This window comes from Anomalospiza imberbis, chromosome 19 (assembly GCF_031753505.1).
Source record: "Anomalospiza imberbis isolate Cuckoo-Finch-1a 21T00152 chromosome 19, ASM3175350v1, whole genome shotgun sequence".
NCBI lineage: Eukaryota > Metazoa > Chordata > Aves > Passeriformes > Viduidae > Anomalospiza > Anomalospiza imberbis.
Genome location: NC_089699.1, coordinates 3,826,460 through 3,960,834, shown reverse-complemented (window position 1 = coordinate 3,960,834; position 134,375 = coordinate 3,826,460). Strand labels below are relative to the sequence as shown.

The 134,375-nt window shown below is 59.5% G+C and overlaps 10 protein-coding genes and 1 long non-coding RNA gene across 11 annotated transcripts; 8 read left to right on the top strand and 3 right to left on the bottom strand.

The window, feature by feature from the left end:
- The first annotated feature begins 4,441 nt into the window (after positions 1-4,441).
- PIK3R6 (phosphoinositide-3-kinase regulatory subunit 6) lies at positions 4,442-19,156 on the top strand. Its single transcript, XM_068209288.1, has 19 exons — positions 4,442-4,577; positions 6,236-6,319; positions 7,796-7,887; positions 8,124-8,192; positions 8,588-8,720; positions 9,624-9,693; positions 10,052-10,235; positions 10,939-11,086; positions 11,390-11,476; positions 12,015-12,468; positions 12,936-13,035; positions 13,778-13,894; positions 14,330-14,440; positions 16,018-16,108; positions 16,749-16,819; positions 17,043-17,133; positions 17,512-17,582; positions 17,983-18,095; positions 18,740-19,156. The coding sequence occupies exons 1-19, from the start codon at positions 4,565-4,567 to the stop codon at positions 18,894-18,896; spliced, it is 2,256 nt and encodes a 751-aa protein (XP_068065389.1). The 5' UTR covers positions 4,442-4,564; the 3' UTR covers positions 18,897-19,156.
- A 1,719-nt stretch (positions 19,157-20,875) lies between these two features.
- On the top strand, positions 20,876-23,282 carry MFSD6L (major facilitator superfamily domain containing 6 like; the record flags this gene model as incomplete). The annotated part of the gene is made up of 2 exons (XM_068209971.1): positions 20,876-21,240; positions 21,295-23,282. Coding segments are annotated over 2 exons (1,950 nt in total), but the record flags the coding sequence as incomplete, so codon positions are not given.
- A 3,441-nt stretch (positions 23,283-26,723) lies between these two features.
- LOC137485310 (bMERB domain-containing protein 1-like) lies at positions 26,724-35,913 on the top strand. Its single transcript, XM_068209785.1, has 6 exons — positions 26,724-26,882; positions 31,399-31,519; positions 33,451-33,524; positions 34,727-34,841; positions 34,972-35,045; positions 35,666-35,913. The coding sequence occupies exons 1-6, from the start codon at positions 26,807-26,809 to the stop codon at positions 35,782-35,784; spliced, it is 579 nt and encodes a 192-aa protein (XP_068065886.1). The 5' UTR covers positions 26,724-26,806; the 3' UTR covers positions 35,785-35,913.
- A 2,093-nt stretch (positions 35,914-38,006) lies between these two features.
- Positions 38,007-41,975, bottom strand: CCDC42 (coiled-coil domain containing 42). Its single transcript, XM_068209784.1, has 7 exons — positions 41,882-41,975; positions 41,506-41,611; positions 41,285-41,389; positions 40,561-40,758; positions 39,463-39,684; positions 38,845-39,003; positions 38,007-38,107 (listed from the first exon to the last, which is right to left on the bottom strand). Exons 1-7 carry the CDS (start codon positions 41,944-41,946, stop codon positions 38,039-38,041), a joined length of 924 nt encoding a protein of 307 aa, XP_068065885.1. The 5' UTR covers positions 41,947-41,975; the 3' UTR covers positions 38,007-38,038.
- A 5,590-nt stretch (positions 41,976-47,565) lies between these two features.
- Positions 47,566-52,679, top strand: LOC137485308 (TBC1 domain family member 24-like). Its single transcript, XM_068209783.1, has 7 exons — positions 47,566-47,668; positions 48,617-49,652; positions 50,067-50,225; positions 50,591-50,654; positions 50,917-51,012; positions 51,198-51,474; positions 52,429-52,679. Exons 1-7 carry the CDS (start codon positions 47,566-47,568, stop codon positions 52,572-52,574), a joined length of 1,881 nt encoding a protein of 626 aa, XP_068065884.1. The 3' UTR covers positions 52,575-52,679.
- A 10,486-nt stretch (positions 52,680-63,165) lies between these two features.
- Positions 63,166-73,410, top strand: USP43 (ubiquitin specific peptidase 43). The gene is made up of 15 exons (XM_068209970.1): positions 63,166-63,708; positions 64,797-64,937; positions 66,603-66,703; positions 68,512-68,604; positions 68,773-68,908; positions 68,977-69,100; positions 69,903-70,065; positions 70,161-70,272; positions 70,425-70,528; positions 70,832-70,909; positions 70,984-71,113; positions 71,234-71,582; positions 71,834-71,974; positions 72,097-72,270; positions 72,341-73,410. Exons 1-15 carry the CDS (start codon positions 63,181-63,183, stop codon positions 72,787-72,789), a joined length of 2,823 nt encoding a protein of 940 aa, XP_068066071.1. The 5' UTR covers positions 63,166-63,180; the 3' UTR covers positions 72,790-73,410.
- Positions 73,411-73,678: 268 nt separating this feature from the next.
- Positions 73,679-94,466, bottom strand: ARHGAP44 (Rho GTPase activating protein 44). The gene is made up of 22 exons (XM_068209969.1): positions 94,238-94,466; positions 85,919-85,958; positions 85,223-85,327; positions 85,053-85,129; positions 84,106-84,217; positions 83,746-83,822; positions 82,955-83,072; positions 82,675-82,741; positions 82,522-82,605; positions 81,514-81,624; positions 81,428-81,444; positions 81,225-81,336; positions 80,685-80,766; positions 80,291-80,371; positions 80,097-80,210; positions 79,886-79,977; positions 79,452-79,632; positions 78,818-78,835; positions 78,317-78,538; positions 76,354-76,439; positions 75,947-76,270; positions 73,679-74,592 (listed from the first exon to the last, which is right to left on the bottom strand). The coding sequence occupies exons 1-22, from the start codon at positions 94,288-94,290 to the stop codon at positions 74,441-74,443; spliced, it is 2,325 nt and encodes a 774-aa protein (XP_068066070.1). The 5' UTR covers positions 94,291-94,466; the 3' UTR covers positions 73,679-74,440.
- Positions 94,467-99,993: 5,527 nt separating this feature from the next.
- Positions 99,994-104,446, top strand: LOC137485049 (cytochrome P450 2C5-like). Its single transcript, XM_068209268.1, has 9 exons — positions 99,994-100,189; positions 100,692-100,854; positions 101,183-101,332; positions 101,954-102,114; positions 102,265-102,441; positions 102,531-102,672; positions 103,070-103,257; positions 103,955-104,096; positions 104,243-104,446. Exons 1-9 carry the CDS (start codon positions 100,013-100,015, stop codon positions 104,434-104,436), a joined length of 1,494 nt encoding a protein of 497 aa, XP_068065369.1. The 5' UTR covers positions 99,994-100,012; the 3' UTR covers positions 104,437-104,446.
- A 1,914-nt stretch (positions 104,447-106,360) lies between these two features.
- On the top strand, positions 106,361-115,636 carry LOC137485047 (F-box/WD repeat-containing protein 10-like). The gene is made up of 12 exons (XM_068209265.1): positions 106,361-106,376; positions 106,917-107,118; positions 107,210-107,337; positions 108,255-108,383; positions 108,845-108,957; positions 109,335-109,535; positions 109,753-109,874; positions 110,337-110,485; positions 111,348-111,490; positions 112,307-112,465; positions 113,332-113,540; positions 114,448-115,636. Exons 2-12 carry the CDS (start codon positions 107,025-107,027, stop codon positions 115,278-115,280), a joined length of 2,280 nt encoding a protein of 759 aa, XP_068065366.1. The 5' UTR covers positions 106,361-106,376; positions 106,917-107,024; the 3' UTR covers positions 115,281-115,636.
- LOC137485048 (uncharacterized) lies at positions 111,475-113,333 on the bottom strand. The gene is made up of 2 exons (XR_011005165.1): positions 113,146-113,333; positions 111,475-111,691 (listed from the first exon to the last, which is right to left on the bottom strand). It is a non-coding gene; the product is annotated as an uncharacterized lncRNA (long non-coding RNA).
- Positions 115,637-117,348: 1,712 nt separating the features above from the next.
- On the top strand, positions 117,349-120,968 carry TVP23C (trans-golgi network vesicle protein 23 homolog C). The gene is made up of 7 exons (XM_068209264.1): positions 117,349-117,475; positions 118,264-118,346; positions 118,535-118,679; positions 119,101-119,190; positions 119,765-119,896; positions 119,980-120,108; positions 120,813-120,968. The coding sequence occupies exons 1-7, from the start codon at positions 117,473-117,475 to the stop codon at positions 120,843-120,845; spliced, it is 615 nt and encodes a 204-aa protein (XP_068065365.1). The 5' UTR covers positions 117,349-117,472; the 3' UTR covers positions 120,846-120,968.
- Positions 120,969-134,375: the final 13,407 nt, after the last annotated feature.

The following is a 134,375-nucleotide window of genomic DNA, read 5'->3' as shown; positions in this document are numbered from 1 at the left end:
TCCAGGAAGCTGCTGGACTTCCACAGCTCCAGCAAAGGCCTGGAGGCTCGTGCAGAGCTGTGGCTGATGAACACTCACTGCAGGGCCAGTGAAGGAGTCTCATTCCTGAACTGGCCCCAAGAGCCATCTGTGCTCTCCCCCTCTGTGGGCAGGACCCCCCCGGCAGGGCTGTGCCTTCCCCGAGCAGCCAGCAGGCAAATGGAGCCTCAAGGAGATGCTGGGAAGCCGAGTCTGGGCTCGAGATTCTCTTCCTTGGCAGTAAGAGCACGAGGGAGAGCATCTGCTTTCATCTCAGAGCTGCTGGAACCAGAGCTCTGCCAGGGCTGGAGTTAAAACTGGAAATGAGAGCAGGAGGGGGCTCAGGCTGGGCCCCGCACGTGGGGCACTCCCAGCTCTCCTGCAGGTGTGTCCACTCCAGCAGCGTGCCCAAAGGGGCCAGGCAGGAGGCAGAGCATCTTTCTATGAGGTTTGAGTCTCGTACCCAAAGTTTTGCCCAGTTTTTGTTTGACCTGAGAGCTCTTGGAGCAGCTGATGGGAGGAAGAGGAGCTGCCCCTGCCCTGGCTGTTTATCCTTGGCCAGGGTCCTCAGGGGAGCCGGGAGCTGCTGTTGCCAGGACAGCCAGGAGGGCCGGAGGAGGGAGAGCTGCCTTTTCCTGCTTTCCTACCTGGCTGTGCAGCTGGAGCTCAGGATCCAGGCCAGGAGCAGTGCATGCTGCACTGGCAGACGGACAGGCTTTGAGAGCTTGGGACAAACAGGACACAGCATCTGCCTCTGCTGGGGTCCCCTGCAGCTCCAGGGTTGAGGGTATGAGGGGTGTAAGGGGTTAAGGGGCTAGGAGTGTGAGGGATTAAGGGGTGTAGGGGATTAAGGGGTGTCAGGGATGCTGCTGGAGCAGTTTCTCAGCGTTTGGGAGCTGCCAGCTGCAGTTTGCGGCAGCCCAGAGGATGCAATGTCACATCCCCAGTGCGGCTTGGGGGACACGGCCCCTCAGCTGCCACATCCCCCTCCGGCTCCCACCCCAGCCCATCCCAGCCCGTGCTCCAGCCGTGCCGGCTCCCGGCGGCAGCCCGGGCGGGGCGGGAGCCGGGAGCCGTGCCAGGCTCTGGTGCGCCGCTTTCAGAACCAGCCTCGCCCGCAGGAACCGCGGGCAGACGGGGGAGGGCGGCCCGGGGGAGGAGGACTGGGGCTGTCCCCAGGCCATTTGCCATGCCGTGACGACACTGAGCCCATGCGGGCCACCTCGGGCTGAGCGCTGCCCGCCGCTCCCGCAGGACGCTCCGGCGCTGGACCCGCGCTGACGCTGCCGATGGTATCCCTGCGATCCTCCCTGCTCCGGGAGCCGGCCGGGGCTGCGGCGGGGTGGGAAGGGCTGGCACCGGGGCGGCGGTGAGGTGGGACGGGGAGCGGGCAGAGCCGCTTTCTGTGCCCGTGCGAGGCGCGGCTTTCTCTCTCCTGCGCTGGAGCTGCCAATCAGCCCCGGGAACGCTCAGCCGTGCCCGGGCGGTGAGTCTGTAACTGAACAGGGGCTGCAGGAGGCGTGGGGAGATGGCTTTGGAGCGGATAAATATAACTGGGAGAGAGAGACAGTATGTGCTCCATGTCCCGCTGGGGCTCCGCTGTCCCTGGGCAGGCGGGGAGGGCGACAGGGACATCGCCGAGGCTGGCTGTGGCCAGCCCAGCTACAGGTATTTGGGGTGCAGGCCGGCAGCAGAGAGAGGATCCTGGACATGCTGGAGCTTCCCAGGGCAGCCTCGTTTGCTGCCAGCCCAGCTCCCACCACCCAAGGATTTGGGGTTGGGTTTTCTTTCGTGGCTTCAGCTATTTCTGCCTCGCTTCAGCTATTTCTGTGCCTCTTGTGTTTCACCTGGTCGCGGGGGGGAGGCTGGGGTTTGGTGATTTCCAACACTGTTGTAGCCTGTGAGACAGAGCAGGAGGTCTTTGGGGAGCCGATGCAGCCCCACGTTTCCAGGGGACAGCCTGAGTCACCACGGTGGGGGTGAAGCGACACCTGCACAGACACGTCCCCATCCCTCAATGGGACTTCCAGCGTCACCCCAAGGGCCTCACCAAGGGCTGAGCTTCAACCCCTGCCACGGGGCTGGGAGGGAAATGCCCCTCTGTGGGGCTTTCCTGCAGGGATGAGCTGCTCTTCTACCGAGGCCTGAGTGAACGTGGATCCTCCTCCGTGGAGGACAAGGAGCAGCCCAGCCTGGGCTCTGTGAGGAGACCCATGACCCCATGGGGACAGTGACCTGCTGGCTGTACCTCTCCTCTCAGGAGAGCTGTGGCAGACAGCCCTGGACCCTCCAGACATGCCCAAAGGCCACCAGGGTGATGTTTGATCTGCTGGAACTCACCTGGTGACAATGTCTTTGGTGCTCATGATCAGCCCTCAGAGAAGGGAGAGGGCACTTGGGGTGGTGTCCCCAGCATTGAGGGTGGTGTCCCCAGCACTCGGGGGGCTGTCCTCAGTGTTCCTCCCTGCCTGAAAGGATTAGGGAAGGGACGGCCCTGGACGGAGGTGACAATGACAATTTTCTTGTGCACAGCTGGGCCCGAGCAAGTGGGGATCGCTGCTTAGGAGGAAGGAGCTTCAGTGGGATGAGCAGGGGGAGGATGGAGAGGTGAGAGAAGGCAGAGGCTGGAGGATCCCAAAATGGGACAGAGCTTCACCTGGGATTAGCTGGGCTGAGATAGAGCACTGGTACAAACTGCTCCAACCCTGGCCCCCTGGGCTGCTGCCCTGCAGAGGAGGGGCTGAGGAGGGTTTGTGGGCTGCTCAGCACCCCGTGCGCAGCCAGGTCCTGCTCTCGCTGTCTACAGCACCTGAAGTTTGGAACAGGAGGATTCCCTTTAACCCTGCAATTCCCTTTAACCCATGAATTTATCTGCCAGGGTCCAGGGTGAGCTGTACTTTCACTACGAAGTCCTGCAGTTGTTCCCCAAAACTGCCCCAAACTCTTGGGGAAAGCAGCTTTGGGGTAATTTAGGGTTTTTGTCCTATGACTCTCAGAAATATTGAAAGCTGAAGGGAGAATTGCGACTTCTCTTCTTGCCCTTCCTTTTTCATTTTTCTCCCTGCAGAAAGAATAAAATCCAGCTGATGCCATGGGTATTTTAAGAATTGCAGAGAGGAAGCGGAGATTTGCAGCTCTGCAAAGAAGTGGGATGAATGCAGAGAAGGCTCTGGTCTTGCTGAGCTGGCAGACAGCAAAACACCCGGTTATGGGATGAGCTGCGCCTCGTGTCTGCTGCAGGGGAGGCAGGAGATCCAGGGGGACGAGGGGGACAGAGAGCAGAGAACCCTCCTGGTGTGGGTCAGGGAACCTCCCCAGCCCTCTGGGAGCAGGGAGGGGTTCCCAGGGAAAGGGGCTGAGTCCAGCACGGGCTGGAACCAGTGCAGGGTCCATCCCCAGAAATGGGCACAGCTCCCGTTCCTCGTGCCAGGGATCCTCTCAGGAGAGCTGTGGCAGACAGAGAGGCTGGCTGGAGGAGGGGGGGCTCTGGTGCCCCCTTCCTCTGGACTGGCATCATCCCTGCCTGCCCTGCTGGTTCTGGGATGGGCACAGCCAGGCTGAGCGGCTGTGCCCTCAACCTCAGGGAGCACAGCAGGCAGAAAACATCCCAGGGAACCGGGGCAATTTCTGCTCGTTGGGGTTCCTGTGCTGGTCAGAAACATCTCCATTAAAAGGGGCAATTTCTGCTCGTTGGAGTTCCTGTGCTGGTCGGAAACATTCCCAGGGAAAAGGGGGATTTTCTGCTCATTTGGGTTCCTGTGCTGGTCCTGGCCAAGGGAGAAGCAGTGGCTGGAGCCTGGCAGGGCCCTGCCTGACCCCACTGTTCCTCAGAGCCTGTTCCTGTGCCTGTCCTTTCATCCTCTTCTCCCACGACACCTGCCTGTCCTCCCCTGGGCAGCACGACTGGACTCTGAGCGTGCTGGGGACCACTTTTGTCTCTTTATGTTGGATTTTCCCAGGAGACCCAAGTGCTGGGAGCAAGCAGTGCACTGTGGGCTCAGCCTCAGCTGTTCTTTGCTGCCGGGGAGGGAAAAGAGCCTTTTGGAGCAGCCAGGAGAAGCAGAGTTTCTCGGGCAGGCCGAGCTCACGTTGGTCTTTGCTAAATTTGGAAGCTGTGGCAGGCGGGCAGCGCCCGCCCCCGCAGTGCCAGGAGGATGCGGATGTGGGAAGCCACCGACACCTTCAGCCGCATTTAGCTGCTGCTTCCTCCGGCAGCAGCCGAGAGGAGCCCGAGGGCGGACCGGGGTCTCCCGTGCTCCGCGGAGCGCGGTGCTTGCCCAGCAGCAGCGCCAGCTCCGGGACTGGCGGTGCCAGCAGCTCCGAGCTGGGGGTTCTGCCCCAAACCCCGCCTGCGCTCAGCCCTGGGGCTCCCGCGGGCTCCCGGTGCCTCTGTGCTCCCCCAGGCTCATCCCGAGCCTGATCTCCAGCCCAGCTGAGCCAAGCGTGTTCCCATTCTGTGCAGGCACCGTCCCGGCTGCGAGGCCATGCCCGAGCGCCGTGAGGAGCTCTGCGCTCTTCCCCCACGAGCTGCAGCCCCAGCCCGGCCATGGAGAGCTCAGGTGGGTGATGCTGAGCCCCGGGGCTGGGGAGGGGGGCCAAGGAATTACCCCTGACCCACCCCTCACACCCCCATCTTCCTCTGTGCAAACTGGATGCTTTCCAAGGGGCTGGCAGGTGCTGCCGGAAAATGGGAAATGAGGCACAGAGCAGTGCAGGGGCAGCCAAAAGCTTTGCTGAGTGTGGGGCACTCACATCTGACAAAACATTTGAGTTTTAAAGAAGTTTATTTTATACTAGTATATTTTATTTTTAATTTTTTATTTTATAGTAGTATATTTTATTATTATTATTAATTTTTTATTTTGTAGTATGTTTATTATTTCTATTTTTATTTTATAATAGTATTTTTATTCTTATTTATATTTTATAGTAATATATTCTATTATTATTTTTTAATTTTTTATTTTATAGTAGTATTTTTTTGTTGTGTATTTCAGTCCATTTCCCCCCATGTTTCATTTTCACACCATTTCAGAGGTGCTGTTGATCTCCCAGGGTCAGGATGTCATTGCTGAAAGGTTTTATTCTATTTCCAAGCCACCACTCTTTGTTGCTGGGTTTATTTTTTGCTGTTTTTAGATCAAAGTGCCTCTTGTTTGTGCTGGGTCAAACTCTTTGGTCTGCCCCCTGTGAGGGACCCTCAGTGCTGGGGCTGCTTTGATTCAGGAGGAGAGGACAGGATTGATCCCAGTGCTCAGGAAAAGCCTCCCCTGGAGGCTACAAACACACACAAAGGAAAAGAGCGGGACATTTCAAACAGTCCAAACCAATAAACAGGAGAGTGACATCAGGGAGCTTCCCAAAATCCCGGAGAGGAAACCAAGAGGTGAGGAAAGAGAAGTTTCTGAGGCCTTTCTCCAAATGACACTTCCAAAAGGAGATAAACACAGAGTTCTAAGGATATTTTTGTGTTGTGGCAGAGATGGGGCTGCCTGCGCACACACAGATCCCTCAGCAGGGCAGTGCTGGTGACCCTGCGTCTGGGGCTCTTCCCTGACACGGCTGCCTTGTGTCAAGAAAGCCAAAATAATTCCCTGTGTTGGAAAGGCAGCAGTGCCTGGATCCAAAAGGCCATTTCTGAACAGTTCACACTTATCTTGGAGGCAAAAGTGAGATTTTGGCCAAGTGTTTCGATCTCTTTGCCGAGAGAGACGGCTGAGGGATCTAAGCACAGCGTAGAGCCTGCAGGCATTTGGTGTACCAAGTGTGGCACCAGCCTAGCTGGGAAGCTGGACCCATGCTTGCTCGCAAAAAGTGATGAAGAATTCAGTTACTTAATTAAACCACAGGTACGAGGCAATTATATCATCTTTAAGATTATATAATCTTATTATATAATCTTCAAGATGATATAATGAAGAGAAATTCAGCTCTTTGTCCTCTGCAAATCTGTAAAAATGAGCGTGCTGCCAGGAGAACCTCTGGAAGGCGGGGAGTGAGACAGGCTGGAGTCACCAGCTGCAGTCAGGCAGAGCTCCCAGTCAGGCTGGGCCAGCAGTTCTGGGGTTCTGTGTCACTCTGCGGCACCTCCAGCGCCCTGGGCACGGCTCTGGGTCTGCTCCGCGGCTCTGGGGGCTCCGGGGGCCGTGGGGAGGGCTCTGTCCCGGGCTGTGCCCCGGGGGTGCCGGCCCGGCTCAGGTGCCGCTGTCCCTTGCAGAGCTGGAGTCGGACATCCTGCGGCGGGTGCGGGCGCTGCTGCGGGAGCTGGACGGGCACCACCCCTCCTGCCAGAGCGACCGAGGTGAGGGACTGCCACCGCCCGGCGCCGCGGGCACTCCTGCCCCAGCCCCCTCCCCTCCCCTGCCGCTGCCAGCGGGGACGCGGGGGCTGCACTCGTCCGCCCTTCCCAACCCTCTCCCGAGGGGCCAAATCCTTCATCAGCTGCGTCCGTGCCCCAGCAGCCTCTGTCACCTGTGCCACCCTGTGTGACTGCCACCCCGTGTGACACCCCTGCACAGCCCCAGCACCCTGTGTCACCCCGTGTGACACCCCTGCACAGCCCCAGCACCCCGTGTCACCCTGGGTGACTGTCACCCCTGCACAGCCCGTGTCACCCTGTGTCACCCTGGGTGACTGCCACCCCGTGTGACACCCCTGCACAGCCCGTGTCACCCTGTGTCACCCTGGGTGACTGCCACCCCGTGTGACACCCCTGCACAGCCCGTGTCACCCTGTGTCACCCTGGGTGACTGTCACCCCGTGTGACACCCCTGCACAGCCCGTGTCACCCCATGTCACCCTGGGTGACTGTCATCCCGTGTGACACCCCTGCACAGCCCGTGTCACCCCATGTCACCCTGGGTGACTGTCATCCCGTGTGACACCCCTGCACAGCCCGTGTCACCCCGTGTCACCCTGGGTGACTGTCACCCCGTGTGACACCCCTGCACAGCCCGTGTCACCCTGTGTCACCCTGGGTGACTGTCACCCCGTGTGACACCCCTGCACAGCCCGTGTCACCCTGTGTCACCCTGGGTGACTGTCACTCTTGGCCAGCCCCAGCAGCCCGTGCCACCCTGCACGCTCCTCACTCCCCCTGGCTCCTGCGTCGGGCTGGGACACGCCCGCAGAGCCCCCAGGGGTGGCACCGACCCTGCCCAGCCCAGCCCTGCCCTGCCCTGCCCGGGGGAATCAGATGCTTTCTCTGGGCTCTGGTTTGCAGGATGAAACTCTCACAGCCTGGGGAACCCTAAGGAACTTTACAAAGTTGATTTTACTGGAGAGCACAGGATCTTCTACAGTTAATTCAATTTGGTGTTGCCTGACATGAGCCGTGGCATCCTCGGGGCTCAGGGGCTCTGTGCTCCCCGCTCCGAGGGTGAGCTGTTGGCAGCCAGGGACCAGTGCTGGCACCAGCAGGACCCCAAACTCCTTGGGGCAGGTGGGGAAAGCAGCTGGGCACAAACACAGCAAGGAGGAGCAGGAAAAAAACTTCACATCCTCCTTTTCTCCCAGGATCTCTAGGAGCCATTGCCAAGGGATTCCCAGAATGATGATGATGATGATGATGATGACAATTATTCTATTACAGCACAGAGCCGTGCTGTACCCAGAGCCAGGGCAGGGGCACAGGGTCACAGCTGGGAGCAGAGGGCACAGGAACTGCCTTGGCCTCAGGGATGTCCCAGGGGGGTTTCTGCCCAGGTCCCTGGTGTGTGGGAAAGCTCACCAGGGTCCCCCCATGGTGGCCTGAGCTCCCCTGGCTGTCCCTCCTCAGGAATGCTGCGATGGACCCTGCACAAGAGAATCGACCAGAATCCGAGAAGCAGCGGTGTCCTGGTCAGGATCCTGGTGAAGGAGCTGGAGAGGGTGAGTACCACCCTAGAGAGGGGACAGTGCCATCCCAGACAGGGGACAGGGCCACCCTAGAGAGGGGACAGGGCCACCCTAGAGAGGGGAGAGTGCCACCTCAGGGAGGGGACAGTGCCACCTCAGGGAGGGCAGTGCCACCCCAGAGAAGCTGGCCCACGCTGGGGGCTCTGGGGCTGCCCCTGCCCAGCCCAGCGCCCTGCCAGGACCTGACTGTGCCTCCCCTGCCCCCACAGGCCGAGCGAGGGGACCTGCGGCACTACATCATCCCCCTGCTGCACACGCTGATGTACACCTTGATCCAGGTGAGCCGGGCCAGGAACCTGCACCTGGCTACACCAGCCTGGGGACATCAGGGGCCAAGGAAAGACCACCTGAAGCCACTCAGAACCTGGAGCAGCCACTCAGAACCAGCAGAGCCCCGGGACGGCCCCGGGTGGGCTCAGCTGTGCATGTCCCATGTCCCTGTGGCACACAGAGCTCCAGGTCCTTCCACCTGAGCCCTTTCAGTGCCTGCAGGAAGCCACAACCTGGCAAAACAAAGCGTCCCAAGCTCCAGTGGGTATTGCTGGAGGTTCCCAAACCACTGCAGGGCCTGATTCTGCCCCTTGTTTTGCATTTAAATCCGTAGTGAATTCGGTGCAGTGAATTTGGGGCAGATTTAGGGGTCACTGCCTGTCATCTCGCTGTCCCCCTGCAGGCTCCCTGCATCCCTGACGAGCTCTGTGCCAGGGTTTATGACTTCTGCAAGAGGCTGCTGACCCTGCCCAAGCCCTTCTGCACCATCGGGCTGGACTATGCCAGCAGGCTGCAGGTGGAGAGGACAGCCCCAGGTAAGGGGGGCTGCCAAGGGCTGGGCCCTCGAGTTGGGGAGGAAATCGGCTCTAAACAGCCCTGTGGACACTGAGATGTCAGTGGGGCTGCAGGCAACAGCCCTGTGTAGGAAGCAAGCCCAAGGACACCTGGTTCCTTTTTTCTCTGTGTTCTTTTTCTCTGTTCTCATTGAAGTTCTTCCAGTTCAAGTTTTCCTTAATAGGAGCCTTTCAAATAATTCTCTAGAGCAGAGCAAGGTGCAGACACCCTGTGAGGGGGAGGGGAAGCAGGAGAAACCTGGTGGGGAATTTTGGTGCCATTTCGGGGAGCCTCAGCCCACCCCAGCAGCCCAAGCACTCCTCCTCAGCACTGCTTTGGCTGCAGCTCCAAGGGGCACCTTTCTCTCCCCTGAGCTTTGGCACAGGCACGGCTCAGAGTGGAGACAGGGATCTCCACAGGGCTCCCCTCGGAGCAGCACAGCAGTCACAGGGGGACTGTCCCTGAGCCAGGCCAGGGGGACGGAGCCTCGGCCCTGGGCAGGGACAGGGCAGTGCCTCTCTCCTGATCCAGAGGTCCTGCTGCTCCTCAGGTGTCCCCAAACACCGTCCCCACGTGGCCCTGGGCACAGAGCTCTTCCTCCTGCCTCCACCTCCGCTCCCAAGCTCCTAATGCCCTAAACAAAGGAAGGGAAACACAGGAAATCATCCCGGAACAGAAGGGGGTTTCTTTTCCTGGAGCCTGGCCTATCTTTGTCCTTGGCTGTTTTTAGCTCTGGCCCAATTCCTGGCTGTTTAAGCTGAACTCAGCGGGTGTTCCCCGACTCGGCAGAGCCTCCTCAGCCTGCAGAGTTGGGAGCAGCCCCGTGCTGCCCCGAGAGCTGCGCTGCTGCCGCTGCTGCCACTGGGTGTTTGTGCCCCTCGCAGGGACCCTGTACCAAAGGATGGTCATTTCCGAGCAGAGCCTGCGCAGCGCTCCCTTCCCCTACCAGGAGAGGTGAGTGCTGCCCCTCGGCAGGGGCTGGGCTTTGATTTCGTGGCCTCGTAGGAAACCTGTCCTTTTCCAACACTTGCAATTAGTCTTGGTTGGAACAGACAACCTGGGCCTGAGACTCGTGGCCCTGGGGGACGCCGCTGGGTGACATCCAGTACCTCACTAGGATTGCATCGGGAGGGCACATTCCTCCCCCATTATTTTGGGATGCAGGGAGCTGCCCTTGGCGGGGAGACAGGGTCGAGAAGGGGAATACCAACAGCAACAATGGAAAAAGCGAGACATGAGCTGCTCCTGCCAGCCCTGGTGCCACTGATGTGAATCTGCATCTCCCCCTTTTGCCCACCCTGCTGCCCCCCAGGATTTTCATCTTTGCTGACCCTGAGCTGCTGCCTGAAGCCATCTGCAAGGCGCTGGCCACCGACACCGAGGCGGCCCAGGTGTCCCAGAGCCCCCGGGGCTGCATGAGCTGCGTGGTCACCCACGCCCTGCAGGCGGCCCTGGGTGACACCTGCGACATCCACAGCCTCAGGGTGCGACTCCAGGTAATGCAGCAGCTCCTCCGGTGCTTTCCCCGTGGTCCTGCTCTGGCTGGATACCCTGGAGAAGCAAAAGGTGTTTTGGCGAGTGGAGAAACCCCCCAGCCCCCCAGTGCTGGTCTGCAGCCCCAGAGCTGGGCTGGGGCTGAACTCAAACACCCTTCGAATGGAAAGCAGTGGCTGCAGCAGAGCCAGAGGCTGGAACCTTCGGTCTGAGTTTGGTTTTGTCCAGCAAAGCTGAAACAGAGCCTCTGTTACCTCCTCTGGGAGCCCCTGGGCACTGCAGGAACCCCTCAGGGGAAAGGTTTCAATCAGTTTTCTCCCAGCCCTCCTGGAAGGAGCTGTGGGGCCACAGTGACACAAATGCCTGCCTCAGAAACTTTGCAGGGGCTCTCGGCAATTTGCACTCCAAGGTCACCTCCGTGTGCCTGCTGTCCCCATGTCCCGAGAGTCACCCCAAGTGCCAGCACTGCCCCAAGGGACACTGGAGGAGTCCCTTCTCCTCCTCCAGGTGCCCTTCAGCTGCAAAGCTGCCACAAAAGGAGCTTGAAGCAGCCAGCACAGCCAGCATCTCTGCTGGCAACAAGAGGATGTTCGTGTCCCCCTGGAAAGCAATTTTTGCAGGACTCATTTGCTCTCCCTGCCCTTCCCGCTGCCCTGGCCCTGATCATTCCCTGTGTCCAGGTGTTCACAGCCCCTCTCCCAACAGGCCTTGTCCCCGGGGGACATGGAGCACTGGTTCCAGCAGGTGGTGGCGGCTGTGGAGGGCGCGGGCAGCGAGGGGGGCTTGGACCGAGGCCAGCACACAGCGCGTCTGGAGAGGATCTACCACGGCCTCCTGGGCTCCTTGCCCGCAGGTGAGCCCCAGGCAGACATTCCCATGGGGACAGGGAGCCCTCGTGTCCCCACTGTGTCCCTGCCATGGCTCCTGCCCATGCCCCAGTTTCCCCCTTTCCATTTCTTCTCCCACCAATGGTGTAGACACTTGGTGATGGCTCTGCTTGTGAGAGCAGGGGCCTCACAGCCTCACACCTGGCCTCACCCCAGGAGCACTGGGCTGGGAGAGCCCAGGGCTGCCTCAGCCAGTGCTCAGCACTGGGGGCTCGTGCTCCTCTCTGGGGAAACACTCCCACATGCTCCAAGCATCCTTGTTTTCCCAGGGAATGCTCCCCAGGAAGGGCTGCAGGGGACCCCTCTGCCCAACCCCAACATCAGCTTCCACCTGTGGACAGAAGATGAGCAGCTCTGTGAGTGCCCCGGGGCTGGGGCTGCTGGGTGGGGTCTGAGCCTGGGGGTCCTGTCCCAAAGGGGTCACTTAGTCCTGACCCTTGGGCAGGGAGTTTGGGCACCATTGTCCCAAGCTCGTGCAGATCTGTGCTGGCTGCCCCAGCCCTCCCTCCTGGGCATGAAGGGGTGAAGGAGCTGGGGCTGCAGCAGGACGTGCCCAGAGTACCTGACTGTTGTGGGTGCCCCTGGACCCCTGGCAGTGTCCAAGGCCAGGCTGGGTGGAGCTCGGAGCAGCCTGCTCTGGTGTCCCTGCCATGGCAGGGCTTGGGAACGAGATGATCCTCAAGGTGCCCTCCAACCCAAAACCACCCTGGGGTTCTGGGACTGGAGTGGCACCGATCTCCCTCAGTGGGAGCGGGGCTGAAGGACCGGCTGCCCTCGGAGCCGCTGGCAGAGCTCTCAGCTCTGCGGGTTCCCCGGGAGGAGGGAAGCTGGGGCAGGACCGGGCTGAGCCCGGCTGTGCCGCCTCTCCCTGCTGACGGCGCTCCGTGCCCGCAGGGAAGGAGCTGGTGCTGTTCCTGCGCCCGCTGTCGCAGAGCTGCGAGCCCGAGGGCCTGGGGCAGGAGCTGGAGCCCGTGGAGATGCCGGACATGCTGGCGGGCTGCGGCTGCTGCGGGCAGAGCCGCTTCTCCGTGCTGTCCACCGACAGCGGCATCGAGCGGGACCTGCCCCCGCAGGAGGAGCCCTGCGCGCCCTGCGCCGCGGCCGCCGAGCGCTCCCGGCTCCACAGGAAGGGCGGCATCAAGAAAAAGCCGTCCCCGCTGGACAGCGTGGCCTTCCTGCAGGCTGGCAGCGCTGTGCCCGGGGGGAAGCCCCCCGGGAAGATGCCCAGGGGAGCAGGGATGCCCCCCGAGCCCGCGGCCCCGCTCCGGAGGCTGCACACCGCCCGCGTGGTGCTGCTGGGGGACGATCGCATCCTGGGCCGCCTGGCACAAGCCTTCCACTCCCTCAGGTACCTGGGGCCGCCCGGGCTCGGGGGGACAGCAGCGCAGCGGCTGCTTTGCCCTCCGGGCTGTGGGAGCAGCCAGGCTGACTGGGGGTGGGCTGGGGCTCAGCGGCACCCAGGGCGGGCTCGGGTCCCCGTGTTTGGCTCCCAAACGCAGCCGACTGTCACCGGCGGCTCTCGTGGCCCAGGTGATGCGCACGGCCACTCCTCCCCTCTGTCCGTGGGTGTGGTTAAATGAACAACAAACGAGGCAAAGTGTTTTCCCGTGCCAAAGGGAAAAATCCTACAGAGAACCTCTCTGAGGCTCCCCATCACCTCCCCTGGCTTGATTTGGGAACCCAGGGCACATCCTGGGAAAGGAGGCAGTGAGGGGGGCACATGGCAGAGCAGCCACAGTGTCCTGGCACTGCCCAGCCTGGCCCAGGAGCCACCTTCTGCCCCTTCCCCTCGGGACATCTCTGTTTTCATTTCAGGAAACGGGAAGCCCGCCGAGTGTTCCTGACGCCCAGGCTGGACCTGCAGTTCTACCACATCCCCGTGGTGCCGGGGCAGCCTCAGCCCTCGGCTGCTGCTGTGAGTGCCTGGGGACGGCAGTTTGGGGGGAGAGCAGGCGGATCAGGAATTCCTGCCCGTCCCTGCCCTGGCCCCAGAACAGGGAGGGTGGGAGCCAACACGGACCTGCTGGGCTCAGTTTGGGGTCCCAGCCCTTCAGTTCTGCCTCCAGGCCTCAGCTGCAGAGGGATCCCTGAGGTTTAGCTGAGGACTGCTGCTTTTCCCACCTCCCAAATGCTGAGGGGAAGCAGCTGCTGCTCATTGAAGGCTTTCCCCCCTTGGCCATGGCCCCGGTTTTAGGTCTGTGAGTCTCTACTTGTGGTTTATGTCAGGCACATCCCTTCCCCTTGGACAGAGGTAAATAAACAATTGCATTTAGGATATTTTAAGCTGGCCCAGAGCTGGCTGTGACCCCTAACAAACAGGCTGTTAAAAAATCAGAATTCCTTCTTTTCATTCCTCAGGGAAGTTTTGTGCTTGAGCACCTGCTAAATGAATTTGAGCAGGGAAAGGGAAGGGATGGGGGAATGTCACAGGTGTCTCTACCTCCTTAGGGCTCCTGATATGGTGAGCCCCCCTGTTCCTCCTCGGCTGCAGGAGGCTTCCCAGAAGTGTGAGCCAAGTCCCACAGGAGCTGGATTTAGGGCTGGAAGTGGCTGGGAGGGGTTCTCCAGGACCTTTTCCTAACGTTCTGCTCAATACAAGCCCAGGAAAAGCAAACAGTGCCCAGACTGGAGTGACTGTGAGCTGTGTTTCCCTGCAGGACCACGCTGGCCACGAGGAGCTGTGCGAGGTGGCGGGGTACCTGGGCAGGGCTGACCCCTGGTACGAGAGCAACATCAACACCCTGTGTCACATCATCCCCAAGCTGGCCACCATGGTACGAGGAAAACCTTCCAATTTCCCAAAATCACCCGCAGCACCTGAGGAGGGGTCTGTGCCCTACAGGGCTCTCCATCCCCAGGCAGAGATTTCCCCTGCAAACCCTCCCCAGGAGGTGCCTGTGTCTGGCACTGCCCCAGCCCACAAGAGCCATTTGCTGTGATGGGTTTTTTGACCAGGGGACAGGAAATGGCAGCTTTCAAGAAAGAAAACTTTTGCTGAAATCCCCCCAGCTGTCATTTCCCGGCAGTTTGAGCTGCCACTGACAGCCCACACAAAAAGGGCTGGGAGGTGGGCGCAGCTCCCGCTCCCTGTGAGTGGCGAGGCCAGAGGACAGCTCATCCCTCACTCCGTGTCCAGGAAGACGTGAGATTTTGTGGCAGGGTTTTTGAGAAGTGACAGGGGCTGAGCCAGCCTGTGATTTGCCCCCCAGCCGTCGTCACCGAGCAGGGCCCTGGTGACCGACCTGTTCCTCACCGATGTCATCGCCTACTACGCCCGCATGGGCACCCAGCCCGTCTGCTTCCAGGTGCACTCTGTCAAGGTGGGTGGCACAGCTGGCACGGCCCCGGGCCTCCAGTGGCCCTGCAGAGGCTGGCAGAGCTGTGCAGAGCCAGCGGGCTCTGGGGGCATCCAGCAGATCTGAGCCTGGATCCCCGTTCCCCCAGCCCGTCCCTCCCTGCCAGCTCCTACAGCTGGAGCCAATGACCCTGGCAGGGCCATTTGGGGATCTCAACTCAGCAAAGAGAGCCTTGAAATGCCCCACAGGGTCACGGATGTGCTGCTCTGCTGGGCTCGGGGTGCTCAGGAGCCCTGGACCTCCTCTTGCTTCAGGTGCTGGGAGCAAGCAGGGCTTTGCTGAGCAGCTTTGCCAAAACCTCCTGTACCTGTAGGGGCTTTGCAGGGTTTCCTGCAGCACCATTTGATTGATTTCCTGCCAGCTTTGCTCTGAAATGGTATCAGAGCAAGGCCTGGCATTTGATAGGAGAACAAAGAAGGGCTAAATTTGGGCATACAACATTAACCTGGGCATTTTGATTTTCGGGTGAAATGTTCTCTCACTCATCTCTGCTCTGAGGTGAAGCCCAGCAGTGAGAGCGTGGGTGGTTCCGGCAGGGCACGAGGAGCTGCTCCAGATGTGGTGTGAGACAGAGGCCCCTGAGCTGCTCTCCTGCCATGTAGGGTGTGGGGCTGCTGGGCTGCGAACTCTGCCCTGGGTGAGGACCCCCTGCTCCTGGCTGGCTGCAGGGAGCTGCCCCAGGTGCCAGCCAAGTCCCCCAGGAGCTGGGGGTGAGTGGCTGGGACAGGTTCTCCAGGAGCTGCTCTGCGCCTCTTGCCCAATACGGGCCCATGAGAAGGAAATAATCGCTGGGGCTGGAGTGACCTGGCCCTTGAGGTTGGGTCACAGAGAAACGGCGTCCCCTGAAGCTCAGCAACAGCTCAGCCTGGCCTGGGGGAAGCGCTCCCGGTGCGGCGGGAGCTGACTCATCTCCGAGGGCACAGTGACATCCAGTGGCAGGGGACGCCGCCCGTGGCCCGGCTGGCCAGGTCCCCGCGCCTCTGGCAGGGCCCACGACCCTCCTGGAGCTCAGGGAACGGAGCCAGGGCAGCTCCCCCACCCCACAGGAACCCTGAGCGCCATGGTCAGGGCCCAGCTCCCCCGTGGCTGCTCTGGAGAAGCTGTCCAGGCTACAAGCCTCGTGTGACACCTCAAGGTGACCGAGGAGGCGTCCTCAGAGGTGTTCCTCCCAGGGATGTTCCTCCCAGGGCTGTTCCTCCCAGGGCTGTTCCTCCCAGGGATGTTCCTCTCAGGGATGTTCCTCTCAGGGATGTTCCTCCCAGGGATGTTCCTCCCAGGGATGTTCCTCTCAGGGATATTTCCTCCCAGGGATATTTCCTCCCAGGGATGTTCCTCCCAGGGATGTTCCTCCCAGGGATGTTCCTCTCAGGGATATTTCCTCCCAGGGCTGTTCCTCCCAGGGCTGTTCCTCCCAGGGATGTTCCTCTCAGGGATATTTCCTCTCAGGGATGTTCCTCTCAGGGATGTTCCTCCCAGGGCTGTTCCTCCCAGGGATGTTCCTCTCAGGGATATTTCCTCCCAGGGCTGTTCCTCTCTTTCAGGTCCTGTTCCAGGACCCGGCGCAGGACCCAGCTGAGGACGTGTTCCTCACGGAGCTGCTGACCCAGGTGCAGGACAGCCCCTCCCACAGAGGTGTGTGTGTCCCACCAGCCCCAGCCCGGACAGGGCTCCTGCCATGCCCAGCTCCCAGCCACGCCACCCCCAGCCCGCAGAGCTCCAGGCCATGGGCAATACTCCTTGTTCCTGGCAAGACTTCCCTGATCGCCTCCACCTCCCTCCTGGGCCCAGGAGGACAGGCTGGTGCAAGGCCTGGTGCCGCTGGCTCGGGCTCAGCCAGGGTTTGTGCTCTGTGCCTTTGCTTGGCTCCAGGATGCTCGGGAGCTGCACCCGAGCCCTGATTGAGCTGAGGAAACAAGCTGGGCTTCACAGCCAGACATTTTTCCTGTTAGAAATCCAGTTCCTCGAGCTGCCAGGGATGGAACAATGGTGCTTGGAGGCTGGGCTGTTCCAGCAGTCCCACTCAGCTCCTCCATCAGTGCACTCTGGTGTCCCGTCCAGTGGGTATTTGCCACTGAGGCTGGCACAGAGCCTGCAGTGAGTCTGTCCCACTGGCACAGAGCCTCAGCTCCCGAGGCAGGGACGGAAGGGAAAAAGTGTGGCAGAAGGCCATGGTGGGAGCCTGGGGGGCTCAGTCCGGGGGAGGCTCTCTCTCTGCTGAGCACAGGCAGGTGGGATGAAGGAGATTCAACCCTACCTGGTTCCCTCCCAGCAGAGCTGAGCACAACCAAGAGGAAAAGCACCCTGGATGGGCCTGGCATGGATCTCACCGTGACATACAGGAGGGTGAGTGGGGCTCCTGCACCCCAAATGTCTCTGCTCCCAGGTCTGCCCAGCAGGGCACAGATCTCCTAAAAGGGCACTGACCCTCCCTCTTTCCCCTGGAATTGCTGTCCAGGCAATGACAGAGGGGCTGTGGTGAACCTGTTAGACCCCCCTGTGTTTGTGACAAGCTGTGCCCAGCCTGCCAGGGCACTGCCAGGACACTGACCCTGCCCCTTGCCCGCAGGTTGTGCTGAGTGACCGGCAGAAGGAGCTGGCCCTGTCCCTGCGCTCCACGGGCCTGCTGATGAAAGCCATCCCTGCTGAGGAGGCTGAAGGTGGGTTCCACCCGCTTTGCTGAGGTTTCTGGAGCTCAGTGCAGTAAATCTGGCCACGGTCCTTGGTGTCTGGGCTCTGGGGGTGGAATCAGTGACAGGAATATTGGTGTCCCCATGGACGGTTGGGGTTTTCTCAGGAATGATGTGTCTGAGGCTCAGACAGCATTTCAGCATCTTCCCTCTGCTCCAGCCTTCCCCTTCCAGCTGGCCCTTGGCACAGCCTCTGAGCTCTCCACCCCAGGCATGATCTCACACAACTCCTGTGCCCATGGAGTCCCGTGTGTCCATAGCCAGTGCACCCAAATGTGGGGCAGGGCCCCGGAGAGCTGAGCTGAGGTTGTGCCATGGCTCCAGACCAACCCTCTGCTTCTGTCCCAGACCTGGGCTGCCTGAGCGTGACCATCACCGAAATCATCAGGACCAGCAACTTGGCAGGCCGCTCGTTCTCAGTGAGTACCCATGGGATCCTCAGGGCCAAAATCCCTTTGGCAGCAGGGAAAGGGGCGACCCTGTCAGGAGGAGAAGGCTTTGGGGCCACCCTACTCCAAAGGTGTTTGGTAATTATTTTCCCTGGAAAAGTCTGGATGTTTTATCCAAAGCCCCAGACACCCTGGGTGCCCTCCCTGCTGGTCAGTGCCATCCCTGCTGGTCACTCTCATCTCTGCTGGGCACTGCCATCCCTACTGGTCACTGCCAGGTTCTGAATACAGAGAAAGGATTCGCTTTGTGTCACATCTGAGGTTAAAAAAGAAAACCAGAGATGTCATTTTCTGTCCTGGTCACACCCAGCACGCAGCCCAGGGAGGGGAGGGACAACCTCAGCAGGCTCTCCCTCCTCTCCCCATCCAGGCTGTGGCAAACAAGTTCAGAACACGGAATATCAAGATCAGGAGCCCAGAGCAGAGACCCTTCACAGTGCGGCTGGACAAGGACAGCAGGAGAACCTACAGGGACGTGATCGGGTGAGAACCCCAGGGTGCCAGGCTCTGTACACCTGCCCTGCCTCCCCTCCTGTCTTCCCCGGAGCCCTGATCCTCATCCATGACAAAACCCCACGTTCATTCTCCAGGAGAAACGGGGCACGCTGGGGCTCTCCTACACTTGTGTTTTTAGGAGATGGTGTGAGGAATCAAACAGTGCTTTACACAAAAGGTGCTGTCATTGAGGCAGTAGAAAAGCAGGCACCTCCAGGGACAAGCAGAGCTTAGATCTCCTGTATGATGAATTATATCAGGATGCTGATGCTCTCTGCACTGACTGCATCCCTCCCCCCGGGGTCTCCAGCAGGTGCAGGTGGGGGAGAGGACCCAGCCCTGTGGAAATGGCCGGGATTAATGTGCCTGGAGCAGCTGCAGTGACATGAGATGTGCTGATGGTTCAAGGTCCAGCCAACATAAGCTGTGAATTCCTGAGTCCCACTGAGCCAGGCTCAGGACCTTGGGTTTGTGTCAAGCGCTGACACACAGCAGCTCAGCTCTGCAGTCAAACCCAGCTGCAAAAGGCAGGAATGCAGCTGCACCTGGCAGGAGGAGAGCCCTCCCCCAGAGGCAGTGGGAGAGCTGGGGTTTGCTCAGGGATGCAGGAAATGTGTTCTGTGCTCTTCCAGCCTGGAGGTGTCTCCCTGCCTCGAGCCCAGCTACTGCCTGCAGAAGACAAGGACCACGAAATTCAGCCCTCAGGAAACAGAAGACGTGGGGCTTGTGAAATACCTGCCCAAGTCTCTGCTGCTGCCCATCAACACTTTTGCAGGAATCATCCCATGAAGGAGACGGGAAAAGGTGCTGTGGGTTTTGACGTGGGGTCAGCACAGAGGACATGGGGAAAGAAAATGCACTAAAAGCCACCAGTGGTGACTTTAAATGGTAATGGTGTGAAGAGCTGCCCCAGCAGAGGTGGACAGGCTTGGAGGGCACAGTCCTGCCCTGCTGGTGACAGTGTGACAGTGGCTGACAGCCCCTGCCAAGGGCACAGCCATGCTACAGGACTGAGCTTTCACCTTTTGCACAAGTCAGGGAAAAGCTTTGAGCTCCTCCATTGAGGAGAAGTGAGGAAGACCCGCGGGAGGTGGTGCTGGCTGTCCTGCGGAGCCCAGGGCCGCTGGCAGCAGCAATGATTCTTTTGGAGGTGTCTCACAGCACAGCAGGGGTCAGCTTTTCACCTCACAACCCAAACGCTGTTGGTGCTCCCCTGTGCCAGACTTGGGCAGCAAACATCGCGTCCCTGAAGGAAGCTGAGGGGCGCCAGGAGCTCTCAGGTGCCTCAGGAAACCCCTCACAAGCAGCTGCTGTTGTTGGGATTGTGCGGGCTTTAAGGGGTGACCAGTGGCTCTGCGCGCCTCTGACTCTTCGGGGCTTCCCTGTGGGGTTTGCACACACAAAGAAAAGGTTCAAAAAGCCAAAAGGCTTGGAGCTGGGCTGGAGGGTGGGCTGGTGTCCAGAGGTTGTTCTGTACAGCTGTAAATTATGTAGATGGAGGATAAATTATTTGTATAGGTGTCATGGATGACTTGTACCCGAGGGTGCAAGTAAAATCCTTTTAATGCCAATTGAAAGAATTGAAGCTGCCACTTGGTGGTTGTTGTGCGCTTGCACGTGGCTGGGGAACGGATGCTCAGGAGCTCCAGCTGAACGCGGGGTTCAGCTCTTCCCTGCGCACTGACCGAGCCGTGAGCAGATTGTCCCAGAGAGGCTGTGGAGCGTCCCTCACTGGAGATATTCCACGCCCACCTGGACACAATCCCGTTCCAAGGGGCTCCGGTCCGCGTCTCCCGCGCCCCGGCTGGCCGGGATGAGGGCGAGCCTCGGGCCAGTCCCCTCCGAGCCCAGCGGAAGCGCAGCCGCCGCTCCCCGGCTTGTGCGGGGTGGTCGGGCCGGATGAGCGCCGCGGCCCCTTCCAGCCCGAGCCATCCCGGGATCCTGCGGGACGGGGCCGCCCCGGGCCATTCCGGTGTTGATCCCGGGCCACTCCCGCGCCGGTGCCGGGCTGTGTCAGTACCGGGCCATTCCTGTGCCAGTTCCGGGCCATTCCGGTGTCGGTCCCGGGCCATTCTGGTGTCGGTCCCGGGCCGTTTCTGTGCCAGTCCCGGGCCATTCCGGTGTCGGTCCCGGGCCGTTCCCGTGCCAGTGCCGGGCCATTCCGGTGTCGGTCCCGGGCCGTTCCCGTGCCGGTCCCGGGCCATTCCGGTGTCGGTCCCGGGCCGTTCCCGTGTCGGTCCCGGGCCGTTCCCGTGCCGGTGCCGGGCCGTTCCCGTGCCGGTCCCGGGCCGTTCCCGTGTCGGTCCCGGGCCACTCCCGCGCCGGTGCCGGGCCGTTCCCGTGCCGGTGCCGGGCCGTTCTGGTGTCGGTCCCGGGCCGTTCCTGTGCCAGTCCCGGGCCATTCCGGTGTCGGTCCCGGGCCGTTCCCGTGCCAGTGCCGGGCCATTCCGGTGTCGGTCCCGGGCCGTTCCCGTGCCGGTCCCGGGCCATTCCGGTGTCGGTCCCGGGCCGTTCCCGTGCCGGTCCCGGGCCATTCCGGTGTCGGTCCCGGGCCGTTCCCGTGCCGGTCCCGGGCCGTTCCCGTGCCGGTGCCGGGCCGTTCCGGTCTCGGGCCATTCCCGGCCCGGCCCGCAGACGGCGCTGCGCCCCCGCCGGCCCCGGGGCGGGGCAGGTGCGGCCGGGCCGGAGCCGCCCGGTGCCGCAGGTGCGGCCGCTCCGCCCCGGCCGGAGCGGGGCCGGCGGGGAGCGGCGGCGGCAGCGGGTGAGGACATGCGGCGGGGGCCATGAGCGAGCGCTGGGACGTGGGCCGGGCGCTGGCGCTGGCCGCGCTGTTCCGGCTGCTGCAGGGCGCGGCCCGGGGCTGCGCCGAGCCCTTCCTGCCGCTCTACCTGCGGCTGCTCGGGCTGCCCGCGCCGCTCGTGGGGGCCGCGGCCGGGGCCCGGCTGCTGGCGGCGCTCGCCGTGCCGCTGTGCTGCCCGCGGGGCCGGGGGCGGCTGCTGCTGGCGGGGTCGGTGCTGGGCTCGGCCGGGGCCAGCCTGGCGCTCACCCTCATCCCGCCCGCGGGGAGCACGGGGGACGCGGGCTGCGACCGCAGCCAGCAGCTCGGCCTGCCCGGCTCCCCGCCCTCCCCGCTGCCCTCCGTGCTCCCTGCCACTCTGCTCACGCCGGTGCCCACCGCAGTTCCCAGCTCGGTGCCCAGCCCCGGCACGGGCAGTGACAGAGCGTTAAACCCGAGTGCTCTGCCCCACACCAGAGCTGTGCCAGGGGGAGCAGGGACAGCAGCTGCTGACGTGTTGGCAGCGGGCAGGAAGCCCGCTGTGGGCAGTTCAACCTCCCAGGGCTTGTTGAGCACAACAGGTGCGCTTCAGGAACGCGACAGAGGTGTTGGGGAAGGTGATGCAAAGGGAAAAGGCTCCTTGGATGGTCCCTCTGGCTGGACAGTGAAAGGCATCGATCAGCAGACACTGGAACCAGGAGGGCCAGCATCCTACAGACCTCCCTTCCCTGAGCTCCAGGAGGAAACTCTGGGCTCTGCTGCCACCGATCTTGCTGATAATGCTGAAGAAAGCCTAAATGCCACTGAGAGTAATGAGCCAGCTTTGTTTAAAACAGCTCTTCCTGCTGTTGAAGATGCCCACTTGTCTGGAAACCTTTCAGACTCTCGAGATGTCAGCTTGGAGGCAGTGCAGAGCATCTCCCAGGACAGAGAGTACCAGGTTTTTCTCATGGTCCTGGGTGCTGTGGTGCTTTGGGAGCTGTTGGCCACTTTCCTGGAATGGACCATGGATGAGAGAGTCTACGAGTACCTGGACTTTGTGGACGCCACGGGCAGGTACGGGCGGCTGTGGCTGTGGGGCTCCGTGGGCATGACCGCCGGAGCATGCGGCGTGTCCGTGCTGGTGGATCGGCTGGATTGCTCCTTCGGCGGCTCCATCCCCCGCCTCGCCGTGCACTTCTACGGCTACGCTGTCCTGGTGATGCTCTCCCTGGTGGTCAGCGTCTTCTTTTCCAGCCACGTTGCCAGGCAAAGCGCCCGTGCTCCTGGGCTGGCCAAAGCGCTGTCCCTGCTGCGGGGGGACAGCCGGGCGTTGCTCTTTGCGGGGACCGTGTTCCTCGTGGGTGCTGCCAGCTCTGCCACCCACAACTTCCTCCTGTGGCAGCTGCAGGACCAGGGCAGCAGCGAGCTCCTCATGGGGCTCTGGGTGGCCCTGGGGCCGCTGGCAGAGCTGGCTTTTCACCCGTTCAGGGCGCAGCTGCTGCGGGCGCTGCCGGGCAGCGGGGTGGAGGTGCTGGGCCTAGGCGTGCTGGCAGCGCAGCTCCTGAGCTATTCCCTGCTCCGGGCTCCGTGGGCAGCGCTGCCCATGCAGGCGCTGTCCGGCCTCAGCAGCGGGGCGCTGGGGTGGCGGCTGGAGGGGACAGTGGGGGACGTGGCCCTGCCGGGCACGGAGCGTGCCCTGCGCGCCCTGCTGCGGGGGCTGAGTGCGGGAGGAGCCGGCCTGGGCAGCCTCGGGGGCGGCTTTGTGCTGCAGCGCTTCGGGCTGCCCGTGCTGCTCCAGGCCAGCTGCGTGGGGCTCGGGCTCTGGATCCTCTTCTTTGTAATTGTCCGATCCAAATTGCCCCAGCAGAGAAAAATTAATTATTCCCGGCTCCTGGCTGCTGATTCCAGTGAAATGAGTGACTCTGAGGAGGAGAACGAGAAGGACTGGCTGGTAAAGGCTATGAAGGATGAGAGCTTTAACAGGAATTGGATACAGCAGCATGGGATCAACTAGTTGGTACTAAATCTGTGGGGTGGAATGGGAACCTGGTGTAATGATGATATCCAGAAATCACCATCTATTCGAAAGTGCTAAATATATACAGGCTATATCTGACAGGAGAGATTTTTATTGGGAAAAAAAAACTATAAATCTTATTTTCTTACTTTATAGCATCCTGCATTTTTGTAATTTTTCCTTTTTAACTTGATGATTTTGCTTCTAAAATAACAAGAGGATATTTCAGGTGTACATTGGCTAAATGAATGTAGCTGAGTTTTTGGTCAAAAACCAAATTTGGATTGTTGCTGCCAGAGCTGCTGCTGAAGCTGTGAGTGACAGTTGTGACCTGGGCTGTGACACAACCAAATGGAAATTATTGGCATGCTCTCAGCACACGGAACTCTTCCAGGGTGGCTGTGAACTCTTTGCACTTTAAAAGGGATGTGAATAAAAACCTGGTTCATTTGTGAAAGGTTTTTCCACAGACCATTTGCCGAGTCGTGCTTTGTGATTTCCGTGGGCTCCTGCTCAGAAGCTGCTGGGAAAACCCTCCAGGTGTGCTCCGAGCCAGCGCCTGCGGCTGGCCCAGCCCACCTGGGCACTTCCTGGTGCTGGTTTAAGGTGTGCCCGGCATTCCAGGTGACAGGAAGCAGCCTGGTCTCCCGGCTGTTGTCACTTCTGCGGGCTGGGAATTTCCGGAGGGCGGGACGGGACATCTGCCCTGGGTCAGTTTAGATCCTGGGCAGGGCTCCTCCGGCTGCTTCAGCAGCCAGGCAGGGACAGCCACAAGCCCAGAAAGAGTAGGGGAATTTATTTCGGTCCTTCGCTAACCAGGGGACCCCCAAAGCAACACCTGGACACAGGTGCAGAAGCAGAGAGCGGCACTCGGTCCATGACAGAGGATCTCCTTCCCACTGAGTTATCCCAGGTTATTCCCAGCTGGAAGTCACTGGTTTCCAGCCTTCCTCTTTTAACCCATTGCTGGGTTAAACTTCCTTACCTGCCCTGCCTTCACCTCCAAGGCACAGATTTCAGCCCCTCTCCGGGAGGTAAGTTCTGCTTCGGAATGGAAATTCGGCGGTTTGATGTCATCAAAAGATCTTAAGTGGGGTTTAAATGAGCCTTGGAGTCCCTTCAGCCACCAGAAAAGGCTGCTGTCAATTGATCAGGTATTCCGTGGCCAGGGAACCGCATCGTTCCTGTGCAGAGGAATGGATTTCAGTCACATCTGCCTGAGTGGCTCACAAGCCCCGAGACAGGCAGCTGCAGAAAGCAGAATATTTATGGAAATGCACATTTAGTGTGGCATATGCAAATGGCCTGGCAGTGTCACCCTGCCGTGTTGTGGGCTCGGCAGGAAGCGCTGGAGACAAGGAAAGGACTCCCGGGCGATAATTCCGCTCGCTGTATGCATCGATCCCTCATTATCTGTACATCAGATGCTTTCAGGGCAATTAGCTCCCTCTCTTCTGGCACCGATCCTCTGTGCCAGCACAATGCTCTGCTGGAATGGCTCTATAGATAGAACTGTCCCCGTGCCAAGAATAGCTGGAACTTTTTATTAAGATGTTATCTTCTCCCAGGAATTCAAACATGAGTGGAGCAATTTTGATGTCAAGAATTTCTCCCGGTCTTATTATCGTGTAATACCTGAGGAACAAAGCGTGTTAATGGGGGATCTGCCTGCAGTCAGGCTCATCCCTGCAAGCAGCACACCCAGAGCCTTTGTGAGGCACAGAAAGAACTGGAATGCTTTGAAATGCAGCTGCTGCTTCAGCTGCCAGCGCTGCCCTCTTTAGAAGCCGATTACCTGGGTGAACCGTGCCCTTTTCATCTGCCTCAGCACAGCAGCAGCTGCCGGATTCCAGATTCACAGGGAGAAGCCTTGCAGTGACAGGTGCCTGTCCATCCTGGCGCCGTGGAGAGGGGTGACTCCCCTGAATCAGCACCGAATATGTTTATTGGATTGATAATCTTAAAAAAGAATCTTTATTGTGCAAGATTATCACACTGACGTTCAGCTTTGAGCATTCCCTTAAGTCCTGCCTGTCCACAGCACGAACACATCTCCCTAAGGAGGAGCAGGGCAAGGTCCCACTGAAACTCCTCAGCCTCAGAATTCCAGGACCTGGGCAAGGCTGCTCCTGTCCCTGGTTTGCACTTCTCTCTGCACAGAGGATTTGCCCCGGAGGATTCCAGCCAATCCAGCAGATCCAATGGTGTGTGAATTGTATCCTGGCTGTGGGTGACTCTGGACTGTCTGATTTACTCCCGATAAAGTGAGCATAGAAAATGCATTAAACCCAAGTTCAGCCCCCAGCGGATCTGGCTGCTCACAGATAAAGTCATCCTGGAGAGCATTTGCCTGAAGAACTGATTAAAATATTTACAGGTTCATTTTCTCTGTGCTTCGAGCGACCAAAACAAGGTGAGTCACTGCAGCCCCGCTGGCTGCCGGGCCGGGGGATGTTCATCATTCCATGAGCTGAGAGGCAGCCACTTCATGGCTCTCCTTCCCCACACACCCAGACACCCAAACCAACCCCGGGCGGCCCTGTCCCTCGGCTGGGAGCCCGGCAGTTCCTTACAATCCCAGGGCATTCCAGAGCAATTCCCTGGAGTACTGGCGCTCCCTGTTTGTCAAGGATCACCCTTCCAGCTCACAGCCCACCTCCATGGCCTTCTGGCTTTGTGCTGCTCCTGGGAGAGTGCTCCTGCATTTTCAGAGCAGTTCTGGAACAAGGTGCTGCTGCTGCGTTTCCATCCCAGAGCAGCAGCTCCCACGTCCTTTCGCCCCCTGTTTTTAGACAGAGACTCTTAATTTTTGCCTCATTGTGTTTACATTCCACAGTTATCCTCAAAGAATGAAGCACCATCTCTCTGGCATGTGTTCTGCTTCAAATCACTTGGCTGGATCAAAAGTCGGGAGCTCCTCTTTGGCTGCTGGAGATGGCAATTCCAGGATTTCGCTCAGGTTTGTGTTTCAGTGGCTGGAGCTGAGGCTGCTGCGAGCAGAGCCCACGGGCTGGTTCTGGGCAGGGGCTGATCCCGCAGACCTCTCCTGGTGTCACGGTGTCCCACTCCAGCCAGTAGCACTTCCCAAAGTGCCCCGAACTACCTTGCCGAGCTGGGGTGTCCCTGAGCCCTTGGACCTGTGCATGGGGACATCAGTGTCACCTTCAGGCACGTCCTGGCCGAGAAGTGTCCCAGCAGAGGACACCTGTGTGTCCCCTCAGTGTGTTTTGGGGGAGGGGGTGTTGAGGTGTGTCCCTGACAGCTGTGGATCCTCAGCCAAGTGCTCTGGGAGCACAAACCCCTGTGAGAGGAGGGATTGCAGCCCACACCCAGCTCCGCCTTCCGTGGCCGTTTGCCGGGCGCAGCCGTCAGGGCAGTGGCACTGGTCACTGCTGTCCCCGCCGAAAGAGGAGAGACCACTGGGGTCCTGCTGAGGTGGCTTTGAGGCTTCAGCCTTTGGAGCATCGCTCAAACTCTCGCTGTTGGGTTTTTCCATGGGGAAAAAGTTGCTTCTACCGCAAAGTGCAGCTGCCCTGGTGCAGCAGCAGGTTTTGGGGAGGCTGTTGGGTGCTGTGCATACCCCCAGCACCCCGTGTCCCTCTCTCGTGTCCCCCAGAGCCTGGGCGCCTTCAGTGCCGGGCCCCGCTCGGTCGGTGCCGATGCTGCGCGTTTGGGGTGAAACGTCCCGAAAGGGGCCCGGTGGAGCCCCGGGGCGTGAGCCGGGTGCAGCTGCGGGGGCCAGAGGCTGCCGGCAGGGGCTCGGAGGGGAGGGACCGGTGGGAACAATGGGATCGGAGCGGAGGGAGCGGCGGGAGCCCCCGCCCTGGCGGAGCGGAGAGAGCAGCGCGGAGGGGGCGGCGGGAGCAGCGGGAGCGGAGCGGCGGGAGCCCCCGCCCCGGCGGAGCGCGGCGCGCTGGGCTGCGGATGGAGGGCAGCCGCGCTTCTCCCCGCTACGGATCCATGGAATCCACCCGGTGGCCGCCGGCCGGCGCGGGGCCAGGTGAGCGCGGCGGGACCGGGACGGGACCGGTACCGGCACCGCCCGAGCCCAACTTCCCCCGCCCCCGGGGCTCCGGGACAATCCGGGCACCCGAGCCCCGGGAGCTGGCGGGGAACCGGCGGCTTCATCCAGCAAACGGAGCCCAGCCGGGATCCCCGGACCGGCACCGGCGCCGCCGAAACCCCGCGCAGCGGCCATCGGGAGTGTGGGGGATGGATGGATGGATGGATGGATGGATGGATGGAGTGGCTGGGGGAGAGAAAGGACGGGGAGAAGGGGGGCTGGAGGGAGGAAGGGTGGCGGCAGGGGGATGTCTGGAGGGACACACCTGCAGAGCACGGTCACATCTCGCTGCTGCTGCCCGGCCGGACACGACGCCGCTGCGCTGCCATGCGCGGCCCTGGGCACGGCTGTGAGCAGGGCACAGGAGGACTCGCCCTGCCCTTCACCGCCTTTGTCCCTCCCAGAGCGGTTCCTCCAGCAGGAGCGCGGGGGATGCCAAGCGGGGGAATTTCCTTGAGCAGAGCCCTCGACCTTGGGCTGGGAGGAAGGGTCGCAGTGCCGGGCTGGGCGGAGGGAGGCGCCTGCAATCCCTCTGCCCTGCCACCCCTCCGACCCCTCCCCTTCTCTGTCCCTCTCTGCTCCCCCTCAGCCCCTTGCACCCAGCGGGCACGGACAGGCAGCTGGAGAGGCAGGGGAGGAGGGATCAGCTAACTCCAGCATCCTGCTGGGTACTGCTCGGGGGCTGTGTGGTGCCCATGAAGCTGCTCAGCTCCTGGGTGAGCTGTGGGAAGTTTTGGTCCTTTTCCTTTGTGCCTTTCCTGGCAGTGTGTATCCTCCCCTACACCTCCCGTGAGGCTCTGAGCACCTTCATCACCCGGTCCTCTGCTCCAGCAGCTGGGTGACATCGGGGTGGGCCAGGGACCCGACCCAGGGTGCTGGGTGTGGGCTGGACATCCCCCACGGGTGCCTGTGAGCAGGGCTGTGGTGGCTGTGATTCTGCTGGTTCAGCACAGTTCTGTGAGCTCCCAGCTCCTGGAGACCTTGGGACAGGTGAGAACCTTGGGACAGGTAAGAACATGGCAACAATCCCTGCCTGCTGTTCGGATGCTGCTCTGCTTCTTGCTCCCCACCAGGAAAGCTCAGACCAAGCCTGTGCAGCACTGAGCTCCCGGAGCCTCTTGTCCTGCTGGAGTTCAGGCTGAATGTCCCCTGTCCCTGCTGCTCTCAGGAGCAGAGGAAAACACATGGCTGAGTTGAGGCTTCTTGGCATGGTGCCCCATAGAGAGCTCTGACCCCTCCACAGGGGGCTGTCGATCAATTTCCCAACTTTAATCATCAAGAAAATTGCTTAAAGCTCACCCTGCACTGTTGGCTGCAGTGACTCATCCCAGCTTGCTGCTGGCTGTCCAAATGTTTTCCCCAAACCATCTGGAATGGAAGGCTCTGGCTATTACACTCCTCATTAGTGGAGACCCCTCCCTGGGCTGGCTGTGATGATTAGAGCATTTCCAAATTTCTGTCAAAGCTTTCTCCCCCTCCTTGGTTTGCCAGGCTGAGATGGTGCCAGGCAGGATCCCTTTGGCTCAGGCACTGGGGGGTTTTCTGTGTGGGGAGTTCTGTGCATGGCTGTGCTGCTCTGGGAGAGCTGTGGGAGCAAAGGGACCCCTGGGCAGTGTGGCCACACATGGGGCCCTCCCTGTCAGTCCCCAGAGGGAGATTTGGACTGTGGGCTTGATCCCAGCTTTAGTGAACACCCTGCCTTGGGTGTCCCCTTCTCCACGTGCTCCCTCCCAGGGTTTGTGGGTAAATATTCCAGGAGTTCTGTCCTGGCACTGCCCTCCCTCTGCTTCTGCCCTGAATTCAGCAGCTCCAGGCACACGAAGGTCCTTTCCAGCACCGCCTGCTTTGGGGAGCAGTTCCTTGGAATTCCTGAGGGCTGCAGAGTGCCAGGACCTGACCACAGCACCTGAAGGCACAGCCAAGAGCTGGCACCCTCCAGCTGAGCCCTGGCTGGGCTGTGCTGTGACCTTCCCACTGTCCCCATGTCATAGGACACTCCTGACCTGGTCAGTGTCCAACAGAAAGGTGAGGGCCAGGGGGTGCCAGCCACGCCCGATGGGAACAATCCCAGAGCTGAGCCAGGAGCTTTCCTGCTCTTGTGGGCTCTGCCCAGAGGCTGGAATTACATCCCAGCCTCCTGCTGCAGGTGAAGGAAAACAACTCAGCCCTGCCCCCTCCTCCCGCCCCAGCCCTGTCCCCTCCTCCCTTCGCCTCCACAGGCGAGGATTCCCCTCTCCCAGCTGGAATGGTTGTGCCAGTGTCATTCTGGGATGCTGGCAGCTGTTCCAGCCCTGGCACTCGCCCCTGGGAAGTTCCTGCCTGGGAGCCCCAGTGCAGTGATTGTTCCAGCAGGGACCAGAACATTCCAGGTTATTCCTCAGTCGGGCAGGCCAGGAGTGACCATCCCCATCCCCGTCCCCCTGCCCAGCCCCACCCCGTGCTCCCAGGCTGGTTGGGGTGTCCCTGGGCATGGAGGCTGCCGGAAGCCCCTGGTTTATGTGGCTCTGTGATTATTGGCACATGGGGACAGCCACCAGCCTTGTCACCTCCGCCTGGGCACAGAGGGGACACAGCAGCGCAGCTTTTGGTGACAGCACTGGGGCTGAGCTGAGCTACAGCCCCAGGGAGTGGCTGCCCACAGGCACATGCCAGCTGTGCCACCTGCCCCTCCAGGTGTGCTGGTCCCTGCACATCTGGCAGCATCTGCCGCAGGCCCCTGGGGCCATGCCCAGCTGCTCCGCTGGGTGCAGCTGCAGCAAAATATCCCAGGCCAGAGGAGCTGTGGGGTAGCAGAGCCCCAGAATGCTCGGGATGAAGGACCTCAGCATCCTGGGCCCCTAGCAACCGTGCTCTGGTCCCTTAGCAACCGCATGGTGATGCTGTAGCAGCCACAGGCCGGTCCCTTGGCAACCGCGTCAGGAAGGAGGCAGAGGGAGGGGCTGTGCAGAGCCGGGCAGGGGCTGCTGGAGGCTCCTCCAGCCCCAGCGCCTGCCCTGAGCCCCGAACGGGAATGAGGGAGGAGCCACGCCCTGGCATCAGCTGAGCATGGCCTTCGTGCCTGGGGAGAGGGACACAATCTCCGAGAAACCCTTATGAGTTTCCGAGCCAGGAACAGCAGAAAACTCTTCCCCAAACCATACACATGAATCCAAACCATCGGATTTCCACAATAAACCTTCCCTGCTGGAAGTCTTGGAAATATGTTCCACTCTGGGAATGATTTCCCAAGCAGTGTTTTGTGATGGGGAGAGGACAGAGAGTGCAGAGTGTTTGGTCCTGTGCCTTGGAGTTTGTGTCTTCCTGCCCTGTCACCCTCAGCACTGGCCTGGCTCCTGCTTGGAATGCCCAGAGCACACACCCTGCCATCTCCCAGCATCCCTGCCTGGGAAATCCTGCTCCTGAAGCAGCTGTACTTTCTATACTTTCCCCTCTTCCTGCACAGGGAAAGTCCCGGGGCTGCAGGAAGGCAAAACCTCTGAGGGGAGAAGTGTTCTGTGAAGGTTCAGAGGAAGCAGACAGCCCCTGCAGGAGTGTTTGGAAGGGTTTGGAATGTTGTCCCACAGCCTGGCTCTGCTGCAGGCCCCTGTCCCCAGCACCTCTGGGAATGTGGGGTTAGCTGGGATGTGATGAAGGTGCTGCTGCTGGCACTGGTTCCAGTCTCAGTGTCGTGTCTGAGAGCCGGCCCAGGCTGGGAGCTGGCCTGGAGCAAATCCCATAAACTTGGCTGGGAGTCACTGTGGGACCCACACAGCATCCAGCAGAAATCCCTGGGACAGGCTGGAGCAAACGAGTGGGATTTGTGTGTGAGTCACAGCGGGGGAGGCAGAGCTGCTGGTGAGAGCCACGGATGGAGGTGAGTGGGCTTTCATCCTGGCCATCCCTTTGAAACATAAATTACAGCCCCTTTATCCCACATTTTGCTGTGAAGCTCCTGCCTCTCACCCTGAGCAGGTGACCCCCCCTTTCCTGCCTCAGTTTCCCCATGTGGGGGCTGGATGTGATGCTCAGCGCTGCAGAGGGTGAGGGAGCTGAACAGGGGGGCTCACCCCCGTGGCTGGGAAGGATGGGGGTGTTTGTCCAGCGTGTGATGGAGGCAGAGCAGCAGAAGGAATTCACCCTGCGGCTCCTCAGCTCTGGGCTTTGTGTGCCCTGGGTTTGCTCCTGTTCTTGCAGGAGGAGGGTGCTGGGCAGGCTCAGCTCTCTGTGCTGGACATGCTGGAGGCTTCCGTGGCTCTGGAAAAAGAAAGGGACATTCCTGTCCTCCCCTCCAGTGGTTTGCAGCTCCCTTGGGCTCCTGCTGCTCCTCTCCCAGGGAGACCCCCGGGAATGTGGGGCTCTGTCCCAGCCGGGGCCCGGCACGGGGAGCAGAGGAAGCGCTGCTGCTGCTCCCAGGGCTGCACTGAGGGACCTGCTGGTCTCTTGCTGCCTCAGGCGGCTCCCTCTCCTTTTCCAGAGGACGAGATCGTGTCCATGGCCGACTCCACCACCACCATCGATGACATCGAGGGAGAGCTCTTCAGGATCGAGCGGATCCGGGAGATCCTGGTGCGCCGGGAGTCGGAGCTGCGCTACATGTGAGTGCCTGCCCCTCCTGTGCTGCTCCTCCCAGGGACTGCCCAGCTCTCCTCCTGCCAGCCTGGCGCAGCTCAGCCCCAGGGATGAGCAGGGATGAGGCTGCCTCCCACCTTGTTTCCATTCCAGAAATCCAAGAAATTTTGGAATTAAATTCTCCAGGCCCTTCCCACCTAAACCCCTGTGTTGCAATGGTGCCCACCAACCCCTGGGGTATACAGAATATTTTCCATGGCTCTGTCAGGAGATTTCATGTGTTTGGAGGAAAAGGCCTGACTAACACCCACGGTTTGGCTTGATTCAGTTTTTTAATGTCACTAAAGGGCTGTAGTTAGCCCAGCCCTCGGATCCCACCCTCCCAGCCCAGCACAGGCTGGGATTTTGGCAAAGGTGACATTTCCTGGGCTGGAGCACTTCCTGTGCTGCCTTTTGGATGTGACTGGGTCCCCACAGCCTGGAAGTCCCTGGGTAAATCCCATGAGTGGAAGCTTTGAGCTGCTTCAGAGGCTCGGATTTGGAGCCCCTTCGAGGCACAGCTCACCCTGAACTCGTTGTTGAAAAGGAGTTTTGGAAACCATCAAAAGTGTAGCTCTTAAAGGCTTTCCATGGCAACGGTACCTGATCTCTCAGGTGCTGTCAAAGCTCCCAGCTCCAGTGCTTCCTTAAGCCTTTGTATGGTTTCTCCCTTGGAAAGCAAAGGGAAGTCTCCTGCAGAAACCTCCCGGTGGGCTTGGCTGCCACAGCGATCCCGTGGGGGCTGGGAGATGCCAGGATTGCCTGGCTGGGAGCCTTTGGGAGCTGTGGGAACTCGTCCTTGGCTCTGCAGGGCCCAGGAGCGAGGCTGGGAAGGCTGAGGAGCTTCCCGGGGCACTGCTGCTGGAGAAGGGGAGCCCAGAGCTGGGCTCTGCAGGCCAGGCTCAGAGAGGTGGCAAACAGGGGCTGCACGGCCTGTTCTGATTCCCCAGTGCGGGGAGAAGGTGATGCTCGGGGTGCTGGGGCTGCAGGGCTCAGGGAGGTGGAGAACTCCCGGGGTGTGCAGCTGAGCAGAGCAGTGACCCCGATAAAAACCAGTTCGCTCCTTGTGGGAAACATCAGGTAACCATTCCAGCATTCCTGGGGTGTCTGCTCTGGGAAACAATGAGGCACTAAACACTTCTCCTTTCCGGGGCAAGAGGAAAGCTCTGGAATTCCTGTGGGAGGTGCAGCTCCACCCTGGGCCCTCGATGCTCCCTGGGGCCAGCCAGGGACACGTGTCTCTGGCTGATGCTGCCAAGGTGTCACCAGCACGGGTGTCACCAGCAGGGGTAGAAGCAGTCCCAGCCCCAGAGGAGCCTCCTGGTTGCTTGTCCCTGCAACGCCTCCTAATTTTAATTGAAAAAAGAGTTTATTATCTTTTATTCTACCTATCAGTTTTTCCTGAATTAATTTCCATTTAAATGCAACAATCATCCAGCTCTCACCTGACTGTTCATTTTAATTTAAATCAGTGTGTCCCCAGCAGTCTCTGTTGTCCCGTGGCCCCCTGGTGCTCTGCACACCCTCTCTGTTACATTTCATGTTTCTACCTTTATTTAATTCTGCAGGAAGGTGGCATAAAATAGATCTTTTTCTATGGCAGCAGCTTCCACTTCTTTTTGGATTTTGCTCTTTGGGATTATTTTCTGGGACCAGGAGAAACACAGCAGCTCTTGCCTGGTGGATGGGCCAGGTTTTGATAAGGCTTTGTTATCATTAAGGTGATGAAACTTTCTCTCTGCCCAGAACCAGCGCCCCAAGAAAACTCTGGGATGAAGTGGGCTGGCATTTCCCATTTCCCTTCAGGCAGGGAAATCTGGGATCCCCACCACAGGCACAGGCTGGGTGTTGCTCTGGGGGTTTTGAACCTCTCCTCTCCCAGTTCTCCCCCTCAGAGGTTCTGTTTGTGTCTCTGCAGGATGGATGACATCCAGCTCTGTAAGGAAATCAGCCGGCTGAAAACAGAGCTCCAGAAGCTCCTGGCCATGCCAGGTGAGGCTCTGGGCTCAGGGTGCTGGGAGCCCCGGGGTGCTGGGATCCCCGAGGGTGCTGGGATCCCTGAGGATCCCTGAGGGTGCTGGGATCCCTGAGGGTGCTGGGATCCCCAGGGTGCAGGGATCCCCAGGGTGCAGGGATACCTGGGGGTGCTGGGAGCCCCGGGGCGCTGGGATCCCCAGGGTGCTGGGATCCCCAGGATGCTGCACTCCCCCACCCAGGGCAGGTGTGGCAGGGGAGATGGGTGCAGACAGGGCCTAGCTGTGCACAGCTGTGTCCCCAGGCACCTCCTCTGTGCTGTGCTCGGGGACACCCCAGAGGCCAGGGTGGCCCTGCCAGGTGCCACTGTGCTGGCCGTGCCTGGCAACCTTCAGCACGGAGGCAGAGCCCGGGTGCTGTTTGATATTCAGATGCTGCTCCCTCCAATAAACCTGGCTCGGCATCCCGATGGAGGCTCAGAGGGGAGGGGAGCATCCTGCCATAAAAATAGGAGCTCCTTGCTCCAGATCTCATGGGGGCTTTTAATCCCGACTCCTTCCAGTCCATAAACCAAGACTTTCCGAAACCATGGCCCAGAGCAGAGATAAATTGGTCTTTTCTGCTACTGGGGAAATGAGCCTGGCTTTCCTTCATCTGCTTTGGGCTTTCATTTCTTGCCTTTTCAGCACTCCCAGACTCAGCTGAGAGCAGAAATTCTGCTCTTTTTGTCTTCTTTAGAAGTGGACTCAGACCAGTCTGTGCTGGAAAAATCCTGCACATCCCTGTTCTTGTGAGACAGCCACAGCAGCCTTGGCTTTGGATAAAGCCGGGAACACATCAGTGCTGCTCAGAGCCCGCCAGGGCTGGGGCTTGGAACGTCCCCAGCCTCGGGGCCCTTAATGATCCAGATCGTGGCCGTGATGGGCTCTGCCATCGGGCTGCTCAGGGACAGAGCCCAGGTGACTCTGCACTAACTCCAGCAGTGGGAGAGCCCCAGGAGAGCCCCAGGAGAGCTGTCACCTCCAACCAGGGCAGCTGGGACCAGATTCCTGCTCATTGAGCAGCCCGAGCCCGGATCCAGCTGCTTCCTGTGGGTTGGCTTTGCCCCCACACTCAGAGCTGAGCAGAACGGAACAGGACTGGCCTTGGCAGGGGGGGTGGTCCCTCTGGGGGTGTGAAATGTGCTCCCTGTGGCTGTGAATGTGCTCCCTGTGCTGCAGAGAACCAGAAATCCAACGAGGAGAAGCAGAGGGAAGAGGAGCTGGTGCAGCAGATCCACAAGCTGGTGGAAACGCGGGATTTCCTGGTGGATGACGTGGAGTTTGAGAGGCTCAGGTAGCTGCTGTCACCTACTGCTTGTGCTGGGGACAGTGCAACCCATCCTCTGAGCTGTGTCCTGCCTTCCCACAGCTCCTGGGGGCCTTGCTGCTCCTTTCCTGAGCAGTAACCGAGTTCTTTGTCACAGGGAAAGGGAAGAAGACAAGGAAATGGCCGAGTTCCTGCAGAGCAAGCTCTCCAAAAGCTACCTCCAGAGAGCAAGTGGGTGCTGACGTGTTTATTGCTTGCACTGAACCTCCCTGGCATTTGTCCCCTTTCCCAAGCACTCTGCCTCCAAGATTTCACTGCCTGGGACTGGCTTACCTGGGGGACGTGGGGAAATGGCACAGGGGATGCTGGTGCTTGAGGTCACAGCGTGGGAACACCTGGAATTGGAGCAGGTGTTAGGAATCCATTTCCCTCCTGGCATTTCCCAGCATGGCCCATGAGAACGGGGCTGGGGGCGCTCTCTTAGAGCTGCCAGCCTTCTACTGGCCCTTGAACACTGGCTCACACCTCGGGTGGATGCAGGATGGACACCATATCCTCTGATGACAGCCACCCCTCCCCTGTCTTTGTCACCTCCCCAGGGTGGCGGGAGGCACTCCCAGAGCCCCAGGGCAGTGCCCTCGAGGCGAGGGGCAGGAGCTGGGGACACCCCAGAGCCCCAGGGCAGTGCCCTCGAGGGGCAGGAGCTGGGGACACCCCAGAGCCCCAGGGCAGTGCCCTCGAGGGGCAGGAGCTGTGGCTCCCCGGGGTCAAAGCAGCCCCAGGGCAGCTCTGAGCAGCAGCCCCGGGCTGTGCCCCGGTCCCCAGGCAGAGCCAGGCTCCTCTTCCCGCAGCTCCTGTCCGAGAGAAGAAGATGACATCGAGGGGACAGCAAACCTCGGCTCCCTACGTGACCAAGACGGGCCTGACGCTGCTCAAGGAGTGCTGTGGCTTCACCTGCTCCATCATGTAGGGCACTGCCAGCCCCTGGCACAGGACACGGCCATGGTAGGGGCACAGCCTGGGGATCTGGGACAGGCAGGAGTGGGTTCCTTGTTGCTGGCCCTTCCTTGGAGCTGGGTGGGTCTCCCTGGAGAGCCCCACAGGGATGAGCCATGATTTTGGGAACAGGGCTGTGCTGTGTCAGTGGCTCAGGGCAATCCTGTGGCTGCTGAGCCAACCAGGCAGTCCCCAGCCTGTGCCAGCGGTTCGGGACAGAAGTGATCTGAATTCCGTGGGCATGGCACACCCTCAGAGGTGCTGCCTGCCCGAGCAGCTCCAGGCTCTCCCCTCAGCCCAGCAGGAGGCTGGAGGGACCTGGCAGAGATGTGGGGGGGATCCCCACTGGAGCAGCTGTGCCTGGCTCTGGCCGCCCCCCTGCCCTGTGCACGGCTCTGCTGCCCAAACTGGGCTTTGGAGGTGCACACGGGGCCAGCAAGGCCCAAACAGCTTGGGGGGACTTCACCCCGCAGTGAGGAGCACAGAGCTGCAGCTCCTGAGCCCTTGGGACAAGCTCTGAGTGAGGCAGGTGCTGCTGCCAGAGGCGTGGGGGTTGTGGCCTCTGTGGAGAACTGATCTCGTGCCGGTGGAGCTCTCACTGTGGCCAGAGGCAGCAGGAGCTCATCTCAGGGCACTGGGTGCGCTGCAGAGCAGGGCTGGCTCCATGGCCCCGGAGAAGGAGGCACAAGGGGACCTGTGCCTCTAATTCCTGGTTTCCCACCTCCTGCCTTTGCTCCCCAGGTCTGCAGCCAGAGTCCACTCCCTGCTCTCCTCCGAAAGATCCAACGTCCATCACTGTCCACAGTTCCCCTGCAGCAGCACCGAGGGCCCCGGGCTAGCTGGGCAGCTCCGGGGGCTGGCACAGGTCCTGGTGGCCCCAGGTCCTCCACGGCAGCACAGACACCACATCCCACCTTGGCCTGGAAGCTGTGACAGCAGCGGGGAGCCCACGGCACGGGACAGAGCATCCCACACCGGGGCTGAGGGATAAAAACCACCTGGAGCTGCTGCTTGGAGAACATCCTGCTCCACCCTGGGAGTGTCCGTGGGGAGGTTCCAGCCTGGGGCTGACCCTGTCCTGGAGCTGATCCCATCCTGGGCCACTCCAGAGACTCTCCAGGGCTGCCTTGCGTGGCCCACAGGGATTTGCTTTGTTCCACACACACCAAAGGCTCCTCTCTGTCCGGCCCTCCCAGGGCCTTACTGGGACAGTGAGTGACCCAGCCAGTGAGTTTGGTTGGGCTGAGAGGGAGCCAGAGGCCAGGAGAGCCCTGGATTCCAAACTGCCCCCTCTGGAGCCAGCCTGGGCTGGAAGCAGTGCCGGTGCAGGCAGGAGGATGGGCGGGGTCTGTCTGTGTGTCCCACCTGAGGCTGCTCCCCGGGCACACGGAACTGCTGGAAGGGCTGGGAGAGGAGCCCAGCCCACAGGAGGGACACTGCTTCATGTGCATCGACCTCAACCCAAACCAATAAATGTCTGTTGGAAGCTCCGCAGCTGCTTTCCCTCCCGGGACTGTCTGAGGAGATGGCTCAGCTGTGACCCAGCAGGGGCAGGGTGGGCAAAGAGGAACAGAAACCTGACCCAGGGCAGTCAGGCTGGGCTCGGCAGCTCCCTGGAATGCCCAGAGCAGCTCCTGCTGCTGCAGCAAGACCCCCAACCCTTCCATTTCTGCCTCTGACCCAAACTTCGTTTCCTTCAGTGTCCCCCACAGCCCCTGGGGACAGCCGTGTCCCCACCTGTCCCACACAGGGGCAGAGCTGCTCCTGTCCCAGGAGCTCCTGCCACCAGTGAGAGGGACCCACGTGGGTGACAGAGTGGCCGGGGAGGGGACAGCTGAGTCACCTCTCAGGAGGGGTGTGCTTGAGCCTGTCCCTTTGGCGATGTCACAGCTGAGATGAGATGCAAGGGCACAAAGGCACAGCATCCTCTGTGCTCTGGGATGAGTCAGGAGCTGATTCTCCAGGGCAGGCAGCAGCTCTTGGTGGCACTGTCAGTGTCTGTGAGACCTCTGGGACCCCTGAGAGCCACGCGGGGCTCACTCCCTCCTGCTTTTCTCTCTCTTCTGCTTCTGAGTCTTTGGGCTCACAGAAGAGCATGGAGGATCAGCAGGAAACGAAGAGATGCCCTAAAATAATTGCTTTTTTTTTTAGTCAGCAATATCTGCAGGTTCTCTTGTCTTCCCCTTTCCCTGCCTGCCCTGCTTCTCCCTCGCTGGCAGGGCAGGCTCTCACAGAGCTTGGCCACGCTCCTTCATGTCCTCCGTGAAGTCCTGGAGGTCGTGGATGAACTGCTGGATCTCGGGTGGGAGGGGGAGAGGGCAGGGTCAGGCAGGAGTGGGAGCAGGAGGCAGAGGGGAGCCTGTCCCTCTTGGAGGGCAGATGTCCCCAAGCTGAGTCACAGGACAAGAAAGCAGTGCAGCACCAGAGTGCGTCTCTGTGGGGGAATGGAACCAAAGCCTGGCCACGGATCAAACCCTGGATCTGCATCCCCATATCCCTGAAACCCTGCATCCCCATATCCCTGCATCCCCGAAACCCCTGCACCCCTGCATCCTTGCATCTCCATGTCCCTGCACCCCCATATCCCTGAAACCCTGCATTCCTATATCCCTGCATCTCCATGTCCCTGCACCCCCATATCCCTGAAACCCTGCATTCCTATATCCCTGCATCTCCATGTCCCTGCACCCCCATATCCCTGAAACCCTGCATTCCTATATCCCTGCATCCCCATGTCCCTGCACCCCCATATCCCTGAAACCCTGCATCCCCATATCCCCGCACCCTGCACCCCAGTATCTCCACAGCCCTGCACCCCTGTCCCCACCTGTCCCCCATCCCTGCTGTCCCCCAGGGCCCCTCTCCCTGCTCCGCCTGCTGGGAAGGGACAGGTTTGCCTGGTGTCCCCACCATTCCCCGTGCCAGGGAGCCCAGGGGAGAAGGGAGGGGGGCTGGGTCTGGGGGCTCCCCCTCGCCCTGGGAGAGCCATTCCTGCTGCTCCTCCTGGGCAGGCTCGGGCTGTGCTGGGCGTTACCATGTCCAGCTGCCGGTGGCTGTCCCCAGCTGCCACCTTGCCCTGTGGCTGCAGCCGCGCGCTGGCGGCCTGGAAGAGGCTGTGGATGGCCATGGTGAGGGACTTCAGCTCCGTGGCCTTCCTGGCAGCCCTGACCTGCACCTCGGCCCAGCGATCCTCCTGGAGGACACGAGACACGTCCCAGCAAAACTGCTTCAGCACCGGGACCCCGGCTTGAGACCCCAAATTCCAGCCTCATCGGGGCTGGGCAGGAGCCGGTGCAGCCTGGTGTGCTGGGAGCAGAGCCAGGAGCCAGCCCGGCTGCACTGCAGCCCCTGCAGTGCCCACCCTGGCACGTCCTCCCTGCCAGCCCCGTGCCCACCCTGCAGCAGGGACAGCTCCCCTGCAGCGCTGCCACTGTCACCTCCCTGTCCTGCTGCTCCCAGCTCTCCCTGGTGACAAACCTGCCCCACACCCGGGCTCTCTGTCCTCCTGCAGCCCTGTGCAGGGACAGGATCGGGCATCTCCTCCCACCACAAACTGCTGCTGGGCCCTGCCACGAGCCCCTGGCTGCAGGAGGAGCCACTCCCGGCTCCCCAGGCCTTGGAGAGCCCCCCTGGCCACCCCACAGCTCCTTACCCACTGGCGGATGTCACTTTGAGCCTGCTCAAAAGATTCTTTGAGCTGCACCAGGTCATTCTTGCACTGAAGCATCTCAGCTTCCTTCTCTGCCCTGATCTGCTGCTGCAGGCCCTTGCCCTGCTCCGTCAGCTGCTGGTGCCACCACTGGGACTGCAGCAGGTCCTTGCGTGTCCTCAGCAGGGCCTTGTAGTAGGTGATGAGGTCATCGATGTCACAGAACTGCAGCACAGGGTCCTGGGGTCAGTGACACTCTGCCCTGCCCTCCCCAGGGTCAGGGACAGCCTGCCCTGCCTGGGGTCAGTGACACTCTGCCCTGCCCTGCCTGGGGTCAGGGACAGCCTGCCCTGCCCTGCCCTCCCTGGGGACAGTGACACCCTGCCCTCCCTGGGGACAGTGACACCCTGCCCTGCCTGGGGTCAGTGTCACCCTGCCCTGCCCTCCCCAGGGTCAGTGACACCCTGCCCTGCCCTGCCCTGCCCTGCCCTCCCCTCCCTGGGCTCCCCTGCCCTGAGCAGGGCCAAGGCTCCCCCCTGGAAGATTCTCTCTTCTCCATGGTCCCTGCTGGTCCCTGAGCACGGCCACGTCCCCTGGGCCATGACATGCCCAGTGCCAGGCCCGGGACTGGCAGTGGCACAGGGGAGGCGTCACAGCTGTGCCCAGGGGAGCAGTGCTGGGATGAAACACAACAGCTCCGTGTGCCCAGGCCCTGGGAGGCAGCAGGAGCATGAGGGATGCACGGAGAGATGTCCCAGCACCCTGGAGAGGAGGCACAGCTTTCCTCACAACTGCCTGGGTCCCGCTCCTGGGCAGTTTTCACCTCTCCCAAACCATCAGTGTGACCTGGAATGGTGACACCAAGGGGACCCTGCTGCCCTCAGCGCTGAGCTTTCCCCTTTCTCATGGCTTTTGTTCCATTTTCTCAATCCTTCATCTGTTCTGGTTCTTCTCTCCTGACCCTGCTCCCTGTTGCCAGGGAACCCTTCCCACCCCCTCTGGAGTCTCTGGCTTTGATCAAGTGCCGATTTCCCTGGCCCTGCCTTGTCCCCTCTGGTTCAAACCCAGGTGAGGCCCTCCCTGAGCCACGTCCAAGCTCACCTGTGAATTCTCCACCACATCCTCCAAGTATCTCTTGAACAGGGAGTACTTCAGCAATTTTTTTGAGAGTTTCTGGTGCTGTTTTCTCAGGGCTTCCAGTTCCATCCTAGCCCTCAAGACCTTACTCTCCTTTTTTGAATTCTCCTCTTTCTCTTCTTTGGCTTTCTTCAGAGCTTGGCTTTGCAGCCTTTCATTCTCCTGGGGAGGTTTCCCACACCACACTCAGCCAGAGGGGGAGGAAGGCATGGGAAGGTGGAGCTGGGTCACTCAGGGCACTGCCAGGAGACCCCAGCACTGCGGGACCACCTCCCTCCCTGTCCCCAGGGCCACCCATCTGGCAATGTCCCTCTGGCCTGGGGGCAGCCCCTGCAGTGCGGCTGTGCCTTCCAGACAAGCCCTCTCCTTGCCAGGGTACAAAGCCCGGCTCCGCACAGCTCCGGCCTCAGGGAGCTTGGCCGGGAGCACTGAGCCAAGGCCCTTCCCAGGGGAGAGAAGCTGGTGGGCAGGGGCAGTGTGCCACGTGTGCCAGGAGTACCAGGGGTATGAGCTGTGCCAGGTGTATGAGCTGTGCCAGGTGCATGAGCTGTGCCAGGTGCATGAGCTGTATCAGGTGTATGAGCTGTGCCAGGTGTGCCAGGTGTGCCAGGTGTATGAGCTGTGCCAGGTGTATGAGCTGTGCCAGGTGTATGAGCTGTGCCAGGTGTGCCAGGAGTGCCAGGTGTACCTTTACAATCGTCCCCGATGCCACCACGTGGGCTTTCAGCTGGGCCCTCCTGGCGTGCAGGTCCCTCCACTGCTCAGCAAGGGCCTCCATCCTCTCCGTGAAGGCCTGGCAGCAGCAGAGCGAGGGTGACACGGCTGCCACAGCCAGAGCCCCTCCCTGCCTGCTCCTGCCACCCTCCAAAGCCCCCCAGCCATGCCCCAGCACCCTCGCAGCTTCCTCACCTCCTCTGTCTCCTCCACAACCTTCTCCACCAGTCGCACTTCCTTCATCTTCTTCAGGACGCAGATAAAGGAGTTCGTGGAGTGCTCCTCTGCTGCCCGCAGCTCCCTGCCACGCGTTCCCCGAGCTCACACTGCATCCTGGCAGGATGCTCTGGGACCTGGACTGTGTCCCAGGTGTGGGCAGGACCCCAGCCCCACCTGGGACCCCCCCGGCAGCATGGCCCCCCCCAGCCCTCCCCTGCAGGGACCCCCCAGCAGAGCCAGGGCAGCTCCGGGGATGCTGGGGCAGGGAAGGGAGGGACAGGTAAGGGATGAGAGCTTGCCAGGGCAGGGAAGGAGAGCTGGAGACACGGTGGGGGCTGGAGGAGCCCCTCACCTGAGCAGGGGCAGGAGCCTGTCCTTGTACTGCCCCCGGTAATAGCTCACGTCCTCGTGTGCCATCGCTGCGGCCACCGCACGTCCTGCTGCTGGCCCGGCCTCTGGGCAGCCCAGGGGCCACTGGACACTGCACGAGCCCTGAGGCTACTCCAGCCCACCAGGACAAGCCCTGTGGCTACTCTCAGTCCCAGAGAGAGGCATTGTGCCTCCTCCAACCATTGTGAGAGCTCCAGTGCTGCTTCTGGCACTCTGACAGCTCCAAGGGCTCCTGCACCCATTGTGACAGCTCCAGGGGCTCCTCCCAGCACTGTGACAACTCCTGTGAACCCCTTGGCATCAGGGGGACTGGCCACTGTGTCCAGGACCTGGAATTTTTGCATTCCCTTCTCTTTTTCATTCATCTTCTCCGCTTCTTCCTCTGCCCAGATTTGGCTCTTGTGCCCTCTGCTGCCCTGGGGGTCTGTCAGGGCCCCTGGCAGCCACATCCCCTGCCCGAGCGCTCCCTGGCAGCCACATCCCCTGCCCCAGCGCCCCAGGCCCCTCTCCCAAAGCCTGGCTGGAGCCCCGAGCTGGCCCAGGCTCAGGGCGGGCTGAGCGCTGCTCTGCCCAGGGCTCCCTCTCTGCGCCGGGCTGAGCTTTCCCCTTTGCCAAGAATCAGCTGCTCGGTTTTTAACTGATTTCATTTCCCCCCCAAAAGTGGGCCCGTGACCAAGGCCCACCCAAAAGGAAGGGGTGGGGCTCATGGGCCAGCCGGGGGAGCTGGGGATGGGGCAGCCCCTGAGTTGCAGCCTGCCAGGGATTTCAGCTCTCCTGCTCCCTGCCCGCCTTGGCCTCCCCCTTGAGCTCAGAGCTGGGCACAGGGGCTGCAGCCGCAGCTGCGACAGAGGGCTTATGGTGCTCCAGCCCCTTTGGCAACTGCAGGGAGCATTTCTGGGTACAAAAGCCACTTTTGTGCCTGTCCCTGTCCCTGCTGCTCCTCCTCCCACCAGGATGAGTTCCTGCATCCTCCACAACACCTCCTGTGCCTGGTTTCTGTTTAAGGAACAACCAACACAAGCCTTGCAATAGTGGAAAAAAAAAATTAAAAATATAAAATATAAAAATCTCACAAACTGATATAACTATATAACTATATAATTGATATTAAAAACGCTAATGCTAAAATATATTAAAAATCTAGGTTTATTTGACTATATAATAATAAACAATAGATTATATATTATATAGTTTTATAGACAATGTGTAAAATACATAAAATAAAATCTATAGCATAAAAATATCTAAAGAGGCAGATTTGCTGGCCTAATAAAACTTTTGCTTGCTCTTCCCCAAAGCACTTCCACAAACAGAAGAAATGAAAGGGCTTTTAGGATCTCTCAAGTTCTCACTGATTTAGTTACACCAAGACCTAAATTAGAACGTTGCAGTTGTTTTGGTGTTTTAAATTGAGTTTGAATGGAGCTGTTCTCCAGGAGATGCTCTGATGCTGCCCACATCCGCTGGCCATCCCTCGGTGGCCAAAGCCCCGGGGCAGGAGGCCACTGTGCAAAGGACAGCGGGGCAGGAGGGCTCAGAGCCCTGCTGGCACTGCAGGGTGTCCGAGCAGAGCCGCAGCTCCTGGAGGAATCCCGGGCAGCTGGGGACATCTCCTGGCCGTGGGATGGAGCAGCACTGCTGGAAAATCGCCCCAGAGCAGAGCCTGCAGCTCCTCTCCCTGGCCACGGCAGCGCGGGCACTGCGCTCCAGCTCAAGGCAACTCGTCTGAAAGAAATATAGAAAAAAAAACCCCTTTTTTGCTAGAAGTGACTAAAGCCCACTTATTTTAAATCACTACATCTCCCTTAACCACCCTGAACACCAAAGCAGAGCCAGCCTGCTGCTGCTAGACGCATTTCATTTCACAAGTTTGACTTTCCTCTTCACCCCCTCAAAATACACACCACAATCAGCATTTCCAGGTGATTAACCCTTCTGTCAAGTGCCAGGGCCTTCTTTCCTCACCTCTCCTTGTTTCTATGCAAGATTCCTTACAAATGTGAGTAACACCCAGGAAGTCACCGTTCCTGGCTGCTCTCCCCACCCCTGCCTTTGGGATGGAGTGAAACCCTGGGAATTCTGCCCCATTCCAGCCCCTGCTCTAACAACCTGCACAGATTCTCCCAAGGAGAAAAAGGGGCAGAAAACACTGGAATGGTCATGGAAAGCCCATTAAAGGACATGGAACTGGCCCTGCTCGAGGGGAGGCTCACACCCAGCCCAACCTTTCCCTGCAGAATTCCAGTGGCACCTTAATTAGGGCCGGAAGGGGCAGGAACGCTGTCCCCAGCCATGGAGCGTCCTGCAGCAGTTGTCACTTGGGATCAGCCCTGAGAGCATTAAAGCCCAGCCCTGCAGCCCAGAAACAGCTTCAGAGCAGCTTTCACAGGATGTGAAACTCACTGAGTGGTGACCAGACGTGAAGCAGCTTAATTCCAGGGCAAACCTCCCAGCCCCAGGCCCTGGGCAATAAATATGTGATCAGTGGTGCAGGAAGGTTAATGAAAGGAAGGGCTGCTGCCAAGAGCAGGGCCTGGGCACCGTGGGCTGTCACTTCAGGCCTGGATTAGATATGGAAAAGCGGCACAAGCCAGGCAAGTGTCACTGCTCAACCCCATCAAACCCCAGGTGCTGATTGTTCTAATGCAGGGGAAAGCTGAGTGTCAGCTCCAGGCGCATTCCAGGGGGGCCCTGCCACCTCCGGAATCCCAAAGCTGGGCCAGGATCTGCGAGGATTTCAGAGGGACCCCGAGCTGGGAACGGCAGCTGAGCCCTACAGAGCCTGGGGGCTCCGTGCCTGACATCAGCTCCTGCCAGGATCCCTCCAGGATTCTTCTGAGATCCTTCCAAGCTCCCTCCAAAGTTCTTCCAAATTCCTTCTAAGATCCCCCCAGGTTCCTTCCAAGATCCTTCCAAGCCCCTTCCCCACAGACCCGCACACAGCCCAGGCTCGGGCAGGAGAGCAAAGTTGGATTTCTGGCACAAGCTTCAGGCCCTGAGCTGTCTCTGCCTGTACCCCTGAAAACCAGACCCACAGGGACAATTGGAAGGGGTGGGAATTCACCCCGCAGGAGGAAATGGCAGAGTCACTTTGCTGTCCATAGCTGCTACCAGCTGAGGAGCAAGGCTGGGTTGTTGTCACCCCTTTCATCCTCTCTCTTCTCCAGGAATTAATTCATTGGGTGCTTTAAACACATAGAAGGAAAAAGATAATTTTTCCAAGTCTGTGCCCAGCATGGTTTGTGTGTTATGGACACAGCACCTGTGTGGCTCCCACCAATCCCCAAAACGTGGAGAACACTGCATTTAACCCAGAACAGCACAAAAGGGACACAGCCAACAAAGTCACTGAGCACAGACCCCACTGCTGGCTCCCACTGCCGGGCGAGAACAAAAGAGTTCATTTCCATTACAGAAAAAAATAGAATCTAGTGGAAGCTTTAAGATCAGCTCAGTGGAGCAGAGTTCACAGATTGTATGTGCTGGATTCTAATCTTACCCTACAGGTTTTTTTGTTCTATTTTAGATTTTGTGCTCTATTTTTGGCTCAGCAACAAGCAAGAAGTTTGTCAGCTCTGCTAATTGCAAAATACTACAAAAATAAAACCCTGTTTACGTTCTCCCTAAAAGGCCAATACTGCACAAAGACATTTTCCTGCATTTCAGCACTCAGGAGGCACAGGACACGCGACTGCTCAGCCGTGGGTTTCTCAACAGGCGTTTCTGTTATGAAAACACCTCTCTCCTTGTTGGAACCTTGTTTGGAGTAGAATCAAACCCTGCCAAATATTCCTCTTTACCTGTTAATGGATTAAAGGAAGCTGGAAAACACAGGGCATGGGACAAATGATTTTATGGAGAAGTCAGTCACCCGAGCAATGTTTCCATAAACACAGCCCCAGAGAGTTCCAGCCCCAGAAGGGCTCCAAACAGCACCAACCCCACATTTCACCGGGGTTTGGGCTCCTCACAGGTGGCGCTGGTGGCAGTAGAGAACTTTGCCCTCTATAAATACAGACAGATTGAGCAGCAAGCTTTTTACTGGTCTTCTGTTGTTGAGGTGTATCTGTGCAATTCTGATATTTCACCATCCTGAAACAGGAATTTAATCTGCACCTCCAAACACTCCAAAGCCAGAGAAAATACTGCTCCCTCCCAAATCCTACTTATTTGGGGTTTCTGAGACCTCCCATCCAAAACCCCAGCCCCAAACCCTACTGAACCCCCTCCCTGCCCAAGGCACAATGATAACAATAGTGATAACAATATTGGTAATGAGAATGAGCGCATCTCCTCAGCACGTTCCCGTTCCGGGGCTGATCCCCTCTCTGCTCCCCCGTTCCTGGGGCTGATCCCCCGGGGTGGGCTCTGTCCCCTGGCCCGGCTCTCCACACACCCGGAGATGCTCCCGCAGCCGCGGCCATCAAACATTCATGGCCTTCTGCTGCACTGCTCAGCCCGAGCCCCACGGCCTCTACATATTTCATATTTCGCCATTAAAAACGCATGAAGCAACATTTCCTTTCGCCCTGTCCCTAATTCTCTTCCATCTCCATCTTCGGAGCGTCTGCTGGAGGTGTCAGAGCTGCAGGGGGGGGTGACAGAAGAGGCGGCCACTCTCCTGGGAAAGGCAAATAAGGATAAGGCGGCCGACAGCATCCGGGGAACCCAGACAGGCTCCGGGGAACCTGGACAGGCTCTGGGGCGAATCAGGAGAAAGAGATGAGGATAAGGATAACTCCACTGGGGCAAGACCCCCTTGCCCCCCTCGCACCGGGCACAGACCGGGGGCCTTTGCTGACCCTCGCCCCTGCTCCCAGGGGTCCCTGCTCATCAGGGGCAAAGGCGGGCAGGGGTGACGGGACAGCCGAGCTGCTCCCGAGGGATTCGGCACAGAACGGAGCAGGTGAGGGAAAGGAGAGGCTCCCCAAGCACGGAGCTGTGCTCGGGAGGTGCCGCAGGGCCCCAGGGCCGGCAGATGCTCAGGGAGGTGCTGCAGGTGCAGCCGGGCCTGCAGGCAGGAAGGCAGACCAGGAACAACCTGCAGCTGCTCTTATCACACCAGAAACGATCCGATTTCAAAGGCAAATAAACATCCTTTTAAAGGTTGGGATGCCTATAAAAGCGCCCGCTGAGCGCAGTCTGAGCTGAGAGCTCTGCAGCAGCGCTGTGGGACCGGGGTGGTGTCCTGGGAGCCTCTCCCAGCTGCTGGAGGCCGCTTTTCCTCCGGCTCAGCTCTTCGTCCGTGAGCACAGCGCTCATTCTGCAGCTCCGCGGCGCGGTCTGAGGCTGAAATCGATCGGTGCCAACCATGGCCCGGGGGCACACCGGGCCCGCCGGAGCCCCACGGCCGGGCCCGCAGCAGCCGCAGCCTGAGCGGGAACACGAAGGTTATCCTCGGGAAAGTAAAGGATTCATTTGCTGCTCCTGTTGCTGTTTGATGCTATCTCGGCCCACGGGGTGTTTACAGCCCCCAGCCGGGCCCGGCGCGGAACTGGGGCAGGAAGGGGCGATGCGGGCGCGGAGCTGCTCCACCCCTCGCTGTGTTTACCCCAAATAAACCCCGCGGCCGCGGGCTGGCCCGCACCTTAAAAGCGCGGGCAGGTGCGGGGCCGGAGGGACCCGCAGGGGTGGCCGAGCTGGCACATGCTGCAGGTGGGGCTCAGCCTGCCCCGCTGCCCCGGGGGCGCGGCCGCCGCCTTCCCCATGGCCGAGCCGGCCGCGGGCGAGGACACGGGCACCGGGCGAGGTGAGTGCGCGGGGCGGGAGCAGAGGGGCTGGGGCACAGCCCAATGCCCGCCCCGAGCCCCGCGGCTCGTCCCGGGGCGGGCAGAGCCGGAGCCTCCGTTCAGCACCCGGGCAGGGGCCGGCGGTGCTCGGGCTGATGCTCCTCGGTACCCGGGCAGGGCAGCGCCCTGAGAGGGGACGAGGTGAATTTGGGGTGCAGACAGCCCCTGATCCACCGCCGGTGTTGTCTCAGCCTGGTTTCTGTGGCCAGGAGCCCCCGTGACTGTGCTGGGGTCAGGCTGTGTCCGGGACAGGAGTCGGCCCGAGCGGCTCCGGATCCAACAGCTCCTGCCCTGAACCAGACTGAGCCCGACCCGCTGCTCCTGCTGGCCTTGGGCAAGCGCCGAACTGAGCTGCAGAGCCAGAGCCGGAGCCGGAGCCGGCCCGGCTGTGCCGATGTGCCACCACGTGTCCCCTTGGCTCAGTGCGAATCCATCCCTGACCCCCCAGCAACTGAGCACGGGCACGATACAACATCCGAGAGTTCAGGAGTGCGCTAATTGACGTTATCCTGGCCGTTAATGAGCGCCCAGCAGAGCTCACCCAGGCGGGGCCAGCTGCCGTGCCCGGCAGGGCTCGGCTCGAGCTCTCCCAGCCCCGGGGAAATGCCGCTCCCGTCTCTCTAGGCGGAGCTCGGGCTCTGCTCTTCCCAGCGCCGGGCTGGGGCTGCCCGAGCCCTGCCTCGGGGCTGGCAGCTTTTGGAGCGGTGAAAAGCCGCTCGCGGTGTGAGAAGCAACCCTGACACCCAGCTGGGACCCGGAGCTGATGGGAGCGGGAGAGGGCAAAGCCTGAAACGCTTCCCTTTGCAGGGGAGAACAAGGAAATCCAGGACGTGGCTGTGAGGCTCCAGAGCGCCCTGAGCCAGGGTGGGGCGGTGAAAGGTGTTCAATAAAAGCTCTTTGTCCTGCAGAGGTGCTCGGCTCATCCCCGGTCACCATCGTGGTCACCTCCGAGGCTGACACCTGGGACATCGACACCTCCTCGTGCCGGGGCTGCGGGCACTTCGTGGACTGGGACAAGATGCCGGAGCCGCAGGGCCCAGCGCAGATCCCGCGGGACGTGCTGGGCAGGCCCCCGAAGGAGCTGAAGAGGCTGGCGAGGGAAGGCTGCTGGGCCCGGAGCCACGCGAGCCGCGCCTGGCTCTACCCCCGGCTCATCCAGCGGGTCTCCTGCCGCCTCGTCACCCCCGACGCGCTCGTGTACCGGGACGTGGCCGGCCGGCTCTTCGGCAAGCCCAGCGTCAGCTCCCACCCTCTGCCCGAGTTCCTGGAGGGCTGCCCCGTGCCCACCTACTGCCTCAGCCCGCACGGGGTCACGGCCCTGAAGAAGATCCTCATCTGCGTGGGCGCCCTGTTCCCCGACATCACGCACAGCCCCCTCCTGCCGGCCCTGGCAGCGCTGCTGCTGCACTACAGCGAGGACGAGGCCCAGTGCTTCGAGAGCCTCTCGCGCCTCATCGCCAGCAACGCTCCCCACACCGCCTACATCGACCAGTCCTTCCTGGCCCACCAGGCCTCCTGCATGACCTTCGGGGACCTGGCCAGCAAGCACTGCCCGGCGGCTCACAAGCTCATAGCCGGCGCCGCCGACAACGTGCTCGAGGTCTACTCGGAGTGGCTCTCGTGGCTCTTCCCCGGGCTGCCCTTCGGCTACGCCGTGCGCGTGCTGGACGTGTTCCTGCTGGAGGGCCAGAAGGTGCTGTACCGCATCGCCCTGGCCCTGCTGAAGCAGTTCAGGCTCTCGGCGGCCCCGGCCGAGCTGCAGGGCTCCGACGTCAAAGCGGAGCTGCAGGCTTTCGTTAGGAACATTGCCGAGCACGTGACTGTGGACAAACTCCTGGAGAGAGCCTTTGGCATCCGGCTCTTCTCCCGCAAGGAGATCTGGCTGCTCCACATGGCCAACAGGAAGGCCTTGGTGGAGAGGGGCATCACCGTGGTGCAGAGAAGGTGAGGAGAGCTCTGTGCTCCCCAGCTCTGGGGCTGAGCTGCCAAAATATGAGTTCCTGTGGAGAACCCATGGGGGAGCTGCAGGAACCTCCTGCAGCTGTGGCTGTGCTCTCTCAGCCCCTGGGGGACCCTGTCAGGGGACACGGCACAGCCAGAGTCAGGGACCCTGTCAGGGGACACGGCACAGCCAGACCAGGGACCCTGTCAGGGGACACGGCACAGCCAGAGTCAGGGACCCTGTCAGGGGACACGGCACAGCCAGACCGGGGACCCTGTCAGGGGACACGGCACAGCAGAGCTGGGGATGTTGGCAGAGAGCTCACGGTGCAAAGGGCAGGACAGAACCTGCTGCAGGGGCTGTGCCCCGAGAAGCAGAGGGGCCCCCAGCCCGGCCTGATGTCCCTCCCCTGGCAGGCCGTCCTTCCACCTGGCCGTGGACATGCAGAAGTTCAGCTCCAGCACTGTCACGGCGCAGGAGATGCGCCTCGTCTGGTCCTGGATCCCCGAGCGCTTCTCGCTCTTCCCCCCGCTGCTGCTCTTCTCCACCTCCGAGGATGGCTGCAGCCTGCAGAGGTGAAGCCTCACCTGCCCCCGGGGCCGGGTGGCTTGGGCGCGTGGGGGAAACCTGGGCAGGGCTTGCTGCTGGAGGAAGGAGCAGCACAAGTGACCTGGGCCACCTCTGAGGCTGCTGGGGACCCTCCTGGACTCGATTCGGGCTCCTGCGCGTGGCTCAGGGGAGAGGGCAGAGGCTGGCCCAGATGGCCACCAACACCTGGGCACCGCCCGGGGCGCAGGGAGCCCTGTGGGTGGGTGTGCCAGGCAGGGGTGTCCCCGTGTGCCACACCGTGCCAGGCACACTGTGAGCGGCCAGGGACAGGCAGCACGCCCTGCCCAGGGCTCCAGCTCCCCCCGAGCCCACCCCTTGTCCATCTCTGCAGGTTCTACACGTGCTGTGAAGGCTACGAACCCACGGTGCTGCTCATCAAAACCACCGAGGGGGAGGTGAGCGTTTCCCAGGCAGGGCTGGGGAAGGGGACAGGCTGGGTGACCCCACGGGCACTTCTTGGAGCACCCACAGGCCGTGTGCTCCCTGTCCTGCCCCGCCCCGGGTCTGTCCCAGCTCCCAGGACAGAACAAACTGCACCTCTGGCCCCCAGGACACACCTCAGCCAGGGCTGCTGGGAAACAGGAGGAGAGGGTGACGGGGAGAGAGGCCACGAGCGAGACTGATCCATCCCCTGGGCTCCCTGTGCTCTCTCCCAAGGTGTGTGGGGCGTTTCTCTCCTCCGACTGGGCCGAGAGGAAGAAGAGCGGAGCCACATCGGGCTTTTTTGGGACGGGAGAGTGCTTTGTGTTCACTGTAAGTCACGGCTTGTGTCTGGGTCTGTCCCTTCGTTGCTGTCCTGCCAGGACACCCTGTCCCCTCCCTGCCCCAGGTCCAGACCTGGAGCAGCCCTTGGCCCCAGCCCCCCGGGCAGCAGCAGCAGCACCTTCCCAGCGCTGGCGCGGTGCCCCGGCGGTCACCAGGTGTGTCCCGCTGCCCAGGTGCGCCCCGAGGCAGAGAGGTACGAGTGGGTGCTCATCAAGAAGCCGGAGCTGGCCAAGGCCGTGCCGCGCTCCCGGCAGCGCTCGCCTTCGCCCGCTCCCGAATCCCTGCTCGGCTCCTCCCGGGACAGCCGCAGCTCCAGCCCCAACCACCTGGCCGTGCCCTCGCCGCAGAAGAGAGGCCGCCTGTCCCCGTTCCTGGCCATCAGGCACTTCCTCCTGCCCTCCAAAACTGCCTCCATGTTCATGTCCGGCTCCCGGGACGGGATCGTTATCGGTAAGAGGGGTCGGTATCGGCAAGGGGGGATGGATATCGGTAAAAGGGATCGATATCAGTAAAAGGGGTCTATATTGATAAGGGGGTATCGATATCGGTGAGGGGGGGGTCGCTATCAGTAAAAGAGATCGTTATCGGTAAGGGGGATTGATATTGATAAGGAGGGATCGCTATCAGCAAGGGGGATCCCTATCGGTAAGGGGGATCGATATCCGTAAAAGGGATCCCTGTCGGTAAGGGGGGATCCCTGTCGGTAAGGGGGGATCCCTGTCGGTAATGGGGGGATCGATATCCGTAAAAGGGATCCCTGTCGGTAAGGGGGGGATCCCTGTCGGTAAGGGGGATCGATATCCGTAAAAGGGATCCCTGTCGGTAAGGGGGGGATCCCTGTCGGTAAGGGGGGGATCCCTGTCGGTAAGGGGGGATCCCTATCGGTAAGGGGGGGATCCCTGTCGGTAAGGGAGGGATCCCTGTCGGTAAGGGGGGATCCCTGTCGGCTCCCCGCAGCTCCGGCTGGGAATATCGGGTTAAAGCCCGGGCAGGCCAGGGCAGCTCCCCTTCCCCCAGCCCGGGAGCTCCTCCCGAGAGCCCCAAGGGGAGCCCCAGAGCCCAAACCCCGGCGGGGTTCGCTCCCCGGGGCTGGAGCGCCCCTTCCCAGCCTCGCCTCGCTCCGTGCGGGGGGACCGGAGCCGAGGGTGGCATCGGCCCGGGGAGGGCCGGGCACGGGCACCGGAGCGGCCCCGGGGGTCAGGCTGGGGCCGGGCGGGCTCTCGGTGCCCCCGGGGCCGGGGGTTCGGCACAGGAGCCGCAGTGGGTCGGGAGCCCCCCGGAGCAGCCCGAGCCCCTTCCAGCGCCGGGAGCGGGGCCGGGACGGGACAGGGACAGAGAGCGAGGGGCGGGCGCGGCCCCGCCGGGCCCGGGGCAGCCGGGCCGAGCCTGCGCTCGCTCTTGCAGGTGGAGGGGGAGGCCAAGCGCTGTCCCTGGACGCCAGCCTGCTCCGGGGACACACGGAGCACTGCGAGACCTTCGACAACCCCCCGCTCTGCCAGGAGAACTTCCAGGTGCAGCTCTTGGAAGTGTGGGGCTTCCAAAACGCGTAGTTCCCGTGGGGACACCCCCGTGTGCCCCCCGCAGCCACGGGCACGGGGACCCCTCCCCGCGCTGGCCACCCCCGGCCGGGCTGTGGCCACTTGTGTGACGGCCCTGCTCCCCATGGTCCCCTCCGCGGCCAGACCGGATCGGATCAGAGCCGAGCAGACCGGATCAGAGCAGATCGGACCACATCAGCCCTCGTGGTGCTGTGGAGAGAGGCTGAGGCAGTGCCAGGACCAGGACTGCAGGCACTGCCCCTGGGGACATTCGAGGTCCCCTCCCCCAGTTTAGACCCAGCCCACTCCACCCAGTCTGGGCCAGTTTGGGGTGCTGGAGGGGAGGGCAGCCAGGCTGGAGTTTCTCACACCTCCCTGGCCCATCTGCAGCGTGGGGATCAGCAAACCAGGGCAGATTCTGTGGGAATTCTGAGGCCAGGCTCCAACACCGAGCTCCAGAGCTCACCAGAAATGCTCTCAGACCCACTTCCCCCCCGCCCCAAGCCCAGCACAGCCCTTCAGGACACGCAGGGAGTTCAGCAGTCTCCGTGGGTATCCAGGGCTGCCCGGGATCCACCAGCACCGGGAGAAATTCTCCTTGTCCCTGGCTGGAAATGCTGCCGGTGATGGCAAAGCCCTGCCTGGGGTTGGTGGGGTGCTCGAGCTCTGCCGAGCCTTTGCTGTGTTGCAAGGGACCCTGGAAGGGATCCTTTCTTCTTGCCCCTTTTTCCATTGCTGAATAAAGTTCCAAACTCTTGGAGAATTCCAAAAAGGTCCAGCACAAAGACACGGTGGGGGAGCAGCGGGGCTGGGAGGCAGAGGGGTCATGTGGTGGGGTATAAAGAGATCTGGGTCCTGCTCTCACTTCCCTGGAGAGGATCAGCAGCCCAACCCCTTACCCCATGGCCCCAACAGCACCTCAAGCCCTCACCCTACAGCCCCAGGGCAGCCCAGCCCTGCCACCCCCTGCCCATTCCCCTTGACTATGGGTCTTCACTGAAATCCAGGGAAACTTCAGCCCCTGTGAACTCTGAAAGGAGCTGGAATATCCATCAGCTCATCCCTTTGGGGCATTTCTGCTCCTTGTCCACACAAAAGTGTCTCAGAGCAGCACAGGGAGCGGCCTGGCTCACCACTGCTCCCTGAGCAGCATTCTGGGCTCCTTTGGGACATGCAGCTGCCGGTGCTGGCACAAGACGACCAGCCCAGGAGTGGCTCTGAACAATGGGGAATTAATGAAGGGACAATCCCACCGTGCAGGTCTGGGTCATCCCCTGCCCCCCCCCCCCCCCCCCCCCAGAGGTGAGGGACAATTGGTCACTGCCTTGTACCACAAATTGCTACAAAAAGCACATTTTGTGATGGTCAGAGCTGATTTCCCGGGGGATCTGGGGGAGCTGTGGGTGCCCTGGTCCTTGCGAGGGCCGGGCTTGGCGATTCTCACACTTCCACAGGAGCGGGGCAGCGCCGAGGATCTGCATTGGCTCCCTGGTGCAGTTACACTGTAACAGAAACCGCTCAAAGTGTCCCAGCCATTCCTTCTCATCCCAGAACTGATTCCCACAGGAGCTGTCCCTGGGAGAGGAAATGTCCACTGATCATTTGGGGTGAAGGGAGAGAAGAGGAGACACATGGGGTGGGAGTAACAGGCAGTGCCTCCAACCTCCTCCTCCTGCTGCCTAAAGCAGACATTTCTGTTCAAAGCCAGGATTCTGGAGCAGACAAACACTCACCTTTCCTCCCTTCTCCTCTCCCTTCCTTCCTCCCTGCCCTCTTCCCTCACTCTCACCAAGTGCAGCTTCCAGAGCCTTGAAATGGGAAATCCCTCGGTTTCCCACATGTCCCTGCAGCCGGGAGAAGGTCCCAGTATGTTTGTATCTCCCACCACTGTCAGATCCATTTTCATCCTTCCCATTTCCCTCTCCCAGCTCCGTGCAGTGATTCCCCTCCCACCCACCTGCTGCACACACAAACAACTCCTTGTCACTACACTGTCACCAGCTCCTCGTGGAACCACATTTCACGTCCCCTGGCAGGAATTTCTGGCTGTAGCAGAGCCCCCAGTGCCACAGGAGGAGTTTTGTAGATGTTTTTTCCCAGTAAAACCCACAGCTCCAAAGGGGGTCTGGGGATGGGCACTGCCCGTACCAAGAGGGAATTTCCCCTCCCTGGAGGGGAGCTGGGCCATGCAGCCCCCCGGTGGCACTGTCCCTCCCTCCCTCCCTGGGGGATTTTTTCAGCACTTTGTTGTAATTTATCTGAAAAATACAATGCCAGAATGGTTTGGGTTGAAGGGCACCTCCAAGACCATCCAGTGCCACCCCTGCCATGGCAGGGACACCTTCCACTGTCCCAGGCTGCTCCAAGCCCCAGAATCCAACCTGGCCTTGGACACTGCTGGGGATGGGGCGTTCCAAAGATGTGTTTTAGGGAACAAACATCACCCTTTATCCCTAAAACCTTGCTCACACTGGGAATTATGAGCCCCTGGCTCTCCATGAAACTCTAAACCTGGAATCCACAGCCCCCTACGAGGAGTTTATCTATAAAGAAAGGGTTTAGATCTGCTGGGGGAGGGGAAGATGTTTATTGAAAATACGTCGGGTCAACCTTGAAGGAACTCTGCCTTCAGCTACAGGAGAACGTGTTTATTCCCTCAGGCTGATCTGAAGATTCCTTTGTTTCTGTTTTGAGAAGGAGTGGCAAAACACTTCAGTGGGTGATGATGATGCTCCTTGTTTTCCACCTACGTGGAATCATCTGTACGTGCATTTCTGTGAGCTCTATAAATACTGGGATAAACAACAAAATTGGTTTTGATCCCTGTCACAGCTGAGCAGCTCCAAGGCTGCTGAGGCAAACGGGGATGCACCACTGGAAATGCATTTCCAGAAAGGGTTGATTTGTACTGAAAGAAAATTAAAAGATATATTTAAAGGAGGTGAGCTGGAAGAGTTCACAGGAGATGAGAGCAGGACAAAGAGCAAATATTCCTGCAGGGGAAGGGGTGGGCAGGCACGGTTTCTCACAGTGTTTTTATTTATAATCACACTTCAAAGCATCTGGTTCTTGCTGTAAGGAGTAAATAATGAATGGAGATATTTTTAACCTCCTACACAGCCTCTGTGTTTCATCCACGAGAGGTCTGGCAGCATTGGTGGGGCTGCCTGGCTGCTGGGGCAATGAGAGCACCCCAAAGATCTCCGTTTACTCCGGGGGACCAAAGCACAGCCTGGGCAGGACAGAAGAACAATTATGGAGTTAAAGTGGATATCAAACCCTGGGGAACTCTGTGGGGCCAGCCGGGGAGAGCTGGGGGTGTTCACCTGGAGGAGAGAAGGGCCCAGGGAGAGCTCAGAGCCCCTGCGAGAGCCTGAAGGGGCTCCAGGAGACATTTGGGAAACAGGGGACACAGGGAATGCAGGGGACACAGGGAACACAGGGGACACAGGGAATGCAGGGGACACAGGGAATGCAGGGGACACAGGGAATGCAGGGAATGCAGGGGACACAGGGAACACAGGGGACACAGGGAATGCAGGGGACACAGGGAATGCAGGGAATGCAGGGGACACAGGGAACACAGGGAACACAGGGAACAGAGGGAATGCAGGAGATACAGGGAATGCAGGGGACACAGGGAACAGAGGGAACACAGGGAATGCAAGGGACACAGGGAACAGAGGGAATGCAGGGGACACAGGGAACAGAGGGAATGCAGGGGACACAGGGAACAGAGGGAACACAGGGAACAGAGGGAACACAGGGAATGCAGGGGACACAGGGAACAGAGGGAATGCAGGGGACACAGGGAACACAGGGAACAGAGGGAATGCAGGGGACACAGGGAACAGAGGGAATGCAGGGGACACAGGGAACAGAGGGAACACAGGGAATGCAGGGGACACAGGGAATGCAGGGGACACAGGGAACAGAGGGAACACAGGGAACAGAGGGAATGCAGGGGACACAGGGAACAGAGGGAACACAGGGAACAGTCTTCCCCCTGCCCTGCTCCTGGTTTATCTCTGCCGTGCTCTCCTGAACTTAAGGGCTGTGTCCAAGTGCCCTCCTCCAGGATCCTGGCAGGCTCCAGGGACAAGTGGCAGTGCCTGCAGGCTCCAGCCAGCCCCGGGCTCTCATGTTGCCACTTCTGTGACATCTCCTCTGGGACCTCCCCGGGGGAGCCGTGGAATCGTGTTCATTGCCTGTAGCTAAATCCATGGATTTGCTGCCAGTTCTTTTAGCTTAACCCGGGGAATGGATGCTGGTTAAGAGCCTTTTGAAGGCCCTTTGTGTTACTGGCCCAATTTCTGGCTACAGCTCCCTGGGAGCTGCTGGTGCTGGCCCTGAACTCTGCTGGGCACCAACTCTGCTTCAGCTGAGAAGGAATAATATCACAATTCCCCTGGAGATTAGCCCACCCTGCCGAAATCAAAGGGATATCTGAGTATTCCCTTGCCTGTGGGGAAAACAGGAACAGGCTTAGGCAGAGGAGGGAAGGCTTAGATTAAAAATTAGGAAGAAATACTTCACTACAGGGCTAATGAGGCCCTGGAACAGAGAGGCTGTGGACTCTCCATCCCTGTAAATGTCCAAGGCCAGGCTGGACAGGGCTTGGAGCAGCCTGGGACAGTGCAAGGTGTCCGTGCCCATGGCAGGGGTGGGACTGGATGAGCTTTTAGGTAATTTCCAACCCAAACCATTCTGGGATTCTCAGATTCCAGGTGCTGCCAGTCTGGTCTGGAATTCCCCAGATTTGCACAAGCAGCTGGAGCAGGAGCTGTGAGGCTGCTGCTTCCTCAGCCACTCCAGGTGATCCTTTTCCTTACAGCTGAAGTAACTTTGAAGCACTTTTATGATTAGAGGAGACTCTATTTTTGTATTTCCTGTCATGCATTTACCAGATTCCCCCCAACAGCCCCCAGAGCACTGAAGAAATGGGTCGGACTCATTCAGGGGGAGCAGGAGTTTGCTGCTCCGTTCAGATTGGCGTGAGGGATTCCCCACTTCTGAGGATCACAGTGGCTGTTGTTGCAACACTTCTGTGTTGTCACTGCCACCTTTCCGAGAGGCTCCTGGCACAGCCTGACTCGATCTGCTCCCTTTTGGAGGCTCTCTGCTTCCACTCCTCTCTCTTCCCTCCCCCACTTCTGCCCCGCCTTTAATGAATGACTTGTTGTGTAAATTCAGTCTTCTGTGTTTATTTTAATTTGTCTGCTCCTGATTAAGGAAAATTCAGCTCCAACTCCTGGCATTTACTGGGAAGCTCTTTTGAGCCTTTAACCCCACGTTCTCAAAGGAACCCAGGGATGCTGGGGCTGCTTCTTTTGCAGTGTCCAATTTAAAGCTCTCTTCAGGGACCTGGTTCTGGAGAGTGCAGTCACTGCTAAAAATGCCGGGGAGTTTCCAGCCTGGCACATTCAGGTTCCCGGGCGCTGGCCTGATTCTTCAAACAGGCTCCAGATTTCCACAGCAGAAGTGCTTATTACTAACTCAGTATCACATCTAGGATTAAAAGCAACAGCTCTCAAGTTCTGTTTATGTAAAGATCAGCGCAGGCAGAAGCCTGGGAGCTGATGCAAGTGAAGGATTTCTCTTGCAAGCATTGGAGACCTGGGAGAATTCTGTCATCAATTAAAATGCAGCAGAACGCTGCAGCCCTTAATGCTGAAGATCTCAGATGTTTTAGTTAATGGAGATAATTTATCTCTACACCTGCACTGGCAGTTCTGCTAGGCAGTGGGGACAGGTATTTAAAGGTGTCATTGCTTGTTTTTCCTCACATGCCACTAGAAGTGTTTCCTGCTCACAGCACAGCACAGGTGGATCCTTTCGCCACTCTGTGTGCCGCTCTGCTGTCCATCAAACACTGAACAAATCCTCTTCCTTCTGCCTGAAAATCCCCTGCTCTCAACAATGGAGCTTTCAGCACAGTAATTCAGCCATTCCATCCTCTCCTCCTTTGGAGCTCTGAGCCATAAACACTCCAGCAGGTTCCACAGGCTCTGCAGCAGCGCTCGCAGGGCTTGGGATCCAGGATCCAACCACGGGAATGTGGACAGGCTGGCAAAACCCCTGTGCCTGTGTGGGGGAATAAGGAGGGCACTGGAGCCTCTGAGAGCCACCCGGCGTCCCAAGGAGCTCTGTCACTGCCAGGTCCCTGTGGGGCAGAGTTTGGAGGTGCAGAAGGGGCAGGGTTTGGAGATCAGGGCTCTGCCCTACCTCAGCAGGGCCATTATGTCCCCACGGGTCACCCCAAAGCTGTCACTGCAGGAGGGGCAGGGTCCAAGGACCCACTGGAGAGCCAGAGTCTTGTATTGGTGTGGCTGCTCCCAGAGCTACGTCCCTACGGGAAATAGAGGCCATACCCTCCCAGGCTGCGGCTCTGCGTGGCTCTGTGGCCTTTCAGGCTCGTGCTGAGCTTGGCAGGACCTGTTCCTTCCTGGCACATCCCTGTCCCTCCTGGCACATTCCTGTCCCTTCTGGCACATCCCTGTCCCCGTGGGCACACCCCCGGCCCTGTGGGCACACCCCCGTCCCTCCCGGCACATGTCACCGTGTCTCACGTGCTGAGCGCTGCCCTCCAGCCCGGCTCACGCCGGGTGCCCGGGGAGCCCCGGGCGCTGCGAGCGGCCGTGACCCGCGCGGATCCCCCAGACACAGCCAGCAAACAGCCGCTCCTGCCGGGCCGGGCAGAGCAGGGGCTCGCTGCTCGCACCTCTGCAAGGTGTTTATTTACCCCCGAGACACTCCCGCTGTGGGGTCTCTCAGCTCCCCCAGCCCGGCTGAGCCCCGGAGAGCCCGGGGCTGTTTCCGGGCTCAAGCCCTGCTCAGCGCTGGTGGATCTCGGCTCAGCTCCCCCTCCCCACGCCCAGCTGCGCTCCTGCTGCGGGACCACATCTTCTCAGCTCACAGGGATAATGGGAGGAAAGAGCCTGGAGACACCTGCTCAGTGGAGCAGCCAGGGATGGAACAGATGCATTAAACCCGAGTGAAATTGCTGCGAACAAAGTGCAGGAGTTCCTGCAGCCCGGGGTTATCTGCTGCTTTCCCATTCCGAACCGACGGAGCATGGCCAGCTCTATTCATCAGCCTGAGCCCAGAGCCCTGGAAAAGTAGAATTTCCCTGCCTTGATGCTGTCCCTCCTCAAAAAGACTCCCAAAAAAGGCAGGCCCCATGCATCTTTCATGGGGCACTAAATAACTCACTCTGCTATCTATAATTTAATCCGAGCTGCAGAGGCTGAGGAGGGAGGGCTTTCGAGGGGGGGAGATTTCTCTGCCTGCCTTGAGCCCTAAAACTGCTGCAGGCAGGGAGGGGGCAGGGAGGGGACAGGGAGGGGGCAGTGCCAGCCCAGGCCGGCTCTCCCAGCCCCACCCGGGCTCCCCCAGCTGCCCCCAGGCCGGGAGCAGGATGGGCTTTTGAAAGCACATTTCCACTCCACAGCACAGATGTCCTCAGCCCGTTCCAAGAGAGCGGGAGAGGCTCAAAGAAAGCAAACATTGTCCCAGGGCAGAGCACAGCGAGCAGGGAGGAAGGTTTCTCTTCTTTTTTTGCTGTTATTATTATCACAATGATTTGGCAGCATGGAAATGGATTTCTCTCGGGCCTGAGTCAGTTCAGCTCAGATCTATTCAGGATTTTATCCTGAAATCCAAGTGCCTCCCTGGCACAGGGACTTATGTCCATGCCCAGTGCTGTCCTGTCCCTGTGTTTCCCTAATCCAACCCAAACCCTCTGTGTTTTCACATCCATCCCAGCTGTCTGGTGTCCCAGGCAGTTCATGCCATAACAACAAGGAATTTTCCATCAGAGGGACCAAGCATTTCCATCCTTTCCTCGTGTTTGATGCTCAGATTTTGCCCACCCCACATTTGCTCTGAAACCGAAGCAGGAAATGGCAGCTTGAGAAGCAGGAGCTGGAGAGAGCCAGGAGATCCCAAAAAAGGCATTTTAGGGAGAAAGCGCTGACGCAACCCAGCAGTGCCGGATGCTGCAGCGTTGATAAATATTTGATTTAGCCTGAATAGGAAGGCATCATGTTCAGAATGACCTGAAAAAGAGGGAAGATGACAAATACAGTGCCGCTGAAAGGCAGATTCACATGGTGAGCATTCCTGAGGCTCGCTCCAGTGTGCAAACTGCCTTAAATTGGAATGAACTGGAGTTACCTGTGGGAAAGGCCTGCTCCAGGCCGGGGTGGGGGTGCAATGACAGCCATTGGATGCCTCTGCCTGTGCTTGGAAAGGCCCTGATTCAGTTTTCAGTTGTTGGCTGATGTGTGCTGTCAGAATTCCTGCACTGGCATCACAGGGGGGCAGCTCGGGGGGCTGACAGGATCCCGGGAAAATGTTTTCACTACCCAGTACTTCCCAGTCCTGGCGGGTTTGGCATTTTTGACATGACTGAGTTTCTCTCTCTCATTTTATAGCCATTTCCCTTGGCTGTGCTTGTCAGCTCTGCCTTCCCATCCGTCCCCCTCTGACAAACAGCAGGTTCTGATCCAACTCTCAGTTCAGCTCCTGCCTCCGGGCTCTCCACTCCCCTTGCTTTTCTTTAGGCTTCTCCTCACTTTCGTTAAGGAGCTGCTTTGTGTTTCTGACTCCCCTCAGTTCAGCACGAGCCCTGCCCGGGCTCCCTCTCTCCCTCCCTGCACTGCAGCTCTGGCTCGCGTGGGATGCTCGGGGCTCGAGCGTGCAGCCAAAACCGGCCAGAGGGAAACAACAAGTGCTTTTCTCCTCAGTGAGCCGGGAGCTGCTCTAGATAAACCCATTCTTCCCACGCTGCATGAAGCACAACCTGCCCTTGTTAGAGCATTCAGCGAGGAAAAGCCCCACATCCTCACACGAGCGCTCTGGTGGATCCCAGTTTCCATTTCCTGGGGTCTGCAGTGGGGTTTGCAGTGGGTGGTGCTGGGAGCAGGGCCAGGAACCTGCCAGGCATCCCAGGGAACACTCTGTGTATGGATTGTCATCTTCAGATAGGGGCAGGGAGCCTGATATTAAGGATGTTTTTCCCAAAGGAGCATTTTATCCATCAGCTGACGGATTTCACAGCTCTGGCCAGGAGGATGCTGAGAAATGAACTTCAGCACTGGATGCAGAACCAGACCAGGAGTCAAACCTCTGAGCCTGGGGGGATTGTAGCTGGAATTTTAGCTCAGCCCAGACTTTCCTCGAGTGCCTGAGCCAGTGAGAGCCCCGCAGTGCCAGCAGCTTTCCTCGGACAGGCTGGGAGCTGGAAGTACCCACAGTGCTGGTGGGGCTCTGTGGGGCCAGGGGCTGCCCTGAGCCCCTGCACTGCATCCCCCGGTCTGGAGCGGCTCTGCGGGCACAGCAGGGTGGGGACCACCTCCCGGCAGGGCTGCTTCCATCGCTATTCCCATCTCCCCAGGAGGAAAAGCTGCGTGCCCAGGGTGGTCCCAGTGTGGCTCCGGGTGGGAGCTGCAGTCCCTACAAGGCAGCTGCCCCCTCGCGGGGCTGGCAGGGGGCAGGGGGTGACCCCATCCACGCTCTCAGGACACATCCCGTGCCAATCAGGGCTGGCTGCGGGAGGGAGGAAATTTCGGCCGTGCTGAATCCTCTCCTCTCTGGATAAGCAGCTCCTGTGCCTGGGGCCACTCGCGGTGGAGCCGTCCCTGGGGATCCACGGGCGGCTGATCCCCCTCCATCTGCTCAGCATCGGCAGCACCGGGTGGATTTAGCCTGAGATCATTCCAGGCGCAGCACATGGTCCTGTGCCCGATCCGTGCCTGCCACACCGCTGGCTGACAGCCTGGCATTCCCCTGGGAGGTCGCCATCCTGTCACCACCCCCGAGCTCACACCCCGGCCCAGGGACACCTGCCCTGCGGGGAGGAGGGACCGTGACATCCGCAAGCACCTCTTGACCCTCTCTCTGTCATCCTGCTCCACCTCCCTAACCCCAAATACACACCAGGGTGTGGTGCCAAACACTGTGGGGTGGGCAGGAGGTGGCCAAAGACTCTGGACTCTGGCAGCACTGGGTTGGAAACCCCCGCTTGGTGTCTCTGTGCCAAGGAACCGTCATGTCCCCAAACCTCAGTGTGGAGGGGGCAAAGGTGACCATGGTACCACTATTCCACCTCAGAGCACCCAGAGGAGGCAGAACTGGGGCATCCCACAGTGACGCTGTGACAGCCTGAGGCGAGGCTGAGGGCAGCAGGGCAGCACTCGTGGAGCAGGGATGGGACCGCCGAGAAAGCGGCGGGGCCGTGGAGGGGACAGAGGGATGGCTCGCCCCGGCTGATACCGGGCGCGGAGGGCTGGGTCAGCCGGGCGATGCCGCGGTACCCGGGGTGATGCTGGGGACACCGGGGCGGGCGGGGCACGGCCGCCCGTGCCGCCAGCGGCACCTCCCCGCTCCCCCCCCCCCCAGCTCCGCTCCCTCTTCCTCCTCCTCCTGTCTCCCTCTCCCTCTCCCGAGCCAGCCCGGCCGGGGGAGGAGCCGGCAGCGCACAAAACCTCCCGCCCGGCCCCTCCGGGCCCCGCACCGGCACCGGCACCGGCGGCGCCCAGCGCCCGCCCGGGGCCATGCGCGCCGCGGCGGGGCCGGGGCCGGCGGGGCCGGGGCAGGGCGGCGGCCGCCCGCGGCCATGAGCGCGGCGGGGCCGGGCGGCGGCCCCGGGCGGCGGCGGCGGGCGGGGAGCGGCGGGGCGAGCCCGGCGGGGCGGCCGCGGGCGGGCGGCGGGCGGCGGCGGCGGGCGCTGCGCTCGCTGGGCAGCCTGGCCGGGCGGCTGCTCCGCACCTGGGCGCGCCTGGCCGGGGGGCGCGGGGGCCGCCGCGCCACCCCCGAGGATGACGAGGGCGGGTTCCGGGGGGGGTCGCGGCGGCGGCTCGGCGGGGCGGCCCCGGCGGCGGCGGGAGGCGATGCGGGGGGCGATGCGGGAGCGGGCGGCGGGGAGCGGCCGCCGGGCGCGCAGGGGCTGCGGAACCACGGCAACACCTGCTTCATGAACGCCGTGGTGCAGTGCCTGAGCAACACGGCGCCGCTGGCCGAGCGCCTGGCGCTGGGCCGGTACCGCGCCCGCGGCCCCCGCGCCGAGGTCACGCACCGGCTGGCGGCCCTGGTCCGCGCGCTCTGGACCCGGCAGTACACCCCGCAGCTCTCCGCAGAGTTCAAGGTACCGAGCGGCCCCGCCCCGCGGCCCCCGCGCGGCCCCAGCTCACCCCGGCCCCAGCGGCATCCCCAGCTCTCAGCGGCACAGCTGGCTCACAGCACTCAGCGCCTGGCACACCCTCTCACAGCTCCCTCCAGCCCCCCGAACCCACTGACAGCCTTCCCAGCCCCCCGAACCCACTGACAGCCTTCCCAGCCCCCCGAACCCATTAACAGCCTTCCCAGCTCCCTGAACCCACTGACACCTTCCCAGCCCCCCGAACCCACTGACACCTTCCCAGCCCCTCAAACCCACTGAGACCCTTCCCAGCTCACATCACCTACTCCCCTGTCTCATCCTTCCCGTGGACCCTGCCCTGCTAGACACCCCCAGCCCTGTTGCTGTCACCTCCCTGCTGTCCCCTGAGCTCCCGCGGGTGGGTGAGCTGCCAGCCCTGGCCGTGCCACGGACCCCTGAGGGCGAGCTGGTGCTGGCTGTGATCACGGGTAAGGTAGGATGTTGTCCCAGGAGCCAAATTCAGTGGCCTCAGGCTCTGTCCCTGAGCATGTGTCGCACCTCTGCCAGGTGCATGCCAGTGTGCCAGGGAACAGGGTGTGGGGGGCATCACAGCATGTCCAGCCTGGCATTGCAGCTCCCCACGCTCAGGGACATGTGTCCGCTGCCCGAGTGACATTTCCTCGGTGCTGCCAATAAACGGCTGCTGCCACTGAACTTTGCAAAGCGCCCAGGGGAGCTCCCGGGAAGCCGAGCCCTGCCCTGGGATGGGCTACACTGAGTTGATGCCATCCAAGTGCTCGGGGCAGGTGGGACCTGAGGGTCCCCATGGCTGCAGTTGCCCATCTGGACTTCATCTGGACTTTATTTTCCCTGTGTCCCCTCCTGGCCGCTGGAAGCTGGGACCCCACAGAGCCTCTGTGTCAGCTGTGTGTGCTCAGTGTCCCCACCGCCCTGCTGTCCCCAGGGTGGCCGTGATGTCCCTGCAGAAGCAGGACGAGGGCAGAGATTGTTGTAGGGATGGAGCAGGGATGTTTTTGGGGTAGGTGCTGAGCAAGAACCCGTTCATCAGCGCCAGCCCCGCCCGTTTCTTGCAGAACATCGTCTCCAAGCACAGCTCGCAGTTCCGGGGCAATGCTCAGCACGACGCGCTCGAGTTCCTGCTCTGGCTGCTGGACCGAATGCACGAGGACCTGGGCGCCGCCTCCCCCGCCCAGCAGAGCCGCGGCCCCACGCAGGTGGGTGCCCCCCCGGCTCGGGGGGAGGCGTTCGGGCCAGGTGTGGGACCAGGGACGCCGGGATGTGGTGCCAGGTGGTGGGATGGAGCTGGGCCCCGCCCCAGTGGGGATGGGGATGCTGCGGCTCGGTTGGTGCGCGGGTAAAAGGATGGTGGGAGCCGAGTGCTGCGGGGCTGGGCAGGGTCTGGAGTGCTGGGAAAGTGGGGGTGTCGGCAGGAGCCCATCCAGCTGAACATCCCGGCTCTGGGGGGCATCCTGGTCCTTCGTGAGGAAGAGATGCATCCCCGCCGTCCCTCCCTGCCTCCAGCTAAGCCCGCTGTAATTACAGCTCGGCGGCTTTGCTGCTGGCAAAATGAGTAATTAAGTCTTCCTCAATCCATCTGCGCTCAGGCATTGCCCTGGCCCTGGCCCTGGCCCTCCCTGCCTCCTCCTTCCTCCTCCTTCCCTGCTCCTTCCCCGCCTGCTGCTGCCCGCTGGGCGCCGCCTGTTGCAGGAGATGGAGCTGTTGCCGTTTGACCCATGAGCTCAGCTCAGCAGCGTGCTGTCCCCACTCTGGGGGTGACAGCCGGCTCAGCACTGAGCTGTCCCTGCTTTGGGGTGACTCCCATCCTGGGCACAGGGAGCCTGGGAGCAGCTCCCCCTCCCTGTGCCCAGTTTGGGGTGCCGTAGCTGTGCCATGGTGAGGGTTGGGGTCCTGGGCAGACACTGCCCAGTCTCCAGCACAGCTCTGTCCCACAGGGAGAGCTCGGTGTGGTGCCCATTTCTGGTGAGGCTGCGCTGCCTGGCCGGGGCCCTGCAGCCACCCCTGCACTGACCTGAGCTGGCCTCAGCCCTGCCACCTTTCCTGGGAGCCATTTGGATGCCCCAGGCTTTTTGGGAGAGCCCGGCAGCTCCCGTTAAATGTCAGGTGCCCACGTGTGCCATGAGCTGTGGTGAGGTGCCAGCTGGAGGTGGTGCCATGGCAATGGCCGAGGACCTCCCAGGCTCTGGGGAGGGGACCCTTTGTGTGTCCCTCAGCACCCGTGGTTTTGCCTGGCATCCCTCAGTTTTTGCCCCTTTTGGCGATGCCACCCGAGTGTCACCCACGTGCCCCCGTCCTTGGGGACGCATGTCCGGCAGGAATGTGACCCTCAGTAAATTGCTGGGAAGTGTCCGGTGTGAGAAAGGACTACAGTGGGGACCAAGTCTTTGCTGCCAGGAGGACTGGAAGAGGAGGCACCCCTTGGATTTCTGGGGAATTTTGGGGGCCCTGTAGGGCACAGACACCATCCAGGTCTCCTCTCAGCCACACCAGATGGACCCCAGTGCCAGGCAGACCGTCAGGACACGTCAGGCTCAGCAGGACCTGGTGCCAGCAGATGGCATTGAGGAAAATCCACCTCGCGGCCAAAATCTTCAGTGATTTTCAATCTTACTCATCGAGACACCAAAAAGCCACTGTCTTACCCCAAAACAGCCCAGTTTTTTTTTTACTGATGCTGCCTGGAGGGCACAACAGTGCCAGGCAGGCAGGTGCCAGAGTCTCCGTGGCATCACCTTCAGCCCATCCTCGTGCCATGGGGACACCAAAGCTGGGCTTGGTTCACTAGGATGTGTCCCTGCCCCCCTGAAGGACATGTCCCTCACCCCGTCACCTCACTCACCACTTGTCTCTTGCCCCTGCAGCCTGGCAAGGACGAGAGCAGCGGTGCCAGCAGGTCTCCCCCAGGCACCCAGCACCCCCGGGGGCAGAGCTTCGTGCAGAGCCACTTCCAGGCCCAGTACAGGTCAGTGGGGGCACGGATCCTGCCCACAGGGGGCTTTGCCCTTCTGTGAGCCCTGGGTGGGCACTGTGAGCCCAGGGAAGGGATGAAACAGGGAGGATCTCCATCCATCCATCCATCATCCATCCATCCATCCATCCATCCATCATCCATCCGTCCATCACTCCATCCATCCATCCATCCATCCATCCATCCATCCATCATCCATCCATCCGTCCATCACTCCATCCATCCATCCATCCATCCATCCATCATCCATCCATCCGTCCATCACTCCATCCATCCATCATCCATCCATCCATCCATCATCCATCCATCCATCCATCATCCATCCATCCATCCATCATCCATCATCCGTCCATCCATCCACCCACCCATCCATCCATCCACCCATCCATCCACCAATCCATCCATCCATCCACCCATCCATCCATCAATCCATCACCCATCCATCCATCCACCCATCCATCCATCCACCAATCCATCCATCCATCATCCATCATCCATCCACCCATCCCACCCACCCCAGCCATGGGAGCTCCTTCCCCTACAAGCAGCTGAAAGTGTCCAAGGCCAGGCTGGACAGGGTCAGTGACCCGCTCCAGTGGCAGTGTCTCTGCCCACGGCGGTGTCCCTGCCCATGGTGCTCTCTGAAGGTCCCTCACAACCCAAACCACGCTGTGCTTCTGCCACAGGACTCGGGACTGTCCCAGCACCCCAGCACGAGGGTGCCCCGCTAGGGGACACCCCACACGTTGCTCTGGCCGGGACTCGTGGCATGCTCAGGCCACCCTGTCCCCAAGCCACGGCACTGCAGGCAGCAGGGGACACATCTGGCGTCACAAGCCCTTCCTCCTCTCTCAATTAATCCCTCGTCCTATATATGAAAAAAGGCACTTTAATTATCCCTGTTGCATGTGCCAGAGCCGTCTGTGCGCTGAAGGATTTATTAATTTGTGTGGCTGTTTCCCAGGCAGCTCAGTGGCTCTTCAAGGTGACAGATAACAGGGACTCAGGATTTTGCTTTGGATTTTAATTTACTTTTTCCCTTTTTGTTGAACGAAAAAGGCAGGGGGCAAAAAAACACCCCCCCCCCAAAAAAAAACCAAACCAAAACAAAACAAAACCACAAAACAAACAAACAAAAAAAAACCAACCAAACAACAACAAAAAAAAACCAAAACAGAATAAAAAAACAGAATTAAGAAGAATCAGCAGTAGGTGGCTGTTGGTACCAGGGATGATGGATTTGGGGTGTGGCACCTGGGATGACGGATTTGGGGTGTGGTACCTGGGATGACAGATTTGGGGTGTGGTACTTGGGATGATGGATTTGGGGTGTGGTACCTGGGATGACGGATTTGGGCTGTGGTACCTGGGATGATGAACCTGGGCTGTGGTACCTGGGATGATGGATTTGGGGTGGGGTGTCTGGGATGACGGATTTGGGGTGTGGTACCTGGGATAATGGACCTGGGCTGTGGTACCTGGGATGATGGATTTGGGGTGGGGTGTCTGGGATGACGGATTTGGGGTGTGGTACCTGGGATGACGGATTTGGGGTGTGGTACCTGGGACGATGGATTTGGGGTGTGGTACCTGGGGTGATGGACCTGGGCTGTGGTACCTGGGATGATGGATTTGGGGTGTGGTACCTGGGATGATGGACCTGGGCTGTGGTACCTGGGACGATGGATTTGGGCTGTGGTACCTGGGACGATGGATTTGGGCTGTGGTAGCTGGGCTCAGCCCCAGGGTGGGCTCTCGGGGGGCCGCGCCTGCTCCGCTGACCCTGCCCATCCATTTGCCAGGTCCTCCCTGACGTGCCCTCACTGCCTGAAGCAGAGCAACACCTTCGACCCCTTCCTGTGCATCTCCCTGCCCATCCCACTGCGCCAGACCAGGTGAGCGCGCGCCCACCCCGGCGGGACGGCAATTTGCAGTTTTTGGGATAAATAACGAACGCGGGAGGCGGCGGCAGCCCTGGGCACAGGTGCCAGCGGTGTGCGGTGGGCGTTTGCCACGCGGGGCTGCCCCGGCGGCGCTGAGGTGTGTCCTCGCGGTGTCCCCAGGGCTCTGAACGTCACGCTGGTGCTGCAGTGCGAGCGCTGGCGCTTCGTGCGGGTGGGGCTGGCCGTGCCGCTGCTGGGCACCGTGGCCGACCTGCGGGAGATGGTGGCGCGGCACGGCCGCGTCCCCGCCGAGCAGGTACCGGGGCGGGCGGGGCGGGCGGGGAGCGGGGCCGGCCCGCGCGGTGCTGAGCGCCCGTCCCGCAGGTGATCCTGGCCGAGGTGTCCCCGCGGGGGCTCCTGCGCTCGCTGGCCGACCCCGAGGCGCTGCGGGCGGCCGGGGAGGCCGCGCCCGTCTACGCCTTCCAGCCGCCGCCCGCCCGCCGCGCAGGTACCGCGGCGCGCTGCCATTGGCTGCGGCTGCCGGCCCGCCCCGCGCCGATTGGCCGAGAGCTCCCGGGCTGTGCTGGGATTGGCGCGGGGCGGGGGGGCACGGCCCCGTGATTGGTGGGAGGGAGTGGATCCCTCACTGGGATTGGTGGGAGGGAGTGGATCCCTCACTGGGATTGGTGCGGAGTGGATCCCTCACTGGGATTGGTGGGAGGGAGTGGATCCCTCACTGGGATTGGTGCGGAGTGGATCCCTCACTGGGATTGGTGCAGAGTGGATCCCTCACTGAGTTTGGTGGGAGGGAGTGGATCCCTCACTGGGATTGGTGGCGGGGAGTGAATCCCTTGCTGGGATTGGTGGGAGGTGGTGGATCCCCTCATTGGGACTGGTGGGCGGGAGGGAGTGGATCCCTCACTGGGACTGGTGGGAGGTGGTGGATCCCCTCATTGGGACTGGTGGGAGGGAGTGGATCTCTCACTGGGATTGGTGCGGAGTGGATCCCTCACTGGGACTGGTGGGAGGTGGTGGATCCCCTCATTGGGACTGGTGGGCGGGAGTGGATCCCCTCATTGGGATTGGTGGGGCAGCAGGTCGTCCCTGCTATGACTGGTCAGAGGCAGCTGCACCCCACCGGCAATGGGGGAGGCAGTCTGTGCTGGGATTGGTGGGAAATGGATCTCTTTGGCTGGGGTTGGTGGGATCCGTGTCCTCTCTGCCGGGATTGGTGGGAACAGTGGTGTTGGACAGGGCCGTGGCACTAATTAACCCAGCGCTAATGAGAGCCCCTCATTCCCGGCCCGCAGGGCGTCCCCGCAGCCTCCCCACGTCCCCCGCGGTGCCGCGGCAGGAGGGGCTGCACCTGCTGCCCAGCGCCGCCCGCTCCTCCGACTGCCTGCACCGCGCGCCCGGCGGCCGCATCCTGCTGCTGCTCTGCAACACGGCGGGCACAGGGCCGCAGCTCGCCAGGTACTGCCACCTGCCTGCCACCCGCCTGCCACCCTGTCCTACCCACTCCCCACCCCTGTGACACCCAGCCACGTGTCCCTGCTGTCTGTGCCCAGGTTCGGGCCGCCACTGGTGCTACGGGAGGAGCGCGGCGTCTCCTGGGAGCAGCTGCAGCAGAACATCCTGGCCCAGCTGAGGGGGGTCCTGCGGGGAGAGGTCCGGCCACAGGTGAGCCTGGGGAACAACCCTTTCCCCTGAAAGCCATCAGATTTTGGGGGCTGTCTTTGCCCCATGTCCCAAAGCCTGGCTTGGCCTGGTGCTGCTGCTGGGCAAGAGATCCCTGTCCCCTGGTGACCCCACAGCCCCCTCTCCCCTCACAGGGCACGGGAGCCCTTTTCCGGATCCGCCTGGCCGGGGGCTCGGCCCCCTGCACCTACCTGTCCCCTCAGGATCCCCGTCCTCTCTGCCACCCTGCCATCGACAGGTAAGGGGCTGCAGGGACAGGACTGTCCCCAGGATGTCCCCTCAATCCCTGGGGGCAGCCAGTGGCATCACCATGAGTGGGCACAGTGTCCTGTGCATGGCTGTGTTGTCACCATGGGTGGCCCGCGGTGACACCTTGGGTAGCCACAGTGGTGGTCACTCTGCTGCCCCAGCACTGGGTCCCCGGCCCAGCGCTCCCACTGTGGGAGGTGGTGTCTGTCCCTGCCTGCCACCACGGGCTGGCAAGGAGGTGTCTTCATGGGGACAGGGCCTCTGGGGACATCTCACCCTGTCCTCCCCTCAGGGCCCTGCAGCTGTGTGGGGCCGGGGGCCCTCCCCACGTGAGGCTGACGGTGGAGTGGGACACAAGCACCAAAGAGAGGTGAGTCCCCTGTGCCCAGGCTGGGGGGACGCCCCGGCACTTGGGTCACCCTCGCTGGTGACGCATTCCCCCAGGCTGTTCGGGAGCATCCAGGAGGAGGTGGTGCAGGACGCGGAGAGCGTGCGGCGGCAGCAGCAGGCGCATGGACAGCAGCACAGCTGCACCCTGGACGAGTGCTTCCAGCTCTACACCAAGGAGGAGCAGGTACGGGCACCCCCGGGCAGGCCCACGCCCTGCCCACCCCTGGCACAGGGGCTGCTGGTGCTGGCTGTGGAGGTTGCGGGGGTGACAGGGAGGGAGGTGGCCATGACGCGGTGTCCCCAGCTGGCCCCAGACGATGCCTGGCGCTGCCCGCACTGCAAGGTGCCCCAGCAGGGCACGGTGAAGCTCAGTCTGTGGACTCTGCCCGACATCCTCATCATCCACCTGAAGCGCTTCCGGCAGGTGGCCGAGCAGCGTCACAAGCTCACCACGCTGGTGAGGTTCCCGCTGCGGGGGCTGGACATGGCCCCGCACGTGGCACAGCGGGGCCAGCCCGGGGGGCAGCTCCTGGGGCGCTGGGCGCCCTGGCAGCCCCCCCTGCGCCTGCCCCTGGGCTGCCCCCGCGACCACCTGTACGACCTGTACGCCGTCTGCAACCACCACGGCAGCATGCAGGGTGGCCACTACACCGGTGAGCGGGGACACTGGGGACAGGGGGTGCCACGGGGGTGCCATGGTGCAGGGCAGAGGGGAGCCGGGGTGCAGGGGACATTCAGAATGGCATTGCAGCCACCCCAGGGCATGCAGGGCACCCCAGCACCATCCCACTCCCCCAGTGTGTCCCTGCACCGTGGGGCTCCTGGTCGCCCCTGCACCCCGGGGCTCGGGGCATCCCAGGACAGAGCCCCCGTCCCCGCTCACCCCGGACCCGCTCGCCCCCAGCATTCTGCTGCAACGCCCTGGACGGGCGCTGGTACAGCTACGACGACAGCCGGGTGGAGGGGGTGCGCGAGGCCGAGGTGAGCACCCGCAGCGCCTACATCCTGTTCTACCAGCGCCGCCGCGCCGCCGCCTCCGGCACGGGTGAGCCCCAGATCCCTGCCCCCCGCACCCCGGCACTGCCGTGAGGTCACACACAGCCCTAAGTGTGACCCACACCCGTGTGCACACGCCTGCCTCTGCCCCCTGCACACGTGTGCGCGCAGACCTGCTGCACCACCCCTACGCGTGTGCGCGCCCCCATCCCACCTGTCCCACCCCCGGCCCACGCCCGCCGCTCCCCGCAGGGCACTGGGTGTTCCGCCTGGCCGCCTCCGAGCCCCGCGCCGACCCCCGCACCGACCCCGACCCCTCGGGCTCCGTCGCCGCCCCGGAGAACGGTGAGGCTCAGGACGCTCAGCCCCGGTCCCCCCGGCGCCCCCGCCCGCCCTGACCGTGGTTTCTCCGCAGGCGGGTTCGAGGTGCGGCCCCCGGTGCGGGGTCTGCAGGGGCTGCACGGTCGCAGCCTCAGCGTCCGGACGGCCCCCGCCGAACCCCCGGGACAGGGGGAGCCGGGCCCCCCCCGCGCCCCACGACGGCTCCGCCGGGCCGCCAGCGCCGAGGGGACCCCGCGCCGGCCGCCCCCGGGCCCCGGCAGCCCCGGGGCCGCCGGGCCGCCGGGGGACGCGGCTGTACCCCCGGGCCGCTGCCCCCCCGGCCCCTCGGCGCTGGGGCGGTCGCGGAGCTCGGCCAGCCTCCCCCCCCGGCCCGAGGGGGGGCTGCGCAGATCCGCCTCGCTGGGCAGGGGCGCGGCGGGGCCGCCCCTGGCCACCCGGGGTCTCCCCGGGGCCACCCTGCAGCGCGGCCGGCAGCTCCGTGGGCTCCTGCTCCCCGCGGCCGTGCCCGAGTCCAGCTTCTGAGCCATGGATGGGGGCACCACCCCCAGCAGCTGTACAGCCGGTCCTGAACGGATCAGGGTGCTCCCCAATGGGGGGTGTCCCACTGCAAGGGTGCCTGAACCAGGGATCCCAAACCAGGAACATCCCGACCGAGGGCATCCCGATCTGGGAGCTCCCAACCCAGGGACTTCTGAGCCCAGGGAAAACCAAAACAGGCTATCCTGACCCAGAGGCTCCCAAATGGAATCCTGAACATGGGGGCTTCTGCCTGACCAAGGGCACCCCAGATCCTGATCCAGAAGCATTCCAAACCTAGACCATCCCTAGCTGGGGTTTTCAGACCTGGGCTCATCCCAAACTGGGCTCATCCCGAAGTGGTGGCTCTGAACCCGGGAGTCTCCCAACGCAGGGCCATCCCAAACAGGGTAGGCGGGTGCATGGTCCTGAGCTCTGCAGCACCAGAGTATTTATTGTACCAGGAGAGTTTTATTCAGAGACGCTTTTTGTTTTCTAAAAGGCGACTATTTGGGGGTGGGGGGTCCCCCACACCTTGGTCTATGCAATCCCCGATTCCTGCAGCCAGCTTTTGTACGGGGCTCTACCCCACCGCCGGCGGTTTCTATTAAAGACACGTGAAACAAACCCAGTGTCCATCCCAGGGGAACACGGCTCTGTGTCCCTTGGAGGCAGTTCTGCTCCTGCAGTGAGGATCAGGGGTCAGTCCTGGCTGGATCCTGCCCTGTGGGGTGGCTGTTTCTGGGGGAGGTGGACCCTGCCCCATCCCATGGCACCTGACCCATAACGTTCCCTATAAACCACCAAACCACCATTTTATCACCCAAAAGCTCTCCACCTCCCATTCCTCCCCCCAAGGCCGGGGCAGGAAGGAAAGGCCAGCGCCGCTGGGCAGTTCTCAGCGAGTGGCACACGGATTTATTGGATTTATTGATTGCTTTGGGGTGCTGGTGCCCCCCGGTGCCCACCTGGGGTGGGGGGCACGGCGCGAGCGGGGCAGGGGCGAAGCGCTGCCATTTCCATCCTCCCTCTCGCCCCGGCCGGGCGGGAATGGCTCCAGATAAAACAAATCTCTCTATAATTTCTCTCTCTCTCTATACAAATATAGAATATATATATATATATATCTGCCGATATATATATACAGATCTTCTCTCTCTGGAAAGGATAAAAGGTTAATTTGTCTGTGCATGCACGACCAAAGCCACCAAGCCCCGGGGACAGCGGGTGCCGAGGGACATACACCTCCCCCACCAGCACCCCGAGAGCCGGGGGGACACATCCTGCATTCCCAGGTTATTGCTGGTCAGGTCCCATCCTGCTCCCAAACAAGCAGAGGGGGAAGAAGCCGAAGAAAGGAAATCCCACTGCAAAGCACCAGCGAGCTCCTTGTCACCTGGCCAGCACCCAGCGGTACCCGCCTCGGGGCACGGAGGATGTGGTGGCATCGCCCCAGGGTCGTGGGTGCTGCGGGGCAGGGGGGCAGGCACCCGGTTCAAAGGCAAAGTCTGGATAAGGCGAACAAAAATGAACTAAAGAACAGCGGCCGCCCCCAAACCGGGCATTTGCCACCCAAAAGTGGCCCTTGGCCCTCGGTGCCGATGGCCGGTGCTGGCCCCTGGGTGCCGCACGGATGAGCCTGGGGACAGGGACACTGTCATAGGGCTGTGCTCTCCGATTCCTCCTCCTCCTCCTCCTGCCGCTGGGTCAGGCTCGGCCCCGAGAGTCTCTGAGCTGCCTCGGGTGGGTCCCGGCACAGGGCGGCATCCGGGGACACGTGGAGGGAGGGGACCTCAAAACGGAGCAGACCTGCGGGAGGGCATGGTGATGGGGACACCCTCCGGGGCTGGCGCCGTGTTACTGCCACCACCAGGGGTGTCACCACCGCCCTCTGCTCTGTGGACCACACCCGAGCCAGGGCGGTGACACCAGCTGTCCCCACACACTGGCCGTGTGCCTCGAAGCTCTGTCCCACCGAGCGCAGGTGACACCACTGTCCCCTCTCCCAGGGGACCCGCGGGGTGAGGCTGCACGTGTGAAGTGACAGAGTGACCACAGCCACAGGCAGGCAGTGTCACTGTGTCCCTTGCTGAGAGCAGAGCAACCCCCTCAGACAGAAGAAGCACTTCTGCCACTCCTGTCCAGCTCAGGGACATTGCCCAGGGACATTGCCCAGGGACATTGCCCAGGGACATTTCTCAGGGACATTGCCCAGGGATGTTTCTCAGGGATGTTGCTCAGGGATCTTGTCCCATAGTGGCACAGGGGAGCTACACCTGAGCCAGAGGTGATGCCAGGTGTGATGTCAGGGCTGCATCCATGCCAGGGTGCCCTGCCAGGCCCACAGAAATGCGTTGGCAGAGCCACACTGATGCCAGTGCCACCCAAAGGCAGGTGGCAGCCCCTGGGGACACGGTGACCAGCCCCTCGCTGCCACTCGGGCTGTCCCACCCCTCACAGGCAGGACAGGCACACAGGGACAGAGCCCTGAGTCCTGCCAGATCCTGCAGAAGGGACACTGGGACACTGCCCCAGCCTCTGTGTCCTCCGTGGTCCCCAATGCCACCTGCACTCCCAAAGCAACCCCCTGGCTGTCCCCCTGCAGCAGCGCAGGGACCCCATGGGGACACGGCACCAACAGAGCCCAGGGCCAGGGCAGGCAGAGAAGCAGGGACAGCAGCACAGCTCCCGGGAATGTCACGTTCCTGGTGACACTGCCACCTCCCAGGGGACACAGACAGCTTCTCAACGCATTGTCACCTCCCTGGGCTCATCACCACCGTCCTGGGGACAGTTCCACTTTTCCAGGGGCATCACCACCTTCCTGAGTACATGGCCTCCCTCAGGGGGATGTTGGCACCCTCCTGGCCCAGCACCACCTCGCTGGGGACCTTGCTTGGGTTATTGTCACCTTCCTGGGGACATCACCAACTTCCTTGGGACAGTTCTGCCTTTCCAAGGACATTGTCACCTTCCTGAGGAACAGCGCCACCTTCCCGGGCACAGTTTTGCCTTTCAAGGGACAGTTCCAGCTCTGCGGGGAGGGTGCCACCTTGCCGCGGACATCAGCACCTTGCAGGGCACACTCCTGCCTTCTCAGGGCCATTGTCCCCGTGCTGGGGGACGCTGCCACCCCCCCGGGAGCCGCCCTCGCCGGGGTTACCTGTGAGCGCGCCGTCCCCGGGGCCCGCGGTGTCCAGGCGGGGCGGCTCCGGGGGCTGGGGGGGCGCGGGGGCGGCCGGGGGCGGCTGCGGCGGGGGGGGCAGCGCGGGGCGCGGCCGCGCCTTGGGGGCGGCCCGGGCCCGGGGGGCGGCGGCGGCGGGGGACGGCAGCAGCGGGGGCGGCCCGGCCGCGGGGGAGGCTCCGGGGGGGGCTCCGGGGGGGCCGTACGGGGACGGGGTGCTGGGGGGCGTCGGGGACAGGCTGGCCGGGGACGGCTGCCCCCCGGCCGCCTCCCGGGGCGGGATGGGCGCCAGCTTCTTGGCCCCTGCGGGACAGAGACAGCGACAGGGACACGTCAGGGCCGGGCCGCCCGCGGGGACCCCGCAGCCCCGGTCCCCCCGCTCCTACCTTTGCGCAGCGAGTGCGGGCTCTGCTCGGCCGCGGGGGCGGGCGCGGGGGGCGGCCCCGGGCACAGCTCCGGGGGCTTGAAAGTGCTGGGGCGGGCACGGGGCATGGAACGGGCACGGGGGAGAGAGCGAACGGGGAGAGGGAAAGGAAAGGGAGAAGAGGGTGGGAAGGAAAAGGGAAAAAACAACAACAACAACAAAAAAAACCTCGCAAAATGGGAAAAAGGAAAGAGGAAAAGGGAAAGAAAAGGGGGAAAAAGAAATGGCAGAAAAAGGAAGAAAGGAAAAAAGCCACAAAAAAAGGAAAGGGGGAAGGAGGGGAGAGAAAGGGAAAGGGAAAGGGAAAGGGAAAGGGAAAGGGAAAGGGAAAGGGAAAGGGAAAGGGAAAGGGAAAGGGAAAGGAAAGGAAAGGAAAGGAAAGGAAAGGAAAGGAAAGGAAAGGAAAGGAAAGGAAAGGAAAGGAAAGGAAAGGAAAGGAAAGGAAAGGAAAGGAAAGGAAAGGAAAGAGGAAAGGAAAGGAAAGGAAAGGAAAGGAAAGGAAAGGAAAGGAAAGGAAAGGAAAGGAAAGGAAAGGAAAGGAAAGGAAAGGAAAGGAAAGGAAAGGAAAGGAAAGGAAAGGAAAGGAAAGGAAAGGAAAGGAAAGGAAAGGTTTCAAGCACATAAAGGTATAGAATAAAAAATAAAAGTAAAATTTGAAATTAAATTAAATTAAAATAATGAAAAATATAATTAAAACAATGAAAAACAAAGATCAAACAGTCAAAGAATTAGAAATAAAATTAAAACAAAAAATACAAGATAATTAAATAATAACGTTAAATGAAAAAATAACAAAGAAAACTCAAAAATCATGAAAAATATGATTAAAAAAGAAAACAAAAATAAATCCAAAAATCAAATGAAAGGAAAACGCAAAAGATGACCCATAACAACAAAAAGAAAATTGAAAATAAACAGTGGAAGAAGAAGAAGAAGAAGAAGAAGAAGAAGAAGAAGAAGAAGAAGAAGAAGAAGAAGGAGAGCCGTGAGCTCCTTCCCGCACCCAGTGCTCCGCACCGCTGTCCCCCTCCCGACTCCCCGGGGTTCCTCAGACCCCGGCGCTTGTGGCCACCCCCCGGCCCCAGGGACCGGCCGGCGGTGACACCCCCAGCCCCCCGGGGCCCCGCGGTCACCTCGGGGGGCCGGGTCCCGCGGCGAGGGCGGGCGGGCGGCGGCCCCGGGGCAGGGGGGGCGCGGGGGGGAGGCAGAGCCACGGGGCCGGGGGGGCAGCGCGGGGAGCAGGGGCGGGCGCGGGGAGGCTGCGGCCGCCGCCCGGCCACAGCGGCTGCGCCCAGAGCGGGCAGCGGCGCCGGGGCTCGGGGGGTCCCCGGGGCGGGGGGCGCTGGGGCCGCCGCTGAGCCAGGCAGCTGCCGGGTCAGCCCTGCTGCAAAGGTACAGAAGCACCATAAAAGCCGGCAGAAGTAACACGAAAGCGAGGGGAAATTCATAAAAGAGCAGAAGCCTTGGCGGGCGCGGGGGAGCATCGCGGGAGCCCTCGTGGTGCCGAGCCCCCCGGCTCGTCCCACGGCACGACCCTCCCGGGTGTGAGCACCCGGCCTGGCTCTGCTTCCCTTTTGGGGCAGAAAAGTGCGATTTAGGGGCTTTCTCTCACATGAGCTGGGCAGATTAAAGTCGGACTCAGACCCTGGGCAGACGAAGGTCTCGGGGGTCGCTGGGGTCCCTGAGGGCTTTCTCTGCACCTTCCTGCAGCACCTCCAGCCCAAACTCCACTAGAGCCCAGTGACACCCAGGCAAGGGGCCCTCAGGAAAATCCCTGAAGGCAGCACAGTTCTCATGGGAATGGCAGGATGGGGATGTGGTGGTGGCTGCAGGGATGCAGAGCATCCTCTCCTGCTGAGATTGTTTCCCGTTTCACTCGCGGGGAGGATGCCCGGCTTGGGGACACGGGCTGCCGGTGGCCTTACCTTGTCCGCTCGGCTGCCGGGGGGAAGCCGAAGCTGGTGGGAGGCGGGGAGGGCGTTGCTGAAATCTCCGGCGACTGCTCGGGAATGGGCGAGTGCGGCGTGGGGGGGAGCTCGGCGGGCGGGGCCGGGGGCTGTGCGGCCGGGGGGGCCGAGGTCGCCTTGCGCCCCGCTGAGGTGCCTCGGCGAGTCACCCACGAGGTGTCCATCACCCTGACGCCCATGCTGGGGACACAGAGACGAGGGTTAGTACCCGCCCGGCCGGAGGGCACTGCCAGCACCCCCTCGCCACTCCTTCGGGGTCCCTAAAAACGCCTCTTCCACCGGGAAACTGCTGGGGATGAAACTACAGGGCAATAGGGCAGGGGTGGCAGCGTGGGATGGGTTTGTGTCACCCACCAGCCACGTCTCCCTTCCCCAAGATCCAGCAGGCACCAGCACCCACCCAGCACCCTCCCAGTACCTTCCCAGCAGCCTCCCAGCAGCCTGCAGAGGATACAGTACCTTTGGATTTTCCTAAGGCTGCATGGGCAGAAACAAAAGATTATTAATGTGGAAACCCCTAAAACTGCACAGTGCACAGGGACAGAGGTCACTGCTGGGCAAAGGAGCTGCGAGGCTGAGGGGCTTTGAGAGAGGGGCAGAGGGGCTGAGCAGAGACCAGGCTGCGCCAGTGGTGGGACAGCTTGGGATGCCTTCTGGAAATGGGGACATTTTGGGATGGGCAGAGTCCTGGGGTGTTTTCTGGAACCCACTCAACTGTTTGAGGTCCCTGTGAGGTGTCATGAAGGGGGGACATGCGCAGGCTGGGAATGGGGAGCTTTCCCCTGGAGCAAATGCTGCAGACCTTGAGGACACCAGGACACCTGTCTCTGGCATGGCACAGCCCCAGTGTCACCCCATGGGCCGCCCCACTCCCATCTGCAGTGGGCTGGGGGCAGGCATGGAGCCCTGGGTTCACCTGAGCACCCCCAAGAGCCTGGCATGGAAAGCAGGGGGTCCCTCCACCCTGGCTCCACCCAACCTCCAGCAGGTCAGTGCCACCCAGCCAAAGGTGACACTGAGCATCCTCTCCTGCTGCCCCTGGGATGGTGTCAAAGCCACCCCTCCCTGTCCCCAGGCCCAGCAGTGTTCCTACCCATCCTTCTTGCAGAACTCCAGCATCATGTTGTCGGTGGCCACGCTGAGGGGCCGCCGGGCCTGCTCGTGCTGCCGGCGCTCGCCGTGCTCCATGTCCGGCGAGGGCATGGAGCTGTAGTTGGCATTGTGGTTCACATGCAGGGGGCTGCCGTAGTTCCCTGTCACGTTGAACTCGATGTCTGGGGGCACAGAGGGTGTTGGGAGGGCTGTGCTCAGGGAGGGGAGAGACTGGGGGTGTTGGCACTGCAGGCATGCTCGGGGGGTGTTGGCATTGCCGGGCTGGGCTCAGTGCCGTGCTGAGTCTGGCCAGAGCCCTGCCTGAGCTCCAGCAAGGAGAAGTGGCTGGCAAAAAACAAGCCTGGGAGCTCTGAGCCCCCTGCCCAGGAGGTGCCAGGAAGCCCAGCTGTCCCTGGGGCCGCGGGCACGCCCTACCTCCGGGGAAGAACCAGTCTGCGTGCTGGATGAGCGGCTCGATGATGCCCACGATCTGCAGCGACAGCGTCGTCATCATCTCCGTCATGTTCCTGCTGGGGGCGGCAGCTCAGCAACCCCTCAGGCCAGCAGGGTCCCAGCAGGATTCCCAGCAGGATTCCCAGCGGGTTTCCCAGCGGGATCTGCCCCTCAGCCCTCACCCAGCGCTCACCCCTCGGCCTGTGGCCACAGCAGGTTGGGTCCCAGCACGATGGCCACGTTGCTCGGGGTCATTTTGTTCATGTCCTGGTACTCAGTCAGCTTGGCCAGGAATTTAATCACGTACCTGGAAAGCAGATCCCAAAGGGGTCAGTGCACGGGTCACAGCCTGTGTTTCCTCCCATGTCCTGCTGGCCCCAGGCTCACCTGATGTTGTTGTAGTTGGCTTTGGGCAGCTTCTCGCAGGCGTTCCAGAGAGCCTGCAGACGTTTCTCCTGCTCCGGGATGCTGCAGGGAGGTGGGAGAGGGCGTTATCCCCCATGCCCACCCTGCCTGGGGCTGTGGACCCCGCCAGCCTCACCCGTGGGGACCCTGCGAGACCCCCAGGCTGCCACCACCATTATGGAAGTAAATTAAGCCCCAAAACCTGTCCCAAGGAGAAGGAATCCCTTCTGGACCTCTCACCACTCCATGGCTCTCGGAGCCCAGAGGAAACATCCCAAATGCTGTGAACCGTGTCAGAAAAAACCCAAGGCATCCATGGGGACCCAGGCTGTCCCTGCCCATGCCACAGAGGAACAGGGGGACATCCCAGACTCACTTGGAGGCCTGGATCCACTCCTCGTACAGCTCGAACGTCATCAGGGGCTCAGGCAGCTCCCGCAGGTAGGACTTGAGGGCTCCTGTGGCACACAGGGGACACAGGGATTGGCACTGCAGGTGGCACCGGCTGTTGGGCACCAAGTGGTTTTGCTCCTGGGAGCTTGGACCCACATCCTCCCCAGCCTTTCCCCCCACCACACCCCACAGCACCCGCTGGTGTCCCCGCCTTGGAGCAGCCTGGGCGACCCAGCGCCCACCTTGCCACCCGGCAATCCCTCTGAGCACCTTCCCTCTGCATGGCAGCACCTCTCTGGGGCAGCCACCGCCCCAGTTTGTGTCACCTCACAGAGGGAGCGCCCTGCCCCATTAGCCAGGCCATTCATTAATGACAAAATTAATTGAACAAAATCAGACCCAGCATCAACCCCTGGACTGCACCACTGGTTCCTTGTCTCCAGCTGGACTTGATGCCACTGATCCCCCTCAGGGTGCCCTTGGGGGATGCCTGGAGGGGCCACCCCGCCCCGAGGAGCCCCACCTGCGATGGCATGGGGGTCAGCTGAGTACTCCTGCACGTCCACCACACAGCAGTCCAGGGCAGCCTTGAGCTTCTTCAGCTTGGAGGCCGAGGGAGCCACTCGGAAGAGACCCTGGGCAGAGAGTGTTGGACAGGGCTTGGGGCTGGGCATGTCCCTGGAGAACCCATTTCTCACCCTGGCCCTGGGGACACCTGTGACCCACCTCCTCCTGCATCCCACCTTCCAGCAGGGACCCACCTCCTCCTGCAGCCCCCATCTGAGCAGGGACCCACCTCCTCCTGCATCCACATTCCAGCAGCATGGTCACACAAGCCTCCACAGGGAAGGCGATCTCCCGCCCGCTGACAGCCAGGTGCTCCTCCAGGGGCTTCCCAAAGGAGGGCTTCTCCATCCACGCCTCTGTGACGGGCAGAGGGCACAGAGGAGAGGGAGGGTGGTGTCAGATCCAGCAGCCCCTCCCCAAAAGGCCCTTGGGCCACAGTTTTGGCAGCAAAATACTCTGTATGGGTGTTGTTAGAAGTACAGGGCCCTGCAGCTCTGGCCTTTTCCAGCCATCACAGGATTTCAAAGGAGCTGGATAACATTTTCCACAGGGGTAACAACAGGCAAACATTTGCAATATTCTCCTCTCCTTCCATCACAGTTTAAGGCAGGAATATTTTGTGGAATAGAGAGGAAAATGCAATAGGAATCCCTCCCTGCCCTGCTGCAGAGACAGCAGCACCAGGAGCCCTGGCCCAGGAAGGAGCTGCTTTTGGGGCTGTTGTCTGGGGCTCACCCCAACCTCGGGCTCCCAGCCCAGAGCCTCTGGATGCTGCACCACCAGAGAGACCCCCCAAGCCCCCCTCAGTGATGGGATTCCAGCTGCACTCGATGGGGATTTCCACAGAACCCCAGAAGTGTTTGAGTTGGGAGGGACCCCAAAACCACCCCAGTGCCATCCCTTCCATGGCAGGGACACCTCCCACTGTCCCAGGAGCTCCCAGTCCCAATGTCCAGCCTGGCCTTGGGCACTGCCAGGGATCCAGGGGCAGCCACAGCTGCTCTGGGCACCTGTGCCAGGGCCTCCCACCCTCAGCACATTGGGGCAGGTTTCTCCCTCTCCATGCAGATGGATCCTTCCCCCAGCCAAGGGGGATGGGGATGGGGATGGTGATGGGATCTCCTCCCAGCACCGGGACAGGTGGGATGCAGGCAGGACAAGCAAAGGGAGGGTGCTCAGCTGTCCCCGCGGGGTCACAGAGCCCGTCACAGCCCCTCGGTGCCACAGGCAGGGACAGACCTGCGGGCACTCACCCTGCTGGGCTTTGATCTGTGGCAGGAAGTTCTGCAGGAGCGCCAGGGATTTGCGGTGGTACTCGGCCTGCACCTCGATCAGCTGTGGGGACATGGCACCGGGGTCACCACGCTGCCGGGACAGGGACAGCCCGGGGTGGGTGGCACTTACAGTTTGAAAATAGTTTGCATAGTCGACTTCTTTGGCCATGAAATTGTACATGTCAGCCGAGAGCTGGTCCTGCGGGGGGCAGAGGATCTGTCACCGTCCCTGCCCTGCTGCCCTGGTGCCACCACCATGGCCCTTCCCCAGCCACCCGCAGGAGGGGCCAGCCAGAGGAGGGGCAGCACAGGCGGGGGAGAAGGAAGGTGCAGAGGGGTGAGAGGAGAGGCTGCAGCTTTCCCCAGAGTCTGGGAGCCCACAGACCCCCCTCGGCCCGGAGGAGCCCCCTACCCGGCAGATCTCCACTCTGTTGGCTGCCTCCTCCATCTCCTCCCTGAGAGCGTCGGCTTTGGCCCCCGAGGGCTGCAGGTTGCTGGCCAGACCCGAGGACTTCACAGACTGCTGCCACCTGCGGGAGGGACAGGGACCAGTCCGAGCAGTGACCACATCCCAGGGCCCTGCAGGGCCACCAGGACCTGAGCAGCACGGAGATGATCCCAGTCCAGCTGGGATTTAGCCCCGCTCCCAACCCCAGCCGTCGCCATCCCCACAGCACTGCTCACAGCAGGAAGGAATTCTTTTCAGCAGGATAAGGAGCCATATCCAGGTGGGAAGAGAGAGGAAGGGGATGGGAGAGCTTGGGCATGATGCTGGGGACTGTGGACACCTCTCAGACCTGTTCCAGGGCATGCTGGAGTGGGGGCTTGGACAACTCAGCAGTGCCATGGGACAATGCGGAGTCATCCCAGCTCCCCTCGGTGCCACTGCAGAGGCAGGAGCACCTGGCTCTCTGCATCAGAACTCACCAAGACAGGGAAAAAAAGTACAAAATAACCCTTTCTGACAGAAAAAAAATACACTTTTGCTGCAGAGGGCAGGCAAGGAAACGCATCCACGGGTTCTGCAGACAGGAGCAGAAGTGGTGGCTCATGGCAGAGCTCGACTCCAGCCCACAGAGTCACAGCCAGGGCTCCTTGTCCCAGGGGAACTGCAGTGCCAGGGGCCCAGGAGCTGCTCTCCTGTGAGCTACCCATGGCTTGGGAATGTTAATTTCTTATAAAGCACTTGAAGGCACTTCCTACCTCGTCCTGGAGGAGTCCATGTCCAGCACGAGCTTTGCCAAGTGCTTCCTTTGCTTTTGGATATTTGGGATTTCCACCTGCACCAGCACACAGAACAGGAGGAGGTGAGACCCCTGGAGAGGTGTCCAGGGATGGGTCACACCCAGGCTTTGGGCTGGGTGGGTGAGGATGCAGCTCCCTAACTTAACATCTCAGGGAGACGGCCCAGCTGGTCCCTCCTGCGTGTCCCGCCCGGAATGAGCCCCAGCTCCAGAACCCCAGAGGAGCAGCCCTGGGGGATCCAAAGCCCCCAGGGAGCGGGGTGAGGGCAGGAAAAGGGCTCTGGGAGATGGCAGGACAGCCCAGGGGCCCGCGGCTCACCTCAGCCAGCACGAAGAGCGGCTCGATGACGTCCCTCTCCACCTGCAGCTCGAAGTGGATGAGCTCCTGCGCCAGCTTGTCCTCAGCCTCCCCGCACAGCCGCAGCATCTTCCTGCAGGGACAGGCACGGCTGGGGACAGCGGGGACTGTCCTGCACCCGGGGGCACAGGGCAGCAGCCCCTCCTTGGCAGAGGGTGGAGGAGGGCAGCAGCCAGGGCACCATGGGCACCTGTGGTGCCAGGAAAGCTCATTCCTTCAGTATTGCACTTATAATGATATAATAGTAAATAAAGTATTATATTAAAGTAGTAATTAAAGTATTATATTATTATATTATGACATATTGATTATATTATTATATTATTGACATATTGAGCTATGTTATTATGTTATATATTTGTATTATGTTATGTATTGTTATTATATTATATACTATTATTAGGGCAGTCTGAAATGGTATGGACTTTAAATATCTATATAAATAAATGTAAATATAAAATATAAAAATAATAAATCACATGTAAATATATAAATATTTGTAAAACATATGTAACTATACAAATTATAATACAGATATATATGAAATGCACAAATATAAATACATTAATAAGGATAAATCACATATAGGTACATAAATAGCAGTAACTCAAATATAAATATATAACATATAAAACAATTGATATAAAAATAAGTATAAATGTCTATATATGCAGATTACATTGTATGATCACAGGACCCCAGCCCATACATGGAGGAGAAGAATTAATTACCACTGAATCCCCCATTATCTGGCATTGGAGACAAGGAACAGCAGCATTCCCAGTGCATCCCCAGCACATTCCCAGTGCATTCCCAAACCATCCCCAGCACATCCCCAGCACACCCCCAGCACACTCCCAGCACATCCCAGGGCAGTCTGGGCCCGGGGCAGCCCCAGCCCCCCTTACCCCAGCAGGGAGTCGTCCCCCAGCACGGCCGATCCCTCCATCAGACACTGCGCCAGCGTCGTCAGTGGCAGCTTCTTCTGCAGAGAGAGGGGCTGTGTTCCCACTGGATCCCTGGATCCCGGATACCCCAGATCCCTGGATCTCGGAGCCCCCGGCCCCGCCGCCCTCACCGAGCGCTTGTCGGCGTCCAGGCCCTGCTGGCCCTGCAGACAGGCTGTCAGCTTCTTGTGGGTGCTGTGGGACACCTGCTTCACCAGCTCCAGCCGCTTCTCCACCTGCAGAGCAACTGAGCTGTCACCAGGGATCCCATCACCCAGGGATCCCATCACCCAGGGATCCCATCACCCAGGGATCCCATCACTGGGATCCCATCACCAGCGATCACCGTCCCCCAGGGATTCCATCACCCAGGGATCCCATCACTGGGATCCCATCACCGGGGGTCCCATCACCAGGGGTCCCATCATCCCAGGATTCCATCACCCAGGGATCCCATCACCAGTGATCACTGTCCCCCAGGGATCCCACCACCCAGGGATCCCATCACCCAGGGATCCCATTATCCCAGGATTCCATCACCCAGGGATCCCATCCACCCAGGATTCCATCCACCCAGGATTCCATCACCCAGGATTCCATCCACCCAGGATTCCATCACTGGGGATCCCATCACTGGGGATCCCATTATCCCAGGATTCCATCACCCGAGGATCCCATCACCAGGGATCCCATCATCCCAGGGATCCCATCACCCAGGGATCGTTGGGATGCTGTGGCATCACCAGGGAGCTGCTGATGGGTGCAGCCCCCCCGGGAGGTGCCCAGGCACCCATGGACACCCCGGGATGGCTCTGAGGGAGCCTCACCTGCAGCAGATCTTCACTCAGCACCTCGGTCTTCTCGGCTCTGCAGGACAAGAGCGGAGAGGAACCATTGGTGAAGGGTTTGGGACATGCAGCAGCACCCCCTGCACACCATGGACCCCAGGATGTGCTTTTCCTTTGGGATGCAGGGGCATTTAGGGATCTCTGCTCCCACCAGCCATGCCTCATCTCCTAAGGAAGGAACTGATGGAGCATCTCCACGGCTCACTGCCAGGTACCACACCAATCCAGGGCCTGCCTCCCACCTCTCCCTTATTTTTCCCTTATTCCCAGGGAAACAGGCATTCAGATTCCCAGAAGGAAGCGGGCAGTGCTCGGAGAGAGGCGCTGTGACCGCACAGGGCGCGGCTCCCTCCGGAGCCCGAGGGCAGCGCGTCCGCACGGCTGAGCCTCCTCACACGGGGGCAGCCACGGCATGTGAGGCGGCAGCTGCTGCCCGGGGCCTCGCCAGAGCCCTTCTGCTGCTCACTGGAGACGGATTTACCGCTCCAGAGCCCGTGGCAGCCGCTGCCTTCCCAAGGGAGGAGCGCTGGGATGCAGGAGACACAAACCCGCCGTCCTCAGCCCGTGGACCCGCAGCAACCAGAGCCCAGGGCCCCTGCACCACAGCTGCTCAGGCTCATTTAAACCGTCACATCCGGATAATTTGTTCTTTTTTTCCCAGGGTTTTTAACAACTTCAGTGCATCTTTTCACTTGGAAAAACGAGCTCTGTCCATTTGAGCTGCGGCAGAGCTGTCGTTCAGCCAATCGGTCCCTAAAGGTTCCTCAGGGGACAGCGAGAGCTTGGCGCTGTCATCCTGCAAACAGCACCTTTATTTCCTGAGCCTGGTCCCTTCCTGCCAGCCGAGCTGGATTCTCAGCTTGGAGGCAGGGAGGGAAGTGTTGGAGCAGTGAAATAAGGAGCAAACACACAGAAAGGGTCAGACAGCGAGCGCGGCGCAGGAGAGGCTCATGCACAAATCCATCTCACCCAAAGCCTTGCAGAAAGTGCAAATCACAGAATCACAGAATGGCTTGGGTTGGAAGGGACCTCAAAGCCCATCTCATCCCACCCCTGCCATGGCAGGGACACCTCCCACTGTCCCAGGCTGCTCCCAGCCCCAGTGTCCAGCCTGGCCTTGGGCACTGCCAGGGATCCAGGGGCAGCCACAGCTGCTCTGGGCATCCTGTGCCAGGGCCTCCCCAAATCAACTGCATTACATCTCCTTTGGGCATGGAAGATGTCCCAGCGCCTGATTTAAGGTGGTTTAAAAATAAAATTTAAAAAATTAAATTTAACAAACCCTGTTTATTTTAATTTTAAAAATTAGTTATTGAAATGAACAGATTAGATCCTCTCTAAGGAGCACTGCCCACCTGGGAACAAGAGCTGAGCAGCTTCTCCTCCTCCTCTGGGAATCACCTTCACTCTCATTTAGACAAGATTGGAAGTGACACAGAATTAGCACAAACAGGGAAAAAAAGCAGCAAATATCCACGGGCACAGCCACAACGTCCGTCCCCGGCTCAGGATATTTTTAGCATCCTGAAGGAGTGGGAGGTGGCAGGGAGTGAGGCACCGCTGGCACATCCCTGCTGCTCACTCCCAGGAATCACTTCCTCCCTTGAACAGAAGAAGGGATTTTTTCCTGTGTTTTCTCCTCTCCCAGCCAGGAGGTGGGTGGGATTTGCACATCCCGGCTCCCACGGGCAGGTCTCTCTCCCAGTAGCCACATCCCAACCCGTGCTATGCTCTGAGGTGTGTTTGGGAAGCAAAAACAACATTTCAAAGAGAATGACAGAAGCCTGGCCTTGATCTGTTTTAAAGCACATCCTCAGTGTGAGAAACCCCCATGGTTTCACCGGAGAGCATCTCCCTGTGCCGGCCCTGCACAGCCCTGCTGCAGTGGGCTGGGGAGCCTGCCAGGGAGGAATTTGCCTTTAAAAGGGGGCAACAAGCAGGCTGCAGCATTTTATGGGTTGGGATAACCAAAGGGGCTGCTCCAATCAATCCCACTTAAGGATGGGTGATGGTCCCTGTGCCTCCCAAGAGAGGGGGCAGGCACCCCCAAATTTCCCTGTCTGGTGCCTAATTCCCCAAAATTCATTCCATATGAGTTACACACATCCCGAGGGAACGTCCCTTGGGGACACAGCCAGCATTCCCAGCTCCCAATGCTTTTCCTCTTTCCTTCTGGCAAACAAAATCCTGCTGCTCCCCTCCCTCTCCAGATTTGCCCCCAAGCCGTTTCCCCAGCACAGCCCCGGGCCCTGCTCCGGCAGCAGCCCGGACCTGTCCCTGCAGGCAGCTGGGGAAAAGGGACAGTCACCATGGAGAGCTAAAGCCAGCGAGGGGGGACACGGCCACGGCGTGCTGGGCTTTTGCTGCTGCACAAGTTCATTGCTGCCAGCAGAACTCAACACTGATCAAGCAAATTATGTTGATTCCCAAATAAAGATGTGAGTTTCCAAAGCCCTGACCTGGGCAGGTGCAGCAGAGCCAGTGCTTCCCTGGAGCATCTCCTGGTGCCAGCACCTCTGCCTGGCTGGACCACCCATCACTGTCCCCTGCCACCGTCCCCCTCTGGTGCCTCAGCCACCCACAACAGGGAGCTGCCGGCCTTGGATGTGACCCTGAGCCTGCAAAACTCCGAGCACGGCAAGGATTTCATGGCAGTTAATCTCTGAATGGAAAAGCATCGTGCTCGGTGTGGGGACAGCAGGAGCAGGGATGAAACATCTCTAGAGGCAGAGGCGGTCCATGGTGCCCCACAAAGCCCCTCACCTCCATCCCTGGCCCAAAGACCCCTTTGGCCCCAGCTCCAGCCACCCCTTGCTGCAGCCTGCCCATAAATATTTAACCACTATTTAATTACCAATGCTGATTCCCTGATTTCTTCTTGCTCTAGCCTAAAAATAGCTCCACTGCTGGAGAGGGAGGCACAAACACCCAGCCAAGGCCGGCCCGTGCCGGCAGCACTGATTCCCAGGGGTGGGTCTGTCCCATATCCTGCACGGACACAGCACAGGGCCCGGCTCCACACCGGTCCTGCCGCATCCCCCTCTGCTGCCTGCCAGAAAATTCCAGGTGCTGGAGTCCCCAAAGCCCAGAGTGGAGGCTGGGGAGGGAGGTTCATCCACAGCCCCTGGGAAAAGCACTGGGCATCCTCTGCGTTTGCCAGAGGGAGGAGGAAGCCCCTCGGTGTCACCCACAGCCCTGGCAGCGCTGGGCTCCACGATCCAGGCTGGATTCGGATCCAAGGCCGCGCTGTCCCCACCTTCTGCCGCCACCTGAGCTCTCACGGCCACCGCCTCCCTTGGGACACAGATCCCGGCGCCTCAAACCCGGCACCCGCCGAGCCCCAGCAGAGCCGCGGATTTTTCCCGGTGCCTTTTTAGCAGGCAAGAAGCAAAACATCAAATATTGATATCCTCAAATCGCTGCTCAGCTCCCCCGGGAAACGGCTCCGACTGCAACATCCAGTGCGACGTGGGGACACAGCCCAGCCGGGGCGTTCCCGGCACATCCTGCCCCGGGTGACACGGAGCGACAGCCCGGGAGCCGTGTCCTGCCCCAGGTGACACGGAGCGACAGCCCGGGAGCCGTGTCCTGCCGCGGGTGACACGGAGCGACAGCCCGGGGGCCACAGCTGCGCTCAGGGCAGCGCTGCCCACCCAGCGGGGCCGGGTCGGGGCTCTGCCCGCGCAGCCGAGCCAGGCTGGAGCAGCAGCAGGAGCAGGCAGGGAGAGCTGGAGCAGCTTCCCTCCATCCTGCCCGCAGCTGGGGAAACCGAGTGAAGCAAAGCAAAATGGGAGACAGATTCTGCAAGGCAGAAAAGCGTCTTGTGCTCATCTCCTGCTGCCTTCCCGCGGCGAGCTCGGCGCTGGCATCCCTTTGGCACGGGATGCTCGGGCCCCTCTGCTCCCGGCGCTTCCCTGCCCGGGGGCGCGTCCTGAGCACGCTTCCATCCCGATTTAGCAGCCGTGGAGAAGCCCCTGCAGAGCGCAGAGCCCTGAGGCAGCTGGAGCAGGGACAAACCCCTCAGCCCGCTCCATGAATATGCCAGGTTGTCAGCGCTGTCTCTTTGCGAGGAGGATAAAAATATCCCAGGGGCTGCCGGGATCCGCCGGCTCCAGAGCCGGAATCCCAGGGGGTTCTGCCGGCAGCAGTCACAGGCACCCCGAAGTGCAGATGGGGAGCCCAGCTATTTACAGGGTGCTGTTCCCTCCCGCAAATCCCACTGGGAAAATCCCAGGCGGTGCTTTTATTTCCCTCTGCCCTTATTCCGTGCAAGCAGAAAATGTCCTTCTTTCTTGCCGGATATTCCTGCAGCACCAGGAATGAACTCTCGGTGTTTAAAGGCTTTGTCTGGAGGTGCGGCCGCCCTGGGGCTTGGCAAAGCATCTCCCTGTGAGCCACCTAGGTGACATCCAGCCCCAAATGCCACCACTGCCCCCGCGATGGGGGACACAGCGTGGGATGCTCGGAAAGGTCGAGGAGGAAAAATCCAACCCCTCCGAGCTTCCGCCACCATTCCCGGCGAGCTCCGTCCCCTCTGTGCCGCTGGGAGCCCAGCGTGTCACTCTGCAGGCAGCTGCTCTATTCCCCATGGGAAAAAATCCCCCTGGAGCCGATCCTGGGAAACTCCCAGGGCTGTTCGAGTGACCGAGGTGACATCTGGTGCCACTGTCCCACTGCCTGGAGCCAGGGCGGGACCTCCCGAGGGATGGACAAACACAAATAAAGAAAAAAGCACTTTACAGGAAACCGCCTCAGAATGTTCTACAGCCACTCACTGGCTTCTCTTCCTTTTCCACCCCATGGAGATAAATATTCCTGCCCCTCACGGACTGGCAAAGGAATTCTTCCCAAGGTTGGGCACCAAGTGTGGGGCTGGGCTGGGCTGAGCATCCCCAGTTCTTTCTGTCAAGTGAAATGACAAAAAAAAAAAAAAAAAAAAAAAAAACACCAAAGTAAATAAAATAAATAAACTCAAAACACACTAAACTAAACTAAACTAAAATAAAATAAAATAAAATACTTTTCATGCTCAGGGCCTGCAGAGGTTCTGATCTCCCACTTCAGCTCCTGTGGGAGCTGCTGCTCTCCCCAGTGGGAACAGGATCTGATGGAGCTGGGAAGGTGCTGGTGATGGTACCTGGGACTCGGAGCTCCAGACTGGATTTGGAAAGGACACAGTCACTTCCTCACCTGACCCTGACCTTGATCCTACCCTGGCCCCATAATTCCCTGGTTCTGATCCTTATCCTGAGCTGATCCTGGACTTAACCTTGACCTTTACCCTAAGCCTGACCCTAAGCCTTACCTTAACCCTAACTACAACCCAATCCTGACCCAGACTTTGGCCCTGGTCCTAACCCAGACCTTGACCCTGACCCCAATCCTGACCCAAGCTCACCTTGGTCCTGTCCCTCGGTCCCTCTGTGTGACCTCCTTTCAGGGACAAAGGGCTGCTCCCAGCTGTCCCCTCTGGCTCCTGCTGACCCATGGAGAGGGGTTTCTCCACAGCCCCCTCTCTCCTTCCCTTTTTTATGGAAACTGCACCACCTAAAGCAGGAAAAGACACCAGGGGCTGGGACACCTCTCTGCACACCCTGCAGAGGGACCGGGCAGATGTCCCTGCTGTCCCTGCTGTCCTGGAATGAAGCAATACCCCCAGGAGACAACCCCCATGTGAGCACAGCCCTCAGCCTGGGACAGGATCCATCCTGGTGATCCCCATTCCCAGGCTCAGGGCGCTGGCACTGCAGGGGGACCCCACTGGGGTTTGGTGACAAGGAGAAGGGGACACCCCTCAGAACCCCAAGGGTTGTTGTGCTTGTCCCCCAGTGAGCCTCTGACAGGAAGACAAAACAGCAGGGTTCTACTCTTATTCCTTATTTCCATTTATTATTCCTTATTTCCATTAATGATTCCTCAGTTCCATTGATCATCCCTCATTTCTATGTATTATTCCACATTTCCATGTACTATTTCCCATTCCTTTTATTTTTCCCTATTTTCATCTATTATTCCTTAATCCTATCTGTTATTCCTGATTCCCGGCTGAGGCCTGCTCAGGACTCCACAGTGGGAAGAGGGATAAGCACGTTGAGGTGGGGACCAGCAGAGCTGGGATGGGCACAGGGATGCTCTGCAAGCTCCAGCCAAGCCCTGAGGAAGCTCCAGGTGCCCAATGCCAGGGAAGAGGGCCCGCATGCCCCCACCGGCCCTGGGTACCTCCAGAGCCTCCCAGCTGCCCAGCACATCCCCTAAGAGGATTATTAGGGGTTTATCCCAGCCCCAGCCCCATTCCCAGGGCTGTGGGAGGGCACAGTGGGATGCTCCAGCTGATGTGGGAGGGAGGATGCCCTGGCCCTGGCAGAGGCACCATTTTGTGGCCATGGAAGAGAGCAGTGCCCGGCTCACATCTGCCACACTGTGTGGGGGACCTCGGGACACCCCTTGGGCAGCCCCCATTCCCAGAGGGTAGGAATGTGTCCAACCCCCTCAGAGGGGCCGGAGAGGGGGCCTGGCCTGGCACAAATGCCACAGGAAAATCCCACCTTCAGTGCCCGGAACAACCTCCCCCTGCTGCTCCCCACAGGAGGCACTGCCAGGCTCCTGGTGCTCCTGCACCACGTTCCCACAGCACGCTCCCAGTGCCACCCTCCCTGTGCCACCCTCCCAGTGCCACCTTCCCAGTGCCACATCCTGAGTGCCACCTTCCCTGTGCCACATTCCCAGTGCCACATCCCCAGTGCCACATCCCCAGTGCCACATCCTCAGTGCCACGATCCCACAGCACGCTGGCACCACACACACCCCATGCTCACACTCCACATTCCCACTGCACATTCCCACACCACTCCCGGGCCGGATTCCCGCACTGGACCCTGGAGCTCCCGAGCCGTACTCCCTGCCCGCACTCCTGTACCTGCCCGACACTCAACACCTGCCCGACACTCAACACCTGCCCGGCGCTCCCGTACCTGCCCGACACTCAACACCTGCCCGGCACTCCCGTACCTGCCCGGCGCTCCCGTACCTGCCCAGCGCTCCCGCAGCCCCGGCCAGAGCCACTGCCATCCCAGCCCGTGCCTGCTCCGGGCCGTGAGGCAGCGCCCCCAGTGCCATGGGGGACACGGGGGGACACAGGTGGTGCCAGCAGGAGCCCTGGTGATGCCGAAGGGATGCGGAGCTGCCGCTCCAGCTGTGCCACTGCCCCAGTGCCGCGATGGGAAGGGAAAATAAATAAATCCTCTTCCCGCCCTCCCCGCTGCAAAATCTCCAGGAATTACACAACAAGCACCATCAAATACAGGCCTGGCCGTGCACCAGCGCACACGGCATTCCCGTGGGCATTCCCGCGGGCATTCCCGCAGGCACGGCTCCGGCTCCAGAGCCCCGGAGTGCCCCCAGCCCCATGGCCAGCAGCGCTGCCCTGGGGTGCTGGGGGGGGCTGGGCAGTGGGGCACCCCACAGCATCGGGCCTGGGGAGTGTCCCCGCAGCCCTGGGACCGAGGGGACGGGAGGACAGGAGGACAGGCAGGGAGCAGTGGGTAAAGGGAGTGGGGCAGGGCAGGTGTAGGCGGACAGGCAGGGGTTAACTGTCAGGGAATGGGCAGGAAGGACGTAAGGGGAGTACAGGGGCAATGGGGCAGGCAGAGAACAGGGAGTGGGGCACACAGAGGGGCAGGCAGAGGGGCAGGGAACAGGGACTGGGGTAGAGAGTGGGACATGGTGAGGACAGAGGGTGTCAGGGCTCAGACAGGGAGCAGGCAAAGGGCACACAGTGGGCAGGAAGGCTCTGGGGTAGGCAGGGAGCAGATAGGGAGTGGGATTAGGGCTGGTGGGGCAAGCAAGGCTCAGGCAAGGAAGCAGGCATAGAGCAGGAGCAGTGGGGCAGGCAGCGTGGCAGTGGCACAGGTGCAGCATCAGGGCACTGGGGCAGGAAGGGAGGAGGGGCGGAGGGGCAGGCAGGGAGTGGGCAGAGTGTGGGATGAGGGCAGTGAGGCTGCCAGAGTGCAGGCGGGGGCAGGACAGGGGTAGGGGGCAGAACCAGGGCAGTGGGGCAGGCAGGACACATGGGATCGGGGCGGTGGGGCCGGCAGGGAGCGTGCAGGGAGCTGGGAACGGGCAGGTGCGGGTGCGGCGGGGCGGGTGGGAGCAGGCAGGGTGAGGGATGGGGGGCTGTGGGTAGGGCTGGGAGCAGGGTCCGTCCCCATCCCATCCCATCCCATCCCATCCCATCCCATCCCATCCCATCCCATCCCATCCCATCCCATCCCATCCCATCCCATCCCATCCCATCCCTACCTGCCCACGGTCTGGTTGGCGAGCTGGCGCATGCGGTTGAATTGCTTCTTCATGGTGGCGGCGGTGCGGGCGGTGCGGGCGGGCAGCGGGGCCGGGGGTCGCGGGCCGCCCCTCCCGCATCCCCGCCCGGCGCCGAGCCGGGCCGGGCCGAGCCGAGCCGAGCCGGGCCGAGCGGGCCCCGCCGCCCCTGCGCCTCTCCGCGCCTCCGCCTGCGCTCCGCGCCCCCCGCACCGCCCCGCACCGCCCCCGGCCGCGGCGGCCATGGGAAATGTAGTCCGGGGCCGCCCGCCCCGGCGGGCTCTCCGGGCCGGGGGTGGGTCTTGGAGCGAGCCTGGAGCCGGGCATCTCCTCTGGCATCCCCTGACTTCCCCCCGGCATCCCTGGGCGTGGCCCCGGCATCCCCCCGGCATCCTTCAGCGTCCCTCGACATGGCCTCGGCCTCACCTGGCGTGCCCCCGGCATCCCCCTGGCATGCCCAGCGTCACCTGGCATGCCCTCGGGTCCCGTGACACGGCCCCAGCGTCGCTCCAGCGTCCCTGGCATCCGCCCGACATCACCTCGGCGTCCCTTGGCATGGCCCCCGCATCCCCCGGGATCTCCTGGCGTCCTTCGGCAGCTCCCCGACTTCCCGCGGCCGCAGCACCGCTCCCGCAGCTCTTCCAGCCCCCGGCTCCCAGCCCGGCACCCCATCGCTGCTGTCCCAGCCCCTGGGACTCGGGACACTCGGGACACTCGGGTCACTCGGGCCTGGGGCAGGTTCGAACAGCCTGGGGCAGAGGCGGGTGAGCCGGGCTGCAGCCCCGGGCAGGACAGCAGGAGCCGGCGGCAGCCGGTGGACCCCTCTGCAGAGGGATGGGGGTGAGGGACCCGGGCTCCTGCTGCAGGAACCCAAAGCCTCGGCTGATGCCCAGTGCGGGGTCTTTCCCTGGGATGGCACCCAGGGGGCCTGGAGGGGAATCTGGATCTGGGAATGTTTTAGAGCCAGGCAGCTCCTGGCATCTCCCCTGGCATCAGCTGCTTCAGGCTCAGCACTTCCTCTCCCCGATTTTCCATTCTAAATTGCACCATTACTGCGGGATGGAAAGGGCAGATATTTTATGTGGTGTCCGGGGCTGGAGGCAGGGAATTCTGGCTCCTCTGAAGAGGGACAGGAGCAGCATGGCTCAGAGACGTGGTTCCCACCATGGTGTCCTTCCACGGGCACAGGAAGGGTGACAATCATGGACAGCACCGAGCAAACCCCTGTAGGACACGGTAACGCTGCCCAGCTCCCCCTGGCCCAGAGGCAGCTCCAAAACCCCCTGTCAGGGCGATTCTCTCCACCTTCACCAGCTGATAACAAGGTCAGTCCGAACTCTAGCCCTCCTCCTTCACACGGTGACAGGGCTGTCCCCTCCCGTCCACCCCAGCACCGCGGGGCCGCTGAACCTCCAAGATCTGATAGCGTCGGCCCAGATGGGTCAAAGCCAATTAACGTCAGAGCAGCCCATTTCACCGCAAACCATCTGACAGAGCCGCGCGGGGGCAGCGCAGGCTCCTCCTGCCCCGCCTGCTCCCCAGACACCCCAGACACGCCAGCAGCAGCTGTCACATCCCACCCGGCCTCTCCTCGGCTCTGGTGGGCGCCGTGCGTGGAGGCAGGCAGGAGCCACAGCCCGGCTGTGCTGCTGACAGCCCGGCAGCACCAGGGGTGCTCTCCCGGCACAAGGGGAGCTCACGGCCTTCCCACAGGCTGATGAGCTCCCTGTGAGAGGGCTTTAATCACATTTCCCTGTTTGCTGCTCCAGGAGACAGAGATAATGAAGGGTGGGATAGAAACAGTGTCTGTGCAATCCCTGCAGCAGGAAAACGGGGAAAGGGAGGAGGGAGCAGGGGGGGGCAGCCGGGGAGCTGCTCCCACCCCTTATCCCTGAGCTGGTGGGGACAAGGACCACCACCAAACCCCTGCTCTGTCCTGGCTGAGCTGTGCAGGAGCACGAGCCTTCAACCTCTGCAGGATCCCATCCCATCCCAACCCATTCCCAAGCCCAGGAGGCAGCAGGCTGTGCACTCTGTGTTTCAGTCCCTGTGCAATGTGAGTAGCCCTGCACCGGGCAGGAGCGAATTCCCCGGCAGCAGGGCTTGCTGCCCGAGGCCTGCAGCATCCCTCTCTCCCCTCTCCCGACTGGAACTGGCCGCTGTGCCTGGCACGGGGCTGTGCCGCCGGGAGGAGCAGCCCTGCTCCACCTGCCATCTGCCACCTGGCCCGGCGGTGCCCGTGCCACCGGGTGACATATGGCACCGGAGCTGCCCCGCTTGGCCGGGACAGGGCTGGCGCTGTGCTCGGGGCTGTGGCCCGCAGGGATCCCCGCCTACCGCTCGGAGCCCGGGGTTCAATGCCCCGGGAGAGCGGACCTGGCCCGTGAGGAGGAGGGGCAGAGGCGGCCAGAGCCTCTTGTCCCCAGCTCGAAGTCCTGCGGGTCATTTGTAGGGACGCACAGGGCGCACCGAGCCCCACCCTGCCCTCCGGGGGCTCCAGGCCCAGCCCCCAGAGCTGGTACCAGGCACGGAAATGCGGAGGAAGGTGTTGGCGCTTCCCGCCGGGCAGCCCCAGGAGGAGGGGTACCAGGTCACCAGCCCGGGTCCTGCAGTGGGTGCCGCTCTCCCGGACCTGCTGGGGAGGGTGTGAGCATCACCCTCCGCTGCGTGGAGTGCTGATTTCCCCTCTCATTGAATTAACGCATTTTAATAAGGTTTATTGACGTGATAAATACACAACGGGGAGCAAAGGAGCCCCGTGTCGCGGGTAAGGGCCTTGGGTGTTTGCCAGGCAGCAGAGGAGAAAGGGGGGATTTTTTTCTCCTCTCTGTAATTATTGCAGGAAGGTGAACAGCAGGACGGGAAGGTTTCAGGGCAGTGCAGCTGTTCTAAGGAATCCTCTGTATTCCACATCCTTTGGCTGATTTTCCCAACAGCTCCCTGATATCCTGCTGGGATCCGTCTCACCACCAGGGAAAAGGGAGCGCGGCAAGGCTTGGCTCATTTTCTGTGAACACAGGGCAAGATTTGCCCTCTCCAAACATGGTTTAGGAATAGAGCCATGTTTATGGAAAAGTGGGAGCAGGGCTCGGGGAGAGCTGCAGGCTCCTTTCCTGGAATTGCACTCATAATGCAGACCCACCACAAGCCCCCTGCTGCAGCCAACCTAACTCTCCAGGGAATTACCGGAGGGATAAATGAATGAATGCCGGCTAATTAAGCAATTAATTACTGCAGGCTCTATGGGCAGTGCCTGGTGCAGCTGCAAACCTCCCAGAGCCACCCTTCACTCCTCACACCCATCACCCCTCAGATGGGCAGCAGGGGACAGGAGGGGGGGATCGGAAATTAAAATGCTATTGGAAAGTTTAATTATGTCTTCATAATTTGTCATCCCGGGCGCGGCGCTGGGCTGGATTCCGCACGGGGGGCAGAGGGGCTGTGCCCGCGGGCAGGACCCGCTCCAGCGGCGCATTCCCAAGAGTTAACGCATCCCTGGGATCCCGCTGGCAGCACACCGCGGTCAGTGCCCTCGGGCATCCTGCCTGTGACGTGCAGGGCTCTGGAGCGGACGGATCCCGCAGGCACTGCAGACAGGGCAGTTCCTCTGCCTTCTGTGCACTCTGATTAGCGGGCAGAGCGTCTGGCTCTCGCGTTTCCAGCCACGGAAGGATCCAAATGAAGGTTGGCTGTCCCTGATTAACCATTACCCTTCCCACGCCTGTTCCAAATGCCGGGATTGTGCTCTGCTCTGCTGTGCCACCCCTGTACAGATCACCTACTGCTGCTCCTCCATTACAATTAAAACCGGGAGCAGGTGTTAATGATATCTATTGAAGGAAAGTGAGGATTGCTTCACCTTCCTCTTGAATTACGTCTTCCTGCCTGGGAAGAGCTGACACAGAACCACCTGGCTGCCTCACACCCACAGCAGGTCCCACCTCTGGTGTCCCACAGGGCTCCCAGAGACCTCTGAGATGTTTCATGATCCAGGAGAAATGTGCTGGTGCTGGGGAAAGCCTCGTGCTGCTCGTGGGACGAGCACGCCTGGGAAAGCCTGGCCAGGCTGTCTGCATGGTTTAGCTGGGCCGTGGAGATGGAGGAAGGAAGGGCCCAGCACTGCTGTGCTGAGCCCCCAGAGGGGACAGGGCCGGACCCGCAGGTACCAAAGCCCGGAGCCCTGCTCAGTGCCCAGGGCTGTCACCAGAGCTGGGACATGTGACAGGGGCGTTGGCATCACCTGCTGCAGAGCCCTTCACAGCCAGCAGGGCGACAGTGATGACAAATGACACTGGCCCTGTAATTACAGCCAGGCTCCGCTCAGCCAGTGCTGCTGCATTATTGAGAGCAACCAAAAATACTCCCAGCTCAGTCATTAACTGGTCTGGGCCTCATGGCGGGTGGCTGCCAGGGCTGCCTCAGCCTGGCGGGCAGAAGGGAGAGGGCACAGCCTGGAAAGTGCTGCAGAGGTGTTTACACATCCTCCATTCCACAGGGATGAGGCCCTGGGCTAGCAGAGCACCTCGGAGGGTTCGGGATGCCACTAGGAAAGCGGCATTAGGAGAACATCTCTTGCCTCAGTGTCAGTGTCACTGCTGAGCCCAGCTGAAGCAAGGCTGAGCAGGCAAAGCCGTGGCCATAGCTTTGCTCCATGCCCAAGGTGGATCTGGAAAACAGCTGGAAAATGGCTCGGATGGGAAGGGTGTGAGGAGGAGGACAGGGAGGCTGGGAGCTCCCCAAAGCCTGGGGGAGCCTCCTCCCGTGGCTGCTCCGAGAGATGCTCTGCTCCAGGGCAATGGAACAGGTCAGGCTCCTCTCTGCCAGCACCACTGAATTCCCTCTGCTGACGGGCTCCTTCCTCTGCAGGGACCAGCATGGACCTGAACCTCCTCCCTCTTCTCCTGCAGGAGGAATCCCATCCTTTCCTGGGAGCTGGCCTGTGCCCAGCTTGCTCAACCCAGATGTGGGGTGACTGTGCTTTTGGGGTGACTGTGCCTGCTCACCCCCACCCAGAAGTGGGGTGACTGCCTGTGCCAGATGTCCTTGTGTGCAGCCAGATGTGAAGGTGCTCAGAGCAAGATGCACATTGGAGGAGCCCAGGGAGGAGTTAACCCACACCTCCAACAACCACAACACCTTGGGCTGATGTTCCTCCAAAGCCCAAGAGGAACCCCAAAAGATATCAGAAAAAAAGTGTTTTTTTTCTATTTTCTGATCCATTTTCCATCAGAAAGGAGTTTGGTGGAACATCGCCACCCCATAGGCGTGTGGCCAGGTACAGTGCCCCACTTGCAAGCTGCCTGTGTTTACCAGAACACACTCTCCTGGGACATTGCCCTGCTGAGCAAGGCAGTGACCAACGGGACAGTGACTGGATGGGACATGAAAAGCTTGGCCAGGACAGTGACAGTCGCATCTGCTTCTGCCGTGTGCCACCACGAGGGAGCACCGAGCAAAGGTGACTCAGCAGCGTGGCAGGGGACAGTCACCACCTCCCCAGTGCTCCCGCGGGCTCTCACAGAGCTCCCAGTGCCCAGGACAGCTCCGAGACCTCTGTCGCAGACCAGCGGGGACAGGCGTGACCCGGCCAGGACAAAGCAGCGCCTCTGTGTCCCCGAGCAGCCTGGTCCCCCTCGTGCTCGGGAAGGGCTGTGCCTGCACCGAGCAGGGAAGGGCACTCACAGCAGCTCTGGGCTCCGCTCTGCTCCCTGCTCAGTTTCCTCCTTCGTTTCTTTCCTGCTCGGCAGCACAGTGAGGATGGACGCTGGCTCGGCCGGGCTGCTCGTCACCCTCCTCCTCCTCTCCATCCTGTGGCTCCTGGCCTGGAGGAGTGACAAGAAGAGGAGCCAGCTGCCTCCTGGCCCAGCGCCGTGGCCCATCCTGGGCAACCTGTGGCAGAAGGATGTCCTGCCCCTCTACAGGCACTACGAGAAGGTAAGGGACAAGGGACAAGTGGCCATGCTGGACCCATTCACAGGACAGCAGGACAGAGAGCGGGGAAAGTCCCGTGCCAAAACAAAAGGGGAATCCTATGGGTGACTCTTCCTACCTTTCTTTTCTCTTCTTCCCTCCCTCATCTCTTGCTCTACCAGAATTTCCTAAATCCCTTCTGCTGGAAGCAGATTCAGCCCTGTTACTGAAGCCTTTCTCCTGTAAGGCACCCACGTGGTGACAATGCCCCTCAAGGGCTGCAGCGCTGCCGCTGTCCAGAGCTGCTCCTGGAGATGGTGTTTTGAATCCCCAAAGTGGCACTGGGATAAAACCCACAGGGACAGGGACAGGGACAGGGCTGGGAGTGGGATGAGGTCATAGCTTTGAGGGAGGCACTTCCCTTCCCTGCTGGGCATTCACCAGTGCTGTGGGCTCAAGTCCGAGTTTAAAATGAAGTGAATGAACTGGTGTGGGACCCTGCTCACAGAGCTCCCCATCCCCCCAGCTCAACAGCACCTACGGCCCCATCTTCACCGTGTGGCTGGGGCTGAAGCCAGTGGTGGTGCTCTGTGGGTACAAGGCAGTGAAGGACGCCCTGGTGGGACACTCCGAGGAGTTTGGGGGCAGACCCCAGATCCCCCTCCTGATGCAGCTCTCCAAAGACTATGGTGAGTGCCTGGATCTCTCCTGAACCCATCTGGGTGAGCAGATGGCCACACCCCTAGTCCAGGGAAGGGCTCAGCACCCAAGACTTCAAACACCCATTTCCTGCTCTGCAAGACCCTTCAAGTCCTACGACAAGGGCAAGAACAGCATTAATTCCAGTTAGGCAGCTCCAGCTTTGTTCTGAGTCGCTGTACAGCTTCTCATCCTTTTGTGGACACTGTGCACACCTGGCTTATTGCTCTGTTGCTCCTCGGCCTGGCTCAGAGCAGGGTTCCCACTCCTGGGGAACAGCAGGGTGAGCAGGGGCTGATCTCCTCTGTGTCCCTCCAGGATTTGTCTCCAACAATGAGAAGAAGTGGCGGGAGCTGCGGAGGTTCACACTCAGCACCCTGCGGGACTTCGGGATGGGGAAGAACTCCATGTCCCAGAAGGTGCAACAGGAGGCTCAGCACCTGGTGGAGCTGCTGGCAAAGCTCAAAGGTGATGCGGCTTCTGTCCTTGCTGGCCTTGTGGCAGGCAGAGGACACACAAGAGTCCCATGGGACATATGTGGCCCCAGAGCTGTTTGCAGAGCTGGGTGTGGGTGATCCCTGCAGGGAAGGGCTGAGATCCAGCCCCACCCCACCCAGGAGCTGCAGGGATGTGCTACAGGCATGGCTGAAGGGCCAGGAGGGAGATCCTGCTCTGAACTGGTGCAGGGATGGCCGCAACCAAGGAGCATTCCCTGCAGGAAAAACAGGAATAGGGAACAGAACTGTGTGGGCCTGGGAATACCCAGCTAGGACACTGCCCCGGTGACTCAGGTTTATCAGGGTGATTTCCTCCTCTCCAGCAGTAGCCAGCTCCTGCCAGCACATCTTCTGGGGCTTCCTGCAGATGCCTGTGCTTCCCTCAGTCCAAGCTGTGGGTGTGGTTTAGGTCAGGGAGGTGGATGAGGAGCCCACAGCTCAGGAGGGCTCTTTGCTGTGGCTGCCAGGCCCCACAGATCAGCCAGGGTTCAAAATCAGGGGCTCGGAGTGGGGGGGAAGGGGTGTTTTCTGTCTTGAAGCAGATAAATAACTGGTGACTTTTTGGTGCTTTTCTCACCTCTTGTGGCTGCAGGCAATGCCTTTGAGCCGATGACCATGTTCAGACACGCAGTGTCCAACGTGATCTGCTCCGTGGTCTTCGGGAGCCGCTACAGCTACAGCGATGAGGCTTTCCTGGAGCTGCTCAACGCCATCGGGAACTACATCAGCTTCTTCCTGTCCCCCGTGGCCAAGGTGGGCGCCTGGTGTGCTCAGCATCCTCTGTCTGCTGCCCTTGGGGGCTCAGGATGCTCCCTGCCTTTGGGGGGACAGCGTGGCTTTGAGGGAGGGGCGGGGAGGCTCTGCCCAGGACCCTAAGCCCTGCCGTGCCCCCTGTGCCTGCAGGTGTACAACACCTTTCCCAGCATCATGGACTGGCTCCCAGGGCCGCACAAGAAGGTCCTGGCCGACTGCCAGAAGCTGAAGGACCACATCCAGGAGAAGGTGAAGTTCCACCAGATGACTCTGGACTCCAGCTGCCCCCGGGACTACATCGACTGTTTTCTGATAAGAGCAGAGAAGGTAGAGGGGGGGTCTGCCCTCCAGCCTGGCTGCAGCCTGTAGTATCACCCAGAAAACACTGAATCCCTCCCCACCACACCCTCTTGCAGGAGAAGGACAGCCCAGAGACCATGTACAGCCACGAAGACCTGATCATGTCAGTGTTCAATATCTTTGGCGCTGGGACAGTGACAACCAGCAACACCCTGGTGTTCTTCCTGCTGACGCTGGCAAAGCACCCCCACATCCAAGGTACGGCAGCAAAACACAGCTGCTCCTGTGCCTGGGGTGCTCATGGGGCACAGGGTCCCAGCCCTGGAGGGTCCCATCTGGGGGCAGACCCAAATCATCCTGTGGGGTCCCCTGAGGGTGGGAGCCGTTAGACACAGACTCCCACAGGCCAGGGGGATCTGGGTGCTCTCCCTGTGCTCCATCCCTGCCCAAGCGGACTGGCCTGTGGGAGATGCTCTGAGCTTGCCTGATGCAGGAGGGATGAGGGCAGAGACTCTGTTTCTGGGCTTTACAGGGGATTAGGGCAGGTTGGTCCCCCTCTAGCCCACCCCTGGGTTTAGGATCAGTGCCCGTGGAGGCCAGTAAGAAACTCTGGGGAGGTTGCACAGCAGGCACCCAGCCCCGCTGCTGTCCCCAGCCAAGGTCCAGGAGGAGATCGATGCCGTGGTGGGCCCTGGCCGTGCCCCCAGCACGGAGGACAAACTGCGGATGCCCTACACCAACGCTGTGATCCACGAGCTGCAGCGCTTCCACAAGACCCGCATCGAGAACTTCCCGCGCATGACGACGCAGGACGTCCTGTTCAGGGGCTACACCATCCCCAAGGTACTCAGAGTGGCCCTGGAGCCTGTGTCCCCAAGGGAGAGGTGGCAGCCAGGCTTCAGTGCCATTTGCCTGTGTCCCTGAAATGTTTGCACACATCTGAAGGTCTCGGGTCTTTCCCAATGCTCAGTAGCAATGACCTTTCAGAGGGGAGCAGAGGCACGTGAGTGTCTGCCTGTCCTGCCCACAGCCAGTGTCCCTTCCTCGCCTATCCTGGAAAACAGCTCTTCCCCCATGGAGCCGTGCAGGGCCCCGGGGCCAGAGCAGGAGCCCAGCCTGGGATTGGGCCAGGCCAGACCCCCCCATCCCTCAGCAGATCTGGGGACAGCCACCCCTCCTGGTCTGACCACGAGCACTGTGTGCCAAACCCACCCTGAGGGAACATCTCCTGCCTTTGGATTTGGGGCAGTGAGAGGGGCTTTAACAGGAATCCATGGGAATAACTCAGGAATTTGTGTCCCATGAGCTGCACAGAGACTGGCAGGACCATGGGAACACCAGAGCCCCACATCATTTGTCCCAGTGGCACAGAGCCACCAATCCAGGCTGCCTCCCCATGGGAACCTGCTTGGGCATTGGGGTGCACACCCAGCCTCCCCCATGTCCCCCGGATGCTCCCCCCAACCAATCCACCGCAGCAGAGCCCATGGCGTGGCACTGATGTCCCTCCTCACATCCCTGCCCCATTCCTCTCCCACAGGGCACTCCTGTTATTCCAGTACTTTCCTCTGTGCATTCGGATCCAACCCAGTGGGAGAACCCCAAAAAAGTGGACCCCACACACTTCTTGGATGAAAAGGGCGAGTTCAGGAAGCGTGAGGCCTTCATGGCATTCTCAGCAGGTCAGTGCTCCCCGCCCTGCCAGCTCCATGCCCAGGAGTGCCAGCACAGACACCCAGTGGCACCACAGTGCCACCCTCCCCACGGGCTGCCTGCCCACCCTCTGTTCCCTCGTTCCCCACTGGGGTCACTCCTCTCTCGTGCCCAGGGAAGCGGATGTGCCCGGGGGAGGCACTGGCCCGCATCGAGCTCTTCCTGTTCCTCACCACGCTGCTGCAGAACTTCACCTTCCAGCTGGCCACGGAGCACAGGGAGCTGGATTTGTTCTCCCTATGGCTTGAGATTGAGAGGAGGGCGATCCCAGGCAAGTTCTTTGCTCTCCCACGCCGAGTGTCCTCCTAAGCTGGGAGAGCGGAACAAGGAAAGGCTCTCCTGGTGCCTCCACCCCTGCCCCAGAGCGAGCCCTGTGGCCACAAGGGCATAGCCACAGCCACCACAGGAAGAACATTTTGGACTTGGAGCTTCTCCTCTTAGAACTGTCGGGCACGTGTGCCACGAGCTCCATGAGCAGCCTGCTCCCAGCCCTTCCCTCCCCATCCCAGGAACACGAGGAAGGTGGCACTGCTTCCCCATCCCCATCCCCATTCCCGCTGCCCGAGCTCCTCGTGGCAGGGCTGCCTGGGGCTCCTGGGCTGGCGGGGGGCTCCCTCAGTTTGGTGAAGGATTCAGAGCAATAAAAATAACCATCACAATAGGATGCCGCTGTTTATGAGAATACTTGTGGTGCCTCTTGCATCCAGTTCTTCCCAGTGCAAACCTCCCAGACACAGGATTTCAGCTCCATGTCTCTTCCTGGGGTTCCTTCACCTTTCCCAGAACAGCTCGAGCCAGGAAATCACCCAGGCATCAATCCAGTGCCACCCCCACCATGGCAGGGACACCTCCCACTGTCCCAGGCTGCTCCAAGCCCTGTCCAGCCTGGCCTTGGACACTGCCAGGGATCCAGGGCCAGCCACAGCTGCTCTGGACACCCTCATGGAGAGGAATTTATTCCCAATATCCTGTCTACCCTTGCCCTGCAGCAGTTTGAAGTCACTCCCCTTTGAAGTCACTTCAGTTCCTTGTCCCAAGTCCCTCTCAGCTCTCTTTGAACCCCTTCAGGTACTGGAGAGGGCTCTAAGGTCTCCCTGGAGTCTCTTCTCCAGGCTGAACAATTCCAATCCTCTCACCTTCCAAAACACACACTTGCTATCTCATTGCTGGGCTGTACTTCTCTGAGTCCTTCACATCAATATTTAACTCCAGAAATTGCCCTCAGGAGCCAGCTCAGCTCCGTGTGCAGCTTCTGGAGTCATCCTGGGGATCCTGAGGGGAGCTGGTAGGGTGGGATGTGCCCGGGGGTGAGGGTGCTGCAGAGGGTGTTGTGTCAGCACTGGGGCTTGGGCACCCTGTGAAGCCTGGGACTTCAGGGTATGGGGAAAATTTGGGTTCTCCAGGGCTCTCAGGGCTGGTTTTAGTGGGGGTTGCCTTGCTGAGGTGCTCCTGCAAACACAGAGAGGGGGACAGCAGGGACTCTGCCCTGGGGGAGGTGGCTGAGCCCTGCTGGAGGGAGGTGAGATCCGGACCCGGTTAATCCTGGGGCGCCTTGTCCCAAATTATGCACAAACCAGCCTTCACTCTGACTCTAAGTGCATTTGTGACTTTTAGATTATTAAATCAGCTCTTTTCTTAATCTAGGGAAGTTCAGGCAGGCAGAGCCACCTGGCAAAAATGTGTGTGACCGAAGCCTTTGCTCAATCTCTGTCTGAAGCCCTGGGTCAGCACTGTGCCTGTGAACTGGGTGACGCCTGGGTATCTGTGTCTAAAACCAAACATTGGCGTCCAAAGGCCAGCTATGCTCTGCTTCCCGGGGTGTTCCATGCTCATTTGTGTCACTGCCCAGGCCAGCTGTGCTCGGGTCTTGCATGGTGCCCTGCCCTGACTGCGGGTCCCCATCCCGGGGGGCGTGCTGGCATCCCCCGGCACTCCGACATCCTCCAACATCCCGCAATATCCCCCAACATCCCCTGGCACCCCAATATCCCCCGGCACCTGCCATCACCCTGACATTGCCTGGCACCCTGACATCCCCCATCACCCTGGCATCCCCTGGCACCCCAGCATCCCTCGACATCCCCCATCCCCGCACGTCCCCTGGCGCCGCCTGCCGAGGGGCTGTGCCCGCGGGCTGCGCGGCTCTTAGCAGCAGTCTAAGCAGGCGGCGGTTGGGGGTTACGGTAACTGCCGCGGCGGGGCCGGGGCCGGGGCCGGGGCCGGGGACGGTGGCGGGGAGCCCCGGGCAGGTGAGCGGCTCCCTTCCTGTCCTTCTGCAATGTCACAACTCCAGTCGTACTCGTACTGCTGGGAATCGAGCGGCTAAAGGCAGAGGTTTTCCCCTGCTCTCAGCAAATCCGTGCGATGTCCTTGGTACGAGTGGCCCTGCTGTGACCCCTTGGAGCCTGGGGCTGTCACCTGCCCGTACTGGTGACCGCTGGAGCTGGAGCTGGAGGGTGCAAAGCACAGAGCAAACTGTGTGGGCTCCCCAGCGAGCCCACCCAGCGTGGGCCCTGGCCCTCTGATCCCCAGCCGTTTCTGTAAGGGAGGAGCCCTCGCCACTACCCAGGGCAGGGGTGAGGGGGAAGAGATGTCACCCTGTCCCTCAGCCCCCGCTGGTGCGACCTGTCCTGCAGGCCAGGAGTGTTCCCAGCACTCCCCTGTGACTTGCACAGTGCCAAAGCGATGAGTTAAAGACCACCCAGCTCTTCCAGGGCAGCGCTGACAGCGGTGCTGTCCATGGTACCAAAACTCGAGCACGCCAGGACTGGAAGTTCCCTGTTTTCCAGGCGGCCAAGCACCGGAACGTGCTTTTGGCCCAAACCAGAGTGCCCTGCCAGGAGGGTCCCGACGCAGGGGACAGCTCACCGTTGTCCTCAGCTGATGCAGATGCCACCATGGTTCCTGCATGTCTTCAGTCACGCTCCAATGTCAGCCAACCCAAGGATTTTACTCGTGTCCTGCCATTCCAGCTGTCCATGGCCATCCTGGGTAAAGCTGCTCTGATTTTCCAGTGGTTTCCCCTAAGGGTAAGGAATGGTTTCCAGTGGGGATCAGCCAACCCGTCCCTTTAACTTCCCAGGGCTTTTGGATCAGAAATCCCTGGATGCCTGTTCTGCTGTCAGTGGTCACTGGGAATTCCTGGTCCGGCGGGTCCGGGAGGACAAGGAGTGTCAGAGCACAGTACAGAAGAACCTCCTGCAGCTGCAGGTGGGACACCTGAGTCCTGCCTGGGCTCCTGCCATTATTATGCACTTTAAAAAGAGGGGGGTTTGCTGCTGCCCAAGCTGTTAAATGGAAATTCCTGTACCAGAGGCTGCCTCCAACTCTGCCATGGCCCTTCCACCTCCAGCTGCACAGCAAAGCCAGCTGACATTTCACACTGTCACAAGGATGCTTTTAGTCTCCTTTAGAGAGCCTGAGACTCTAAAAATGGATCCAAACATTCTTCAGGAAAGCAGACTTTGGTCACAATGAAAATTTCCAGAGGCAGTGGAGGTTGGGCAGAGCTACAACAGCTCCCAAGGCAGCTCAGGAATGAGCTTCACTTGCTCCACACAGGGCAAGGGAAATGCAAGGTGTCTTTGTGAGAAGCTAGGGGTGGTGGTTGGAATACAGGGATGCAGAACTCCTGGGAGAGGCCTGGCCTGGCCAGCAGGACCTGCCACAGACAGAGCGGGGTGTGAAGGAGCCTCCCCCAAGAAACAGTCTGGACCCTCTGCTGCTTTGGGTTGTGAAGGGAGCACAGAAACTCAGCTCTGTGCTGGCCTCCAGAAGAGGTTTCAGGGAAGGTTTCACAGGCTAAAAATGAATCTTGAGTGTTGACCGAGGTGTTTTGAGAACCTCACATCTCAGTGAGTTTGAATTCTGAATCAACTGAGTGCCTGCCAAATATGAGATGAGTTCAAAATTTTGCTGCTTATTAAAAGCTTAAGACTAGAGTTTGGAAAAAATAATAAAAAGCAATTATTTTTCACCAGAAGTTAAACCTGAGGTAGATAGAGTGCTCACTGTAAGCCAGGTCTCAACAAGAAGCCAGAGTGTGCAGCTCAGCTTTGCAGGGATGAGCAGCACGCCCTGCCAGCGTGGGCTCTGCAGTAACTGTTGCCTCTGTTGGTTTATTCCAGGAGTTGTGTCCTAGAAAAACCATGCCAAACTATGCTAAAAGAGTCGATGTGCAAATTCCCCAGTTAAATGGTGAGGGTGAGGTCATTGAAGTGAAGGACAAGGAGCAGAAGAAGAGGCGTAAATCAAAGGTTTGTTGGAGGCTGTTTGCCTTCCGTGGATGCTGCATGTCAGTGTTTGGGGAGGAGAGAGGACAGCTCGTGGGAGACAGCACAGTGAATTTGGAATTGCTTCGTTCTTTCCCACTCCTGCTTTTGGATTGCCCCATCATGAGCAGTTCATAGGGACCAGGACTTGCTCAGCACCTTCCCACATGGGAGGGAGATTGGGAAGCATTCCCAAATTCTGCCTCATCCCTGTGTGTCCCCAGTCATGGCACAGCCCTGGGGCCAGGATAAAGGATGCAGCTCTCAGGGCTTCCATTTATGCCACAGAACACGGCCTGGGAACAACCCTGGACTAAGCAGGGTCTTGCTGCACTCTGGTTTTCCTTACTCTGGGCTCATCCGTAGAGCTGAAAGGTTCAATACCATGGAATAATGCTGCATTCCTGCCTCTCTGAGTTACTTTTCCTTATTTCTCTTGCCATCAGACAGAGGATTTCAGTCTGCACGAAGCCTATCGGGAACTGAAAACTCAAAAGATCGAACTGGAAGAGAGGAATATCTTCTGTGGCCCCTACAAGACCTGTGTCCTCATGGAGCAGTGAGTAGAGTGCTCAGCTGTGGGGCTAGGAGAAGCTGTAGGAAAGCTGTTCCATTCCCTGTGATCCTCCTGGATGGCTAAAGAAGGGTCCCTCAGTGTCAGTGTTAAGAAATCTCCATTTTTTAAGACAAGACACCAAGATAATCTGTTTTTAAAGGAATAAGGGTTGGTGTATCCCAAGGGATATGGGGCTGGGAGGAGCCCTGGCCCCTCTGCCCACCCAGATACAAAGGGGGTTGTGCAGATTTAGGCACTGTGATGGTGCCCTGCAAAAGATTCAGCACTGGAGTGCTGCCCACCATGCCCAGTTGAAGGCAGGGAAATGCTGAGCCAGGCCTGCAGCTGGCTAAACTCACTCCAGACACTGCTTCTGCCAGGTGTGACAGGAGCAGGAGAGCCCATTACAGCGGTGGGGACTGGGTGGCTGCTGCCAACAGGAGGCTGAGGCTGCTGCGTGTGCCAGGAGGGAAGCAGGAGCCGCTGCTGCTGCACGGCCACGCCGGGCCTGTCAAAGCTCTGTGCCTCTGCGAGGACAAAGGACTCCTGCTCAGCAGCACCAGCCTGGAGCTCAGCATCAGGTGAGCTGGGGCTGTGCCTGGGACACCCAGCCCCGGCAGAACGAGGGGAAAGGGAAGGATGGGGTAAAACCTTAATGCTAAGCCTGACTTGACCGCTGCAATTTCTCTGACACCTTAGTGGAACAGCTTCTGGTGTGTGAGAGCAGAGCTGGGCACATTAAATAGGAAATAATAATGGAATCACATGGAAGGAATCTTAAAGTTCTCCTCCCTGTAGGTGCTGGAATATTCACAGTGGTGCCTGTGTGAGAACCTTCACGGGTCACTATGCGAGTGTCACCTGCCTGCATTCCCACCAGGAGCACTTTGTGTCGGGAGCTGGGGATGGCATGGTGAAAGGTGGGAGAGAGGAGCACTGGGAGCTCCCAGCCAGAGGGAGCCACTGCAGAACAGGCAGGGGGCTGGGGGTGGAAAGAAGGCTGTGAGTCAGAGGCAGGGACACATGCACACACAGTCTCTGATTGTGTCAGGGACTGAATTCTCATTATTTCTGCTTTTATTCAGAATTAATGGCTTTGTGGCTGTAATGCCATCCCAACTCTTGGGCAAGTGGTATCAACTTTCAGCTTTGCCAGCTGTTTCCTTATAGAATAAAGGTGAAAAATATGTGCTTTTTCTGGACTTCACATTTAAATTGTTTGCTGTGCAATTATGCTTTTTAAGCCATCACTCAGCTCCTCACAGAGCTGCAGGTACAAGGTGTGACTGTAATCCAATAATATTTTTTAATGGATGTTGTACTCCCAAAACTCATCATTGGGGCAGATGCATTTTTATTTCTTCTCCTTGTTGCCCCAGCAGTGTGGAGCCTGAAGAGTGGAAAATGTCTCAGGACTCTGATGCACAGCAGCCCTGTGTGTGCAGTGAGGATGGACGGGACCCACGTGGTCAGTGGGGGTCACCGAGGGCTGGTGAAGGTCTGGAGTGCTGAGACAGGGGCTCTGATCAAGGTGAGTTTCCTCTTGGGTGGATAATTCTGTGCTAAATGGTCAAAATTCTTGCTAGTTCATCACAATTTTTTTTTGCATTTGCCAAAGACTTTCTAAAAAAGATAATAATCCCCCCAAACAACCCCCAAAGCAGTCTACACCAATCAAGGCAACTGCAGATAATTAAAAAAACTGACTTGCAACCAGCTGCTGATTTTAAGGCAGGCTGTGGTTTGCTTCACCCCCATCACTGCTCACTCTCTGCAGATTTCTTCATCTCTGCTCCCATAGAAACCTTCTGAACCTGGGGAGATGATGGGAGAGCTTCACCAGCCTGGGGCTGGAGGCTCTAGGGTCGGTCCAAAACAGGAACCTTGCTCTCAGCAGCAGCTTCTGGAGCTAAAGAGCTGGGCAGCTGTGGGAGCACTGAGTCTGTGAATTCCCTGGTCAGGTGTCCAGGATCAGTGTCAGTCCCTACCTGGGAGAGGAGGGAAGCTCTTTATCTGTGGAGAAATGGAGAGATAGCCCAGATATCCCAGCTCCAGCTGAGCTCCTTCCCCCACAGCCAGGGCAGCCCCCTCTTCCCTCCTGGGACAACATTCCAGAGACCACAAAGGTCTCAGTGGAGTAACATCTCTTTATCACAGGTAATAAAGATGGAAAAGGGATGTTATTCCATGCCAGGCACCAGCAGCACCCAGCAGCAGCACCAAGCTCAGAACATTTCAGTGACTATAAAACAAACACAGTTATCATGGGGTGCACTGGTACAATAACACTCTATAAAACCATATCAGGCTGGTGTCCTGAAAGCCATGGACACCTCAGACAGATTTACATCCAGATTACTGATTGTGTTGCACCTTCTTCTTTCACTTTGCAGACATTAGAGAGGCACCAAGGCCCGGTTCTCTGCTTGTCCTTTGACCAGTGGCACCTCGTCACAGGGAGCAGTGATGGATATGCCCTGGGATGGAGCATGTTGGGAAAATTTAGGAGATGCCTGATAGCTTTCTTCCATCCCAAGTAGGAATCAGATGTGTTTCAAGTTGTATGCAACAATGGACTGAATCTGTAAAGAAAAAGTGCCCCTTACAGGACCAGAAAATGCTTTAATTAGCAGTGTGAGGATTTGAAGTATCCCCACTTTCACTAATCTTTATCTCAAAGGCTCTGTCATGCACCACATGGTCACAAGCAGCATTTTCAGTTAAGACCTGGAACAACCTGAAATGCAAACCCACAACATTTTATCACAACCAGGGATGACTAAAGACAGACAGAGCACAGTCCAATATTCCAGGAATCCCCTGCTGTCTGCCACAGGGTGTCACATCACCTGGGCAGGAGTAGAGGTGGCCCAGTTTCATGGTGACCAACTGTGTGTTATGCCATCCTCTCAGAGTTAAATTGTATCTGGAACTGTGAAAACTGGAGAATCATATGGTTTTCGTTCATTTTCCTGGACATAAAACTGAAATTTCAAATGCACCAGATGGCCACGACCATATGGTTGCTATGGGGAGCATGGAATCACAGAATCCCGGAATGGTTTGGGTTGGAAGGGACCCTAAAGATCACCTCATTCCAACCCCCTGCCACGGGCAGGGACACCTTCCAGTGGAAGGATGCACTGGGCTGTTGGTTTGGACGTGGAGTGATCTGAGAGATCTCTGTCAGACCTTTGCAATGTCCTGATCAGCTCCTCAGTGCAGGCTGTTGCTGCAGCCAGAGCTCTGCTTCTCCTGCAGGCCAAAAGAGCTCACTCGTAGCCGCGCTGGCTGACCATTTCCCCTTGTGCAAGCACCATGGAAGTGCCAACCTCCCCTGGTGTGTTTTCAGGGAAGTCCTGTCCCTGGAGTTCCTGTACCTCAGAGTCATCAGTGGCTGTGCTGATGGATGCATTCGGATATTCAACTTCCTGACTGGCACCTGCCTCAAAGTGTTGGAGCCCACCAGCAGTGGGGACCCTGTGTCAGCTCTCTATGCTGCAGGAAACAGGTGGGTGACAGCAGCTGCCAGGACACTCTGACCCAAATTCGGTAGATTACACTGAAATTTAAGGAACTGTGTGTTTTTCTTTCTCGCAAATAACTTTTAAAGGGCTCCACTATTTATTAACTGCCTCAATAATCTGGTTTAGTTCACAATGGCTGAAAATATTTCCTTCATCTCTTCAGCAATGTACAATTTCTGTTTCTCTACAGCTGAAGATACAGACCAACCTATAAAGCTGAATTCAGAAATTCTTAGGAGGCTGGAGAACCAAGCCAATACCTGACAGTCTCTGCCTGTTCCCTGGCCTACAGCCTCTTTGTAAAGGCCAGTAATGAGAAATCCCTCCAGGTTAATTCATTTTTGCACCTCTAAATAAAGGCAGCTCCCAGCTTCTGTGGAAGCAATGGGTAAAACACTTCTGCGGTTTGAGAGCTGGGTTGGCCACACTCTAAAACACAGCAATAAATTGGCAGCTATGAAGAAATTGATGCCATCCCAACCAGACCAGCACAGCCCTTCAATCCACACTTAGATGTCCCTGACAATGTGGTATTTGTAGTTAGGTACTTCCATCATTTACCACTACTCTGATCTAGCTCTGTCCACTGCTGGAAATTTTCATCCTAATTATTTTTGAATTAATTTTGCCGTGGAGCTGAATGAAAAGAGCACCAGAGACTCACACAGAGCACAAGTTAAAATGTGCAGTGTCAGATTGATGGGGTCAATTGCTGCTGCTCCTTCAAGGAGAGATGATGATCTCGGATCTGTTGGAGGCCCTGGGGTTGGTGTTGCACAAGAGCCCCTCAGGCAGGACCTGCTGTGTCTGTGATTCCTGTGCTTTTATGGCTCTTCCCTCCCTCTTCTAGGGTGGTGACCAACACCCCTAGCAGACTGCTGCTGCTCCAGTTCGAGGATGTGGTGTGGGACTATTCCTTACCCGCTGACAGAGAGGAGCTGAAGAAGGACAAGAGGTCCCGGAAGGGGAAGTGCCAGGGCGCCAGTGCAGAGCAGCAGCGAACTCGGGACAAGTCCCTGAGATCTCACCAGGGACCAAAGAGCTATGGAAGACCCAAAAGTATCACACTGAGCCTCTTCTTTTCTGGCTTTTCTCAACTGACTTACAAACCAAGCAGCCGCTGCCTCCAGCCCAGCCAATATTCAGACTCTGCTGTTGTCAAGAGCAGATGTGCTGCTCCATTTCAATGGTTCTGTCATTTTCTAGGCTTCTGTGAAACATTTCTGCCTTTTTACAAGGGTTTGGTGTAACTTCAACACATTTTTCAAGACAGGAACTGTCATTTTCCAACTGAGTAAGACAGAAATCAGTAGTAGTATTCATATTCACACAGCTGGTGGGCTTGGAAACACGCTGCTGATTCATGGCTTGAATTATTCATTACAAACACCCGAGAAAGTGAGAGAACACCTACATTCAGGATCTGCCATCACTGGGAAAGCCAACTGCACAGAAACAGGCACCTTTTCAATTGTAACACGGTCATCTTTGTTTTTTGTCAGAGCTATTCAATACAGTGTGATGACAAATCCTCCAGCTCCACAAACTGAGTATTGCAGATAAACTGATGGGCTGAGAAAAGGTTCCTACTTTCCAGGCCAGCAGATGCCAAATGATGCTCTGCCTGGTAAAAGACAGGACCCAGGGAACAGCTGGAGCTGTGTCAGGGAGGCTCAGGCTGGAGATCAGGGAAAGGTTCTTCCCCAGAGGGTGCTGGCACGGCTCAGGCTCCCCAGGGAATGGGCACGGCCCCAAGGCTGCCAGAGCTCCAGGAGCCTTTGGACAGTGCTGCCAGGGATTCCCAGGGTGGGGTTGTTGGGGGTCTGGGCAGGGCCAGGGGCTGGGCTGGGTGATCCTTGTGGCTTCCTCCTAACTCAGCTTATTCAGCGACTCTCTGACTCTATACTCTGCAGTGTATAGGAAAGCCTCTCAACCCCAAATGTGTTGCTTTTATTTTTGGCTACAGGTGATGAAGCCGAACAGGGCCCTACTTCCCCTGCACCTGAGGAGGCAGAGGTCACGTTGGAGTGTGAGCTGCCCCAGAGAGACCCAAGCTGTCCAATGTCCCCTGACAAGTTCCTCTTAACAATCAGCACCCTGCAGAGCTTCTGCAAGCCAGCTGCAGTCAGCCCCAGTTTGCTCTCTGCAAAAGCCAGGGCAGCTCGGCAGCAGCGCCCTGGGGAGGTGCCAGTGTCCAAAATGCCCCTGCAGCACCAGGAGGAGCGGGCAGCCCAGCTCCAGCACGCCAGGCTGCACAGCCATTCTCTGACCATGACAAAAATCTCAACACCCTTTGAAACCAAAATGCTGTGGCTCAGGCTGAAGAACTCTTTGCACAGCCCCACTGTGAAATCCTCCATCCCTGCTCCCTGTGTTGTACGTCCCAAGTTTTGTGGCTCGCTGGGAGAAAGGAAAACTCCCAGTGGCCATGGGAAAGACACTCCTGGTCCCAAAGATGGGGATCAGCTCATCGATCTCTGCACAGCTTCTTCAGAGCTGATCCAACCAACACCTGGCACAGCTGCAGAGATGAGGAATGAAGCTCCCAGGAGAATAAAGCCCTCCTGTCCCTACGCTTCCCACAGGGACAGTGGGTTCAGGCTCCTGACAGCAGAGCAGGAGGTGTGGGAAGCAGCTGTGGCAGTTCAGCATCAGGCACAGCAGGCAAAGCCCACGGAAGATGAAGAAAGAGCCAGAAGGAAAGCCTGGCTGAGGAAAATTAAAGGCCTACCTGTGGATTCCTTTACTGGGGAGAGGAAAACACCTGCTCCAGAACTTGGGCATAACACATTTATCTGAGGTGATCCCCAAGTCCAGCCAACAGCCACGACCCAGGATTCTGGTGTCCAGCTGACTTTGCCACATGGCTTTGAGTATAAAATACAGATATATCCATTTATATATATTTAAGTATATTTAGTTTATTTAAGTATGCTCCCTGTGGTTTTAAGTGTAAAACACTTCCCCATGGTAAGTTTTCCTAAGAAATACTGTTGGTATATTCAGCTATTTGTCAAGGCAGTGAATGGACTGAGCCCTCTCCTGGATTTGACTCCCTAAACCTGCTGTCATTATCAACACAGCACTGTCTGTCACCACCACAGCTCGGGACGGGCTCAACCCTGTGAGAATAATAATAAAAACATCTTAGCAGAGCTTTTGTGGATTGATTAGGGGGTAGAAGCTGAAGATGTGTGGACTGAAAGCCGATGGGACAGTGGCAAAAAGTCTGCTTGGAGGCCAGTAGCTGGGGGATGATCCTGGGTCTGATTTTGTTTAACATCATCATTAAGTAATGCCCCGGACCATGGGCAGGGTGAGGTGCTGCCATCCAGAGGGACCTGGCCAGGCTGGACACAGAGCTGAGGGGAGGAACTGCCCTGGGGAGGAGCAGCCCCAGCCCCAGCACCTGTGGAAAGCAGCTCAGACTTCATCTCTGTGAAATGCAAAATAGGGTAAGGGGTTCAATTTCCTCATTTCTGTGGATAAATATCTACGTGTACTTGATTGCGGAAGGTTTCCTGTCCATGGCAGGGGGATGGAACTGGATGGTCTTTAAAGTCTTTTCCAACCCCAACCACTCTGTGATTTTGTGGTTTCCAGTAATGCTGAGAACTTAACAGGATGACAAAAACTTGATGACTTGCTAGTATTTGAAAAACACAATTTATCTAGCTTTGATAAATTGTACCAAAAATCTGTTGTGTCAGAGGTTTGAGAGAGGCCAGTTCTGCCCATGGTCATGTCAAGGGGTTTTCAGCAGCTGCTCTGGTTTGAAATGAAAGTCTCTGAAACTCTCCCCACAGTGGGGTTGTTATCAGCGTTGATTTAATTCAATGCCATCTTCGACTCGCAAACCCTGGGATGAATCCAGTGAAAAATAACCGCAGGGAGGCCGGCAGCTGTCGGCTGCGCCGAGGCACAGGGGCTGTGGTTGCGAGCTGGCTGTGCCGGGCACCACGGAGGGATGGAGGGATGGAGGATGTCACATCCCGCCGCAGGATGGCAGCTTCTCCCAAGGAATGAGGGAGCCCACCCTGCCGCGGCCAAGGAACCGTGCCGTAACCCGCGGGGAAAACGCTTCTCAAGGAAGCCTGGTGGAAAAACATCATGGAAAGGCCGATTCCTTTCTGGCCATGACGAAGTGAGGAGGATCACAGGGTTGTGTTCAACTTGGAGTCCGTAAATCCCCTCAGGCGGTGCTGGTCTCTCAGGACCTCCCCGTTCCTCTCAGGCGGTGCCGGTTCCCCGGGATCCCCTCAGGATCTCCCCTATGTTCCCTCAGGCGGTGCCGGTTCCCCGGGATCCCCTATGTTCCCTCAGGCGGTGCCGGTTCCCCGGGATCCCCTCAGGATCTCCCCTATGTTCCCTCAGGCGGTGCCGGTTCCCCGGGATCCCCTCAGGATCTCCCCTATGTTCCCTCAGGCGGTGCCGGTTCCCCGGGATCCCCTCAGGATCTCCCCTATGTTCCCTCAGGCGGTGCCGGTTCCCCGGGATCCCCTCAGGATCTCCCCTATGTCCCCTCAGGTGGTGCCGGTTCCCCGGGATCCCCTCAGGATCTCCCCTATGTTCCCTCAGGCGGTGCCGGTTCCCCGGGATCCCCTCAGGATCTCCCCTATGTTCCCTCAGGCGGTGCCGGTTCCCCGGGATCCCCTCAGGATCTCCCCTATGTTCCCTCAGGCGGTGCCGGTTCCCCGGGATCCCCTCAGGATCTCCCCTATGTTCCCTCAGGCGGTGCCGGTTCCCCGGGATCCCCTCAGGATCTCCCCTATGTTCCCTCAGGCGGTGCCGGTTCCCCGGGTCTCTCCCGGGCCCCCCCGCTCCCCTCAGGGCCGTTGGCGGGAGCGGCTCGCGCCCCAGCCACGTCTCGCGCCCGCCTCCCGCCAGCGCGCACGCGCGGGGGGCGGAGCGGCCGGGAGGGGTCGCGGAACGCGCTGCGATTGGTCCGCGGGCGTGACGCGCGCGGCGGGGCGGAAGTGGCGGCTCCGACCATGGTACGGGACCGGGACCGGGACCGGGAGCCGGGGCTTGGACACGGGACATGGGACCGGGAGCGGCATTCGCGCTCGGACTGCGATCAGGGGCTTGGGCATGGGTCACAGGACCGGGATCTCGGGAGCGGGGCCGGAGCAGGGGCCTGGGCCCGGATTGTAGGACCGGGGCCGGGACCCGGAGCGGGACCCCCTTCCCGTAGGCCCCGGGCGAGCTGCGGGGCTCGGAGGCGCTCTCTGCCGCCACAGGCCCGTCCGTACCAACAGCCCTGCTGGGCTCCACAGCCGGTGCCCGGCGGCGTTTGGCACCGACGGAGCTGCTGGGACCGACAGCTCTGGGGTCGCTCCGCACCTCAGCTGACACAGGGGCTCACGGGAGAGCGGCTTCTCCCCGAGCAGGGCTCCATCCTGGCCGCAGTCCCGGGCAGTGGCTGTCCTGGGAGGCGCAGGAACAAAAATACGGCCCCACCTGGAGCGTTCCTCGGGCGGGGAGAGAGAACACGGGTCGGAGGCTGTGTGTCAGAGCCAGGTGCTCCTGGCACACCTGCGAGCAGTGGGGTTTGCCAGCAGCTCGGGGGCTCAGCCCAGGTGCAGCTCACCAAACCGAGCCCTCAGATCATTTCTCAGATCACAGGGTAGGCTTGTGTGTGGTTAAATCTTCACGTTCTTCCCAAATTAATTCTGATCCTGAGGTGCTTCTGGTTTTCTGGGTGATGAACACTGTCCCAGGTTGAAGTTGAAAAGGGTTTCGTTTTTCTCCTGTAACCCTTTGTCTCTGGTCCCCACCTCAGGACAGCAGTGATGACATTGAAGATGTGTCTCTCTTTGATGCAGATGATGATGTATCCAGGAGATCCAAAAAGTCAAAAATAAGGTTGGTGGTGACAGAGGGAGTTTCTGGAATGTCTCTTCTTTGTGTCCGCTTCCAGGCAGTTATTTCCCATATTTCCTGGACACTGGGTTCGTGTTACAGTGCTGACCCTTACCCTGTGCACTGCTGGGAGATCCCTTGGCAATGTCACTTGTCTGCAGGAGCTGTGACTGTGTTGTCCTTCATTCCAGGCACCCAGTGGCATCATTTTTCCACTTATTCTTCCGGGTCAGTGCCATCGTTGTGTACCTGCTCTGTGAGCTCTTAACCAGCAGCTTCATTGCCTGCATGGTGACCATCATCCTTCTCCTGTCCTGTGACTTCTGGGCTGTAAAGGTGAGTTCCCCTTGTGCTTTTTGTTATCTTTGCCTTGCTGCGTAAAAATAACTGACAGTGATACTCATGTCCTAGAAAAGTTATTTATTTGTGCCTCTCCCACAGAATGATACCCCAAAACACCCTCAGGTGCTGTGGTGGATTGCAGACCATTATGAAATAAACTCTGACATCTCTGTGCACTTGGTTCCTCTTGAAAGTCGAGTGGAGAACATTTATTAGACTCCCTTTTGAGGCTTTGTTACCAGCTCAGAGCCACCACAAGCCTGCCCCTTGTGCTGGATCTCTGAGAAAATGGCTTGCTGTGGATCTTGTTCTCCCAGATGTGAAGCAGATGGAAAGCGGTAGCCCGGGCCCTGAGCTGTGGCAGAAGGTTTCTTTGGCAGAAGACCCAGAGCTCATGGGTTCTGCTCTCTTTCAGAACGTCACAGGGCGGCTCATGGTTGGCCTTCGCTGGTGGAACCAGGTGGATGATGATGGCAGAAGTCACTGGGTGTTCGAAGCCAGGAAGGTCAGTGATTTTGTTCTAACCTTGTGCTCGTGTCTGCTTTATGAACCCCCTGATAACTAGTGGTGCTGCTGCTGAGGGGAGACGGCACAGGGAGCATTTACTGGCAGCCACAGATCTGTGACCTCGTTTTGTGCAGGCTGCTGGATGAGCTTTTTTGACTGTTGAGTTATTAAAAAATTCTCATGATGTATTGATCTGGCTTAATACAGGTAATGTAAGTCTGTGGTTTTTGGAGGTAGGAAATTACTCCTTTGGCTGTTTCTAAGCTTTGTAACTGAATCATGCAGGAAATGTCATTTTTCCCACACTTACCCTTCTAGCCCCAAGCATTCCAAGAGGTTTTGGTGCTGCTGCCTCCAGTGATTTTGAGAGGAAATGGAAAAGATTCCCTTAAGTGGAAACACTTTCTGTTGCAGAGATGTCTTTGTGTGATGTGGAAATGAGTCTTGGAAGCAGCCAGTGCTGTTGTGAGGAGGGAAATCCCAGGGAGTGTGGGGATTCTGCCCTGGTTTTAAGGGCAGGGGATCTGTAGGATGGAGCAGCCTGCTCACTGCCATTTCCTTTCTGTTTCTAGGTGTCAGCACAAGGGGGTAAAACTTCATCTGAAGCAGAGTCCCGAATTTTCTGGCTAGGCCTGATCACCTGCCCAATGATCTGGGTGATCTTTGCCTTCAGCGCTCTCTTCTCTTTCAAAGTGAAGTGGTTGGTGAGTGCCCCCTGAGCTCCTCTCTGGCTCTGCCCTGTCTGAGCCAGGAGCTGACAGCTGCTGATGCTTTTTCCCTGTCACAGGCAGTGGTGGTGATGGGGGTGGTGCTGCAGGGAGCCAACCTCTATGGCTACATTAGGTGTAAAGTTGGCAGCAGGAAGAACCTGACCAGCATGGCAACCAACTACCTGGGGAAGCAGTTCCTGCGGCAGGTGAGGCCTCCAGGGCTTTGGGATCCCTGGGAAAAACAGGAGAGGCTTGTTGGTGTTCTGAGCTGTGCAGTGGGACCCTTCCCACGCTGCTGCTTGGGAGCCTGAGCCCCGTTAATTAAGGCTCAGAGCAGTGCTAATTGCTGCCATCCTGCCCCACGTGCAGCACTGTGGTATTGGCTGGTGCCATGGGTAAATGCCATGGGAATTACTGGAATATGACTGGTGTGCTGGGAGTAACACTCCTGGCTGAAAGGGCTGCCACTGCCCTTTGTGTTCTCTCCCACCTCCACCCAGCTCTTTCAGCAGCTCCAGTTCTCCCCCAGCTCTGGCTTTCCTCCTTCCAGGAAAGGGAACAAATGTTCCAGCAGGAACAATCACCCCAGTTCCACTTCACTGCTGCTGGACTGCTTTTTCTGGCTCTATTGATGGCTCTGGCAGAGGTGTTTTGACTGCCGCAGGTTCATAGATATTTGCTGGAATTACTGCCATTAGTGTGATGAGAAGCACAAGCACTGATGACCTTTCTTGGCACTCTGTGCTGGGCCCATCCCCTTCTTGGTTTGCTCCTGAATTCTTGTACCCTGGCAGGGGTTGCCCAGATGCCCAGGCCAGTCTCAGGCTCTGGCAGAAATGAATCTTTTGCCCCCAAATCCCAGCAGTGGCTCACAGAGTTCTCCTGCCCTCTTTGACCTTGCCTCCTGCAGACCATGGCTACAGAGGACCAGGCAGCATCCTGAGTGTGGTGGGAGCCTCCAGCCAGGCTGCATTCCCAGCAGTGACCAACAGAGAAGTTGCTCTGACCAATTCGGGAGCTGCACACAAGGTGTGAATCAAAAGTCAATAAATTGTGCAAGACTTGAGGTTAACACTCCTGGCAACTTATATTCCATTTTACACTAGCAGTTTGTCTTTAAGTCTTCTCTTTAGTTTGATTAACAAGAATTAATTTGCTTAAACTTTAAGTTAAAAGATAGCCTGAGTGGGTTTCATAGAGGTTTAGAGCTACTGGATGAGTTAAAAAAAAATTGCTGGAGATTCTTCAGAAAAGCCATGTATGGGCCAAGCCTTGGGAACTCTCCTGCTCCTTCAGCACCTGGTGCCTGGGTACTTTCAGTTGTGGGCAGGTTTTGCTCTTGGAGGTTGTTGCTGCTTCTGCTGCAGTTCAGGGAGTGATTTTTTTGTCCCTGCATCCCTCACTGTTCTGAGTGGCTGCAGTGAGGGACATCTGAAGGAAATTGAGCTGCTGGGCAGATCCCTGAAGTCTCATGGCAGCTGCAGAGGGTGACCTGTGAGCAGGTTCTGGTTTTCTGAAGCATTCACAGACCTGGAGAACATCCTAAAGCCCTGGATCTCTGGGAATCCCTGCAGCCCTGGGCCTGTATGGGGAGAGTGGCAAGAGCAGAACCAGGTTCCAGGGAAGGCTGCACCCCTGTTCCAGCCAGGGGCTGTGAGAGCAGCCCTCGTCTGCCTGGCCTGTCACACTGAGGCCATGGGGTGTCCTGGAGGGGACACTGGGGCCATGGGGCTGTTCCTCAGGCCAGCAGGGTGTGGGGATGTGAGTTCCCTGGCACAGGAGTGGGGCTGGCAGGGTGTCACCCTCACAGTCCACGCTCTGTCCTGTCCCTAAGCTCCCCAAGGAGTCTGAGCTGGGGTGAGCCCTGTGTGTGGTGGCAGTGGTGTGCTCTGGGCTCATCCCTGCAGAGGGGCCAGCTCTTTCTCTGGGCTTCTGTCCCTGGAGCTTGTGCTTCCACAGCAGCAGGTGCTGAACGTTCTGGGTGAGGAATTGTAAATGAAGAATTTACATGATGGTTTGTTTCTGTCTCCTGGGTGCTGGGAATTGTGGGGCTGCATTACCCTGGTTCCTCTCCCTCTGCTCTGCAGTACTGGCAGCTGTACATTGTTTAACTCTGGATTGATACCTTCCTTTTGTAAATACATATTTATAAAATCTTGAAATTAAAATGCTGCTTTGTTTAACCAGCCCAGACATCCCTTCTGTGGTTCATGGCTCAGCTTCATTTCTGCCCTGTGTTCCTGTCAGGCACCTTCAGCAGGAGTTTATGGTCCATTTGAATAGTGCTGTTCCTCCAGCTCTGGCACAGTTCTGTCAGCCAGGGCTCCAAACACTGCCCCAGCTGTGGAGCTGTCACCACACAGAGCTGAAGTCGCTGTCTCCCCAGGGCTCATCTCCTTTTGGGGGCACTCAGAGGTGCCCCCTGCCCAGACCCTGCTCAGTCCCACACCAGAGGAATTTCAGTGCCCATTTACATCCAAGGAGTCAGTCACTTCTATGGAATCAATGTGAAGAGGCCAAATTCAGTCAATCCCCCAAGTAAAGACCCTTCAGCAGCCACATGGGATGTGCAGGTCCTGCAGGGAGGAGTGGGAATCCTTCCTGCTCCAGGCCAGCCAGCCCCTGTTCATGCTGGGCGAGGGGCTGGCACAGCTCCAGCCACGAGCTGCTGCTTATAAAATGTGTTAAAAGGTTTGGACTTAATGTTTATTCACCTGCTGCCAAAGCTCCCCCCAGACTCCTGGAAAACAGGGCTTTTCTGGAAGTTGCAGTTTATTTAACCAAGGACAGGCATTTCTTTGTAGGTGCCTTTAAATAGAGCCTTCTTTGGGTTATTTTTAGCTCTTGGCAAACAGTCAGAGTTTTGGCTTCTGAGAAACTGGCAGTTTATTGCATTCCTGTCATGGATCAGAACCAAATTTCTTATCTCTGCTGCAGTTGGGTGTGAGTCTGGTTTGATTCTCACTTGCTGTGTGCTGGGATTGCCTGGGGAGCAGGAAGTGGGCGTTGCCTCAGAGCAGAGAAATTCTCTGAATGTGCTTTTTCTGCAAACCCCAGGACTCCACACTGAGCCAGATTCTTGAGCATCAGCTGGGTAATGCTGGCCCCACCTCAGACCTGGGTGGGGCTGAGCTTGGAGGGTTTAGAGAGCAGAAATACTCCAGGAGCAATAATAATAATAATAATAATAATAATAATAATAATAATAATAATAATAATAATAATAGTAATCTTTGCTCTGAAATAGCAAAACACGGCTGGCATGGTGCAAGCACAGCTGGAAGCTGGGCTTGGGATTATCCTCATTTCACAGGCAGAGCCCTGTTTGGGGTCCTTGTTGGGTCAGCAAGGGAGGAGCTGGGCTAGCATAGGCCCTGGGGTGCTCTGGCTGCCCGGGGTGCTCACACCAATCCCTGCTGTCGCTGTTTGGTGGCACTGGGGACCTGTTCCCTCCCTCCCTCCCCTGTGCAGGTGCTGGGTGCTGGATCCCCTGTGCAGGTGCTGGATTTAGGCAGAGAGGCAGTGCTTTCCATGCCCTGTGCTTAACACATTCCTGGGATGCATCAGGACATTGTAACCCCAAAGACCTTCCCGGGCAGTTTCCCCCATTCCCTTCTCCTCCCTGGTGCTGTCCAGGATGTGAGGGTGCTGGGCAGCCGGATCTGGGCACTTGGAGCCTGCAGGAGCTCCCTTCTGGCTGCCCTCTGCACTCTGGGGGTGTTCAGTGGGCACAGCAAATCCAGAGGTGGCGAGGATGGCTGGGCTTGCCTTTCATGCAGCCTGGGAAGGAAGCATCCTGCTTTCCTAAGGGATACTTCAAGAGGAGAAGGAGGAGATAGGATTTAAAGCCCAGGAAGCAAACCCAGGCTGCAGCCCCCCGAGGTCATGTCAGGTGCTGAATTAAATATTGCCGAGACAAACGAAATCTGCTTCCAACAGCTGAGTCTGCTGCTATGGAAATGGCCATGCCAAAGGTCCCCCTAACTCAAAGTCCCCTTTCTGAGCCTGCTGTATGCTGCTGCTGCTGAGGAACTGCTGATGGAAACCAGTGGTGCCCCTCTGGCACAGCCTGTGAGCAGGAGCCCAAAGCTGTGTCTGCACCTCCAGCTCTGACAGGTCCGAAGTGGCTTAGGAATTACTGCCATGGAAACCCCCCGTGGCAATGAATTCTGTATAGAAACTGTGTGTTCCTGGGGAGCCCCTCTGGTGACCTTCCCCGGGCACAGAAACTGCCATGCTTTTGTTTTATTCCCATCCTTTTGATAGATTTCCTCCCCCCAACTATTAATTTGTAAATTACCCAATTAGCGGCTGTTCATGCCAGGTCAGCCCATCCCCCATTGCTGCACATTTCCAAGAGCTTTAATATTTCCCAGAATATATGCCAAAGCCACGCTGAGGTTCTTCAGCTGATTGTTCTCTCCGTGAACCCTGCTCTGTAGAAGGCCCAACAGTGTGCTCCACATGGGAGTTGGACTTTCTGCTCTGTTGTTCCTCACATTCCTCCAAGAATCCTTAAAAACCACCAGGATCACACTTGCCTCATCCCACCCATCCGGCACCGGGAGAAGCATCAGTCTGGGCATTAATTTCTCCGCGAGTTCATTCCCGAGCCCTCCGGTCTCCTCCTGGAAACCTCCAGGGCCTGTGGAGTCGTTCCTCTGAGTTATCCCTCTCTGTGTCACCAAGCTCCTTCCATTTCGTTCATTTTGGGTGAGCTCTGTAGCGTTTTCCACTCCTTTTCTTCTCAATCCCAAAGCACTGTGTAAACAGCTCCATAGTAACCCCGGAGCCGTGAGTCATGGAGCTGTTCTGCCACGCTCCTGCTGCTCTGTGATTCCCGAGCAGGGGAGGGCTCAGCTCTTACTCACCGCTCCCTCCCGAGGGCACCCCTGCCGTGTTTTATGGCTTGTGTCACTTCTGCCCCAGTGGGACCTTCTGTGCGTGTCACCTGTCCCCTCTTCTCCAAGGTTTAAACTCACCTCAGTTTGTTTTCACCAGTTCCTGGATTATGTTTTGTTCTTGTTGGAGCTCTCCTATCAGAAATCAAGGAACCCCCTACGGGAAGAAATGGTCACTGACCCCAAACAACCTTCACCAGGATCCAACCCAGCCATCACTGCAGGTGAACAATCTCCACACCACATTCCACATGGGCAAAACAAAGGGACAGAGAGAAAGATTGTTTTCTCTTCTTCTCTCTGTGCAGTCCTGAGAGACAGAATCACAAGGTTGGAAGAGACCTTCAAGATCATGGAGTCCAATCTGTTCCCTGACACCTCGACTAAACCACGGCACCGAGTGCCACATCCAGAGCCGCACGGCAGCAGAGGGAGCCCTTAGGCTTTTCTTTAAAGAACAATTAAATAAATAATCACTTTAAAAAGGAGCGGAGAAAGCTTCCAGGGCGGGGTCGTTGGAGACGAATCCCGGGATCAATCCTCCGCCGTGAGCAGCGCCAGAGCCACCTGCGGCCGTGGCACTGCGGTGGGCAGGGTGTCACCTCCCCAGTGCCACCCCGGCACGCAGCAAGTCCTCCCGTGCCTCGCAGAGGGGTGACAAAGAGGGGTACGGCCACCAACGCCAGCACTGGGGCCGGGCAGGGACAGAGAGGGATATAACGGGAATATGATTCACTGCTCTGGTTACAGGGGTGTGAGCAGCCCTGCAGCTGGAAAAAGGCAGCAAAACGTGGATTTGCTGCCAGCTCCGTGTGTGTGGGACAGGCTGCCTGGGCTGGCGGCTCAAAGAGCCCTCGGGTCTTCCCCAATTTGGGGGAATAAGCTGTGATTTAATAAATGCTCCCTAGGAAAGGATTCGGCCCAGAGCCTCAGGTGGAAGGTTCTTTAAAAATCAGAGTCCAAATGGCCAAAGGAAGATTTTCCATCTGCATCCAAGTCTGCAAGGAAATACAGGCATTTGTAGGAAGGGCTGTCATCCTGCAAGGATTTCTGCCAAAAAGGAGAAAGTCCAGGCAGGGAATGACAAATGGGAGTGGGTGGGAATGGGCTGGTCCATGGGCTGATCCATGGACTGATTTGGGATGGATTACATGGATTTTTGAACTTCAGTGCCTGCTTAACTTAGGCTCAACACCACCCAAGGTGTGGAAGCAGCAGGAGCCCTGCAATTCCCGCAGGGAATAGCTCCCAGCTCTGCCCCCTGAGCATCCTCCTCCAGCCGGGAGCATCCACAGCCCCAGATGTGAACCCACAGCTCAGGTCTCTCCTGCTCCAAATATGTACCAGGAGGAAATTCCAGCCCTGGCCCCTCTTGGCAAAGCTCTCAGCTCTGCTCTCATGGTTTGAGCTGCAGGACCTCTGACTTCCAGCTGCAAAAATCTTGTAGTTACACAAGAGGAAGCAGCACAGCTCATGTGCACGGGAATTATCCCGTGTCCTAAAGCTCTGCCGGGCCTGGAAGCCATCTGTGTGACCCTTCCTGGGGTCGGAGGTGAGACATTCCGTCTTTCCTGTGTCATTCCGAATAAAAAGCCAAAATCTGGCTGCTGCTTGCAGCCGTGGCAGGCGCTGGGTCCGTGTGTGGGACACTCTGAGCTGTTTTCCTTAAATGTGATTGAGCAACGCCCAAGCGCGTCCAGCCGGGAGCTGCCGGATCCCGGGGATGTGTCGGGGCCTTCAAGGAAAGGGAATAAAAAACGAGCACAGCTCAAGGGCTGAAACCTTGGAAGTCTGCAGGACTCAGCAGCTGCAAGGGGAAATGGTGACGATCTCGCTGTCTGGAGGGAATTTGAAGCATGGACGTGGATCCAAGCTGTGGGAGCACTGCCTGGACACAGCAAGATGTGGAATTTATTGCAATTTATTGCCTTTCCTGACCTGTATTTGCTGGTATCTGAAAAGTGTCAGTCACCGACAACCAGAGATGGTTTCAATTAACTGATTTCACTTTTAGAAATTTGTTCAAACCAACCCCATACAGGTGAAGTCAAATCCAGCCCATTTTAAGTCCATGGAGCAGCCTTCAGGACACCCCCACATCCAAGGAATCAGTGTCCCAGGAGCTGTCAGCAGGTGGGTTTGGTGTGTCCAGCTCCAGCTGTGACAAACCACCCCCAAAGAGCCTGTTTCTCTCAGAACAGAATAGAAATTACTTTTCATATTTAATTACTGACATTGGAACTTGGTGTCTTCTCACTGCCCCTCTCCTTCCCACCAACACAAACATGTGCCAGGGCTGTGCAGATAAACCATAAATGAACAAACTCCCAGGAGAGGGTCTGTCCCTGCTCCTGGGGTGGGATCTCTGGGAGAACACCCATCTGGCTGTGCAGATCCACCTCAGGGAGGGTCACTGTGGCTTTGCTGTGTGGGACCAAGGCCAAAGCCCCGGAGCAGGAGCTTTTCATGCTGATGCTTCCCAGGAGTGGGGTGCAAGGCCAGGCTCTGTCCTCAGGCAGGGTGGGACATGAGGCCGATGTGACCATGGGTGACAAAGCTCCCTGCCCCTGCCAGAGGGTGCCAGGGCCTTGTCTGAGCCCCCCAAACCTTCTCCCGAGCCATCCTTTGGAGGTGGCACTGCTGGGATGGGCTGCGGAGTCCCAGAGTGGTCCTTGGCTCCCCCAGAACAGGTCCCAGCTGTGAACGGGGACAGGGGCGGGCACAGGAATGCAGGAATGAACTCCTGCAGGGAATGAGGAGGGACAGCAGCCCGAGGAGGAGGGGAGGCAGTGGCCCTGGCCGTTTCCTGAGCTCCCTGACAGGAAAAGCGGTCCCTGCCTTGCCTGCCCTGGCGGGACTGAGGCTGTTTTGCTGTGCCGGGAGAGGCTGGAGCTGTCCGAGCCCTCGCTGGGACAGCTCCCACCGCTCCCTCCCACCCCGCGGAACGCCAGGGTGACTCAGATTTCCCGGAGATGCTCTTATCTCGTCCTGCCCTCTGCCCTTCCCCAGCGTGCTGGGCTTTCCTGTGGATCCCACACGCTCGGGAGCTGGGACAGCCCAGGGAGGGCTGGGGGTCAGGGCAGGTCTGTGCCCCCAGCTCGGTTCTCCTGCAAGGGAAGGCCACGTGGAGCTGGGCATGGCTGAGCAATCCCACCCAAGAATCCTGGGAAACCCCTCCAGAGCTCAGCCCAGCCCTGAGGGTCTCTTCCACAGGCAAAGGAGGAGGAATGTGTGTCATGCTGGATGGAAAGGGATTTTTTGGGATTCTGGTGAGGCCTCTTGGATGTGATCCCGGGGAAGGAATGACTCGGAGGTGGCTCCACAGGCATTTCCCTGTGTATCCCTCACAGAACGAGCACCTCTGGCTGTAAACAATAAATCCTGGAAATTGTTCCACTCTCCCTGAACATCCCAAAGGCATCTGGAAAGGAGCCCAGCCCCGGAGAGGAGGACAGTGCAGGCCGTGCCGAGTGTCCCGCTCTGCAGGGACAGGGATTTGGTGGAAGTGACGCAGAGTTTGGCTCAGCCCGGCCGGATTCGTGTCACACCAGGAGTAGCCTTGACTCCCTGTCCTGCCAGAGCCCAGCCTGGAGCTGTGCTGCCTCAGGTTCTCCTCATGCTGCTTTTCCCAGGGCAGGGGGCTCCCAGAGGAAGGGATTATTCATTTCCAGGAATGTTTGAACCAGAGGGAGCTCCTGGAATCCTCCTCAGCACTGAACTGCTCTGTTATTGGGGCTGGAACCGTTGGAGCCAGGGCTGTTTCCACAAGTGCAGGTAACCATGGAAGCCTCTTCCCGAGCTCCTCTGGCCCTAACAGTGGGACAAGCACAGGACGTGTGCCCCAGCCTGTCCCAGAATGACCACAAACCCAACCCCCCCGTTTTGCTCGTTCTGAACCTGCATCGCCTGCTCTCGTCAGCATGGCCTTGGGGTCTCTGGGGCCTTGGGAGCTGTTCCCTTTGGCCCTGCTGCTCTCAACCCTCTGGGACGGGCCACCAGCACCCCGAGCAGGAAACCTGCAGTTTTTCAGGTGGAATAACATCATGCTCAGCGCTGATCCCTTCTCCTCCCCTCTCCCATTGTCACTGAGCTGGAGGAGCTGGGTGCACCCTCCAGCCCTGGCTCCCTGCAGCTCCAGCACAGGGCGGGGACGCGCTGGGGCCGGGACAGGAGTGAGCTCAGCGCTGGAGCTGCTGGCCCGGCAGGACTCGGCCCTGGGAGTGGCCAGACCCTGCTTTAGTTACGGTGCTCTGTGCAAGCTGTCACCGCACAGGGGCTCAGCTGCAGGAGCCCCCGGCTCCCCGGAAAAGGGGATGGAGGTGCCAGGCCGTGCCCAGGAGCAGCCAGGGATGGGGATGGAGATGGCGACAGCTCCTGTGACCCCCCCCAGCTCTGCCCACCCGTGCCAGGGGCTGCCCTGGGCGCAGATCAGCCCTGCTCCCGGGGTTGGTTTGGGTGGTGTTCCTCAGCTCGCTTGCATTTGTTGGTTTCTCCGCTGCCTTTTTGGGAGCATCCTCCCATGTTGTCCCACCTCGGCCCATTCCAACTCCCCACCCTCTGCCCCTGCCGTCCCCTCCTGCTCTCTGACTGCACTGCTCAGGATTGCGATTATGAAAATCCGCCCCAAAACACGATAAAGATGTGCTGTCCCTCCTCCGGGAGCGGCTCCGCCTGCCCTCCTCTGGGGACACGGCGGGGTCACAGCCTGTCACCGCCGCCGGGGTGAGCCCGCCTTGGGCACTGCCAGCCCTGTCCCCCGGGCTCGGAGCGGGGCGGGCCGTGCCTGGGTGGTCCAGCTGTCCCTCCCTGCCCCAGGCATCCCCCGAGGCTCTCGTGGCGCAGAGGCTCCATTACACACTTCCCAAACTCGCTGCTGGCTGCCAGAGACGTTACTCAGCGCAGACACCGCGAGCGTCCAGATCCCATCCGTGCGCAGCCGGGCAGGAATTCCAGCCCGGGCCCCGCGGGGAGCCCCCGCCACCCGCTGCAGGTGAAAATCAGCTCTTGCCACGAGGGCTCCGTGTTGCAGTGCGAAAACCTCTGTGCTGTGCCTGCAGGGGACGGCACAGACGGGGGCTGCAGGGAGAGCTAGTCCCCTCCTGTCCCCTCCTGTCCCCCACACAGGCATCAGGAGGGCAAGCACGGCAGCCCCTGCAGAGCACACTCAGCCCTGCGGAAGGAGGATCAGCGACAGGATGAAATCCCCGGAATTCCCTGGGGACCGGGCTCCTCCCACAGAGCCCGCTTCTCCTGCCATTTGTCGTGAGGAGCAAACTGGAAGCTCTGGGAGAGATTACAAAAAGCAAACTGGGAATTTCTGTGAGGGATCACAAGTTCTCCAAGGCTTTGTGCAGAAAGCCTCCATGAGGTCACTCCATTCCTGCTCTTGCAAAACCCTTCCCCCTGTGGATCTTCTGTGGAGGGCAGAATCTGCCCTGAATCCAACTCCCTGATCCAGCAGCTCCTGGGGCTGGGCTGGGGATTTTTAAAATATGTGGAGATAAAAGCAGAATCTTCAGAAGGGCCTGTGAGGTGATACACAAGCAGCACTGATCCCCGTGGCTGTGCCAGTGCTGCTCTGCACCTCTGCAGGGACAGCACCCCTGCCCGGGTATGGGCTCAGAGTCCGGCTGACAGCAGCCCCTGATCTGTTATTTCATGGTTAAGACCAGGAACCAGCTTTTGTAGGACCCAGGACACAGTACCCACACTGCCACCTTGGGGAGTCCTGTAGGATTTGTGTCAGCGGCCCAGGAAAGGGCACATCCTGGTGGAGAGGTAACCAGGGCACAGAAACACTTGGAGACACAGATGAGGCCGTACAAGGGCCACGCACAGGACAACAGGAACAGCTGGAGACAGCCAGGCTGGTTTTAGGCTGCTTTCCTAAGGAAATGAGCACTGAGTGCCCTGGGAGCCCCCAAAGCACCTGGCTGACCCAGCTGGAGCCCAGCAAAGGAGGAATCCCCCCCACCCCGAGACCTCAAAAGCCCCTTTTAGGGTGTGCGGGGGTGGCTGGGGTCGGGCTCAGCTGCTGGCACTGATTGAGGCGGTGGCTAAGAGCAGCTGGGCTGGGTGTTCCCTCCCCCTTTAACGGGCCTGGGGGTGCTTTGTGCTGTCACGGGCACCCGGCGCTTCCTGCGTTCCTGGGTGTGTCCCGGGCCCTTGGTTCCAGCAGCCGCTGCCCTGCCCCGTGCTCTGCTGGGCATCCAGGTACCGCGGGGGAAACGGGGCTGGGGGAGGCTGGCACCTGGAACGGAGCCAGAGCTGAGCCTGGGCAGCCAGCAGCGACAGAGGGCATGGAAGGGAGCCCCAGGGAGCGCCTGCTCCCCGGCTTGTGTCCTCTGCCCAGCTCCCAGCTCGGCCAGCTGTCCCGGTGTCCAGGAGCATCTCGCACCCCACTGCAGGCTGGCTGGGTGGGAGTGTGGCTCCCAGCACGGCTCCTGACTGGACAGACAGGGAGGTTTCCCTCATAACCTGGTTTAAGGAGCACACAGCGAGGGAGGGTAGGGTTGGAACATCCGTCACCAGCTCCAGCCCTGCCTTTTCTTTAGAGTCGGTGACTTTGGCCCCTGGCTGTGCTTTCCAAAGCCGTGAGCTCTGTGTGCAGCAGCCGATACTCCAGGGCAGCTTCCCAGGCTTTCAGTCGGGCTCACCTGCGCTCCCGAGCCAGGCAGACGAATGCTGGAGCAGGGGTGCTGATTCTTTACTGCTCGAGGGGTCTTTAGGAGCGACGGGTCCTGGGTGTCCCTGAGACGGGTGCTGGTGTCCCCGCCGGGACTGGTTACAGACCCAGCGAGTTTGACCTCCTGGACCTTAGGGGAATAGACGAAGGGGTCAGAGCAAAGTCCACTGCAGAGCCCAGGCAGCCTGAACTTCCCAGCTTTGGGGGGAACTGTCCACACGTGTCCAAGGGGGGATATGGGGTAGGTGGTTCAGGAGGGCTGCACCTTCCCAGTGCCTCAGCCCAGGGAGAAAGGAAGAGGGCAACACGTGGCTGGGAGTTGGGGATAAAAGGAGGCTGCACCCCCAAAACCTCGGGAGAGACTTCCCAGGATGGGGCCCAGTGGACTCTCCCTTTATTCCAGTAAAGCTGCCAAATCCTCAGTCTCCTCTAGGGACACTGGCCTTTCACAGAGCGATTTTTTGCACACTCTTGACCTGTCCCTGAGGGAGAACAAAAAAAACTTGTGGCCACACAGCAAAACACGAACTTGTCTGTTTTGTACCCCCACTGTAGATTCGGTGAGACATATGGCAAGTTTTTTAAAGAAAATCCTGGAGCCATCAGAGGAGGATGCATTTGACCACTTGACGTGGATGGAAAAGCCTTGTATCAACATCTCCGAGGGCCTGAGCTCAGGTGAGGGTGGCGATGGGCAGGGTTACAGCAGAGCATCCCCACAGCGTGGGCATTTCCCTCACGCTGCTTTCCTGCTAAACTTTGGGACGTTTTTACTGATAATCCTAAATCTCCCCTGGGCTGACGCTCAGCTTGTGGCTGCAAGCGGAGATGGTTTGTGCCGTGGCAGGGTGAAGGGTCAGTGTTCTGTTTCTCCTTGGTTCTACTGCCCCGCGTGTCCTCCAGCACCGCGGGAAGCCCTCGGGATTTCTGCAGCTCCCAGGGGAGTCAGGATTTACTCTTTGGTAAATGTGGGACGGATTCCCTGAATTATCGGGAAATCCCCGGATTTCGTTTCAAGCAGCGCAGTAGAAAAGCGATCCTCACTTTTAAGTTCCTGTGGCAGTTCGCTGCCCCAGGTTTAACTTTCTTCTCCCTGATTGCCGGTAATTGATGTCAATTAGTGGCTAATTGCAGCCATTAACGCCTCGTTTGTCTCGGCTGCTCGGGCAGGGAGTTTGTGTTTGCACCAGGTGACACCGAAATGATTTCCTGGGTGTTTGGGCGCGTTTCGCGCAGAGCGAACATAGAATTTGCGTGTGAAACATCTTGTGCAGAGACATCGGAGCTGGCCTGTGGGTGCGCATTGCCTCCACTCCTCTGGGAAGCAAGGGGTGGAGTGTGTGGCATAAAGAAGTGATGACGGAGTCTGTAATTTAATTCTGGGTGGTTTGAATTTCCCTGCATGTTTGCACCTTCTGGCAGTTATGTATTTGCTGGTGCATCCTGCCTGGGATGGGGAGATGCCTTGGCCCAGCTCTGGCCACCCCAGGGTCAGGTGGAGGAGCCCTCCCACCAACCCGCGGGGTGCAGCCCTGCCCCAGGCACCCCAAAGTGTGCGCTTGGCCCCCGTGGAGCCCCGGCTTCCCCAGCCCGTCCATGCCCGGGTCGTGTCCCGCCGGGTGGCCCTGCTGGGTTGTACCTGTGGGGACCCCTCCTGCTCACGGCAGCTCTTCTGTCCCCTCACCTGTCCCGGGGGACGAGGGCTGTGTTCCTCAGGGAGCTGCTCTGTGCCGCCTCCCAGGTTTGCTGGAGCAGACAGAGGGCCCTGCTGTGTGCAGACAGACAGACAGACACCAGTGTGCTGTGTGCACCTGGAGCACTGCCAGGAGAACATGGAAAGCAGATGTTGGACTGGGACCTGCTGGAGAAGCCCCGGGCCCTCGCTTCCTCCCGTGCCTCTGCGGTCAGGGCTGGAGCCGGGAGCTGTGCAGGGCTCAGCCGAGCTCGGTGCAGAGAATGTCTGCAGGGAATGTCTGCGCACAGCCCGGTGCAGGGAATGGCTGCATTGTGGCGTTCACAGATGCAGGAGCAGCCACAGGTCCCGTCACACAGGAGCTGAGGCACAGCCAGGAGCTGAGGTGCTCGCACTGCTTTTCCCTGCTCCCGAGGCAGCCTGGAGCTGCTCTGGGTTACCCTGCAGTGGGGTGGCCGCTGCAGGCCAGGGGTGTGGGTCCCCCTCAGAGCCCGCCCTGCCCACCCAGGCCAGCCCTGCTTGCTCTTTGGGGGTAGCACTGGGGATCTGGGCCCTTCCCCACAGGTCTGGGCCATGTCCTCACATCCATTTGAACTTCCCAAAGAAAGACCCCGATGGGTGAGATCCCAGCTGGGGTCCACAAACCTCCCTGACTTCCACCAGCCAAGGAATGGGAGTTCTCTCACTTCTCCTTTGCCCTTTGCTGTGTCACCTTGTGCTTGCTCACCAGCTCTGGGGGCTGAGCAGTACGGGATATATCTGCACCATGACAAAGGATCCTAATTCCAGGCTCTACAGACATTCTTGTTCCTGCCAGCCCTGGCTCCTGCAGCTTGGATGTGGCAGAGGAGCAGTTCCTGCAGCACAGGAGGTGTCTTGAGGAGCTGGAAGCTTTTGTTGTACAGCTTGGAGTTTCTCTGCTCTCAACAGAAAAAAAAAAAAAAAAAAGTGCAGGAATTTTATTCTGTCTCACCCATAGGCTTTGCTTGCGAATTTCCAAAGGGATTTCATGGTTCAGGGCTGGAGAGAGCAGACAAAGGTTGCTGCAGGGAGGAGGGATCAGTTTTGCTGAGCAGGAAGACTTCAGTGGAGTGATTCTGTTCTTGGAGTGAGCAGCAGCACTATTGGGAAATCCACGCTGGAGAGGATGTTCCGAGGGACTCGTGCCTTTCCTGCTCCAGGCCATGTGTGCAG

Coding starts and splice junctions, on each gene's coding strand:
- PIK3R6 (XM_068209288.1), top strand. Junction 16,820..17,042: donor TCACCGTGACATACAGGAGG/GTGAGTGGGGCT, acceptor CCTTGCCCGCAG/GTTGTGCTGAGTGACCGGCA. Junction 17,583..17,982: donor TGGCAGGCCGCTCGTTCTCA/GTGAGTACCCAT, acceptor CTCCCCATCCAG/GCTGTGGCAAACAAGTTCAG.
- LOC137485310 (XM_068209785.1), top strand. CDS start 26,807: ATGGAGGGCAGCCGCGCTTCTCCCCGCTACGGATCCATGGAATCCACC. Junction 31,520..33,450: donor GAGTCGGAGCTGCGCTACAT/GTGAGTGCCTGC, acceptor GTGTCTCTGCAG/GATGGATGACATCCAGCTCT. Junction 35,046..35,665: donor AAGCTACCTCCAGAGAGCAA/GTGGGTGCTGAC, acceptor CTCTTCCCGCAG/CTCCTGTCCGAGAGAAGAAG.
- CCDC42 (XM_068209784.1), bottom strand. CDS start 41,946: ATGGCACACGAGGACGTGAGCTATTACCGGGGGCAGTACAAGGACAGG. Junction 41,390..41,505: donor TTGTGGAGGAGACAGAGGAG/GTGAGGAAGCTG, acceptor TGCTGCTGCCAG/GCCTTCACGGAGAGGATGGA. Junction 39,685..40,560: donor ATGTGGTGGAGAATTCACAG/GTGAGCTTGGAC, acceptor CCTGTGCTGCAG/TTCTGTGACATCGATGACCT.
- LOC137485308 (XM_068209783.1), top strand. CDS start 47,566: ATGCTGCAGGTGGGGCTCAGCCTGCCCCGCTGCCCCGGGGGCGCGGCC. Junction 49,653..50,066: donor ATCACCGTGGTGCAGAGAAG/GTGAGGAGAGCT, acceptor CTCCCCTGGCAG/GCCGTCCTTCCACCTGGCCG. Junction 51,475..52,428: donor CCGGGACGGGATCGTTATCG/GTAAGAGGGGTC, acceptor TCGCTCTTGCAG/GTGGAGGGGGAGGCCAAGCG.
- USP43 (XM_068209970.1), top strand. CDS start 63,181: ATGAGCGCGGCGGGGCCGGGCGGCGGCCCCGGGCGGCGGCGGCGGGCG. Junction 66,704..68,511: donor CACTTCCAGGCCCAGTACAG/GTCAGTGGGGGC, acceptor TCCATTTGCCAG/GTCCTCCCTGACGTGCCCTC. Junction 71,114..71,233: donor TCTACACCAAGGAGGAGCAG/GTACGGGCACCC, acceptor CGGTGTCCCCAG/CTGGCCCCAGACGATGCCTG.
- ARHGAP44 (XM_068209969.1), bottom strand. CDS start 94,290: ATGAAGAAGCAATTCAACCGCATGCGCCAGCTCGCCAACCAGACCGTG. Junction 85,959..94,237: donor GCCAACCAGACCGTGGGCAG/GTAGGGATGGGA, acceptor CTTGTCCTGCAG/AGCCGAGAAGACCGAGGTGC. Junction 82,742..82,954: donor ACAGAGTGGAGATCTGCCGG/GTAGGGGGCTCC, acceptor TGCCCCCCGCAG/GACCAGCTCTCGGCTGACAT.
- LOC137485049 (XM_068209268.1), top strand. CDS start 100,013: ATGGACGCTGGCTCGGCCGGGCTGCTCGTCACCCTCCTCCTCCTCTCC. Junction 100,855..101,182: donor GCAGCTCTCCAAAGACTATG/GTGAGTGCCTGG, acceptor GTGTCCCTCCAG/GATTTGTCTCCAACAATGAG. Junction 102,115..102,264: donor TCCTGTCCCCCGTGGCCAAG/GTGGGCGCCTGG, acceptor CTGTGCCTGCAG/GTGTACAACACCTTTCCCAG.
- LOC137485047 (XM_068209265.1), top strand. CDS start 107,025: ATGGTTCCTGCATGTCTTCAGTCACGCTCCAATGTCAGCCAACCCAAG. Junction 107,119..107,209: donor GCTGTCCATGGCCATCCTGG/GTAAAGCTGCTC, acceptor TTAACTTCCCAG/GGCTTTTGGATCAGAAATCC. Junction 109,536..109,752: donor AGCCTGGAGCTCAGCATCAG/GTGAGCTGGGGC, acceptor TCCTCCCTGTAG/GTGCTGGAATATTCACAGTG.
- TVP23C (XM_068209264.1), top strand. Junction 119,897..119,979: donor CTTTCAAAGTGAAGTGGTTG/GTGAGTGCCCCC, acceptor TCCCTGTCACAG/GCAGTGGTGGTGATGGGGGT. Junction 120,109..120,812: donor GGAAGCAGTTCCTGCGGCAG/GTGAGGCCTCCA, acceptor TGCCTCCTGCAG/ACCATGGCTACAGAGGACCA.